This window comes from Dromiciops gliroides, chromosome 1, assembly GCF_019393635.1.
Source record: "Dromiciops gliroides isolate mDroGli1 chromosome 1, mDroGli1.pri, whole genome shotgun sequence".
NCBI classification, from domain to species: domain Eukaryota; kingdom Metazoa; phylum Chordata; class Mammalia; order Microbiotheria; family Microbiotheriidae; genus Dromiciops; species Dromiciops gliroides.
The window spans coordinates 608,947,585-609,071,181 of NC_057861.1; the positions used below are offsets into that span (position 1 = coordinate 608,947,585).

Genomic DNA, 123,597 nt, shown 5'->3' on the forward strand with positions numbered 1-123,597 from the left:
ACACTTTGTTACTGAATGCATACAATATGTGAGTTGTAGGGTGATGGATGTAATTTTCCATGTTATTGATAAGGAAATTAAGCTTATTTTTACATCCCATATTAGCAGTGCAATCCAGGTTTATAGAGGCAATTCATATGAACTTATAGAAAAAGCCTGGGGAGGTGAATTGAGACACCTGAGTTGTGGTCCTAGGTAGCTCTACAATTAACTGGCTATTGTGAGATTTAAAATTGGATACAAGAGCATTAAACTCCTCTTTAACCTTTCCCTTATATATCTCCCAAGAAGGGATCTTAAGGACCCTCCCACCCTCCCTAATTTGGCCACAAGCTAGCTAATTTGGTGGATTTTCCAAATACCACCCCCCCCCATGGACTTTCCCTTTGCCTAATCTCCCTTAAAGCCTTTAAGCCTCTAAAAGCCTTGTTTTAAAGGAAAAAAGCCAGTCCAGTTTAAAGGGCAAAATATGATTGAATACTTCGTTTTCCCTTTTTTTTTCGATTTTTCTCATTGGAATGTGTTGGGGTAGCATACTGTCCAAACTTAGACATCTAACTTACTCAATATTCCTTCATTGTGTTATCGGTTTCCTCCTCACTCACATAGCAAAATTTTTTTGGTATAATGGTATGGGTGTAACTGTCTCCACTGAAAATGTGTTTAATATTAGTAGGAATTTTATGCCTGCAGTTGAAATAAATTTCAATACCATACTCACGATAGTTCACATGACTATAACTCTCACTATGGATATTATCATTGTTGTAATGTGGAAAGAGATTAAAGGTAGACCACGTGGCAAGAGAGACACTAAGATAGCTCCCTCTGCTGGAGGTAACCCAGCTTTAGAAACAGATATTGGCCAGTCTTTAGAATCAGATCAGCAGAAACTACTCCCCCTGCAGGAAGCTATAGAACATAGTAAAAAGAGAGTGCCAATTCAGGTTAGAAAATATGACCCCTTTAAACCAGGTGACTTGAGCTCATGGAAAACAATTGTCCCTTCATGGTCACCAAACTGTGAGATTTAAAATTGGATACAAGAGCATTAAACTCCTCTTTAAACTTTCCCTTATATATCTCCCAGACCAGTAAGTGAAAGAAGCCTCTGAGCTTTAGTTAGAGCTTTTATTGTTTGGGAATTAATTAGCCAACAAAACAAGGTGATGTTGATTAAAGGGATAGGAAAGTAGAAATACAAATAGTTTTAGATCTAAGCTTAGTCTATGTTCCGTATAGAACTCACCAAATTGCCAAGGCCACCTCTGAGGCTGAGAACCACGTCAAGCACGTGCTGTTACGGAGGACCAGGCCGATCACCAAGGACCTGAGTCAGTGTCTCTGTGTGCCTAGCAAGCCAGTCAAGCAAGCGAGTGAAAAAGAGGCCAACTTCCATTCTCTCCTTGCCTTTAAGCTCGCACCCCAGAAGTGGAGCGCTTAGCAGATGCACAGGCAGTTCATCACAGTCTCCTCCCCAAAAGGGCGGTCCTTCAAAAACTGGCGTCTTTCAGTTATCCTAACCAACTGTTAAAAGCTTTCACTTTTTACCACACTATGTAATAATAGAATGATTATTTAACCTCTCTGTTTCTCTATTTTCTCATATCTAAAATGAGGATAACAATTCCAGTTTTATCAAAACCACAGAAATATATGTGAAAGGTTAGAACATTACTCAGTGCTAGCTGTTCGCATTAACTTAAATATTCTGAATATATAGAATCAACATGGTACAGTAGAAAGAGACCCAAATTTCAAATCAGAGGACTTGGGTTCAAGTCCTGCTTCCTCAGTGACATGGGACAAATCATTTAGCCCCCCTGGAAATTTTTCAACTGTATAATAAAGTTGGAATAGATTACCTGTGAGGTCACTTTCATTTTAGGAAAGGAATATAAAAATATATAGAAGGACCAAGTTGCATCAATTAATGTAGTGCAGAAAGCAAAGAAAATCAGGTTAATCAATTTTATTCCAGTATCAATGTAAAATAATAGTATCTGCTTATAAATATTTGTATTTAAAGCACATTTTCAGCGAAAGGAGAAATTATGGTGAATTATAGTAAAATTATTTTTAATTTCTTGCATCAATTGACATGCCTTATCCTTCTAGAGTAAATCTATTATCCTGTAAATAATACACAAAAGTCATGTATGGTACTGATAGAAATACTTAATTGTGACATACGAATTTCTGTTTCTCACTCTGGTTTACTGGTGTTCCAGACTGTAGATTTCCCTTAATAACAGTAGTAATAGTAGTAGTAGTGTGACAACTAAAAATTTGAGAGACATAGATTCTCAGTAATTTAATCATTTTATTAATAATACCAGCAAGTTATTAATAAAAAGATGGTCATTAGATGTCTCTCTCTGACCAAAGACAATCATGGTGGTGGGGTACAGAGCTCATATACCCTTGAAATAGTAGGTGGTTAGTAGGGCTAAGAATTGACCCTTGCCCAGAGAGATTATCTCCAATCATCTCCAATTATCTATCAATTCAAAGGATGGCCTCCTCTTCAATGGGGGGGTGGGGACTCTGAGTGACCCCCACCAATGGAGAAACCTTTGGCTATCTATCTAGATAAATGGATCTGTCTCCATCCAAGATTCCTTGAAACCTTGGGGTGGGTTTGACCAACATTAAGATGTTCAATGCAACCTTACTATCAAGGAGAACTGGACCTGTAAAGGTCAGGACTTTGGAAGAAGGGGAAAAGCTTTAAATCTCCACAAGATATCAGTAATTAATTTCTCACAGTAGTATTAGTGGTGGTGGTGGCGGTGGTAGTAGTAGTAGTAGTAGTAGGAGGAGGAGGAGGAGGAGGAGGAGGAGGAGGAGGAGGAGGAGATGAAGAAGAAAAAGTAGAAGAAGTTATTTTTGTTGATTTTCCATCCATTATGCACTTTATATTTCACTTTTACTTTTTCAATAAGGTCCTTCTTCCTTCCTGGTAGACAAAAAGTACTGAAAAAAATGAAGCCATTTCAGGGATAGAAAAGCAGCAAGATGAGAGTGACTATGGGAGAGTGACTATGAGATAAATACCACAGCTCAGAGGAGTTCAGTGTTAGGCGTCTAGAGTTAGTCTGGTTTCAGAGACTCCTGGCAACTCAAAGAATAGCAGATAGGGAATCAGTCTTAGTTTTTGACTGGTGACATAAGAATAATTCTTCTTAATCAGATGCTCTAACCAGCCTTAAAAAGAAGAAGCAACATAACATATAAGCCAGTCTCTACCCTTTATTTAACCAAGTTTTGGAAAAAGCGGCACTTTTACTGTAGTCAGTGATTTATCACCCCTGGGAATCCAAGGAGATTTCCCCATGTGAGCTATTCATTTTCTTACTCTGAACATTCCAAATCATCTCAGCAGGGACGTATGTGGATCCCCTGACCCTGAACATTTTTTCTGGTTTGCATTTTCTTTTGCTAAATAGGTCACAGAATGTTGTCTATCCTGACCCAATGTTTTGAAGATGCTGTGACTGAGGTTCTTTCCTTTCCATTCTCTCCTCTTTTCCCCCCACTGTTTTAGGAGTCATGTAAATTACTGAAACAATAAAAAAATTGGCTGTATCCGCACCTGTAACTAAATCCACTAATATGACTTGAATAAGATAGCAGTTGAGTTTGCTATAGGGGGTAAATGGGTTGGTTGTTATTATAGAGTCCAAAGAACCAGTTGATGAACTGGAATTTTTTCACATTTCAACTGTATGTGCCTTATTTTTTTCCTCCAACAGCTGCAGAATTGAGTCTTTTATACTTTTCCCTTACCATTCTCAACTTTTCCTTCCTTTGTCTTCCAAACCTTCTCTTAGAGCCAGTAATAACATCCTAGCAGAGCTGCCAGCTTACATAATGTCTTTCATCTAAGTCCCACAGAGTGCTTTGTGGACATGATGGATACTTGCCACGTAGTCTGTGAGGGAAGAATTAGAATACAACAGGCACAAGGCAGACGTAGTTTTATTGGAAATTTGCAGGTAAAGGCTGGGTGACCAATTTTTGAAGGGCAATGTTCAGAGGTTTAGCTAGGGAGTCAATCACCTGGAACCAGCATGACATGGCATGAGGGATAAAGGAAGATACCTGAAGGACAGATCTCAAGAGATATCCTGAGGCTGAAATTCAGGGGGCTGTGGCAAAGAAATGAAACAGAATGGGAGGATCTCATGTAGAATTTAAGAAGGCCTCAGAATCCTACTCTCCAGCAAATACTGGCTTCTACCTTCATTGTCCCAGGGGTGGATTTTTATCTGTGACTCTTCTAGTCAGAGGCAAAAATAATAGCAATGAGGTATCCCTTACTGACATTGTCCTATACCCCTGTAGCACAATATAGTACCTTTTACTCCACAATTCCCTGAAAGAATCATAAGATCATACATTTAGCAGTAGAAAAAGGATCGTAAGGGTCATTGAGTCCAATCTTCTCACTGTACTGATGAGGAAAATGAGTACCAAGGAGGTTAAGTGATTTGCCTGGGGTCACATAACTAGTAAATGTGTGAGGTAGGAGAAGAGTGTTGCATAGGAATGAGAACAGTACAGAAGTGGTTATCTCCTTTGATCCAAGAATGGGTCCACAATAATGATTTGGGAGGATATAATATAGGCAGGTTGAAGGATTATTTTGAGGAAAGACAACCCCTCCTATATTTCAGTACCCTGGTGCCAAGCCCAAGGATCCAACCTTAGTTATATTTCCATATATTGTAGATGGAATCCATTCATAGAATAGAGTTGCATTGCATCCTCTGTGGTCTTTTCCAATTTCCCCAAATCAGGGAAATTCTCAAACTAAAATTGCAAGCAAAAGGTAGGTATTCTTTCAACTCTCATTCTTTTTTCTTCTTCTTTATTCTAACCACTTTTTTATCTTATTAAAAGCTATTTCATTTCCTTGAAGTCCTCTGTGTGATCAGATTTTTAGCATTTATTTGAAAGACATTTTTTCTATTGAAAACCTCGCCATAATTGACCACCAAGGTGTTTAGTAGCTGTCTCCAATATTACAGCTCATCTGCCAGCTGTTCTGCCTTGTATTGTGCATCCTGAATCCCAAGCCCTCCTGAGTCCTTTCTAACTGCTACATCAATGAGAAATACCACCACTGTTCTCATTCCAGAGATCAGCCAAATCCTCAATATACAATAGGAATTAAATGCAGACAGTGGCTCTCCTCTTTCCTGAATCAACAGCTGTCTTGATAATAATTATTACTGACATTTATATGACATTTTATTTTGCAAAGCACCTTACATATTACATTTGGTTGTCAAAATAAACCTGCAAGGTGGGATATTATCAGTATTATCCTCATTTTATAAATGAGGAGACTAGGCTGAGAGGTTAAGTGACTTACCTAGGGTCACATAACTAGCACATATCTGAGGCAGGTTTCAAACTCAGGCCTATCTGACTCCAAGTCTATTGCTATCCACTGAACCATCACTTAGCTGCCTAATTGTAGCAGTTCAGAGCACAAAATGGTCAAGAAAAAAATAAGAAAACCAATCAATCTTATTCTGGTTGGCTCATGCCTCCCCCTGCATGCCCAGCACACACAGAAGGCCTGGAATAAGGCAATGACATAATACATATTGGTTTTAGATATTTCCTATAGCAAGGTAACATGGCAGACTAGGAATTTCTCTTCTCTGGCTGCTCTTCCAAGCAAACCAACCTCTAGCCAGAAAGTAGCTGTGCCCAATGATTTTGACTATATGTCCATGTCAGTCTCTTGGCATCTAGGAATATCTTTTCCCTTGAAGCCAAGTATAAGCTCCCCTGTTTCAAAGGATGATATTCTGCTACAAGAGAGAGGATAAGAAATATCTTTGCTCTTTCCATGTAAGCAATGGATTTCTGATTAAATGCAATTAAAACATTCAATTTCAACCTCCCTAGGAACTCACCCTAATAAGAGGGAACTGAAACAAATGGTCTGACTGCACATTTAGGGAGATTAAGGAATGCTGAAAATTTGACTTAATAGACAATCAAAAAGGAGACTAGCTTTGGAGTCAGATAGGTCTCTAACACACATTAATGGGTGAAGAGGCACAGGTTACTTAAATGAGCAAGCAAGATGCCACAGTTTATAGATCATTGCACTTGGAGTCAGGAATAACTAAATTGGAATCCAGCCTCAGACACTTACTAGGTGTGTGACCCTGGGCAAGTCATCTAAATTCTCTCTTTCTCAATTTCTTCATCCATAAAAGGAGAACCAGAATAAAACCACCTCACAGGGTAGTTGTGATGATCAAATGAGATAATACTTGTAAAAATTTTAGCACAATGCACAGCACATTGTAGGTGCTTAATAAATGCTAATTTCCATCCTTGCTTCCTTCTTTCTCTCTCTCAGGGTCTCAAGGACACATCTCTAAGATATATGATCATAGGACCAAAGATTAAAAGATAGAAATGGCCTTCAAGTTCATCTATTCCAATCTCTTCATTATGCAATTAAGAAAATTAAGGTAGAAAAAGGTTACATGACTGGTCACAGGTCACATAGAGAAGAAGTAGCAAATCCAAAATCTGAGTCTGGGTCCTCTGAGTCAAAATTCAGGATACTTTCCATTAAAACACACTGTAGGGGCAGCTAGGTGGCACAGTGGATAAAGCACCAGCCCTGGATTCAGGAGGACCTGAGTTCAAATCCGGCCTCAGGCACTTGACACTTACTAGCTGTGTGACCCTGGGCAAGTCACTTAACCCCCATTGCCCTGCAAAAAAAAACAAAAAAACAAAAACAAAACACACTGTGGAGCTACACATGCATCAGTGGAGGCAGTTTCCACACTGGGACTTTCCTATACTCAGGTCTGGGCCAAATAGAAAATCAGCTGAGTTCTCCTGTCCTAACTTACAGAATACAATAGTATACTTATGATGGGGAAAGAGGGAGGAAGTAAGGAAGGGAGTGAGATAGGCAAAAAAAAAAATCCCTCCATTTGCTACTTCTTTATTACATTGAGAGAGAAATTTTTTAATTTCCTTGGAACTTCTCAGAAGATTACCCATCTCACACTTATACCATCTTGGCATCAATTCCACAGGCCAGAGAAACAGGCAGAAAGTTACTGTTCCTATTTCCTGAGAGATGAGCATTGATGCTACCCCTTGAAAACTAGGAGAGGCTTTTATTTAGACAAATACTCTCCCAGTCATCTCCAAAATAGCATCAGGATACAAAAAACACAACTCTCTTAAACAAGGCAACTTCTGTCTGAATTAAGTATAATTCCTTAGGAGTGGTAGAGTAGGGAAAGCTCGTTAGAGAAGGTAAATAAAAGGCATGAAACTTTTGCAGGTACACACTCTTCTATAACCCCCTCCCCATATATCCCCCCCAAAAGGAGCTGGCACACCCCTGTCATATATGGTATAGCATACAAAAAGTCAAGTTCTTTTCTTGGGCATATGTAAAACATTACACTCATTCCTCAGAAATGGAAGCATATATTTTATATGTCAAAAATGGCCTCCACTTGCATGACTCAATCTGTTTAAGAAAACCTTTGGTGGCCCAGGATACTAGGTGTTTTTGTTTTATTTGTTTTCATTAGCAGTTCTCCTAAGTCACAATTCCTTAGGTCTGAGAACCATGGAACATTGCAGTCTCCAAGGAATAAAAACTGAACATCATGCAAAAAACAGTGGAGGGGCATAGAACAAGGTGTGAGATGGCTACAAAAACATAAGAACTAAGATGAAGTAGAGTGAATGATGTTATCAATGAAATATACATTTGAAAAAACAGGTGGGCTGGTCATGTGGCAAGTGTGAGTAATAATAGATGGACAGAGTATATATTCCTCATCTTTAAGATGTCAGAAAACATCAAGGAAAGCCCCCAGCAGCATGGTGAGTGGCATGGTCCAATAGTCAACTTATGGGAGTTCATGGATAAGAGTCTCATGGGGTAGGCTGTGATCCATATCATTGCAGATATCATTCACAATAATGAGATCCCAGATCCCTTTGGAATATTTGAAGAATACTCAGGCAATGAGAAGGGTCAGTGACATCATGAGGTATTCTAATATGTGTGAAATTCTCAAAACCAGGCAAAAACAAATATAAATTCCTGGGAAGTGTTTTTCCTTTGGGGAAGTTGGTGTGTTTGTGTGCATGTGCACAGAAAGAACCCCCCCCCTTCCTCCCAAAATAGCCCAATTTTTATCCCAGAGTATTAACATTTTTACTATTATGTAAAATAAAGTCTTATTTGTGAGCTTATAGGGTTAATTCAGAAGGGTTATTGCCTAACAACCACACAGAAGTCAAATCTCATCACCTTCAGCAGGAATAATTTATGGTTTAATCTTACATGCAGGCGTATTAAATTAGTATTACTCATCAGAACCCACTTATTAATAAAACAAGCCGAATTAGCCACCGGAGAATCATATTTGGAAATTCAATGACAATTTTACATTTTTAATAAAGGCTCAGAAATATTATTGCAGAGCAGGTGGTACAGAGAAATGTGGTCAAATTTGACATTCATTAATAATTGAAGTGTGGAACGTGACAGAGGTGAAAATTGATATTGATTTTTTCCTCTAATATTTGGAGGAGTCCTAAAAAGTAAATAAGATGAGATAACAAGACATACCAAGTCTTACTGATTTCTTGGATCACCCCCCTCCCATACACATATACACATAGCTCTCTTTTCCCCATCATATTTTGAATAATTCAGTGCCCATAGTCTTTCCAGTTCAATGCATTATAAAACACACTCAAGCTGAGTTTCAATCATATTAGACTGAAAGCTGAATATTTTATGAAGGATTATTTAAAACAAAATGCGTCTTGGGCCCTACAGCCTCTGAAACCAAACAACCCTGAGAGTTCAGTAAGGAAATGTCAACACTGTGGAGAATTTTTTGATTCAAAAAATTAAAGGAATCCTGTTTGATGTATATTAAACATATCAATATTAACAGCCTTCTGCTGAATTTCAGAGCTGATTCAAGAGAGGTGGTATCGGTCTTGTATTTTAACTAGTTGTGAGAGCTCTGAAATACTTGTTCTTGGACTGAACTTGACCTGCCTTTGGGAAAGTGTCATCCATTTTGAAAAGCCCAATTCAGGCAGATTGCTCTGCTGACTCTCCTGAATTGCTCATGTGGCCTTGGGAAAATGAACAGGGCTCCAATAAAGATGTTATCACTGGGGATGACTCTCTTTGAAAAGAGAATCTTTTTGCTTACAGTCTGAGGAAATCTTGACATCTCTATGACCATCCATTAAGCCACCAAAGGAACAGGATTTTTGATGCAGTCACAGTTTAGTGATTGGCTTTGACATAGGAAAAAGGACTTCTTCCTCTGTTTCTTCATTGGAAAGAGTGGTTTTCACTTACCTAATTTTAGGACTGTGTTGTCATATATTTAGAACTTAAAGAGACCTCAGAGGTCATCTAATCCAATTCCTCTCATTATAAGGATGAGGATACTGAAGCCCTGAGAGATGAAATGACTTTTTCAAGGGAAGTGAAAAGGTAAAAATTAGTGGGTCCCCTGACTTCAAATTTAATGTTCTTTCCACTGCACTACCAACCCTTCAAGATGTCACCAAAATTACTTTTTAAGTGCTAGTAGGGATTAGAAACAACACTATGTTCACAGATGATGAAAATGAAACCCAGAAAAGTGAAGTTACTTGTCCAAAGTCACACAGGTCCTGTAATTACAAATACAGAACAAGACTACATAGCCTTGTCTAGATTGCTACGTCTTCAATTCATCTCATTTAGGGTACAGTCCTCCATGTATACTATATGTGTGTGTGCACATGCACACATGCATATATCTATACATACCTACATACATTCATGTATGATAAGATAAATATATGCATATACCTTCATGTATCTATGTATGCATGTATTCATGCATTTATAGGGAGCTAGCTGGCAAAGTAGATGGAGAGCCAGGCCTGGAGTCAAAAAGACTGATCTTCCTGAGTTCAAATCTGGCCTCAGACACTTTACTAGCTATGTGACTGAGTAAGTCACTTAACCATTTTTGGCTCAGTTTCCTCATTTGTAAAATCATCTGGAAAAGGAAATGGTACTCCAGGATCTCTCCCAAGAAAACCTCAAATGGGGTCAGTAAGGTTCAGACATGATGGAAAATGACTGAATAACAATGCATGCATTTACATAAATAGTTCAATATACCCACTCTAACATTGTAAGAAATAGAAGTCCAGCATAACGTGAAGGGAGAAGTAAGGTAAATACCTAAATAAGTCTTTAAAAACAAAGTGGAAAGAACACTGAATTTAGTGCAAGATTATTTGGATTCAAATCCCAGCTTTGCTACTTATTCGTTGTTTTAGCTTTGGGTAAGTCATGTCAGCTCTCTGGAATTCAGTTTCCTCATTTATAAAATGAGGTAGTTGTGCTGGATTCATTCGTTCATTCATTCATACATACATTCATTTATCGATGTATTTATTCAACACTTATTTAACAGGTAATATCTGACAGTTACTGTTGTAGGGGCTGAGGATACAAAGAAAAAAAAATGAAGCAATGATCCTAAGGAGCTCACATTATACAGCGGGGGAATAATAATTATTTGAATAGAAAATTAAATTATATATGTGTATGTATATATATATATATATATATATTTACAGTTAACCTGGAAATTAAGGAAACAATCAATATAGGATAAATAAGGTCTTTAATCAGGGCAGAGGAACTATAGCTCATGGTATAGCAAAGCCAGAAGCTAGGAATACCCAAAGTTGGGAACCTAGAACAGGGTTTTTACAGGGTAACAGAACAGAGGGAACCAAACGACTGTTCCAGTACAGAAACTACTAGCTACTTATTGTAAATGAAGTTTTACCCAAAGAAACTATAGAACTGCTCCAGAGTTAAGTACAGACACTACTAACTCTAAAGACAAACTATTTAATATAGGTAGACCCTTTTACAGAATAACAAAGTCCAGGTTAGGGTTCATTTTGCTTGGGGGAAAGTCTATAAGTCCATCAAGAGTCTGGAATTGACAAAGATCTTCATCCCCAGGCAATTCACCTGCCTTGGTAGGGGGACTGGGTGGGGAATTAATCAGTTCTCAGTAAATTTGTGGTTATCAATACGTACCTATGTGTGTAATATAAATTTGACATGATATATACAGAATAATTTCTATATGTAATATATCATATATCCTATATCTACACAAATTTCCATGGGCAGGACACTAGTAACATGTGTGTTTATATATGTGTGTTGTTGGGGGGGGGGTGAGATGGTACTTGAATTGAGGTTTGAAGGAAGTGTGGGGTAGTTAGTGGTAGGAAAAAAATAACAAACCATTGAACTCAGAGTCCCAGGAATGGGACAAAATCCTTATCCTATTACATACAATCTGTATGACTTTGGTCAAATTACTTCACCTATCAAGATTGCCACAAGGAGACTTCCAGGGGTGGAGTCAAGATGGCAGAGGAAAGACATTAAAGGCACAGAGCTCCTGACACAAATTACCCACAAAACAGCAACAAAACAACTCCTGGAGCAGCAAAACCCACAAAAAGATGGGCTGAGATAATTTTCCAGCCAAAGACAGCTTAGAAGGGGCCATGCTGTTCAGCAAGCAGAGTCCAACCCCCACGATCATGCCAACACACACCCAGCCCCAGGCAGACTTTGCCAGAGAAACTTACCCCCAGCCTCTGAATCAACTGCAGTGCTGGTGTCTTTTGGAACTCAGCTTACAGTTGGGTGAGAGGGCTGAATGGTTGCCTGGGGGTGGTGGTAGAAATACAGGGGTGTCTGTATTTGGCTGGCCCACTGTAGCAGGGAACCAGGAAGAAATCTTGAGTAGCAGGAGGGACAGGTGGGGGAGGGGTGCAGGCTTGTCAGAGCCAAAAACCACAGCACACAAAGTTTTCTATTTGGTTAACTAGCAAGTTGGCTTGAGATTATCTTTCAGAACAGAGAACAGGCCAGGCAAGGGAAAAACCTGCCCTCCCTCAAACCTAAAACACCTGGTACCCTCTGAAGCTTGGGACAGTATAGCTTGGAAGTAGGGGTCCACTGTAAAAGGGAGTTAAAAGTCAAGTAAAATACGGCAAGATGAGCAAGCAAAGAAAGTTGAGAACTATAGAAAGTTTCTTTAGTGACAAGGAAGATCGAGGTGCACCCTCAGACGAGAATAACAACCTCAGGGATCCTACATCCAAAGCTTCCAAGAAAAATATGAATTGTTCTCAGGCCATGGAAGCACTCAAAAGGGACTTTGAAGAGAAAGTTGGAGAGATAGAAGGAAGATTTAGAGAGGTGGAGGAAAGACTGGAAAGAGAAATGAGAGTGATGCAGGAGAGTCATAAGAAAAAAAGTCAACAGCTTGAAAAGCCAAATGAAAAAAGGAGATATAAAAGCTCTCAGAAGAAAATAATTGCCTAAGAATTAGGATTGAACAAATAGAAGCTAATGACTTTATGAGAAATACAGACACACTAAATCAAATGCAAATTAATAAAAAATAGTGGGCAATATAAAATATCTTCTGGGAAAAAACAGCTGACTTGGAAAATAGATCCAGGAGAGATTATTTGAAAATCACTGGACTACCTGAAAACCATAACCAAAATAAGAGTTTAGACAGCATCTTCCAATAAATTGTCAGGGAAAAATTGTTCTGATATTCTAGAAGCAGAAGGTAAAATAGAAATTTGAAAGAATCTACCAATCACCTCCTGAAAGTAATCCCCAAATGAAAACTTCCAGGAAGATTATAGCCAAATTTTCCAGGTCAAGGAGAAGATATTTCAAACAGCTAGAAAAAAAAGGAATTCAAATACTGTGGAGCTACAATAAGGATGAAATAAGATCTAGCAGCATCTACATTAAAGGCATTTGTGATGAAAAGACCTGAACTGAATAGAAAATTTGACGGTCAAATACAAGACCCTTGGAGAAGCATAAAAAGGTAAACAGGAAAAAGAATTCATGAGCGATATTAAAAGATTAAACTGTTTATATTCCTACATGAGAAGATAATACTTCTAACTCATAAGAACTTTCTAAGTATTAGACAGAGAACACAGGTCTGAACTGAATATTAAGAGATGATATATGTAAAGCATTTATTTTTTGTTTATCCTTGTTTTTGTGGGGCAGGCAGGGTGGGGTGGCTTATGTCTGGGGCTAGATTTGGGCTTGAGGGCTCCTTGGTCCAGGGCTGGTGCTTTGTCCACTGTGCCACCTAGCTAACACATGATAACATCTTTAAAACAAATTTAAGGGGTAAGAGGAATGCACTGGAAGAAAGGGAAAGGGAGAGGTATACTGGGGAAAAGTAGCTCACATAACAGAAATACGAAAAAGTTTATGGAGGGGAGAGGAAGAGAGGGAAGGAGTGGGGGAGTCAGTGAACCTTACTATCATCAGAATTGGCTCAAAGAGGGAATAACATACATACTCTAGTGAGTATAGTAATATATTTTGCCCTGAGGGAAATTGGGAGGGGAAGGAGATGGGTGGGAGGGGAAGGAAGAAGGGGCAAATTGGGGGACAGAGCAGTAAAAAAGCAAAACACTTTCAAGGAAGGTAAAGGTGTTTTGCATAACTGCACATGTATGATATATATTGAATTGTTTGATTTTATAGGGAGGGTTGAGGAGAGAGGGAGGAAGAAAATTTAGAAAACAGAATTAGCTCAAAGACTTTAATCTCATCAGATTTGAATCAAGGAGGGAATAATATACACACCCAATTGGGAGGAGTAATCTATCTAACCCTACAGGAAAGTAGGAGAAGAAGAGGATAAGGAGGGAAGGGTGAAAGAAGGGTGGGCAGAGAAGGGGAGAGACAGTCAGAAGCAAAACACTTTTGAGGAGGAATAGGGCAAAAGAAGATAGAAAATAGAGTAAATATCATGGAAAAGTAATAGTTTGGATGGAAACAGTTATGATGATTGATTATAATGGCAAAATGTATGGTACCTAATTTGCTTGGCTATTGTGAAGAACATTCTTTGTCAAGTTTAAGGTACTATATAAAAGTTATGATGAACAGGATGGTATCAGAAAAACCTGAAAGACCTACATCAACTGAAGCAGAGTTAAATTTACTGTATACAAAATAACAGCAATAGTGTAAGATGATCTGCTGGGAAGGATGTGGTTATTTTCAGCAATGCAATGATCCAATATAACTCTGAAAGACTTATGAAAATTGCAATTCATCTACAGAGAAAGAACTGATGGTATCTGAAAACAGATTGAAGCATAATTTTTTGACAGTTCCTTAATCTGAAGTTTTGGTTTTTACCATTTTTCTCTCACAACCTAGCTAATGTGGAGATGTTTGCGATGATTACCCACATATAACATATTTAATTTCTTGAGTTCTTGGGGGGTGGGGTCTGGGAAGGGAGGGAGGAAGAGAAGTTGGAACACAAAGTTTTAAAAAATTGATGGCAAAATTTGTTTTTACATGTAATTTGGGAAATAAATTTTTAAACAGAAAAAAAACCATCACTTCACCTATCTGGGACTAAATTTCCTCATCTATTAAATGAGGAGGATGGGCTAGATGATTACTTGGGTTCCTTCTATATCTTGATATATAATCCTATGAAGCTAGGGATTATGGGACAGAGGAAAGCAAGAAGCATCTTTCAGGCTTTCAGGGATAACACATGCAAAGATATGGCCACAGAAGATGGAATGTGGTATATGTGGCAAAGCAAGCAGGCCAATTCAGTTGAAACATGGTGCATGAAAAAACAGTAAAATACAATAACCCTGGGAAGCCAGTAGGGAGCCAAATTGGGTAGGACTTTAAAAGCCTATAAGAGAGGGCAGCTGGGTGGTGCAGTGAATAGAGCACCAGCCCTGAATTCAGGAGGACCTGAGTTCAAATCCGGCCTCAGTCACTTAACAATTACTAGCTGTGTGAACCTGGGCAAGTCACTTAACCCCAATTGCTCCCCCCCCCAAAAAAAAAAGCCTATAAGAGGAATTGATTTCTGAACCTAGAGGCAATGGGCCCTGACCCTGGCACTTCTTTAAGAGGACACTGACATTATCAGAAAAGTACTTTAGAGATATCGATTTGGCAACTGCATAAAGGTTAAATTAGAAACTAGAGAAACTGGAGGCTGGGAGACCACTTTAAAGTATATTGCAATATAGTTTGGGTGAGGGGCAGCTAGGTGGCACAGTGGATAGAGCACCGGCCCTGGAGTCAGGAGTACCTGAGTTCAAATCTGGCCTCAGACACTTAACACTTACTAGCTGTGTGACCCTGGGCAAGTCACTTACCCCCAGTTGCCTTACTAAAATATATATATATATATATATATATATATATATATATAGAGAGAGAGAGAGAGAGAGAGAGAGAGAGAGAGAGAGAGAGAGAGAGAGTGAGAGTCCGGGTGAGTGGTGAGTGGGACTTTAACCAGAGTGATGTCTATGTGAATGGAGTGAAGGGAAGGTATATGAAATGTATTGAGAAGGTAAAGTCAACAATCTGGGAGTTGATGGAATGTGAAGGACAGTCCCTTCCAGCTATGGGTTCCATGATTCCATGACCCAAAGGTAGTACAGTCAGCAAGTCCTATAGGATTTCAGAGCCCAAGAAACCAACATAGATGGAAGAGGGGGGTGGAGGGAGACCTCATAGTATGGAACTTGAGTTGGAATTTGAAGGATGGGTAGGAGTAGCCAGAGAAGAGGAAGGGTCAGACATCAAAGGAAGGAAGGATAATCCTGCAAATCAGGAATGAGATCCAAGTGTTTGGACTCTCTCATGACATCCAGCTATTTAGAGTAGGAGAACAGTGATAGAGAATGGAATGATCCTAGATTCGTTTTTACTGGAAGAAACCTTAGAGGTGATGCAATTAATCCCCTCATTTTAGAGTTGAGGAAAATGATCCCCAGGGAGATCAAGAGATAGGCTCAAGTTCACACGGTTAGTAAGTGGCAGAGGCAGAATGCTCACCCGTGTTTTCTAATTTTATGTGCTGAACTTTTTTTTTTTAACTCCATCATGTGCATCTTACATAATCACAAATGAGAAAAGGTAGGAAAGAAGAGATGCCATATTCTAGAGCATCTCAAATATCTCTGTGTGTTAATGTAGGACAATGGAAAGAAGAATGGATTTGGTTTCAAATGGATATGAGTTCAAATCCTACTTCTGTTACTTTGACTGTAAATTTGGACAAGTCACTTGACCTTCTCTGGATCTCAGTTTCCTCAAATGTAAAATGAGAGAGAGTTCCTAAATAATCTTTAAAGCCTCTTCCAGCTCAAACTCTGTGATTATTCTACAAAAAGTGAGGAGCCATTAGAAGGTTTTCCAACAGGGGTACACCTAAAGAAATTGGAGTCTTAGGAAGACTTAACTAGAAATGTCATTCACAGTACATTAGTTAAGGCAGGGAGATACACAGAAAAGTATAATAGGAAACTGTACAGGGATAGAATCAGAGCTTGGGGGCTCCTATATGACTATATGCCTTTCCTTCTTCAAAGATTTTTCCAGAAATCAAAGAGAACTGGGGATGCTTGGAGTAGTTCCCCCTATAGGTAGATACACCTGACCTGCTGTACTACCAGGAACCTAATGAAACCACTCTTTAGCTTCTTCACCCCTCTCAATGAAGAGACAGAAAGAAAACTGGGTATACTTACATATGCAACAGATCTAAGCTGAATTGCTGCTAGCTTTGTATGGTGTGTGTGTGTGTTTAAATTTCCTTTTGTGGTTCAAGATTAACATCTTTATTCCTAGATGGGGCATAAAGAACATTTATTGGCTCCAATTATATGCTGTTCCCCTTCTCCTTATTGCTTAACACCTAGCAGGTGACTATTTGTAGGTCCCTTTGACTGTGTTAACAGAGGAAAATGGCTGATGCTGTAGCTTTCACTTTGCAAGAGTGAATTTAAATTGACTTCAGTAGCCAGAATTAATGAAACTGAGCTAAATGACTCAAAAGGTTTTCCACAAGGTATTTTGTTTTAATTAGCGATAGGGCAGGAAATGTGAGTCATTAGAGATTTTTTTTAAATGTTACATTATATTGCTCTCCTGTCTTTAATCTAGCATTGCAAATGGCAAAAAAAAGTTAGCTTGCTATTACCTTGCTATTTAAGTGTGTTTTTTTTAACATGTCATTTTTGTTTTCATAATATTAGCAATGATTGCATATTCAAGAATCAGAGAAGATAATCAAACAGACATTCAGACAAAGTCAATATCTTATTGAAATAGTTTCTTTACCAGGTAAATTTTTGCACCTAAGTGGCCCAAAATGTAGACTCCGATGGGTGCAGTGATAATCATGCAGGCTCTGGAATCTGAGGTATCAAATTCAAATCCTGCCTCTCATAGTTGCTCCCTTCATGATCTTGAACAAGACCCTTCATTCAGTCAACACACATTTATTAAGTACATACTGTATGTGGGGTATTGGGCATACAAAAACAAAAACTTAAAAATGTATGTATACATACATAAATATATGTATGTGCATGTATGTGTGTGTGTTTCTCTCTCTCTCTCTCTCTCTCTCTCTCTCTCTCTCTCTCTCTCTCTCTCTGTCTCTCTCTCTCTCTCACACACACACACACACACACACACACACAGACAAGATGAATGCAGTGTAGTTTTAGAATAGATAACTTAGCAGCCAGGAACAAAGGGTGCAGTACGGATTTCACTTAACTTCTCAGAACTTCAGTTTCCCCAGCTGAGGAGTTTGGACTAGATGGACCCTCATATTTACATCTATGATTCTAAACAAACTTTTAAAGACAAATTGAACTGAGTGTGTATGTGTTGGGAGGGGGAATGCTGGTGTGCAATTTTTATTATTTTTTTTTTAATGGGAAGGCAATCAGTTGTGGCAGAGATGGAGACACCAAGATAGTAGAGTAGGTCAGGCTCAAGTCAAAAGAAACTTATCTCTACAAGTGAGCTAGAAAGAAAGCTTTTTATGCAGCAGCTTCTTATTTTAACTAATCATTTTCATTATAAAATGCTGAGAGTGACTCAGTCACCTAAATATGCATATACACACATGTATATATGCATGCATGCACTTATTCATGTGTGCATATGTATACATATGCACTGTGCACATACACATACATGTACATATATGAGAAACAAGACCTTTATCAGAGAAATTTGCAGAATTTTTTTATTACTTCATTATCTATGGTACCTTTAAGCAAAATAGTTTCCCCTGAATATCTTTTTTTTTTTTTTTTTGGCGGGGAAATAAAGATTAAGTAACTTGCCCATGGTCACACAGCTAGTAAGTGTCAAGTATCTGAGACTGGATTTGAACTCAGGTACTCCTGAATCCAGAACTGGTGCTTTATCCACTGCTCCACTTAGCTGCCCCCAATTATCTCTTTCAATTAGGTCTAATTTTGCTTTTGCTCTGTCTGAGATCATGAATGCCATCCTCGCCTTCTTCACTTCAGCTAAAACATATTAGATTCTGCTCCAGCCATTCATTTCAACTGTGTGTGTGTGTTTCTGTCCCAAGTGTGTATCTTGCACACAACATATTATTGAATTTGGGTTTCCAATCCATTCTTCTATCTGCTTCCATTCTGTTTTAGTTCATCCCATTCATATTCATGATTATGATAACTGTGAAATTTCCCCCATTTCTCTCTGTTTATCCTTCTTTCTTTTTTATCCTGTGTCTCATCAAAAGTCCTTCTTGATTTTGACCACTGCCTCCCCTTCATCTCCCCACTCCTATAGACCTATGCCTTTTCCCTCCTATCTCCCTATTGGGTAAGTTAGATTTCCAACTGATAGATACTCAAATGAATGTGTATATATAGTAATACTTCTTTGAACCAATTCTGATGACAGTGAGGTTCAAGCATTTCTTGCCACCAACCCCACCCTACATTTTCCCCTCTATTATATACATTTTTCCTTGTGCACCCCTTTTATGTGAAAAAAATTTCTATTCTACTTTTCCCTCCCCCTTATCCCTGTAATCCCCTTTTCTCATCCATCCATTATTTTTATAGACGTTACCCCAACATAATTGACTCAAACCTATGCCTGCAATAATCTCTTTCTGACCAATTGTCCAACTCCATTACTATTACAAGTATCAAATCTGATGTAGCAATGTTAAAGTTTAACCTTATTAAATCTCTTATAATTTCCCTTTCCTGTTTTCCTTTTTATTCTTCTCTTGAGTCCTGTATTTGAACGTCAAGTTTTCTATTCAGCTTTGTTTTTTTCATCAAGAATGCTTGAAATTTCTCTATTTCATTGAATATCCATTTCCCTCCTGAAAGATTATGCTCAGTTTTGCTGATACTTTAATGTAGAAACCCTCTGATTCCTTTAATGTAGAAACTGCCAAACTTTGTCTTATCCTAACTATGGCTCCATGATACTTGAATTGTTTCTTTCTGGTTGCTTGCAGTATTTTCTACTTGACCTGGGAGATCTGAAATTTGGCTGTAATATTGAGCACTATATAATAACAACAGAATTCATTATATACTTCCAAAGTATAGAACAAATACAATATTTAACTTTCAAAGCTATCCTGATTGCCTGTGATTCCTTCAGCCCTTCCTTTTATTTTTGAACATATGGATCCTTTTATGAATGGATTTGTTTTGAAACAGCTTCATTGCAAAAATGAATCTTAAGAAGTTCACAAGGAGGAAAAGAAGCACAATAATGTAAAAGGAATGAGTGTGCCCCAGGTAGTTTAGAGGAAGAATGTAATGTGTTTTTGTGAATGGGTAAAGTTATCTAGTATATTTAATTGGCTATATCAGACTTCATGGCCTAGAAGATGAGCAAAATTAAGTAGGTAAACAGGAGTATGAGTAGAGTGAACAATTAGAGGGAGAAAAAAACCCTTTAAATTATAGTATCAAGTTTGCAAACTTAGTGAGATAAAACTGGAAGCTTCCACAAGGTAATGAAAAAGGAAAATCATCTGAATAGGTTCTGTGTGATGAAAAATGAACCTTGATGTTCTGCAGGAAGATAGAGAGATTAATCAGGGATGAGAATGATTGGCGCCAAAGCAATATGTAGAAGATTAAGAACATAGAAATCCTTCTCTTTCCCCCACTCCCTACCTACCCATACTCACCCTCCCCCAGTGGGATATGCCATGTAACAGTAATGCAACAAAAATTGTAAAAAATAAATAAATAAATAAATAAAAGTTAGGAAGGGTATTAATGGCAAGGAATTAGAGGCGGCTAGTGAAGACAAATCTCACCAAATTTATATATGACTCATGAGCTACAAGAGTCAATGAACTTAACAGCTTCCAGAATCATAGATTCAGAGTTGCAAATAATCTTAGAGGCTATCTCTAACCACTATGCTATAGTGTCATCTTTGCTGACTGTTCTTTCCTGTTTTAAGGAAAATTTTAGATTTTAGAATACATGAAATGGCAAAAAACAAAAGCAAAAAAATACTCTGGAGCTAGAATGAAGAAAGCAGTGTTTGATGAACTATTTGGTAGAATCATGCTATTCTCTGTTCACAATTTGTCATGAGACTAATAACTATATTTCTTTATAGTGCCAAAGATTTGAATCATATAATTGGTTCATCAGATGACATAAGTATTATATAATGCTGAGGTTCATTCATCATTATTTTAACCAAAAAAATGCTTATAATATGCTAGAATATGACTATCAAAAGTAAATTTTCAAAAATAACAAATTTAAGGGTGTCCCTTTTAATTTAGTAGTGAAATAGCATTGAAATTTAATAAAATATGATCAAAAAGGATTACACACATTTGAGAAATATATATATGTATATATATATATATTCCTCATTCCTCAAATTTATATATCCCTTCTTGATCATTATATATTTTTCTGTGTATATATCTATATAGGTATGTGTGCGTATGTATATACATCCACATATGTATACATATATGGGTAGTTGATATATGACAAATAGTTAATTATAACAATCTATTAAAAAAAACAAGATGCATTGGGAAAAACATTAGATTCAACCCACACCTGACCAACAATTTTCTTCTACAATATAGTTGATAAGTTGTCATTCATCATCTTCTTGAAGATATCTAGTGAAAGAGAACTTACTACCTGTCCAATCCATTGTTAGAGAGCTCTGATTATTAGAATGACTTTTTGTGTGTCAGGTATAAAGAGAATACTAGTCTATTTCCTCCTTCTGCCTAAGTGGTTTGTTGTATATTCCCAGGACAGCATTGCTCTTGCTTCTTGCTTGATTAATTCCCAATTTGCTTATCTATCTATCTATCTATCTATCTATCTATCTATCTATCTATCTATCTATCTATCTATCTATCTACATGTATGTATGCATATGTACACACAATTATGTTATATGTGTATGTGTGTAAATATTTATGTGCGTACATACAAGCAGACATATGTACATACATGCACACATGCATTCATGCACACATACACATATAGACATAGCCTTCAGTGATTTCAAGTCACCAGGGCCTATGAAATATATAACAATATATTGAAACAATGGGGAAATATGATTATAGTTGAATTATCTTCAATGTGATTTTCTTTATCAAGTAACAATTTATTACCTAATGTTTACTGATATAATTAAAGAGGATGACGGAATACGTCTTGTGTTAACATTCTACCATTTTTAAACATATGTTTCCAATTCTGTAAGAAGCATTTAAACACCGAAGAAAATAAGTAAATCACAAATCACTCCTTTAGTTGTTTTCTTCAGCTTCAGGATGATGTGAAACAGTGAATGAAAGAGAAGTCACCTGACTTGCTGATTATTTAATCAGTCTGAGAAGCGATGCTATTTGTTACATGACATGAAGAGCCAAGGGAAATGGAGCAGATGGTCAGGAGTCAGGTCTCTGTCGACTTGTGATTTCATTCTGACATCTTCAGGTCCATTAGGGAAGAGGACCTTTTCTTATTCACCTTTGCATTCCCTTGTGACCTAAAATAGGGCTTTGAAAAAGATAGCATTCAGTTAATTCACTTCCATTCTGAAATATTGACCAGTGTAAGATACATGATGTTCAAATGCAAATACCAAAAAATTACCAAACCCATATCAATTATTTTTATCTTATAATTTGCAATTATATAAGACCCATGCTTTTACTTTATCTGATTAAAAGAGAAAACTGAGCATTATCTGTGTACTGCTATTTATTTCATGTGCAAAGGTCCCAGAGCTACTCCACAACCAAAAGAGAAACCACTAACCCTTGATGACTTCCCTCAACAATGAAAGACAACCACCTATGGAGAGAAATGTAGCAGCTGCTCAATAGTACAGAGCCAAATTAAATGGTAGTTTAAGAGAGAAAGTGGAGGGTGAGAATATCCACACTTGAAATGGCAGTCGAAATTAAATAGGTATATTATGATTAGTGAAGCTATGTGAAACTTTTCAATCTCATTCCCAAAATAGTCTTATAACATTTTGCTCTTTTGTCCCTATCCTCTTGGATTAAGTTTTGATATCATTGGATGATCCATCAATCAATAGTACTGGCTAAAAAGTTCAATAATTGCCTAAAAATAGATTAATTTAAAATTAAAACTTAATCGTCACATGGTATCAATCAAAGGCTATAGTAAATACCAAAGCGTGTCTAGTATATGCTGTCTTCTAAGTTATATCACTGGAATTATTAGAATATCAACAGGGTCTTATCCTTTTCCCTTGTAGAATAGTTTCTAAAAAAGTAAGGGTTGGGGCAGCTAGATAGCACATGGGGCAGCTAGATAGTGCAGTGGATAGAGCACTGGCCCTGGAGTCAGGAGTACCTGAGTTCAAATCCGGCCTCAGACACTTAACACTTACTAGCTGTGTGAACCTGGGCAAGTCACTTAACCCCAATTGCCTCACTAAAAAAAAAAAAAAAGTAAGGGTTATTCAAGTGTTCATGAACTCTGAAATAACAAGTTCACTTTAATCACAATTTCCAATACATATTATATTGAATTAATACTGAAACTAGATAGGAAAGAAAATGTCTTCTCTGGAATTTAAGGGATGTGTTCACACTAAATTAGGAGGGAGGAGAAAACTTCTTGAATTTAATTTTCTCCAAACCCAAAACCTTATTATCAATCAATTTGATATGTGTGCTTAAAATATAGATATTTATATAGACATGGGTGGTATGGACCTGTGATTTCATTGTCATAGGGAATTCTTCATAAGGAAAATCCCTCCACCAATAGAGATTTTAAACTTTTCTAAAATTTATAGTCTAAGAATTTTTTTTTTTCTGTAAGCACTTAGAGATTACATGACTTGGCCATGGTCATATAGCCCACATATAAGAGAGGTAAGACTTGTACTGAAGTTCCTTCTTGATTCAAATGCTGCCTTTGTAGGCACTATGCCATATACATTCTCTCTCTCTCTGTTGTTCTCTCTCTCTCTCTCTCTCTCTCTCTCTCTCTCTCTCTCTCTGTTGTTCTCTCTCTCTCTCTCCTTATTCTGTTTTTCAATATTAATCAATAAGCATTAAGTGCCTATTGTATATATATGTATACACATAGAGGTATGTATGTGTATATATGTCTGTCTATCCATCCATCTATCTATCTATATCTATCTATCTATCTATCTATCTATCTATCTATCTATCTATCTATCTATCTATCTATCTATCTATCATAGTTCTAAGAGCAAGTGCAAAGATCCCATTGGTGTGGATATAAATAGGTTGTAACATATAGCTTGTCAAGTGAAAGAGTGAGAAGGAAGATGAAAAGATACTCATCTATTTGTTTTCTTGTCACATAACTTTTCAGCTTCTTTCTTGCTCATGTATTTTACTACAAAAATTGTATGCTACTACTTATTTCCACCTACATTGTATCTTTCCAAATTTCTTTGGGGATACTTGTAATTTTCATCCTTCTGAGATTATGATGTTCTATGATATTTGAACTAGTATCGTTGCTAGTAGACAATGTTAGTGGTAGAGGCATGGGCTGGTAATGAAGATTTGAGATCATTATAATATAAGGTAATCCAACCGAGTCTTTCCTTCACAGCTCCATCTCTGACTTTTCCTGTATAACCCTACAGCTCAACACAGTGCCTGGCATATGATAAGCACAAAATAAATGCTTATTGCTTGATCATTACTGCACAAACACAAAATGCAAAGTTGGATAAAGATCAGAGTGCCAATAGGTAATTAATGGATCTAAGAACTATGTTATTCTAAAAATTCTTTGCCTCCTTTTCTACCTTTACTTTCTTCACTACCATGACTGAAGAAGGGGGCTACATAAGTTTGAAAGTCATTCCATACCTTTGACTATTTACAGGGACCAAAAGTTTTTGCTTGATGGTTAGACTTCTGACAACAAACGTTTCCTTATGTATCCAGGCCTGTTCTGGGAAAGCATTCTCTGTCACTGGGACCATACTGAAAGTCCTTCTACCTGGTTTGAACCTACCATTGCTTCCTTATACCTTACCGACAAATCTTTCACAAGCCTAGCTGCTCTTCTCTACCACAATGAGGTATCACTATGAAATTTTATTGAAGAAAAATGGTTATAATAATGAGAAAGGAGGCATAGCAAAATAGCCTACTTTAACCCTGTGGGTATTGATTCTTTACCCAGTGAATATCAACATCAGTGATATTCACATGTAGGCTAGCTCAATGAAATCAAACTCCCTTAAATAAATATAAAAACATTGAATTTTTTCTTTTATTTGTTAACTTTTTTCTTTTTTGTTCTTTTGCTTCTTTTTCCTTTATTAATTTGCTTTCTTTTTTTTTAAATGAAATCAACTGCTCACTAAAAACCAGTGAGCATAATATCATCATTTAGAGCTGGCCAGAACCTCAAAATCTTCCTTGTTCTATCCTCTCATTTTATAAATGAGAAAAATGAGGCCCAAATAAACAGTAAATGATGGAGGATAGGGGAGTATGATTTAAACTTACTAGATCCTCTACATTGGATCCTCAGAGTAAGAGTGTTTTCTACTATTACTACTACTACTACTACTCTGCTGCTGCTGCTATTGCTACCACCACCACCACCATCTAAAATGTATATAGTAGTTGCCATGTGCAAGGCACAATTATTATCTCATTTTATCCTCATAGTAATCATGGAAGGGAGGTGCTATTATTAGCTATATTTCATATATGAAGAAACTGAGGCAAACAGAGGTTAAGTGATTTGCCCAGAGTCAGTACAGATCTGAACTCAGCTTTTCCTGACTCCAGGCTCAGTGCTCTATCTAACTACATAGTTGCCCCATTTTAATGGTTATTTTAAAAAATTACCTGATTTTGTAAACTTTTGAATGCATTAAATTTACAAATACTCAACTTAGCAAATTTTAATTGTGCTTTAATGATGTATGACTTGATTACAATGATCCAAAATTTGCTTTTGAATTCTACATTGTGTATGTACTTTGCAAAATTGGTTGCAAAATAGAGGTTAGATTAAATCAGGGTATTTAGTTTTTACCTCTAGAGAATAAGATGATAACTATAAAGTCATAGAAGAGCTGAAAGCAACCCTGTACAAAGACCTGATTTAATACATGAGGAACCCAAGACTTGGAAAAGAGCAGTTGTTTGCCCAATATCACCCCACAACTAGCTTCAAGAATCCTAGCTGGAACAGGAACTCAAGTTGCTTAAATCCTATCCTAAATACATTTGCATCACACCCTTCCTGGCATGGCACAGAGTCTATCATGGTGACAATGTGAGTTTTCAGATTATTTTTTAATATTTGTATTTCAGTGTAAAAATAAGGACCTCATTAAATAGAGTTTTGGGAAGATTATACATGAGCTTGTGTTTTGTTCTATTTTGTTTTGAGGTAGAATATCGGGTAAAAAGCTCGATGTTGGAAGAAAAAGAGTCAGAGCAGTGTGTTTTAGTCTAGAAAATATTTTCAAGTTGACATTTTTAAGGAGTGCCTTGTGAATTTCAATTCAGTTTCTTGGAAAAACCTTTCTACTAAATAAAGAGGAATGCCTTTTGTTCCTTGAGGACACTACATCAAGATGTTTCACTGACTTTAGGCAAATAAAAATCAGAAGGTAAGGAAGGAAGGAAGGAAGGAAGGAAGGAAGGAAGGAAGGAAGGAAGGAAGGAAGGAAGGAAGGAAGGAAGGAAGGAAGGAAGGAAGGAAGGAAGGAAGGAAGGAAGGAAGGAAGGAAGGAAGGAAGGAAAGAGAAAAAGAGAGAAAGTAAATTATGGCAACTCTTTCTCCAGGCATCAGGAACAGTAATTCTCTATATTTGTAACATCTGTTTTTGTTGCAGTAAACAAGGAGCAAACATTTAACAGATTAAGCTCAGTGTTTTACCCACTGAGTTACTCATACTCTCAGGACTCCATATGACAGTTGCTTATTTCAGTCAGCAGTACTATTGTTCCTAAATGTTCTATTTATTTCTAATTCATTTAGGGAGATAATTTTTGACCTATTGGATGGATGCAGTATTAGTTGAGGTAACTTTGCTTTCAAAAAAATCACTTTAATTTTCCAAAGATCTCTAAGAATATTTAGTTATTGATGTTTCCCCACCCCCTACTCTTTGAAATGGGGGTGGGGTGGGATTGGTTTTTTGTTTGCTTTTGTTGTTGTCGTTGTTGTTTGTGTGTGTGTGTGTGTGTGTGTGTGTGTGTGTGTGTTGGGGGATGGGGGTCTCTTGGTCTTATGCATATGATCTTCTATATGAATTCTGTCCTGTGCCTTATGCTTATTAAATCTTGTGCTTCTTTCTAACCAAGAAACATCCCTGCTGAGCTCTTGCAAAAAGAAGCTGCCTGACACTGTATCCCTATACTATTCAGCTATTCCCTTGGGGTTCTCTGAACCAAACTTTGGCAGCTATTCTCTGACATGACAAAAATAAGACATGCTTCCTTCCTTGAACCTGTACTATACACCATTCAGTATGTGGGAGGTAGTCCATACCACCCTGTCACCAGTATCCATCTGAGCATGCTCAGGGGGAACATTGGCAGCCTTCTATGGAAAGATCTCTTAGAGTCTGATTGACAATATCCATGCAGTAGATCAGCCTAATAGCAAACACACATGGTTCTTGCTTATGCCTCCCTGCACTCTGATAATAGGCAATGACAGGCTCTGGATCACAAGGGTTGCACCCAGCAGGGATAATTTTCTACTATATGTGGCATGACTTTGCCTAGGGTCATATAATATATCTTACTGAACATTCATCTTCTCCTTTATGCCACGCAAACTTGAGGCTGTCACTTTCTGGAACAATACACTCTGTGACTTGCATTTGGCCATGACAGAGGCAAAGCAGATGCTGCCAGTTATAGATTGAAAATTGTGCCTTTGGTTCCCTGACCAGTGCAAAATTGGATCTTTCCTTTTTGCTTCATGTTTAACCAAGGTGAGCCAGTCTAATGTGGGCCTGCCAACACACAGGACTATGGGGATAACAGGCATTTGCTTTTGCTGCCTTGAATGCTTTCCAACAATCTAGGGAAATTCACATCGTCATTGTCATCATTTTGAACATCTATAGCACTCTGGAGTTTCCAAGGGTTTTGCAGTCATTGATAGTGAATCCAATTTACATAAATGCGCCATATACTCAGATTAATTTCTCCCCAGGATTGTAAAGGAGGACTTCAATTTAACCCAGAATGTAAACCCCAGTGTGCCCATCTCTGTAGCAAAAACCCTCCCACATACTTCCCACATAGTGAGGACAAGTTTCAGATCCAAAATCAAGAACACCAAAGTGAATAGTGGAACCTGCATTATATGCCAAGCTTTCATGATACTTAGTTTGCATTTAAAGGACCAACCCTATACTGAGCCAAGGGGAGTGAACAAAAACACATAAGGGGGAAAATCATTTTAGGGTAAAAAAAACTACTCTTTTTCAAAGATGCTAAAGGAAATAATAGCATAGTTGTCATAAACAGGTATAAAATTTGACCCATAGTTCACCACCTTTTGCCAAGAAATTTTAATACCAGGTTTCAAAGCAATTTGTAGATAGATATGCATATCATGAGATTATGTATTTCGAGGCATAAAAGCTCTTAGAGGTAATTGGGTGCAATGGAAAAAGTCCTGACTGTAGTCAAAGGACCTGATTTCAAATTCTGCCTCTCTAGTTCATTACTTTTATGACCTTGACAAAGACACCTCTTTTGGCTTCAGTTTTGTCAACTGTAATAAAGTGTGGAGAGGTGGAATCCAGATGACCTTTAAAGGTTCCTAAATCTAGTATTCCATCCAATTCACTCATTATGCAGAAAAATTAGGCCCTGAAAACTTAAGCGACTTTCAGGTTTACACACATAGTAAGTTATAATACTTGGGATTTGAAACAAAGTACTTTGACTATAAATCAAACACTCTTTCTTCCACACCAGGTTGCCTTTGAGGTCCTTTCTACTTAGGAAGCTGCTGGAGCTTGGCTCCAACTGGCTCATAAGAGCCAATTGAGAAATTTTCAATATGAGCATTTATATATCACTAATCAGCAAATACTCTAAATCAGGGCTTAACTTATTTTGTTGATTGCCTAGACTTAAGAAAGTCTGGTAATACAAATTAAATTTAAACCTGTATTTTATAAGCATTTTTTTTCAGAAAGCCTTTTATTAAACATTTGCTAACACATCCCTGTTCTCTGTATCTGATAACTATGGGCCTAATGTCTACAAATTGCTATGTGCTTTTGGGATGAAATCTTGGATATAAGGTTGGTGAATTAAAGTCCAGAACTGCATGTAAAGTGAATAAATAGAAGCATTTGAACCCAGGTCCTTGAATTCTAAATCTAGCAGTAATTCCACCCTAACATATTGCCACAGTTCTTCAACTTTCTAGGATAAGTCCTGTTTTCCCTTTTAAATAATAAGGAAGTTAGCTCTACATTATATGTATGAATTATATGTGTGTGTATAATATATGTATATATATATAATTGTATATGTTATTTATTTAAAATTAAAACATTTGCCGGAGAACAATTTTCTAGAGGCTATCTTAAGGCCATAGGAATGACCACAGCACTGGTGACCTAGGATTTTAACTCATCCTGTATCAGCATAGGCCAAAGACATTGTTTTTACTATTTCTCCAATAAGAACAACAGGTAAGTAAGCTTGTGCTTATATAGGTTCAGTCATAAAGTGATAAGGTAATATTTCCAGGGTTAGGGGAGCTATTCAAAGATAATCCAAGACCATTGAGTCCCTCTGCTTCACTCCTGGACCACATATTTCTTAATTTACAAGTCCAGATGATGCTTATTATCTAAAATGTTGAGAGCACAGGAATTCTACCTAGACCCTGGGTGTGAAGGATTTTCTCTCCAGCACTTCTTAGATGGTCCTCTTTGACAACAGCTGAGTACTTATTTACTTGCTTAATAATGTCAGGTCTAGGGCAGCTGAATAGGCAATAAATCATCCTGCCATTGATTGGGCTATGAAACAGACATATCTTTCCATTAGGTATTCATTTGCCATTCTTAGTCATTCTTTTATAGATGTAAGTTTCTCTGCCTTTTGGTTAGATGAACTAAAAGGAAAAACTTAGTCTAAGTTTCACCCAGAGTCAGAGGTTATGTTTACATGGTAACAAAACAATCTGTTGAACCACTGAAAAAAATTATTCAATGTGTTTCTTTTCTCAAAAATCTAATTTGATTTTTTTCTTACCTATTCTATTGTCTGTTTGGTGCCATGAAGATGTAGAGTTAGGATGGCTATCACCTAGTCCTGCCAAAATCAGGAAATACATGGAGTTGACAGGGAGTTAGGTCCAGGTATGGAGAGAGTTGAAGGGATCAATAGTTGATCACATGGAGGTCTGTGACTGTGCTCTCAGAGAATGACTATGTCTATATGACCTCTACTCCCCACTCCCCCCAAGCCCTACCCCCAAAAGATTGAAAAATAGATGGACTTATGTTTTGGAGCCTCAATAAACAAATCATATTGACTGAAAAGTTGTTCCAACTGATTATACAGAAATTTATCTGAATTATAGAGTATTTTCTGTTATCTTCTCTACTCCATTAGCATGAATAATCTAAAATTGGCTAGAGCACTCTTTACTCTTTAATCTTGGTTTTCAAAAAGGTCTATGTCTATGTTGGAAAAAATGAAAAAAGTTTCATAGACTTTCTTTCTAATCTTTCCTTTTTATTTAAGATGGGTAAGAGCTTCCTTCATTTCATTTTCCAGTTTTGCTTATTTTTCTTCCAGAGCAATAATTTGCAATCTATTGGATTACAGATGATATGATGACTTAGTATAAAGCAGACACCCCCATCTCCAATATGGGAACTGTCATATAATACTCCCAGCATGTTTCCATAGTTGGAATCATGGACTCTGCAAAAGACTCCCAACTGAATTGGCAATAAAATGAGAATGGGAAGCTAGAATTAGTTTTTAGTTATTTGTGGTTTGAGATTTCCTTTCGTAACCTGAAGAAAAAAAGTACATAAATTTCAGTAGAGAAGGAGAACCAATAAGGCCAACAGCTTCTATTTCTCTTTCTCAACCTCTGTATCTCTAATTTCCATCCTGTCCCTCTCTCCATCCCTTCCTTCTTTTCTAGCTCCCTTCTTTCTTGTCAAAGGATTTCAGCATTTGCTTGGAAGATTTTAGAATTGTGGCAGTCTGGATACTAGTATTGATGGATTGTTCAATTGTCCTAGGAGTACAGCTCTGAACCATATAACTTTTGTATCTCACTTGTAGGATTTGCATCAAAGTCATTTTAAAAATTCAGACCTTTTTACAGCTATACGATTCTTTGTCAATTAATCCATCAATAAATATTTATTAAGCACCTACTATGTACTGGATACTGTGCTAAGTGTTTTCTTAATGCAAGAAGCAAACTAAAGCAGTGGAGAGGTAGGCCTAGATGTGGGAGATGCTGTGCTGTTGGTGGTAGAAGACTCCCCTCCTCCCACCTTGAGCTACTGTCAAGTTACATATTTAAGCCCTGGTAGCCAATAACATCACTCTTACTTGATCCCTTTGATCTTGGAAACTGGCTTGATAATACACTATTGTAGGGTGAGGGAGACAGAGGTCTGGGAAGGCCTGACCTGGTGAGAATCCAAGAACTCACAATGGTGCTCTCCCTTTGTCTGTGTTGTACTCTGCTATATACTTCGTCACTGGGGAAGGCTGTACAAGACAAGTCCTGTGTATACTACTCTCCTGTTCCTCCCCCAATATCCTCTTTACCCAAGTTTGTTCCTAGAACCTTGGCTAAGCAGCTTAGGATTTCAGATTCAGAAAACCACCTAAAAGGAACTGTGATGAATCATGTCACAAGGTCTATGAGAATAGTGTCTTTGACAATTCCTCCTAAACCATTTGCTTTTCCTTTAGGAATGTCTGTGCCAATGAAGACCTTGGCATTCCAAGCCTTATCTAATAATTTTGGTGCCCAGGGTGAGCAGCTGTGCTCAAAGCAAACCAGCATGCATTCAAATGCATTTTGCAATTCATGAAATGAAAATAATACAAGAAGTAATTAATACAAATTGGTTGAGTGGGAAAGGAAATTAGTTATTATAGTAACTCTATTTTGTGCCACCTAAATTTTGGTTCCCTGAGGCAAAGACTTGATTACCCCACCCAGGTTGAAACTTGGTCGACATTATTACTGTAATTGTTATTTTTATTAAGTGCTTTGTTATAAAATCACTGGTCATACCCTATTTAATTGCACTGCTTAATTTCATTAACCTTTTATTATTGAACTAAAGGATGACCTGCTAAGAAAATGGAATGTTGGTGAACAGAGCTATAATAGTCATATAAGTCAAGACATTAAAAAATTAGAGCATTCATTACCTTACTAGACTTCCTTGTTTGCTTTGGAGGATACAATAGTGTTTTTGAAATTTAATGCCAGTAATGATTATGCCTTCATATATTCCTAGAATATTATAAGCTTGTAATCAATCTTCTCATTATTTTTAGGTAATTCTCCCACCAGACTGGTTTGTTGGGTTTTTTTTCTTTTCTTTTCTTTGGCCTACTTATTTGGTGACTCTTTGTTATAGGTTTCTTTTAATTTCAGTAAGCAGGAGTGTGCTAGTAAATATTTATCAATCAGCTCTTGGATGGGGGCAGGGTAAAAATGTATACACAAGACCTTTTTAAATTTAATTTCTATTGCTGCTGTTTTCTCCATCACCTTCTTATGTCCAGACAATCAAAACAATGAATTAAGCCCTGATTTGTATCATTTACCAATTTCTAAGAAATGAATGCTCATAGTGAAATTTAACATTCGGTTCTTTGGAACTGATTTGAACTGGTTCCAGCATAGAACTGACTGTAAGTCTTTTTTTAGGTCTGTTCTGCTGCTGTAGCTATTTTTCAGGAAAAGCATGGCTCATCTTAACATTAAAACCTAGGCATTGTTTTTCCTTCTACTTGCACATGTTGTTGAACAGATGTGAGACAATGGTTCCATAGAGCTTTACCAGGAGTCCAAAGATCCAAGCTCAGTGCAATGCTAAACTACCCTGCACAGATGGTGGGTAGTTCTTTAGCATCCAAAAGGATGTCAACCTTGCCATTATTGCTTTAGGAACTTGGCGTATGCTTAAGGATAAACTGGTAACTAGTAAAACACAAGAAAATGTGGAAAGAGAAAACATTTTGTATGTGGAAACATTCCCGTTGTTGTTGTTGAGTGATTTTAGTCGTGTTTGACTCTCTGTAACCCCATTGGGGTTTTCTTGGCAAATATACTGGAGTGGTTTGCATTTCCTTCTCCAGCTTGTTTTACAGATTAGGAAACTGAGGCAAACAGGGTTAAATTACTTACCCAGGGTCACACAGCTATTAAGTGTCAAGTGTCTACTCAGGTATTCCTGAATCCAGGGCCAGTTCTTTATCCACTGTGCCACCCAGTTGCCCCCATGAACGAAGGTCTTCCTGACTCCAGAGTTGGTGCTCTCTATTCACTGCACCACTTATCCATTGCCATTATACATGTTATTTTTGATACCTCTATTTCACTGCCAGTTAAGAAATGTCCAATGGTCTAAGGAGCAATTTTTACTCTTCCTGTCCTGTATCATTTAAATGTGTATGATATATTTTACCTAAAATTGAAATACATCTATTTTTTAATTGTCTTCTTTTTAAAAACCAGTGCAGAAGAGAAGAAAGAATGTCATGCTATAAGTACACCTTACAGTGAAGCAGTGTCCAAATAGCAGGGAATACATTAAAAAAGAAGAAAAGAAACAGGAACAGACTTAGAGAAAAATCAAACAGTCTGGGCCACATCTGAAAGAATGCCTAGATAGCCTTTAGAATAAAACCTTGTGGTCTTGGGTGTGGAGAAAGATTGTAATAAAGAATATAAACCATGTCAGTTGCTGTGGGCACATGAAGGGAAATGAGTAGGGATCATTCTTGTGACTTAATGCAGCTGGGAACAAAAACCTAAAGAGTGGTATGTTGAAGTGGATATTGTCAGTGTTAAAAAAAAAAAAAACACAAGAGGGGAACTTTCAGGAAGATCAGCTATAGGACAACATCAAGAGGAGCTTAAAAAAATTCAAGCTGTCCAAAAATGGAATATTCAACTTCCTTGCTTATGTGTATGTGTGTGTGTATTTCCAGTTAGAGGTTGGACTGAAATGATATTATAGGAAGTACTTCAAAAGAACTATATAGGAGGCTGGATTAGATCATAGGATCATTTGTCTAGGACTGGAGGCAAGTTTAGTGTACTTCTAGGACATTCCATGTCATTTTAGTGATAAGGACACTGAGGCCTAGGGATGCCCATGGTCACTGTGAGGAAATAAATAGCAGAGTCAAGATTTGAACCCATTTCTATTGATTTCAAGGGAGAGTTTCCCTTGAGACACAGTGTCTCCCACACCTAAAGTTCCTTCTAATTCTAAATTTAAGGATTTGATGTATATCTCTAAATCCCATAATCATCAAATAGATTCCAAATTCATTTTTTATAATTTTTAGAACTTTTTTATTAATATATTTTATTTTCCCCCAACTGCATTGTTTTAACATGTGTGTGTTTTTTTTAAAGTTTTGTATTCCAAATTCTATGCCTCCCTCCCCCCTGCCTTTCCCCTTTCCTGAGGTATAGGTTATACATGTGCAATCACGTAAAACATTTTGTAAGACTTTTGACATCTAATGTGATTGAGTCAGAAGATACTTTTCAAAGTATATGCATGCCCTGTGAGTGCATACTTCTCAAAGAATACCCCTAGGAACCCTGTTTCCCACCTGCATAGATAATCTTGTTGAGGTTAAGAATACATGCCCATCTATGAAGAAAAATATTTATTAATGCTGAGGATATTCTGAGACGTTTGAAAGTATCCAACCCCCTCCAGGGTCATGGTCATCTATTTTCACAATACTTAGTTTTGCGAACCACATCCTGACATTAAACAGGGGTGTTTAATATCCTCCTTGAAAAATGGGCCAAGAAGCAAAGACCTGAGCATGTCTGCAGCATGAACTTGGATGGCTTGCAATTCAAAGTTGGCTGAAGCTTGCGCCCTCTAACTGCTTTGCCAGCAGTCCAGCAGTTAAAAGGCTTGATTTCCTGTCTGTTCATCTGTAGTTGTGTTTATGTCTCTCACTTAAGCAGTTTTCAACACACTTCTGTGGTTCTTTTGATATACTGAACATGCAGGTGTATCTACGACTGTGCCAGGAACTGTGTCCAGAACTGATCTTCATTGCTAAAACAGTCATCTTTGAAAATTAGATTTCCAGCACATGCCACATTTACTCTAATGTAGGCCATTTCCCCCCTCAGAGAGACATGTCAAATTATTTCCTTCCCACTTTGCCATGTGGCACCCACTGTAAAAAGAACACTGGATTTGGGATTGAACAACCTGAATTTAAATTTTGTTCCCTGCTACTTTCTATCTGTATGACCTTGGGTATGTTATTTCTTTTTTGGGGGAACCAAGTTTCTTAATTTGTGAAATGTGAGGGTTGCCCTGGATAATGGTTAAGATCAATTTAGGCTCTATGTTCTGTGAGTTGATGCCACACCTATTACTGAAAATTGACAAAGTACCAATAATTAAAATTCTATCCCTTTCAACAAGAATCACCCACTACCTATTTTCTTTAAGAGAAGGAAGAAAGTCAAAATAAAGAAGGGGAGATGACTCTCTACCATGAGACCTTGCCTTCCTTAAAAGATTCAAAACAAAGTAAAATTACTCTAAGAACAAGAATTGAGGAGAAGAGAAGAAATAGGTGGTGAGAGAAATTCTTAGCAGCTCAGACTGTTTATTTAACCTCTTCTATAATCCATGTTGTGAAACCTCTACAATTACCCATTGGAAACCCATGTGTTATATAATGAACTTCTGGAAAAATGCCCAAGACACATATGGTTTTTACAAAGGCCTTATACCAACATTAATCAAATGAAGGGTAAGTTAGAAAAATGATCAGCATAAACTCTAATGGGAAACATACATGTGTGTGCATGTATATATTTTCTCCTAGGAAGCTCTTTAATTGAATATATAAAAAAAGAAAAAAGGGAAAAATCATGTAACATTCAGCCACCACATCAACCACTGAGATACCAAGTTTACATTTCTTCATAGAGTTGTGAGCTATTGCTCTGTCTGTGTAGCCCAGAAGGTAAACAAATTCTAAAACACTTGCAGGTATCAACCAGAGTATACCTGAGAGGAAAGAAAGCCTGAATTCTCCTTTCTAAACCCCTCTATGTCTCCTATATATCAGCCCCCCCTCCCATGGTCTATTTTTCAAAGGCAACATAAACAAGGCCCCTGTTTATCCCAGGGGGTTAATTTGGTTAGACTTTGATGCATCACATTGTGACTGGTGTTAATATTTTACTCCCAAAGCCAGATCATCTTTTATCTTTTATTTATAGTGATCTTCATATTCATTTCTCAACTGAGGCAGATACTGCAGGGAGAACTGGCGTTGATCTCTAATTTTTTTTCCAGTCCCTTTTTGTAATGCATACTTTTTGACCCTTAAGAAATAGCACAAACAGAGATTTTGAGTTTTTTTTTTTAACACACACACAGAGTTTAGAATTGGATATTCTTTATAATATTTGGAGCTGGTATCAACCTTTGTCACCCAGCCAAAGATCTGGCCACAAAAAAGAAAATTATCTAAATCATAATACAATATAATCATATTTATCTTCAGAAAAGAAGAAGCTTTTGCTGTGTGATTCCCATGGGCTAAAGTACTTTGACTATTAAAAGATGAGAAGGAACTTAACAGAGGATCAGTGGACATATGGGAAGGAAAATTAAATGTCCTTTGCCAAGTACAAATGAATCCATGGGTAGTATTCAAGAGTCAAGTCCAATAGATACATAATTGCTTTTTAAGGAATCAGAATCTCATCTCATAGTCCCAGAACAGTAATCAAAAGGAATTGCAAATCAATGTACATATAGTACCTGGTTGTCTGGCAACAACTATTACCTATTTTTTCATGTTGCTGGCTGCCAATGGAGATTGGCTGGCAAAGAGGAGGACCAACAGTGGTTAGAATTTTTATTTTTGGTGAGGCAATTGGGTGTTAAGTGACTTGCCCAGGGTCACACAGCTAGTACTTGTTAAGTGTCTGAAGCCAGATTTGAATTCAGGTCCTCCTGACTCCATGGCCACTGCGCCACCCAGCTGCCCCCAGAAATTCTTGAGGAAAGAGAAGCATTGAGGTAGAGTGATGACATAAATACTTAGTTTAGAGGCAGTTCTGAAAATGGGAGCTGGGGGACAACCTAAAAGTGTTCAGAGATTTGACTCAACCTTGCACATATCATATGTTAAGCACCTAAAATTCATTTCTCTTTCTTCTTCTTCTTCATAACTATAACCCTCTTTTACTCTCCTGAAATAACAGAATTGTTCTCCTTCCTTCAGAAGCCCAGGCATCTCCTCAGCCTACCTTGCTTTCCTTCTTCTTCTTCTTCTTCTTCTTCTTCTTCTTCTTCTTCTTCTTCTTCTTCTTCTTCTTCTTCTTCTTCTTCTTCTTCTTCTTCTTCTTCTTCTTCTTTTTTGGTGAGGCAATTGGGGTTAAATGACTTGCCCAGGGTCACATAGCTAGTAAGTGTCAAGTGTCTGAGGTCAGATTTTAACTCAAGTCCCCTTGAATCCAGGGCCCGGTGCTCTATCCACTATGCCACCTAGCTGCCTCCTTTTCTTTCTATTTCTAATTCCCTTGAGGTCAAGATGTAGAACTCTTGTAGGTCATCCAGAATGAGAACTGCCTCCACTGGTCTATTATTAGGTATTAATAGATCTTCAAGTGAGGAGTTCAAGTTAAGGACACCCATAATCTTTTACCATTCCTGGCATGGTTAATAATGATGGTACTAATAAGCATCATCATCACCCCCACCATCATCATAATAACTAGCATTTCCATAGTATGTTAAGGTTTGCAAAACTCTTTACATACCTTACCTCATTTGATCCTTACAACAAACCTGGAAGATCGATGATATGGTTACCTAAGGAGGAAATGAAAGCTATGAAAAATCAAGTGATTTTTGGAAGGATCACACTTATCTTTTGCATCACCTACTTGGTCTAGAAGAGCATGACATGGAAATCAGTCTGGTGTTGGTATTAGAAGACCTAGGTTCAAACTCATTTCTGTCCCTTACAATTGTTGTGTTTTTGGACAAGTCACTTAGTCTCTTTAGGTTTCAATTTCCTCATCTGTAAAATGGGGATTAAAAAAACAAAAAACAAAAACCTTTCCATGACTGACACAGTAGTTACTGTGAGGACCACATTAGATAATATACATAGTTTTGTAACCAGAAAGTAATATATCAGTATGAAATATTATTATTTTGAATTCATGACTAAGGTAAAAGAAAATTGCAAATGATTTATTTTTTTCTAAAGACCTTGACATGGGGTAGGGGATAGAGGGAAAGGGGACAATGTTGCTCAGCCCCCACCCCACCCAATACACACACCTTTACTTCTAGTCTATTCTGTGGAGACCCTCTACCTTTATAGACTGATTTCTATCTCAACCTGAAACTTACAAAGGTAGTGGCTGCCCTCATAGGGTTAAATTGCTTAGATTTTGGCTTAGATTCCTTCAGCACATTGTGTCCAGCCTTAATATTTTACACTGTAAGCCATATCATCTTTTATCTTTTATTTATAGTGATCCTCATATTAATTTCTCAATAGCAGCTGGCGCAGCAGGAGGGACAAGTCATTGATCTTCCAATTTATCCGCTACTCCTACATATCCTGAGGTCGAAGCAGCCTGGAGAGATTGATGGAGCTCTGGCCCCCATCCAGCCGCTCTGTGTTTCTCATGCATGAAAATCAACAACAGCAAACTGAAATTTGACAATTGGCAGCAATATCAGCCACCTTTGTAATAAATATAACACAACCCTCTTTAATAATTGAATGGGGTGCCTGGTATTCCATAATGAAAATGCACCCATGTGAGAGTCTGCTGGTAGGCCTTTGGATTAGCTGGGGCGAGAGGCGTGTGTGTGTGTGTGTGTGTGTGTGTGCACGTGCATGCTCAAGTGCATGCGTATGTGTGTGTGCTTGTATGTTCATGTGCTTATGTATATGAATGTATGTGTGTGTTTGGGATTTTTACAAAACCTAGCAATGGTTCCAGTAGGACCTCTCATTTTCCTGACTGTCCAATAATTCACAGAGCTAAGTTTCATGACCTTTATTTTGTTATCTGTCCAGGCTGGGATTATTTTTTAATGCTCTACTTGAAAAATTATCTCAAAGTCATATTTTCAGCAAACCATATACAAAGTGTTTTCCTCTTAACTTCCCTCATTCGAATCAAAGACGTGCTTGTGAGTTGTACCTTAAACTTAGAATTATTCATAAGTCCTCATAAGACATGAATTGATTTCTTAAAAGTAGGTCTTTCATGCCCTTCCTTGTTAAATTGGTCCTAGGTAAACAATAGCAACCAAAAGCCATTGCTGCTGTGTGAGTTGGTTTGCATCATAAACAGTGGTTGCGTGCTAAAAAGGTTAAGCCTTACCCTCCCAGCTCTTTTTCCCTGCCACCCTTTCCTACCTGTGTTCAGGTATTCAGGTGCCCATGTTCAGCCTCATTTGATCATCAGGCTTGTGTTTTGTCTCCATTAAAACTCTCCAGCTGCAACTCTGTTCTGTTTTATAGTCTGTGGTTGAGAAACAAATGTTAAGTGCCTGAGCACAGTTTCCCCTCAAACCACACATATGATACTGTGGTGGCAAGAAACCAAAAAGAAGAAAAAAACCCACAGGTACAGCTGAGGATGAATTACAAGAGAGCCAAGCTGCCCCATTACCACCCTGTGAAAAGATTCCATTCAGACTGTTATTACTCAGCATGCATACTATAGACATTCACATTATCTCTGCATTTTGGGGAGGGGAGAGTGACTAATAATGCCCTCTGGAGATGAGCTGCTATGTCAGGCTGTTTAAGAATGTTGAATACAGAACTGCTGAGATCATATTTACTTCTGATAAAAGTTTTATGTGAATTTTTAATCACACAGGGGGGTTGCAGCAATGTTAGGTTTCCTTTCACTTTATTTTTCAAATAAGGCATTTATTTTCCTTCCCTCTTTCCCTCTCCCCCATCTGAAAAGCAAAACAAAATCTTTGTCACAAATACATATAGTCAAGCAAAACAAATTTCCATATTGATTGTATCTGAAAATACATGTCTCATTTTGTACCCTAAGTCCATCATCTCTCTGTCAGAAGGTGGGTAGTATACTTTATCATCAGTCCTCTGCAATTGTGGATGGTCTTTGCCTTGATCAGAATTCTTGCATCTTTCAAAGTTGTTAATCCTTACAGTGTTGTTGTTATTGTAAAAATTATTTTGTTTCTGCTCACTTTACTTTGCCTTGAGTCATTCAACTCTTCCAGGTATTTTTATACCAATGCCTTGCATCACTTTTTTTCTTTCTTTCCTTCCCTCTTTCTTCCTTTTTCTTTTTCTTTCTTTCTTTCTTTCTTTCTTTCTTTCTTTCTTTCTTTCTTTCTTTCTTTCTTTCTTTCTTTCTTTCTTTCTTTCTTTCTCTCTCTCTCTCTCTCTCTCTCTCTCTCTCTCTCTCTCTCTCTCTCTCTCTCTCTCTTTCTTTTTCTTTCCTTCTTTCATTTTTTGAGGCAATTGGGGTTAAGTGACTTGCCCAGGATCACACAGCTAGTGTTTGAGGCTAGATTTGTACTCAGGTCCTCCTGACTTCAAGGGCAGTGCTCTATCCACTGGTAGTGCCACTTATGGGCCCCTCTTGCATAATTTCTTAAAGAGCCTTATCACAATCAAATCCAAATCACACATGACCCTTCTCTGACAAACTGAGAAGCTGAAATAATCTCTTTAAACTTTGAAACAATCAGAGCATGATTATATTGCACACCCCCATATGTAACTCTTTTCTAACACACTCCACATTTATATTTCTTTTGTTTATCAATAAGTAGCTAACACTTTCCAGGAGAAAGTTATGGCTTTTGAATCATGCTTACAGTTACGTATACAATTTCAGGGCAAATGTTTCTTTTGGATTTTGTTTAAGTAAGACTTTATATTTATTTGTTAGCATATTAAAGTATTGACTGGAGGAGAATTACTTATTTTAAAATGACTAGATTCATGAAATTCAAACACACTCATCATAGGCCCATAGACTTCTTGACGATAACTTGAGTGTGTAATGTTAACTGTGTAGCACATTGGTAAGCATCAGTAACTGTAATAATCCAGGCAGCTGAGATGAACTATTCATAGAATCATAGATGTAGAGTTGTAAGAAACTTCTGAGGGCATCTTAGCAAACATTTCACAGATAAGGAAATTGTGCATTAGGAAAATTGAATGTCAAAGACAGGATTCAAAGCCAGATCTTTTGACAATTGAGCCAGTGCTCTTCCTACAGTCTAGCCCTGCTTCGTTTACTTAGTCCCAAAGTCCTACAAGTTCAAATGCTTTTAAGCTCTGCAAAGCAATTATTCCAAATTTCAAATTTCCTTCAACAAATGTTGCGTAAGAAGGTACTATGTGCAAAGTACTATGCTTAACACTGGAACAAACAGGAAAAGCAGTACAAGGCAGTATTTGTTCTCTAAGACTCTAGTAGTTGGGATGAAACTTGAGGGAAAATAACTACAATATAAATTAAGATTTTCATGAATAAAGCACTTGTATTAATTTCCTATTCTATGCCAGGCAATATGCCAGGCCATTGGGGATCCAGAAATAAATACAAAAGGAGGACCTAGCCTCATGGATCTTATTTTTTTAGAGGGTGGGATCAGTAAGATATGATTACATCAATTGCATAGAAAAAGTCAAGTTGGGTGTTATTAGAGTTTCAAGAAGGGAGCATCATTTTTAGTTAATTGAATTATGAAAAAATAACTAATGATAATTGTAACCCAGGCATTTAGCACAGTGTATTTCAGAGGGGTTGAGCATGGCTGGATACATCAGAGCAGGGAAAGGTGGGGAACAGAGCTCCCAAAAATTATTGCTGACTCCTTTCCTTCCCAGCTATAAACCTGGTTGCTTCCTGTCCTTGTTGCCTCTGCTCCATCATACCCATGACCAAAAACAAAATGGAAAAATAGTCTTTGCTCCCTCAAGAAGCTGAAATTTTACTAGAAGGTCAAAATATCTAAGCCAATTAATATGAATGTAATTTGAGGAGGAAATAGTGAGAACTAACAAACAAGTGAATGACCAAAAAAAAAAAATCCTGTAATTAATGGCACATGAGGTGAGATTTGAGGGGAACAAGGATTCTAAGAGATAAAGATGAGGGAAGGATGTAATCCAGGCATACTGAGGTAGTAAAGTTCAAGAAACAACAAGTTTAACTGGAACATTAAGGGTATGAAGAAGGGTAATTTATCTGGAAAAGTAGCTTAGAATCAGATTGTGAAGAGCTTTAAATCCAAAGTGAGGAGCTTGAATTGTATGTAAGTGGAAATAGGGAGCCAGTAAAAGTTTTGAGCTTGAGTATGACATGATTGTGTCAAAATGTGTAGTACAAGCAAGAGGACCAATGACATTAGGAGGGTGATGTCTTGACTTGCAAATTAATTGGATTGAAGTGAGGCAGGGCTGTGCAAAGTCACAAGCCTCACTCTCTCCTCCCGAGTCATGAGAGACCATTGGCAATACATAGGTCAGAAAGACTGGAGATGGCCCCAGATGCAGTGAGAGATCTTGACCTTTTAAATGAAGGTCTTTCCGAGGTCTCAGTTTGTCTGAGGCAATACCCATTCAGAGATTGAAGATTAGGTAATAATTGAGACAAAAAATGGCCTCTTCCGCTTTCACAAAAAATCCATCTAGGATTTTCAGACCCTCAGAGTTTCTAACCAGAACAGAAACAATTGCTATTTATACTCTCCTAAGCTCAAAATAATAGGAGGGGATAGAAAGGACTGAATTTGGGAGATACTAGTGAAGTAATTGAAGGGTTCTTAACTTGTGACTTGTGTTGGTTCTTCATTGTTAGCTCCCCTGGTTCAAGTCTCCTGGGTCCCTGTCTCTATCCTGATTTTCTTCTGGGTTATGGCAACGTTAGTCCTGACTCATAGTGGTTAGTAATTAATCCCTCCTTTCCATCTACAGGGTGGCAGGGTATGACAGCATTCTCCATCCCTGTACTACTGTGTATTTTTTTTTTAAGCTGACCAGTTGTAAAATCGCATATTTTACCATTTGCACTATTAGTGCCTACAGATTATGACTCAGCCACCAGTTTGATAGAAAAAGGAAGTTGTTTCTAAGATTGTATCTCAAAGATTCAAAATGTTTTCTCACATTTGCTTAATGGGAAGCTAAATTTCTGAAAGGAAAAGACTGATTGATATTTGAATTATTTTAGATAAATATCTCCCCCGCAGAGGTAGCCTGTAGCTTTTCTGCTAACTTCAAAGTTGAAATATAATACTTCACTTATTATCCCCAGAGATAAAATTATGGTTTCAGAGGTAGCTACAGTGCAACATGACTATTTGTGTACCAGTGGGGGTAGAGGTAGGAAGTCCCACACACAGGCAAATGATTGACCACTGTGCAACCCAATGCTTGGTAAAGAGGCCATTAGTCTTCTCATGATTAATGATTTCTCTCTGAACTTTAGCAATTCTACCAAGTGAAGGTTGCAATTCTCACCATCAGCTTGTCCTCCCATCTAAATGAGTGTCTGCATATTCTTGGTATGCTACTCCTCAGGAATCTACCAATTAACAGTTTCATAATTTCTAGGCTTCATATGCCATGATGGGTCTGTGATTTAAAGGCTTCTTCCTTTCTCTCAACAAGAAGCAGAGAAGGCAGCAGAACTAAAGACAAATGTATCCACAGTAGGACAAGAAGGTCTTCTCACCACACTAGTCTCAGTCAGTGAGAAAATTCTGTTAGAAAAAAATGACAGTGAGCAATCAAAATATCAGAAGAGCAGATGAAAATGTCCTAAAGATGACTGAACAGATGCAACAGATGCACCACTGGTGAAAGAATGATAACCTCCTGTGCACTTAATTGTCTTGGATGTTAATTTTCTGTCTTCATTAAAAATAATTCTAATATTACCAATCACACAAATGCAAAATAGGCAAAATGGAAAGTAAGCAGAACTGAGGAGTGAAGTAAGAAACAAATATCAGTCTGAATTTTAATGTACAACACTAAACTAGAGATTGTTTTAAAATGCTTAAGTATTCTTCACAGGAGAAAGAAAAATGTCAAAATAAAGAATATAAAGGCAGAGCAGTGAGAAAGTATTTATCACCATTGAGAATATTAATAAAACCTGCTGACTTCTCTACTTATTCAGGAGTACAAAACTTAGTCTCTTTTACCACAAATGAAAAGTTATATGCCAAAACATCTTAAAATTATCCATGACCCTGCTAGACAGAAGGGATCAGGTGACCTGGTATTCTTATTATTGTAAAGAAGAGTCTTGATGGAGCAAAGTAATCTGTTCACTCCACCCCATTTAAAGTAATTGATGCCTCGGGGCAGCTGGGTGGCACAGTGGATAGAGCCCTGGAGTCAGGAGGACCTGATTTCAAATCCGGCCTCAGACACTTAACACTTACTAGATGTGTGACCCTGGGCAAGTCACTTAACCCCAGTTGCCTCACCAAAAAAAAAAAACCAATAAAGTAAGTGATGCCTTAACAAGATAACAGTCTCAATCAACCAATCAATTAACCAAAGACCCATAGATTTTCCTAACACCCAGGTCCAGTCATGTCACTCCCATATTTAATAAATGACAATGGCTGGGGCAGCTACGTGGTACAGTGGATAGAGCACCAGCCCTGGAATCAGGAGTACCTAAATTCAAATCCAGCCTCAGATGCTTGACACTTACTAGCTGTGTGACCCTGGGCAAATCACTTAACCCCAATTGCCTCACCAAAAAAAAAAACCCAAAAAAACACCCATGGCTCCCTATGACCTCCAGAATCAAATCCAAAATATTCTCTTTGTCATTCAAAGCCCTGAATAATCCATCCCTCTCTTACCTTTCCAGTCTTTTTACATTTTATTCCCTGCTATATACTCTTCCATCCAGCAACACCGGCCTCTTGAATGTTCCACAAATAAAACACTGCATCCCTTGGCTCCAGACATGTTCTCTGCCTGTCTACCTTCTCTGGACTACTCTCCCTCATCAACTCTACCTATTGACTTCTCTGACTTCTCTTAAGTCCCAAATAAAATCCCTTCTTTTACAAGAAGTCCTGTTATTTCTGGGAAAGCTAGGAGCTATGGTGGATAAAGAGGCAGGCCTGGAGTCAGAAATACCTGAATGCAAATGTGGCCTCAGACACTTGCTAGCTGTGTGATTCTGGCCAAGTCACTTAACCCTATTAGCCTCAGTTTCCTCATCTGTAAAATAAGTTGAAGTAGGCAAACGAATCCAGTATTTTTGCCGAGAAAACCCAAATTGGGGTCACAAAAATTCAAATGTGACAGAACAACTGCAACTTAATTGTAAAGCCTTATCTCTGTTAATTATTTCCTGTTTATCTTGTCAATAACTTGCTTTGTATATATTTGTTTGTATGTTTGTCTCCCCTATAGATTGTAAGCCCCTTGAGGAAAGGGATTGTCTTTTGCCTTTTTTATCCCCATCTTTTAGCACATTGTCTGGCACATAGCAGGTACTTAACATTAATTAATTGATTAACTAGATATGAAAAGTACTTGATTAATTAGAGTAACCTTGAATAGGAATCATGCTGAGTGATTGAGCAAATGGGGTTGCTCTCTAGGATCTTCTATAAAGTATCAAGTTCTACCTGAAAGATTTGGAGTCAAACACAGATCTGGCAGCAATCTTGAGGAGAAGGAATGGCTTGGGGAAGGTGGCAGGAGGGAGAACTCAGTTTCTACTTTCCACCTTGGCCAGAGAAAGACCTTGTGAGCTCTGTACAACCTGGAGAAAATCGAACTACCTGTCTTGCTATCAGCATCCTAGCATCACCCACCAAGACAGCAGCAAAGGACTGCAGTAATTGTCATGGGAGGTAAGAACAGTTTGGATGTCATGGGGGAAAAAAAGACTTAGGGCTCCACAAGGAAAACAGCAGAAATATGATACAAAGGGATACTTCATGAGTACCCAAGGAAGGTGAAAAACTGATTTTCAGTCTAGGGGTTGAATTACCCCTTTGTCACATGTCCTCTCTAAGTTTGAGTCCACTTTTCCTTGAATTCTGTATTTGCTGGTGGGATAGTGTATCACAGACTTTTGGGAAGATATTTTGTACCAATTGATCTTGATACCCCACTTTATTTAACACTCCTTCATTAAAAGATGAGTCAGACTAACTACATAATATCAACTAATAATATTAGAGATAATACACCTGTCAGTCAGTAAACATTTATTAAGCTACTGTTATGTGCCCAGCACTAAGTATAGTGCTGGGAATACAAAAAGAGAAAAATGACGGTCCCTGCCCTCAAGGAGGTCTGTGATAGGTAGCAGCAGAAAGACAATCCTCAACCCCTAAGGGCTACCCTTAGATCCCTGAGGAGGCCTAGTAGTGATGATTTGGGAACCTGACTTATCAGTGTGAGTGTGAGTTAGATTAGTCACCTTAGAACAGTTACAGAATTATAGAATCTCAGTGATAGAAGGGACCTCAAAGGTCATTTAGTCCAACCATTATCTGAAAAATAAATTACCATAGCTCATAGTGGAGTTGTTTCTAAGGTAAGATGACCTGGTTTTGAATCTAAATTCTAATATTTACTGTCTGTGGGATTTGGATTAAATTACAACCTCTCTGAGACACATTTTTTTTCATTTGCATAGTGAGAACATTAGATCCGTGATTTCGAAGGTCCCTTCAAACTCTATTAATATGTGGCCCAGGGCTCTATACCCCTGTCCCAAGTTCTGGACTCACATGGACAAGGCCTAATTTCAGAGGCTAATCTAAAAATACCACATGTTCTTCTTTTTTTTTTTTTAATATACTACGTGTTCTTTGACTCCTACTCACCCTGCCCCTGCAATTTTCTATGTATAACAGGATACCTAGCTCCTTTTTAAGCACTTGAGGTAACATATTCATATTGGGTAGGGGCTGTCTTTCTTTCATCCCACATTAAAAAAAAAAGAAGAAAAAAAAAAGACTCATAGGAGCATATGCAGAAAATAAAATACTTACAATGATATTCCTTAGGACGAAACGAAACTTGGAAATGAGGCAAGACCCCTGATATATCAGTGAAATTCTTCATTTCCACAGCATCCTACACAGTCCATTCAATATTTGTAGTTTTACCCTATGGTTTGAATTCTGCCAAAAAGAAAACATATTTTGGAACTATTGGACAGATAATGTCCTTCCCCATGGAATTGCATTAAGAATAGTAGTGGGAAGCAAGTATATGTCTTTTGTTTCCCCATGTTGTGGTTTTTGTCCCTTACTTATCTGACAGATGTAGGGGAACTGCATGATTGAGCCTCTCCCCTCTCCAAAAGTCATGCTGTTCAGGGATTCCTCTTTTCCCTCACAAAAGTCAAATCTCTATACTGTCAAACTTAGAACGAAACTCAAGGGAACTCTCAAGGAAGACGCTGACCAAGAAATATCTCTTTTCTGCTCAAGGGCTAGATTATGGCATTATGCTACCTAGACCCTATCCCTGCCCTTTACAAAGGGATTTGTGGTTCAGGAAGATCATCCATGAGCTCCCCTCTCAGGACTTGTGGACAAGGAAATATCTTCCCTTATGTGCTTCTGCAGGGACTCAAATTCTATTATTTTCCCAGCTGTTGCTACATCCTAGGCTGGAAAAGAGGAAAGTCCACTATAGTTTCCTTAAATTAACCAAATAAGGAAAAGAGAAAGAGAGAAAGTGGCCAATAATTAGATGTGCAGACCCTCCTCCTTCTCTGGTCACCTGGGCAAATGAATGAAATTTGCCACATGATTTTACTAAAAGGAAGCCATTAGCAATTAATAGGACTGAAGATGAGGGAAATACCCAACTACCTATCCATCACACTTAAGAAGAAAGGATCAAGGGGGCAGCTAGCTAGGTGGCACAGGGGATAAAGCACCAGCCCTGGATTCAGGAGGACCTGAGTTCAAATCCAGCCTCAGAAACTTGACAATTACTAGTTGTGTGACCCTGGGCAAGTCACTTAGGCCTCATTGCTCCGAAGAAGAAGAAGAAGAAGAAGAAGAAGAAGAAGAAGAAGAGGAAGAAGAAGAAGAGGATCAAATAAAAAGGTGAAAAGGGGCCTAACAGTGGTCTGTTAGCTCTCTCACATGCCAGAGCCATGAACTGCTCTAGCTAGTATTCTAGCCAATCAAATTATTTTTCAGACAGCTCCAGTCACTAATATCTATCTTCTAGTAGGCACCAAGAGGGAAGTTCCAAGTCATCTAATTAATCTGGAGGCAAGTTCAGCCTCTGAGACATAATCAGGAATTGGTGGTACAGCAGATAGAATCAGGAAGACCTGAGTCCAAATCCAGTCCAAATGGCTGCTAGTTGTGTGACCCTTGGCAAGTCACTTAATTTCAGTTCACCTCAGTTTCCTCGACTATAAAATAGGGACAGTAATAACACCTACATCCCAGAATTGCTGTGAGAATTAAAGGATGCACACACACACACACACACACACACACACATGAACATATGCATACACAAATGCATGTATGTATGTTTGTATATGTGTGCATATATGCATGTGTGTGTATATATATGTATATATATATATATAATGTCTGGCACACAGTAGGCACTATATAAATGCTAATTCCCTTCCTTTCCTTTTCCCTTCCTCTTTTTATTCTGGGTAATTTAATCATTTTATTAATAAGTCCAAAAGGTTATTAATAAAGGGATGGTCATTTGACTGTTTCTCTTAGACCAAAGATACTTAATGGTGGTGGGCTCATAGTTTATATGCCCTTTGAAGAGAAGGTGTTCCTGATTGTCCCTTCCTTTTAACATGGTGTTAATGAGGAGTGGCTAGGTGGTGCAGTGGACAAAGTACTGGTCCTGGATTCAGGAGGACCTGAGTGCAAATCTGGCCTCAGACACTTGACACTTTCTAGCTATGTGACCCTGGGCAAATCACTTAACACTCATTGCCATCCCTCCCCTCCAAAAACAAAACAAAACAAAACAAAAAAATGTGTTAATGAGCATGGTTAATGAGCAGTCCTAACTTTTCCCATCTAGGGCCAGCCAGCCTAAACAATACCTCACCTCATTCTCTATCCAGATCCTCATAGTTACCATACTGTTCATTCCAGAAATCATTCACTAGAAGATTTAACCCTTTCATTCCATAATTCTCTCCCTGGGTCTCCACTATCCTAATTGTCACATATTACTTAATAAATGTTTTTGCATTTACTCATATATTCTGTCCTAAAGAAAGGCTCTCATAAATGTTCATGAATCTGAACCCCTTTTCTTTGTAATTTTTTGATCCAAATGAATTTTTTTTTTTTTAGCGAGGCAATTGGGGTTAAGTGACTTGCCCAGGGTCACACAGCTAGTAAGTGTCAAGCGTCTGAGGCCGGATTTGAACTCAGGTACTCCTGACTCCAGGGCCAGTGCTCTATCCACTGCACCACCTAGCTGCCCCCAAATGAAGTTTTAATAGAAACTAGACAGGGTTTCATTGGTGTAAGGAATCTCCCAGATGAAGAAACTATTTTCCCAATAGAAGTCAGCATCTTATCTGCAATTTATAGCCTTAGAGTTACCCAGAGCACAGAGATATTAAATGACTTGTTCAGAGTCAGACAGCCAGCATGTGTCAGAGATGTGACTTGAATGCGGGTCTTCTTGGCTTTTAGTGTTGCTCTCTATCTAATATGCCAGACTGCTACAACCACCCACATAAGGGAATAAATGCAATAATGTTTGATTTTGTTTTATTTGTTGTTATTTTATATGGGGATTTGGTCTGTTTGGTCATTTTAGAGGAGCTGTAGTCTGTTCTTCACTTTGCACAGTACAATGCATGGTTCCATGCAGGACTCTAGAAACTTGTAGATTAGAATTTCCTGCCCTCAGAATCTATTATCTGATTGCTCAGACTCTGGTGAAGTATAGTACACTCTATGCTCTGTGGGTGATTGAATGTATGACTAGATTCTTTAGAATTTCAGGCTGTTGCTAATAATTACTAACTTTTTTTTATCTATTTTCAGTAACCAGAAATTTCTCCAAAGTAACAATCCATTTTTGCTTTAATATTCGTTGATTGGGTTAAATATATATTGTATAAGAGAGTGATCTATATCTTTTTAAAATTAGGTTTCATTTCATCCATCTAAGAAATTCCGTTTACCAATGTAAACCTATTGGTATTTATCCTGCAGTTCACAGCTTGTACCAATGATAATGGTAAGTGAACTGTCCAAGGTCACAAGGTAGTATATATCAGAGACTAAACTTGAACCTGAGGAAAAGGCACTGGATTCAGAGTCACAAGACCTGGTTACATATATGACATTGGACACTACTTAACTGTGTGAATCCTGGACAAATCACTTAACCAATGTGTGCCTCAGTTTCCTTATTTGTAAAATGGGGAAGTTAGATTTGATTACCACTATGATCCTTTCTAACTCTCAACCTTTGATTCTATGCGTGTCACTCTATCCATCAGACCACCCTCCTTTTCAATATTAATCTAAAGAATAGACAATTACTGCTCCATCCACAATTATATCTTTATGTAGATCTGTCCTCTGAGGACCTTAATGCTCCTTTGGCCCAACACCCATATTTTACAAATGAGAATATTGAGGTTCAGAGTAGTTAAATGACTTAGCAAAAATGACAGTTATTTAGTGGAAGATCTGGGACTAGAACTCACATCCTTGACTACTTTTGTCTAATGCTTTTTTTTTCTTTCTTCCTTTTTTTTTTTTTTTTTTTTGGTGAGGCATTTGGGGTTAAGTGACTTGCCCAGGGTCACACAGCTAGTAAGTGTCAAGTGTCTGAGATTGGATTTGAACTCAGGTCCTCCTGACTCCAGGGCCAGGGCTCTATCCACTGCGCCACCAGCTGCCACTAATGCTCTTTCTATGCTGCCATGCTTTTAACAATTTTTTTTACAAAGTTTCAGTTGAATGTGTTGAATGTTTTATTGAGTTATTTCACTATAAAGATTTTTTAAATTATTTCCTAATAATTTACTATAAGAAAAAATGTCTCCACTTTATTTTTTCTTGTTCACTGAGAATCATTAGAAATGTCAATTAATTTTTTTAAAAAAGTAACAAAAATCTCCCTTGAGTATTAAGAATTTAAGAGCATATTATACATAATAACATTTTATAATTGTTAATGGCCCCATTGCAATAATCCCAGAAAAGTTAATATTTTAAACTGACTAAAATAAGTGCAGCATAATGATTAGACTTTAATACTTGGAGTCAACTAGGACTAACCACACCTGCTTCTGGAATTTTTTTGCTGTGTCAATCAGTCTATAAATATTTAAATGACTACTATATGTCAAGCACTGTGCTAAGTTCTGGGGGCATGAAGAAAGACAAAAATAGTCCCTGCCTTCAAGGAGCACACAGTCTAAAAGAGGAGATAATATGCAAACAACTATTGAACCTTAGTTTTCCCATCAAAATATAAGTTTAATAATGCTTCTAAGAGCTTCCCCACCAGGTTCTTGTAAACACTTTGCAAACCTTAAAGGTCCATATAGAAATTCTGCTCTCATTAGTAATTTTTTTTGGGGGTGGGGGGCAGGGCAAAGGGGGTTAAGTGACTTGCCCCCGGTCACACAGCTAGTACATGTCAGGTGTCTGAGGCCAGATTTGAACTCAGGTTCTCCTGAATCCAGGGCTGGTGCTCTATCCATTGCACCACCTAGCTGCTCTCTCATTAGTAATTCAAAGACAAGTCACATAGGCCCAACATTCTACCCACAGTCCTTGGAAAATAATAGTTTTTGGAAAAATGGTGATTTAAATGTTTTTTGCAAACTTTTGAAATGTTAGTCTTCAGTGTACCAGTTTTCAGTCCCTAATTAATTAGTAGACAATTCAACAGGGACTTATTAAGTGGATATTATGTGCCAGCTATTGTGCTAGGTACTAGGGGTATAACTACAAAGAAGGAAATAATCCCTATTTGAAAATATCTTGCATTCAAATATTCAATAATCTATCCAAACAAAAATATCAAGAATAACTGTAAAAAATACTGAAAGACCAGTTTGGAAGTAGATAGAAGACTAAGAATCAGGGGACATTTTAGTAGACAGTCAGACACCACATATTAAAAAGAAAGAGGAGCATTGTGGAGTATGATTATATATCATATTACATATCATCCTTTCAGGTTTACAAAGTGTTTCACAAACATTATTACATTTTATCCTCACAACAACCTGGAGAGGTAGATGCTATTATTCTCCCCATTAAACATATTAGAAAACTGAAGCAGAGGGTATGTGACTAAGTAACCTACCCATAGTTAGGAAGTGTCTAAGACCAAGTTTGATTGAACTCAGGACTCCCTAACTCCAGGCCCTTTACTCTACCCACTGTGCCACCCAACTGGACTTAGAATCAGGAAGAACTTGGTTGAAATACTACTTCTAACAAATATCGACTATATGACAAGTCATTTAACCTTTAAATGACTCCCATGTAACTCCTTAAGATTATAATTTGCAGGGGGCAGCTAGGTGGTGCAGTGGATAAAGCACCAGCCCTGGATTCAGGAGAACTTGAGTTCAAATCCGGCCTCAGACACTTGACATGTACTAGCTGTGTGACCCTGGCCAAGTCACCTAACCCTCATTGCCCTGAAAAAAAAAGAAAGAAAAAGAATGTTAAAAGATTATAATTTGCAGATATGAGTAAGTTGAAGGAGTTTCCCCACAATGAAATCACAGCTTTGAACAAACACACATACACAGAGAGAGCTATTTTTATATGAGCATCTGTTTTAATAACTTACTATCAGGAAATCAGGCAATTCTCTTAAAAATATACTGGTCTCCAGAGAGTATTTCACAATTCTGTGATCCGGCAGGTGCACTGGGATGTTAAGAATAGCATTGAATAGTATCTTGGGGACCAATGTGTTTCACTCCCAGAGTAACTGGTTAGAATTTATTCAGTCTAACACTTGTGAATATGAGAAAGGTGGAGTGTCTCTCAAATCTAGAACTGAACAAAAAGTCTGAGTTGCCAACATAGCTAAAGCATTTTCCATGTTCAGACATATTTTTTCTATTAATAAATAAGTCAAAGACTTTTTAAAAAAGCAACTACCTATTAAAAACCCTGACAATATCATAGGGAATGACAAGAAAGTAAATATGTATAATAAAATGTGAAAAGATGGTAATAGTTGCTAATCATCTTTCTCAGTATTCTTTATATTTCATTAAGCTTCACAAGTTCATTAAAATACTTTTTGACCTTTAGCTTCCATTCCTGTTCAAGAAGTGGATTTTCAATGCCCTCTTCCTTCACCATGGTCATCCTATTAATGGCCTACTAATCTATTCTACTAATTCTATTTTTCCTGCATGTAAAAACCATGTTTCTATATAAACATCTTTCAGTGGAAGGCAGAGAGAAGAGAGGAGAATGTTATGGGGCTGTGGTTCTCTCTCTTCAGAAATATGGGAGGTGCGGTTGTGTTTTTGTTTTCTGTGGGATTTGGTGTTCACTTCATTTGCAAAAAAAAGGTTCAAAAGCTATATGTTATCAATAATCTATCCAAATTCAAAGCAAGTTTCTCTCAAAACAGGTCATCCCCCAACTGACAAATGATCAAAGTATATGAACAGTTTTCAGATGAAATAATCAAAACTATCCAAAGCCATGTGAAAAATTGTTCGAATTCACTGCTAATTGGAGAAATGCAAATCAAAATAATTTTGAGGTACTACCTCATACCTATTAGATTGGCTGATAGGACAGAAGAGGAAAATTACAAATATAGGAGGGGATGTGGGGATAATGAGACATTAAAACACTGTTGGTGGAGTTTTGAATTGATTCAGCCATTCTGTAGAGCAATTTGGAGCCATGCCCAAAGGGCTATAAAACCATGCATACACTTTGAGCTAGCAATACCACTATTAGGTCTATATCCAAAAGAGATAAAAAACAAAAAGGAAAAGGATATTTAGGTACAAAAATATTTATAGTAGCTCTTTTCTGGTGGCAAAGAATTGGAAACTGATGGTCTGCCCATGAATTGGGGAATGGCTGAACAAATTGTGGTATGTGATTATGATGCAATACTATTGTGCTATAAGAAATGATGTGCAGGATACTCTCAGAAATACCTGGAAAGACTTACATGAGCTGATGCAAATGTAGTGTGTATAATGTAATAGCAGCATTGTAAGATGATCAACTGTCAATGACTTGACTATTCAAAGCAATATAATAATCTAAGAAACCTGAAGGACTCATGATGAAGAATGCTCACTATCCCCAGAGAAAAAACTGATGGTATCTGAATACAGAATGAATCATAATTTATTTTTTACTTTCTTTTGTTTTCTTGAGGGTTTTTTGTCTTTCTCTTTCACAAGATAATTAATATGGAAATGCTTTGCATGACTACACATATATAACCCATATCAAATTTCTTGCCTTCCCAAAGTGGGAGGGAGGAAGAGAGAGAATTTGAAACTCTTAGTTTTAAAAATCAATGTTAAAAATTATTTTACATGTAATTTGAGAAAAATTAAATATTAAATTAAGTAAAATGATCAAGAATAAAAAGAAGCCTTTCCTTTTTTTTGTACCTGTCATGAGCCATGTCTTCCACAATAAGGACTCTCTATCAATCAGATGGTCCTCTGTACATCATCATATTTATTATCCTTATAACTGATGGAGTGATTTCAAAAAGCAGTAGAAATCAGCAGGGCCTCTCAACTTTCTTGTGTATACTGTTCCCTTTTGAGAGTCTGTTAAAACTTGTGCATCCCTTCTCAGAATAATGTTTAAATGCTTAATATACAATACATGGGATTACGAAGAAAATTATAGCAAAATACAGCTTATTGAAATATTTTTAAGAACCAAGTTTGTGGAGCCCAATTTGAAAATACTTGAGAAGAGGAAGGCTTCTAATTCATTAAGTAGTTTCTTTATAGAAAAATTACTATTGTTGCTATTATGCCATAAGAAATGGAGAGGGTTGGGGCAGCTAGGTGGCACAGTAGATAGAGCACTGGTCCTGGACTCAGGAGGACCTGAGTTCAAATCCGGCCTCAGAAACTTAACACTTACTAGCTGTGTGACCCTGGGCAAGTCACTTAACCCCAATTGCCTCACTATTAAAAAAAGAAGAAATGGAGAGGGTGGAAGAAATTAGTTCAGGGAGATATGAAAAGAGATGTATGAGTTGATGCAGAATGAAGCAAGAAGATACAAAAGAAACAATTTTTATACCCTAAAAATCAATATTATATAAATGAACAGTTTTGAAAGACATAATAAATTTGATCAACTAAATGACTGACCATAATTCCAAAGGACTGATAAAGAAAAAATGCTATTGATATCATGAGCACTATGGAAATGAGTTTTGCATTTCAGTATTTATGTAATATGAGATTTTTTTCCTTTCTCTTTTCTTCCTTCTTTCCTTCCTTCCACCTTTCTTTTTCTTTCTTCCTTTCTTTCTTTCCTTCTTTCTCTCTTTCTTCCTTCCTTCCTTCCTTCCTTCCTTCCTTCCTTCCTTCCTTCCTTCCTTCCTTCCTTCCTTCCTTTCTCCCTTTCTTTGTCTTCCTTCCTTTTGTTTCTTTCCAGTCAGCAAGGGAAGGTAGGAAGAATAAATGAATGATTGATAATTGGAAAAAACAGAAAAATGCATCTTTTAAAGTTATGGGAGAACATGGACAAGAGTCCTAAAAGTTGAAAAAAATCAATGTGTTTGCCTCAATAGAGCAAATATCCATACAACCTATGTCATGGCTTTATTCGAGTATTTAATGTTATAACCTGTGGTGGTTTGTCGGATATCATGCTAATTACTGAAGACACAGAAGTAGAAGTTATTTTTTCCAATCTCTAGGAATACATCCAAGATATGTTGAAGAATACTAATTCTATTTAATATACTATAAGTTTTAGGCAGTAAGTAATTCTAGGAGTACAAAGGAAGCCAATTATGATTGGCTGGGATAATCAAGGAAGTATTGATAGAGGAGGCAAACTTTGTTCTAGTCCTTAAGGACCCAAGAGAAATTATAACTGACCAGTGAAATAAGATAGTTACTTTTTATTGTTTATTTTTTCAATTGTTAATATTTTTCAATTACATGTAAAAACAATTTTAACATTTTTTCAACTTTTGTGTTTCAAATTCTCCCCCTCCCTCTCCTTCAGCCTCATTGAGAAGCAAGCCTTTTGATATAAAAGTTATACATTTGTAATCATGCAAAACACATTTCTGTGTAAGTTATGCTATGAAAGAAAACACAAAGAAAATAAATATTTAAAAAGTAAAGAAACAGTTTCTTTGATATGCATTCAGGCTCCACCAGTTCTTTTTCTGGAGACAGAAATTCCTTTTCATCATAAGTCCTTCAAATTGTCTTGAACCATTTTATTCCTAAGAATAGTGAAGTTATTCACAATAGATCATCATACAATATCGCTCTTACTGTGTATAATATTCTCCTGGTTCTGCTCATTTCATTTTGCAACAGTTAATGTAAGTCTCGATTTTTCTAAGAACATCCTGCTTGTTATTTCTTACAGAACAATAATAGTATTCCATCACAATCATATACAACAAACCATTCATTCCCCAATCAATGGACATTCTCTAAATTTCTGATTCTTTGCAATAATAAATGCTGCTATAAATATTTTTGTACAAATAGGTCCATTTCCTTTTAGATTTTTTTAATCTCTTTGGGATATAGACCTAGCTGTGGTATTATTTGTTCACAATGGATATCCATGGTTTTATAGCTCTAAGGGTGTAGCTCCAAATTACTCTCCAGAAAGGTTGAATAAGTACACAATTTCACCAACAGTGCATTATTAATTTTTATACATTCCCTCCAACATTTGTCATTTTTCTTTTCTGTCGTATCAGTCAATATTAGCTCAGAATTGTTTTAATTTGCATTTCTGGGTTCACTAGTGGTTTAGAGCATTTTTATATGACTATAGATATCTTTGATTACTTTGTCTGAAAACTTCCTTAATATTCTTTGACCATTTATCAAGTGAGGAATAGCTCTTATTTCTATAAAATTGACTCAGTTTTCTATATATTTGAGAAATAAGGCTTTTATCAGAGAAATGTGCAGTAAAATTTTTTCACAGTAATGGTTACCAACTACGTATTTTCCTCCATCCTATTTTCCTCCTATTTATCCTTCTCTCTTCTTTCATCCTGTACATTCTCAAAAGTGTTTTGCTTCTGACTTTTATGTCCTCCAATCTTCCCTATTTCTATCAACTCCCCTCCTTCTCTTATCCTCTTCCTCTTCCACTTTCCTGTATAAGATAGATTTTTACCAGGTAGTAACTTTCAAGATCATTTACATAAAGACTATTCATTAGAAATTATTAGCACCTTAGAAAGATAGAACACTGGGGAGTTATGATTAGCTGCTAAGCCCCACACTTTAGCAAAGCATGCAATTCAGAGGGAGGGTCTTACTCTGCTCCTGTCAGGACTTGCTTATAAATATCTGTTATTTGTCCTCTGACATTGCACATGCCACCCCAGACAGCAATTGTCAGTTGTGAATAGTGCCTTCAAGTCTTGGAATGTGGAGTACAATGGAAAAAGAACTAGCTCAATAGGAGAAGATCAGAATACAAATACTGCCTCTGAAGCTTACTGCCTACTTCAAATTTTATATCAAATCATCCGAGACAATGAGTTTTTTTTTCAATATAGATAATGTTTTCATCATATACTTTACACTCTATATGGACTTCTGTGTCAATGATGAGACTGGTAACCTTGGTCACTTAACCTTTCTGGGACTCAGTTTCTAAATCTGTAAAATGAGATTAGACAGATTAGTTTATGGGATCCTTTCCATTTCTAGAATTCTGAACCAATTGGTTGGCCCACAGGAACCCTGGGAAAACCTAGAGTGAGGACAAAGGAACTATTTTCTAACCAAGCCTCATTGGCAGGATGGCAGACCATTATTTTTGTTCTGGTATTCTTCCCATTCTACTCACACTAAATCACTAAACATCTTTTTTTTTGTCTGCCATTATCATCATCATCAAAATAATAAAGCCATAATATGACACCCTTTCATTTGATATCTTACTTTCTTTCTAATGCTACTTAAAATGATGTTATCATTCATACTATTATCAATCCTATTACTACCTTAACATTTGCATAACACTTTATTGTGAGGAAGCATATCACATACATTTATTTCATAAGAATCTCATCACATGGTAGTGTGATAGTTTAAGAACTGTCACCCCCATTTTATAGATGAGAATATAGACTATGAGAGGTAAAATGACTTGACCAAGGATGTGTAACTTGTTAAAAAATAGAGTTGAGATTACAATCATGATATTATGGTTCTGTGCCCAAGGCTCTTGCATTTGCCATCATTTTAATGCTACCAGACTTGAGTCTCCTCTTCTTATAGGATCAAAAATATAAAACTAAAAGGCACCTCAGATGTCACCTACTCCAGCCCCCTCATTTTAATATGAGGAAACTGAGACTTAAGTAAAATAAGTTCCTTAAGATTACACAGATAGAAGAAATTTGAACTCAGTTCTTGTGAATCCAATTTCATTTGTTTCCCCTATTATACCACTCTGCCTCCCAATAATTCTCTGAAAACTCTGCTGCGAATTCCTGATTTCTTATGATTGATTCCTGATATTCTTGCATGGCATATTGGCTACCCTTCTGCTCTATTACTGACATATGTGAGAACTCCTTCACTTGCATTTACAACCTGCTGCTCTCCATGCCTTAGTGCTAACAGCCATTAAGAAATTGATACTACCCAACTTTTGCCAAACCATACCTGGTGCCAGTTCAATGTATTTCTGTTTTAGTTTCACCTTTAATCTGTCAATTATGTGATTTTTAGAAGGATCTCCACATATACAGATATGCTTACACGTATATATATATATATGTGTGTGTGTGTGTGTGTGTGTGTGTGTGTGTGTGTGTTGCTGCTTTTTTTGTCCAGTAGTCATGTCTGATACTTCATAACTCCATTTTGGGTTTTCTTGGCAAAGATATTGAAATGGTTTTCCATTTCCTTCTCTAGTTCATTTTACAGATAAAGAAACAGGGTTAAGTGACTTGCCCTGGGTCTCAAAACTAGTAACTATTTGAGGAAGCATCTGAACTCAGTTCTTCCTGATTCCAAGGCTGGTATTCTATCCACTGTGCCACCAAGCTTCTTTATGAATGTATACATATGCATACACATATACATAAATACACACATATATCATTGTTTGGGGTCTATTATTGTGCTTATGTTCATTTGATCAATCCACTGTGTCATGAAGTACTATTTTAAATATATCCCTTCACTTTTCAAAACCTTGATTCTCCATTGCCTATAGTATAAGTCCAAACTCCTTACTCAGACATTTAAAGCCTCCCAGTTAGTTTATAACCTTAATTCCCATAGGGGAACATTACAGATTGATCAACTTGCTGTCCTTAAGACAAACTTTGTACTTGTCAATCTCTTAGGTTTTGCTTATACCAATTCCCTTAGCTATGAATTACCTCCTTCTTCATAGTCCATCCATTGAAATCTTAGGATCATAGCATCATGGACTTATAGTTGAAAGAAACTTCTGGGGCAATCTTATCCAACCCTTTCATTTTACAGATGTAGAAACTGAGAACCACAGAGGTTAAGTGACTTGCCCAAGGTTACAGAGGGTTGTGGGACTTCTCTCCTCTAACTCTAAGCTCCCACTTGTTTTAACAAGAGGCAGTGTAATTTAATGGATAGTATGCTGGATATAAAATCAGGAAAACATATTCAAATCCTGACTGTGGTACTTATTGGCTGTATAACAATTTACAAGTAACTTATGCTCAATTTATTCCTTTGCAAAAATAGAAACCTTATCTCATTGGTTTTTGTAAAGTGTAGATGCGGTTACAGCAAGGTTGCTATCATTTATTGAAGGCTCAGCTCAAATGCTACCTTTTCAATTGAACTTTAGCATTATTCTAACTAGCCATGTCTTTGGTTCTTCTGAATTTTATAGAACTTATGACATTTACCATGTCGTATCTTGCATTATTATTATTTCTGTAGGTATCTTCATTCCTCTCTTTATATGAATTATTTTTATCATCTTCTAGTACCTAGCACAATGACCTACACATAGTAGGTTTCTAATTAATGTTGGTTGAATTATTCATTAGCAAAAAATTCAGAGAGTTTCTTTTCTGATAGAATTGAATGGGCCTCAAGATGGTAATTGAATATTCTGAGAAATAAATGCAAGACTGCTATCTACTCTCCCCATCACTGAGGGATTAAGACTAATAGATCAACTGTGAAACATATATAGTTAGATCTGAAGAGGTCACACACATATCAGACCTTCCCACCCATCCTGGGACTTAATTGAACTAACTGACAACATCCCTGAGATGAGGAATCGTCTCTCTCTCTCTCATGGGGGGAAATAAAATGGAAAGTCCTTCAATGTCCCAATATTTGAGCAATGATGTGGAAGAGGTTTTTGAAATCAATCCAAATAGTATATGTTTCATTATACATTGTTTTATTACTATTGTGTTCTGCTTTATTGTTTTTATTGATTCTATGCCAAGAATAAATACTATATGCATTTTTAAAAAGGAAAGAGGAGGGGAGATAGGCTGCCACTTTTTCCATACCCAGAAACAAAATATATGAAATGCTAAGTTAAAGCCTTGACCATATACCATTTAGAAAACAAATCATCCAACCTGGATATCAGGTACTAGAGAGTGAGCTTCAAAAGGTTCAGAAGTTCAGTTCTGATAAGCATCCCAAAGTTCAGATGATTATCTGGCACTTAAAGAAACGTCTTTGGCATGAAAAGGTAAATCTCTCAAGATTAGTCTATCTTTAAAGAATTGCTGTACTTTCTGATTTCAATTGGAAATCTTACAAGAAAAACCTCCTCTAAACCACTTTGATAATGTTCTTTTAGGCTAACAGTGGGTGCCACAGATTAGTAGACTAGAGATGATCAGAAAACCTGAGTTTTAGTTTCAAATTCTGAGAAGTCTGTGTAAATCTTCTCTTGCTTCCAACCCTGTAACACCCCCCCAAAAAAAAGTTTGATTTTTTTCTTTAGTCTCATCATCTATACAATGGATGCCTACAAGGATTTTATTTAAAAATAGGATGAATATACTCCTGCATTGAAAAGAAAGGGGATATATCTCTAGAAATGTAGGTGGTATAAAAACAAAAGGTAAAAATGATTTCAAAAAATAGACCCAAGTAAAATTTACCTTAGCTATCAACTCCAGTAGTGTCAAACTCAAATAGAAAAAGATCACTGTATTTTTGCTTAGAAAATCACAAATTAACATTATCTATCTTTATTTTATTAAATATTTTCCAATTTCATTTTAATGACTTGGGAGTTTTGCAGGTCATGAGTTTGATATGTCTGAACTAATTCAATCTCCTCATTTCTTAGATGAGGAAACTGAGGTCCAGAGTATTTGTCATCAGGGAAATTCTCCCACAAAATCTTTTGGGGAGGATTTGAAGATACTACATTCCCTTCTTTTCATTTGATTTCTTATCTCAGGAATGTCAAAAGTCTTCCTTTAACATAATTATTCAATGACTCAGGTTTTAGTCAGCTGACAGAATTATTAACAGAAGACTAGCTTTCAGTTAGCCAAAAGTTGCAGGAGGAATGGCCCTGAGCCCCAAACAATAAAAATTCATAAAAGGAAATCAGAGTTGAAAAATTATTATCACACAGTCATTAAATAAAAACTATTCAACTTAGTAGTACCTTCCAGAGTTTTTATTCTGCTGGTATAACCTTTAAGAACCTTGAATCACCTCTACTCCAGAGTGAGAGAAAGTACTTATTGGAAGGGTCCAGAGTTATTAAAAGCAGGAGCATACATACCTTGTAAGGGGCAGCTAAACAAACTTTGTGAAATGAACATAATGGAATATTGTTTTATAAGAAACAACGAAAGTAAAGAATTCAGGAAAAGTATGGGAAGATTTAAATGAACTAATGCAGAATAAAATAAGAGCCATTTCCTTATTCAAAACCCCTGATAGTCCCTTTTTTTTTTACCATAATTTCCTATCATTCCAGCTCTCCCTATGCCTCCCTTCTTCTAAACCTATTCTTCACTTTCACCGTGGCCTCTAATCCCTCCACCCTTAACCCTGTTCTCATTACACTTTTCTTTCTTCCTAATCTCATCGTTATGGTTAACATCTTCAACTCTAAACTCCCAATCTCTCCTTGAATCCTTTATGGCCTTGCCTATTACAATGTATCTCTTGCCAGATTCCATGCCTATTACCATGTATCTTTTGTCAGATTCCATGCTTAAATCACACCTACCATCTACTTCCTTTTGTGCTTCTCAGTAGAGCTAAAGTCCTAATAACATGTTCATTAAATACATTATGAATTTGTGTTATGGGCCTTCACTGAAACAAGGCAATTACATTATTTATCTTTAATTGATTTGCTATTCCTCTCAGTATATATTTTCAACATTCTTTTGTAAAGCTTTCAATACCTCCATACATTCTCACTCTCTAAACTGAGGATCTTGCCTCTTAGTTTATTGAGAAAATGTATAAAAATCACTTGAGAGTTACCACTTCTCCTCTTCCCATCATCTCAAATCTCCTTAATATCATCTTCTATTTTCTGCTCCTTCTGATAATGAAGTGATCCTTCTCCTTGTATCTTCAATGACCCTAGATCCCTCTAACTTTAAATCTCAATTGATCAATGAATCAACCAATAAACAGTTATTAAGCACCTGCTATGTACCACTGTGTTAAGCCAAGGGGATACAAAAAAGGGGGGAAAAGACAGTTCCTGCCCTCAAGGAACTCAAAATCTAATGAGAGATAAAACATGCAAACAAATATATAAAAAGCAAACTATATACAGGATAAATAGGAAATGATTAACAGAGGGAAGACAGTAGAATGGATGGGGAAGGCATATTGTAGAAGCTGGAATTTTATTTGGGACTTAAAGGAAGTCAGGCAACTCAAAATTCAGATCAGAGGAAGGAGAGCATCCAAGGCATGGAGGACATGCAAAGAAAATGTATGGATCTGAGAGATGGGCATCTTGTTTATAGAATAGGCAGGAAGTCAATGTCATTGGATCAAAGATCACACAAAGGAGAGTAAAGTATAATAAGACTGGAAAGACTGGATGGGGGCGAGGTTTTGAAAGACTTTTAATGACAAGCAAAGCATTTTATATTTCATCCTAGAGGTGATAGGAAGCCAATGGAGATTGTTGAGTAGATGGGTGATGAGATCAGACCTGTGCCTTTTTTTGTATCCACAGCACTTAACACATTGACTTGAATAGGCAATCAATAAATGCTGTTTGACTTTATTTGACAGTCAAAAATAAAACAGTCCTGAATCAGGACCTTACCTGGACCAAAATGTACAAGTCAATATCATTTGAACATCTTCACATATTAACCTTTCCTAACCATAATCCATATATATGCAATGGTCGTTCCTTCTTCCTGTAATGTATTCCTTCAAAGCTCAGACAAAAACTATATCCTATATGAGGCCTTTCCTGATTCCCCCACCTGATAATAATGCACTCCAAAAGTGCCTTGAATTTATTTTGGATACATTTATGTTGTCTACTCCTTCCCTCTCAAAAAATTATAGAATAGGCTTCTGGGGTGCAGAGAAGTTGTAGTTTTGTTGCAGTTTTGTCTTTGCATCTCCAATGCCCAGAGCATAGCAGGTGATTTAGCAAATATCTATTAGTTGGTTGATTTTCCAAGGTGACACAAATAGTAATTAGTTGAACCAGAACTTGAATCCAGGCCCTCAAAATCCAAAATCAATCTTTCCACTGTCAGACACTGCCTCATTGTCTTCACCTTTTGGAATTAAAAAAGGAAGGGACAAAATAACAAAGTAGAACCCAGTGGTATTTCTAGAATAGCCTGTGTAATGTTAAGCCTATCAGAAGCAATCAGCTGCTGATCTTAGAATCTGAAAAGCACCTTTGACTATAAAGGGCAAGCAATTTCCTACAGACTGCAAGTCCACCTTTTTTTCTCCAGTTCTATAACAAACAATTTAAGGTAAACTCATCAAGGCTTGGAATGCCCGAAGGATAGGATACTTCCCCTTGTATTGTATTTTTTTTGTTTCTGGTTTTTTTGGTTTGTTTTTGCAACATTACTTTCACATACATTTTAAATTCAGTGTTGAATGGTGTTTTTTAAAAATATTCACTTACCAAATTTTTAGAGGTGTTAGCTGCATGGCTAACTTGATAAGAACCCTTTTGTTTTCCTTTCTTTGCAACACAAATACCTTTATTTACTTTTGAAAAGGATAAGGATATATTCTATTATAATTGCAGAATAAATGGACTAAATCCAATCTAATCATTAATTAATTCATTCATAATAACTAACATTTATATAAGACCTACTACATGCCAGGCACTATACTAAATGCTTTACAAATGTTATCTCATTTTATCCTCAGAATAATCCTGGGAGTTAGGTGATATTATTATGCTCATTTTACAATGAGGAAACTAAGAACAACAGAGGTTGTGACTTGCCCAGGGTCACAAGTAAGTGTCTGATGCCAGAATTGCACTCAGATCTTCCTAACTCCAGGCCAGATATTCTATCTATTGTGTCACCTAGCTGCCACTGTACAAATATTTATTAAGGCATTTATTACAAACATTTATTAAGGCATACTAATGTACTATTGATGATGATATCTTTATGTATTGTAAGGGAACTTAGGTCAGGTAAGATAGATTTCTAGACCTGGAGTCAAGATGATATGTTTGAACATTGCCTCAGTCATTTGCTAATTATTTAGCTCTGGACAAATCACCTCTTTTGTCCTCAGTTTCATCATTTGTAAAATGGAAATACTAGCTCCCAGGGTTGTTGTTGTAATGTTCTATAAACTTAAAGTACTATCTAAATGTTAGTTGTAGTTCTTATTGTATATCATAGCATCCAAATAATTGATGAGTATCATCTAGATGAAAGAGGGATGTGAGCAGGTTGAAGAATATCATGAAGAAAGTGTCATAAAGAAGAACCTATTAATCAGAAATGAATAAGGAATAAAAGATGGCTTGTTACTTTGGGATAGTGAAGTTATTCTGATGGATAGGCTACTTGTTCCAAACAATAGGCTCTACTAGTAAACTCCTGATATTAAAATCAATTGGTGAAAACCCTTAGCACTTTGAATAGACTCCTCCCTATTACATATTTATGGGAATATATGGACAAGAATCACTCAGGAAGAGGGTACATGGATAGGTTGTGTTCTAAATTGTTGAAGCACCTTTCCATGGTCATCAGAATGATAATCATTTTTAAATAATTCAGAATCTGTTGTTCAGTGACATTCTGATCAAAAACATCAAGCAAGACATAGAATAAGGAACTTCTCATTAAAAATATCTGCCATTGAGATAAGGGATTGAGATTCAATATAGCATCCAAATTGAAGGGGGATACCCTGCGAATAATAAAGTCCTCCACCTATTCCTATTTGAGTATGCTATTATGCAGATTGCATGAAGACATGGAACATTGCTTGTTTCCAGGAAGAAATCTGTATTCATTCAAAGAACTTAGGTTGAGCCTTGCATTTATGAAAGACCAAGTGGATGAAGAATAACTATTATACAGATTTTTTTTAAAAAATTGTTTTCAGATGAATATCCTTGTCTATCAACGTATATCTAGAATATATTGTATAGATGGTCAAGTTAAATCCAGAGTTGAGGAGGAGAGTGGGCTAAACTGCCTTCAAGAAATTGAAGAGTTGGATGGCAGAGGAAAGGCAGTAACCTCTTGAAATTCATGACACAATTTCTAAAAAAAAAAACAAAAAACCTCCAAATAATGCCATAGGACAATTCCTAGAGCAGTAGAATCCACAAAAGAATAGGCTGATATTTTTTTCTGCCAAAGAAAGCTTAGAAGATCAGCAGAAGGGGCTTCTGTCTTGGGGCAGGAATGGAACCCAACCATGAAGTCATGCTGACACAGTTCCAGTCCCAGGCAGGCTTTGCCAAAGAAAGAAACCCCCAGAGCCTCTAAATCAGCTTCAGTGCCAGTGCTGTCTAGAACTAAGTTCACGGTCTGGTGAGAGGGCTAAGCAGTTGGTTGGGGGAGATTACAGGGGTCTCTGCTGGAACTGAGGCAGAACTTGGGCATTTCATCCCTGCTGGCAACCAGGAAGTGGGCTTGAGTGGAGGTGGTCAAGATTTGGAAGGGGAACAGGCATTTCAGATCTAACAACCATGGAACATAAAATTTTGCTGCCTGATTAATTAGCAAGTTGGCCTTGGGTTATCTATAGACCAGAGAACAGGCCAGTTGAGTGAAGAAACTGCCCCTCCTTACATACCACCTTAGACTCCCTGAAGCTTGGGACAGTACATCCCAGAAGTAGTGCCTCACTGTAAGAAGGAGTTAAAAGTCAAGTAAAAGAATGTCAAGATGAGCAGACAGAGAAGGTTCCTACACACAAAGTTTCCAAGAAAAATATGAATTTGTCTCAGGCCATAGACACACTCAAAAAGGACTTTGAAGATAAAGTAAGAGAGGCAGAGGGAAAAGTAAGAGAGGTAGAGGGAAAAAATGAAAAGAGAAATGAGAGTGATGAAGGAGGGTCATGAAAAAAAAGGCAACAGCTTGAAAAGCCAAATTGGCCAAATGTAAAAGGAGGTACAAAAGCTCTCTAAAGGAAATCATTGCTAAAAAATTAGGATTGAGTAAATAGAAGCAAGTGACTTTATGGGTAATCAAGAAACAATGAAGCAAATCCAAATGAATAAAAATTGAAAGAAGCCACTGGTCACCTCCTGAAAGAGATGCCAAAATAAAAACTCCCAGGAATATCATAGCCAAATTCCAGAGCTCTAAGGCCAAGGAGACAATATTGAAAGCAGCCAGAAAGAAACAATGCAAGTACTGTGGAGTCCCAGTCAGGATAGCATAAGATCTAGCAGCTTCTATATTAAAGGATCAGAGGGCATGGAATATGATATTCCAGAGGGCAAAAGAATTGGGATTATAACCAAGAATCACCTATCCAGAAAAACTGAGTATAACCTTTTGGGGGGGGGAATGGGACTTCAATGAAAAAGAGGACTTTCTGGTATTTGTGATGAAAAGACCTGAACTGAATGGAAAATTTGATTTTCAAATACAAGACCCCAGAGAAGCACAAAAAGGTAAATAGGAAAAATAATTTAAGAGGGATGTTAAAATGTTAAACTGCTTATATTCCTATACAGGATGATGACACATCTAACTCATAAGAAATTTCTCATTATTAGGGCAGATGATAAGAATAAATTTAGACAGAGTGCACAAGTAGGAATTGATTATGAAGGGATTATATCTGTAAAGCATTTACTTTTTGTTTATCTTTTGTGTGTGTATGGGGGGGTGGTCTGATTTGGGTAACATGTTTAGGGATGAGTAGTGGTTGAGTGTCTTATGACTGGGGCTGGATTTGGGCATGTGTCCTCCTGGGTCCAGGGAGGGTGCTTTGTCCACTGTGTCACCTAGCTGCCCCATGATGACATCTTTAGAGTAAAACTGAGGGGTGAAACAACTTCACTGGGGGAGGGGAAGGGGAGAGGTAGAATGGGGTGAACTCTTACATGAAAGAAATAGGAAAGATCTTATGGAGTAGGGTGAGAGATGAGGGAGGAAGAGGACAGTGAAGAACCTCACACTCATCAGAACTGACTCAAAGACCTTAATCCCATCAGAGTTGGCTCAAGGAGGGATTAACATACACTCTCAATTGGGTGGAGTAATCTATCTAATCTGCAGGAAAGTAGGAGGGGAAAGGGATAAGGAGGGAGGGGTGAAAGAAGGGAGGGCAGAATGGGGGAGGGGGCAGTCAGAAGCAATCCCTTTTGAAGATGGATAGGGTGAAAGAAGATAGATAATAGAGTAAATATTATGGGGAAGGGAGTAGGATGGAGGGGAACAGTTAGCAATAGTAACTGTGAGAATTTGAGATCAAATTAATGCCCATTGGTTGGGGAATGACCAAAAAAGCTGTTGTGTGAATTTGGTGGAATATTAGTGTGCTGTGGGAAATGCCTAGCAGGATTATTTCAGAAAAACTTTGACTTATATGAACTGATGTATAGTGAAGTGAGCAGAACCAGGGGAACATTGTGCGCAGTGATAGCATTAGTGTTCTATGAGCAATACAATGATCCAAAACAATCTGAAAGGACTAATGATAAAGCATACTATCCACCTCCAGAGAAAGAACTGATATTGAAGGAATACAGACTGAAGCACGATACTTTCCATTTTCTTTTTTAAATTTTTACTTGAGTCTTATTATATACAAAATGACTAATATGGCAATGTTTTACATAATTGCACATGTATAACCTATATCTGATTGCTCACCACCTCAGGGAGGGGTAGGGTAAGGAGGAAGGGAATACCTCAAAGCTTTAAATAAATAAATAAATAAACAAACAAATAAATAGATAGATAGATAAATAAATAAATAAATAAATGAATAAACAAACAATTGGGAAATGTAATAAATTACATTTTTGGCTTGAAAAAAGAAAAAAGAAAGTAATTGGAGAGTTCTTTCAATGGCCCTGAGAGTCTTGTAAAAATCAAGACTCATACTTTTTTCTTTTCTTTTCTTTTTTTTTTTTTTTTTAGTGAGGCAATTGGGGTTAAGTGACTTGCCCAGGGTTGCACAGCTAGTAAATGGTAAGTGTCTGAGTTCGGATTTGAACTCAGGTACTCCTGACTTCAGGGCCAGTGCTCTATCCACTGTGCCACCTAGCTGCCCCTCATACTTTTTTTTCAATTAATTTTTCCATATATTTATTTTCTCTCCCTTACAACTTTTCCCTTCCCTACTACACACATTGCAAAAAAATAAAAAAAGGAAATTAAAAACATGTGTATCAAGTATACAGAATTAAGGAAAATAAATGTGCATATGATCATAGATAAAAATTCAAGACTTGCATTCATATATTTAGTCTATTTTCTTTCTAAGGAGATGGGTAACATTCTTTCTCATCATCAGTACTCTGTTATCATGGTTTTCAGAGAGATAAAGCTAATAGAAATACTTTTGCAAATATAGAATCTATTCCTCTTTCTTCGATCTTTTTCAGATATAGGACTAATAGTTGTTCTGAGGAATCAAAGCCATGTAAAGAAAATCAAGGGGCATAGTTCCAAAATGCTTTCCAGAATTGCCACACCAACACACAATTCCACCAAAGCATTAGTATCTTTTTTTTCCCTTTTGCCCCTCCAATATTTGTTCTTTTTTGTTGTTGTTGTTGTCAACTTTGCTAATCTAATTGTGAGGTAATACCACAGAATTGCTTTAATTTACTTTTCTCTAATCATTATATTTGGAAATTTATGTTCATATATCTACAGGTAGCTTGGATTTCTTCCTTTTGCAAACTGCCTTTTCATATCATCTGACCATTTATAAATTAGGGAATGGCTCTTATTCTTATATATTTGAAATAGTTCCATATGTGGATTGGAAATAAGATCTTTCTCAGAAAAAAATTACCTTCAAGATGTTTTCCACAGTTAATTATTTTCCTTCCATCTTAGCTACATTGATTTGTTTGTGCAAAAACTTTTAAATTTTACATAATCAAAATTGTTTTCTATGACCCTCTCTATGCCTTGTTCATGGACTCTTCTCCTAATCATGGATCTAAACATAATTTCTTCCTTGCCCCTCAAATTTGCTCATAATGTGACTTTTTATATTTAAATCATATATACATTTGGAGTTTATGTTGACATTATTATGTTGGTATGAGGTATTAGTCTAAAGCTGATTTCTTCTAGACTCTTGTCCAGTTTTCTAGGAATTTGTTGTTGTTGTTGTTTTGTCAATAGTAAATCCTTACTCCAATAGCTGAAATCTTTAGGTTTATGAAACTTTAGGTTTATTCAGTTTGATAATTTCTGCATGTGGTATGCCTTAGATGTTCCATATAGCAACCTTATTTTTTCAAACAATAACACATAATTTTGATGATTACCACTTTGAGGTATAGACAGATCTAATACTGTTAGACTTCTGTATTCCCACTTTTTTAATCATTTCCATTAAGATTGTTGACCTTTCATCCTTCTAGATGAATTTTATAATTATTTTTCCAGTTGAATACATAGTTTTGATAGTTTCATTGGCATGGTAATGAATAAGTTAATTAATTTGGCTCATCTTTTTAACACAAATATTCTACCAGTTCTGTGATGTGTTAATAAAACAAGAGATACAAGAGGCTCAGAAGGAAGTCGTAGTATCTATATAAAAGTAAAAGATGGTTTGGCTCTTTCAAGCCTTGGACAGACCAAATCTGCAAATTCTAGACATCACACTATAGAAAGGATACTGATAAACTGATGTATTTTGAGCAAAGCAACTGGGATACTGAATGGTCCTGAGACTGCTATTTAAAGATTATTCAAAGGAAATCTGGCTGTTAAGCTTAAAGAAGAAAAAATTGAGAAGGATTTGATAGGTGTCTTGAAGTTTCTGAAGGGCTATCATGTGGAAGAGGAATTATTATTATTTTTTAATCTGCTTGGACCTCATAGGACAGAAATATGAGCAAAGGGCACAAGTTACAGAGAAAAATTTAGACTTCATATAAAGAAAAATATTCTAAAAATTATAGTTATCCAAAAGTAGAATGGACTTAAGTAAGTAAGGGTTCCCTCTAACTGGAGGCCTTTAAACATAGACTAGACAGTTTCTATCTTGCTGGTTTGGGTATGGATTGGACCTATGTTCTTTTACTCTCTCTCTCTTCAGACATACATATAAACATGCATGTGTGCATGCATACATACATATATACATACATATATTATATCTCTTTCTATATACCATCTATCTATCTATCTATCTATCTATCTATCTATCTATCTATCTATCTATCTATCTACTTTTACTCCCTCTATATACATATACACATATATACTATATATAAAAGAATAAAAGCGTGCATATATATTATGTATGCATGCATATATCTATAAATATATACATATGTACACAAATATAAATTAAGGAAGGGAATAAAGTGATGTTTAAAAATGTATGTGGGCATTATGCTGTTTTAATTTCATAAGCTAAACCTGCCTAGATATTTCACCAGCTAGTTGTTGTACAACATAACTACAGACTAGATTATAAATATATTGCTAGATGATCTTTATTAGACCTCCTTTCCTATCTAAAATTGTTCACCTAAAAGCACCTATTTCTTTTATAACTCTGATCCCTAGCTTCACTGGCATAATCCTAGCAGCTCACAAGCCAAAGAACTTTTATGAACAGAACTTGAAAAACAGTTGCTAATGCTAAGAGCTGGAAATATTTGGAAGCCTAACAGAGGGCAAGCAGCCTAGAACTTTTTTTTATGCATTCTTCTATGAAGGCTTTTGGATTTAAATTACTACATAAATATTAGCTCCTTAATCCTCACACCACCACAGGGAATTAGACAGATGCCAGACAGAAATTTTCCAAGAGAATACCAAAATAGATTCTTAAAGTTATCTTAAAGTTATGAGACTCTGGCTGTATCTACCCAGCAGAAGGTTAAGTGGAGATTTGGCGGGGTCTGTTAGCTGGCTAACTTAATCAATGTAGACAATCAAATTGGATAAAATTATGGCCCAGCAATAAAATAGTCAAATCTTCACTTCAATTCCTACTATGAATACACAGTTATTGAGTTGTTTGAATATTTGAATAAGAGAATGCCAAAAGCTCCACCAACTCTTCACTGACACAGCATCTCATTTAGCCAGTCCAAACATAGAGAGAACCTAACACTGAGACTTATTTACACCTTGCCCTTCATCATTGTTTGTTGAATTAGAATGACTTTCATAAACACTGATTAAGCACTAAAATATATGTAGATCACTATGCTAGGTGTCAGGGAAGATAGAAAGAGAATCATCAAATTTGGGAATTAGAAGGAACCTTAGAGCTCATGTAATCCCACTCCTTCATTTTCTAGAGGAAGAAGCAGAGACCCAGAGGGGTTAATATCTTGTCCAGGAAAACATGCCTAATCATTGACAGAAGTGAAACATACCATTCTAACTCTGAGACTGTGATCTAGCTAAGCCAACTTCTTATTCTGTTTAATATTCACCTGTATCACCTTTAACTTGGTGTATCCACCTCTATGTATGTGTATGTTATATACCCCTGTAGATGTTTTATGTATGTATATGTGTATGCATATACATGTGTATATATGTGTATACATACATACATATTTTACCTGATTAAACTTAATAGTGTGGGAATGATTGGTAAAATCAACCCATCAACAGGAGATGGGGATGAATATGTTCGGAAAATATATGCTCAGTCACCCTTGGCAATATTATCTGCTATCAAGTTATCTTCTAGCTATCTAAAACAGGGAGAAAGAAGCAGAATAACTCACATTTTTCTCCCTTTGCTCTAGCCAGGACAATAGCTCCCAGGAAAGAGTAGCTTCCATTATGAATAGAGCAGGACCCCTTTGATTCAAAACTGCTTTCTTTAGAAAAGAGTCACTATCTCCATTGATCTTCAAATACAGAAGAGTATAGAAGGTATGGTGTTACTTCAATCCCTTGAGAGGACTCATCTAAGGTCTAGGAACATGTGACCTACCAAGAGTAGAAATATTAGACAAGATTTTAAGATAAACATCTTCTGGGATCTTTCTCTTGAATTTGCTTACTCCCCCCCCCACCCCGCCCCAGTTGTCTTGGAGGAACAGTAGCCCCTTGGGTTAGCTCTCTTTTTGTTTTCTATCTGGTGATTAGAAAAGTAGAAAAAGAAATAGTCTTCTCTCCCTTTCCGGCCTCCTACTCCACTTCCTTTCTAGTCAAAGAGGAGAACACTGGTTAGTCTCTCTTCCTGTTTAGCCTCCTCTTCTCCACCCTCTGGCACATCAGGTACCAGTAGGCTTAGGATAACTTCATTATTTATTATTCCTTTCAGGAATATCTTACATGACACAGATATTTGAAAAACTTGATTTTTATGTATTTTTACTGAATCAGGAATTCCCTCTAAAAGTTCATATGCTTAATGGTCCTCATAAATAATCCTCTCAAGAAAACTTGCATCCTGATTTTATGGGGTTCAGTTTTCCAGGCACTCCACTGGCCAAGGTCTAGAAGATCCTGAGATTACTGGCCCTCAACATGTTTGTAGTGTGGTAGACTCAAAAAATATTCATGCACATTATTGAAAAAAGATGATTCAGGATCTTAAAGTAAGATGTATGGGGCAATTCAATGAATTGAAGTTGCTTAGCTGAAAAGGAGAAGTCTAAGATACAATTTCTCAGGCACAGCTCTTCATCAATACCAGCATCGGCATCTCTGAATGTTCAGGACAGTGAAATGTATGCAGCTTGAGAGCAGGAAATACTTTGTTCTTGACTATCACTCAAACGTGACTCAGTGCCCACCTCACAGTAGGCACTTAATAACTGCTTAATGGAATTGAATTAAATCAAAGACAGCAATAAAGAGAATCCTTAAGTAGAGTAACCAAGAGGAAGTATGATGGCTACAATCACAAACCTATTATAGATTTCAGAAATATAGAATTCAAAGATGGAAAAGACCTTAGGAACCATACCACCTAACCCAACACTTTCTTTTTCTTTATTTTAATTTTTCTCAATTATATGTAAAGATATTTTTTGAGTTCCAATTTTCTCCCACCCTCCTTACCCTCCCCACTCCCAAAGCCAGTGAACAATTTGATATAGGTTATACATTACAATCATGTTAAAATATTTCCAGATTAATCAGACCAAAGGAAAGAAAAAATGTAAGAAAAAATAAATAAGAGCACTAATAAAAAAAGCAACAACAAAAGTAAAAATAGTATGCTTAGGTCTGCATCCAAATTCCATAGTTCTTTTTCTGCATGTGGAGAGCATTTCCCACCATAAGTATTTTGGCATTGTCTTGGATCACTGCATTGCTAAGAAGAGCCAACCCCATCACAGTTAATCATCACAAAATGTTGTTGTTACTGTGTACAATGTTCTCTTGGTTCTGCTCATTTTACTTAGCATCGATTCATGTAAGTCCAGGTTTTTCTGAAATCCATCTGCTTATCATTTCTTATAGCACAATATTATTCCATTACATTCATATACCAAAACTTGTCCAGCCATTCCCCAATTGATGGGCATCTCCTGAATTTCCAATTCTTTGCTACCACAAATAGAGCAGCTATAAATATTTCTGTACATGTGGGTCTTTTTTGGATACAGACCTAGTAGTGATATTTCTGGGTCAAAGGGTATGTACAGTTTTAAAACCTTTTGCTAACCCCACACTTTTTTTTTCTTAGTGAGGCAATTGGGGTTAAGTGACTTGCCCACCGTTACACAGCTAGTAAGTGTTAAGTGTCTGAGGCTGGATTTGAACTCAGGTCCTACTGAGTCCAGGGCCGGTGCTCTATCCACTGCGCCACCTAGCTGTCCCAACCCCACACTTTCAATAGATAAGGAAGCCAAGCTTCAGAGAGGTCTAGTGGTTTTCCCAGTGTCACAAGACAGCAAATAACACAGCAGCAATTTAAACCCAGGCCCTCTAGACACAAAATTCAATTCTATTTCCACTATAGAATCTTACCTTCAGTGCTGGGATCATTATTCTTTCATGATCAAATTGGGTAACTAGCCTCAAATACCCACTCAGGTCATTAAAAAAACAACAGCAACTATGGACAAGTGTGTGGTGACTCATAGGGACAGAGGATTTGTACAAAGTGATTAGTATTAAGGAAATGCTGAAGGGTACCAACACTTTCTGGAGCATAAAGCTTTCCTTCTTTTGGTATTATCCCCCCCTCCCTCCATGTACCCATTTTTTGTCTTTGCTTTTTTTTTTTTCTGTGACAACACCATTCACTTGGTGTACCTTACTTTATCTCTTTCTTCTGTTATGTGTGACCTTCAAACAAATGTCTGTATGTACTCTATTATGTTAGGGTAGGCAACTCAGCGGAGAAGGGCTATGTAGGAAGCAGAAAGGGAAAGTCTGAATCCCAGGGGCCTGCTGTTTGCAAGAACCAATCTTCCTGAACTCCAAGCGTGTGACAATGGAAACATCCAAGAAAATTTCAAAAAACCCAGCTAGGAAGCCTTATGTTTGGTGGTTGCCCTGGGGAAACACATTTCATCACAGTTAAACTTTAAACCATTAGCAGCTGAAGGTAGATTAGGTGTGTTTTTTGTTTGTTTGTTTTTGTTTGTTTGTTTCTTTTCCCCAGAGACAGGCAAAGCCTACAAGGAATGACAAAGAAAGGGTAGATTTTGATTCAGGGAGGGGCAAGGGGATAGTTCTGGGATAGGTGTGAAGGTACAATGGGACAACATAGAGCTCTACAATTCTGAAGTGTAGGTTAGAGGATAGATTTGAAAAGGGAGAAAAGGATATAACATAGAAAGGGAGACACCTACCTTAAACTTCACCTGCTTTAGAACTTGAGGGGTCAGCCCAGCTTCTGAGACAATTCCCCTCTGCTGTCCACAGTTTTCAAGCAAAATTAAGTAATAATTAACTAATACTTTCCAATTTACTTATCTTCTCCCCGCCCCCTCCCCTGAAGAAAAGAGTTTTGAGCAGTCTTCAAAAATTCTACCCTATACTTTGGGTTGAAGATCCTTCTAGTTTGAGGTAATGTGGCATGATGTACTTCCAATTAGAAGGGTTTTGAACCCAAGGTATAGAGTTGCCCAAAATGTCCAAACTGCCCCAAAGTCCAAACTTCTGGACTTGGAGTTATTAAGACTTGGATTCAGATCCTATCTGTGACATAAGCTTTGTGCCAATGTACAGTTATTTAAGATCTCTAAACTTAATTTCATCATTTATAAAATGGTGATGATATCTGTAGTACAGTTCCTATAACTGCATTGAGGTGAAGCTCAAATGAGGCAATGTATCTAAGGTAAAATTAAAAGGCCAATTGTTATCATTTTGCTTTGAGGCAATATATCTAAGGTAAAATTTAAAGGCCAATTGTTATCATTTTGCTTTTTTCATAGCATAATTTCATAGAATTACACATTTAGAACCAGAAAGGCCATCTAGTCCAACCTCTCATTTTATAGTTAAGGGAACTGAGGCCAAAAAAGGTTATATGACTTAACCAGGGTCACTCATACTGTGTCTGAGACAGGGTTCAAACAGAATTCACTCCAAGTCCAGTATCATATCCATAGTACACATAAATTTATTTTGTTGTTGTTTTTGTTTCATGTTTATTATTATCCATAAAAGCAAAGGCAATTTTTATCCTCTCCACAACACAAAGATATTTATTCTAGTTTGGTAGCAAAATGTTTCCTTCACTAAACAGCTAACCATGTTTATTAATAATTAATAAAACAACATGTTGTTTAAGAATAGTTCAAGATCTGCTGAAGTCATTTGAAAGTCGGCAAAGAACAAAAGAGAAGAAATTTAGCTAATTCAAAATATGCTTTTTTGCAAATTGAAAATAGGCCTTGTGTCCAATTTTAATATTTCTCCTCATTTTCTATTGTTTCATAAGATTTTTCCGAGGCTCTATAAAGTTGTCCTGTTTCTATAAAGTTCAACAATACAACAATGATTTACATCAAATCAAGAGAAGCTTTTCCAATTTGCCTCCAGTTTAAAAAAAAGATAAGCTTTTACCAAAGTTCTATTTTGGTGACTCATCTTGGACAAGTGGTGACCCTGAATTTTCTAAGGCTATTCTAGTGGAATATAAACCTTGGCAGGTTCTCCCAGTCCGGAAAGTCTCCTGTTGCAGACCCATCAATAACTGTGACCCAAAGAGCCAATTTAGCTAAGTTTGGAGAAGCTCTTCACCAGAAGTTTGGGCATTAGGGGATTTTTTTTTTTTTACTTTTGGCCAAATTAAGTCAGTAAGTCATAATAAGTCATGTAACAGTTTATTAAGGAATGGAGAGGTTGAAATCTGCATTGATAGAGGAAATGACTGCACCAATGAAATCATGGATCTATGAAATATTACAGGACTCAATATTCCCAAGAACTAAGACTGGGTCTAGACATGTTTTTAAATCCACAGGAGAGAATTTGTCTAGGGCCCTGCTGTGTAACCTGTACCTTTTTCATTTTCCCAAGGAAAGGATAAGCCAATCTTCTCCCAGCCCCACATGGGGGGAAATAATCATTAAAGCAAATAGATGCAAAGGGGAAATTAGTAAATACTAATCCCACTCAAACCCTTAAAGTATCAGGTTAGCTCTGTAAGTCCAGTATTTTACAGAGGAAGAAACCAAAGACCTGGAGGGGGAAAAATATCTTGGAAAAATGGTCAAAGAAGAAGGCTCATTCAACTCTAATTGAAATTGAGGCTGACTTGTGATGAAGGCAGATGAAACCTAAATATCATAAATTCAAGGGCTGGTAGAGTTGGAAGGGACTGTAAAGACAACCCGGTCCAACCCCCATTTTATAAAGGAGGAAACAGAGAACCAGAGTTAGTGACTGAGAAGGAATTAGACCCTTTCTGAGGAGAAAGCCTTAGGTCTCCTACCTCAATCAAGCAGCTTAATCAGGGGATAAACCTCAGTCCTTCACATTCTGCCTAGCCCCAAACTTATATCCTCCACACCCCAGGTTTTTCTTCAGAAAAATTTGAGAAGTTGAAGAAGAGGGCGAAGTTCAAGGGGAAAAAAAATGTCCCCAGGATGGGGGAGGTATAAGTGTCCTCAAAAAGCCATGGCTTTTTAGCTTGTTTCCCTTCCCAATTAAGCCTTGTCCTGAAGGGTCTTTTCTATTCCATCTTTTCTGGTTGATCATATAAGTGAAGGCTGCCTTCCTTGGCTGACAACAGTCCCACAGTGATAGGTCCTGGATTGCTTCAGAGCCAACAGTCCAAAGCTGGACCTCCTTCCTCAGATCTAGGCAGACCCAGGGATATGGTCAAGCTGTTCCACTAGCAGGAAGTCACTCACTTCTCTGCTCTAACTATACTGTCACTTCATCGTGCTTTCACTTTACCACCAGGCCCCACTTCTACCATCTTCTTTAGAGAAATACTAATACATTCAGTAGCCCTTTAAATTTTCCTCTGTGGGGCAAATTTCTCACTCTTGGGCAAAGGGCATATCATCCTGCCTTGCTTCCATCTCTCGGATGAAAATTGAGACTGGACCTGGGATTTAATTGACATAAGTTGCCAAAAAAAGGGAAATTCCCTCTACCAATACATGTTGGCAACTTATTGTCATGGAGAACTGCCTAGAACTCTAAGAGGCTAGGTGATTTACCCAGGGTCATACAGCCACTATGTGTTAGAGGCAGCACACGAACCCAGGTCTTTTTGGTTCCAATCCCAGTTCTGTAAGAATTGTATGTTTCAGTTATGGGATAATTTATAATGATAGGTAAATTTACATGGCATTTTAATGTTTACAAAGTGATTTTACATATATTATCTCTACTCACATTACTCTGGGAGGTTGGTTCTATTATTGAGGAAAGTGGGCTTGAGAAAGGTTAAATAATTTGCCCAAGGTTTGTCTAAGCAGGATTTGAACTGATGTCTTCCTCACATCAAGTCTAGCATTCACCCTACTATGTCACTAGCTGCCTCACTAGTTGAATAAAACTAATGGCTTAAAACTTAGGATTTTCTGTATTCACTTAGCATTTTGTACTTCACATGATCAGTTTCTTGAATACAAAAATCTTAGGATTTAGAGCTTTAAGAGACCTTAGAAGCAATCTAATCCATACCCACTCATATTACACATGAGGGAACTGAGGCCCAGAAAGGTTGTGACTATCCCAAGGTCATTTGATACCTTATTAATCCTTGTATTGTCCTTAGAGTCTAACACAGAACTTTACATATAGTAGTCACTTAATTAAAAGTTAGTTAAATGAAAGAGATGGAAATCATGGCAGACAAATTAGCACTACACTTAACTTAGAGGCAGGATGTCTGGACCAAGAGAAGCCAAGACTGGAGGAAAGGACTGAAGTTAACAAGAAAAATTTGCTTACAAGAATATAGTGAAAAGTGAAAAACTGAATAGAGTAGGCAAAAACAAGGAAAATCTGGGAGACTGTAAAATAAGTGAGGAGAGATATGGTTGAATCAAGAGCTTGAAGAGAATGACCAGAGGTTCATGGGAGCTGACCTGGATGGAATGCCTAAAGAGATAATAATAGATCACATCCATAGATGAGTTTGAGTTTACAAAGTACTTTCCTTTCAGAAGCCCTAATTCTAGGAGGTATGTAGCTCAAATATTTTGGTCCTGAGACCCAGGAAGAAAAGAGTAATTAGGGCAGAAAGTGTCAATTGTTGCCTGGTGTGTCATTCATCCTGAATCTAACAGTTGTTTAATCAGGATTCCAACCTGGAAGTAACATGTCTTCTTTTTGGGAAATATGTGGGGTGACATAGAAGCAGGAGTGTTGAAAGAGGGCCCCTGGCTACCTTGAGAGTAAAGATCGAACTTTTATGCCAAGCTGGGAAAAGCTAGACCGTAACTAAAGCTGTGCATCCATAAATTCTAAACCTGTGCAAAAATTAAACACAGAGCTTCCTCATATTTAGTATAGTTGTCTTTGCTGCCTAAATAAAATTGATCAATGAACCAATCGTTCAATAAACATGTATTAAGTACCTCATATCAGGAAGACACTATACTGTGTATTTGCTCAGTATATAATTTGCTGAAATTCTCATTGGGAAAAAAAAATTAAGAGGTGCTAGACAAAGCAAGAAGGCAGAGTTGTAGTCCAAAAGAAGCAGGAACCTATTACCCCTTCCTTGGGATCAGGGACTGATAACAGTGCTGTAGCCTGTAAACCTTCTCAGTGTTGCCACTCAAGTATTAGCCAGAAAAACTAACCTCATACAAAGATGACTCAAACCTATAAATCTGAGTGGCCCTCATGCAGGGAAAGCTTCCATCTCTGGTGGGAAATATAAAGCTTAACACCTGACTATTTGATGTGTAAAGAAACCTAGTCACTTATCTTATTATTTTTAATATTAATTGCGTGGATATCCTTTGTCACCTTGAATAGAACCTTTCTAACCTTCCCCACCCAGAAAACTATCCCTATAACAAAAAATAAAAGATAAATCTGTGTGGGGGGAGGGGAGATAGTTCATCAAAACTACCATCTGATTCTGAATGTTCAGGTTATTCTCATATGATGTTCCAATTCCCATCTCTATGACTTTGCAGTGGATGCTACCATGGCTGATATGCATTCTCTCTGACTCTACCTTAGAGAGTCCTCTTTTTCTTCAAGACATAGTACAAAGCCTCACCTTCCACATAAAGCCTTTCCAAATACTCCCAACTACTAGTGCTTCCCTTCTTAATTACCTTACATTTGACATTTGTATTTATTCTGTCTATACTCGTTCATGTACACATTGTCTCTCCCACTAGAATGCAAAACTCCTTGAGGGAAGAGACCCTTTCATTTTTTCTTTTGTCTTTTGATTTTGTGTCCCAGTACCTAAGATCGTGCTTGGTACGTAAGTGCCTGTTGATTGGTTGATTGATTGATTGGGTATAATGTTCTAAACCCAATGTTCCATCTTTCTAAAGAAGGGAGGTGAGTTCATTTTCTCAACTTTCCTTTGGGGCCAAGTTTCATCATTATAAAGGTAAAAAAACCTTATAAAGGTAATAGAGCATCCCATATCATTTTGGCTTTTTTGTGTTCTTGCTATTCTTATTTCCACCACAGGAAACATTATATATATATATATTTTTTTTCTGGTTCTGCTTATTTTACTCCACTTCAGTTCTTGTGTCTTCCTGTGTTTCTCTGAATTCTTCAAAGTCATGTTTCCATTACTGATCATTCAATTATATTTATAGGGAGAGAGGCAGTATGGAGTAGTAGATAGAGAGTCTGGTTTGGACCCTGGGTTCAAGTCATAACTCACATACTAGCTGTGTGACCCTCAGTGAAGTCAGCTAACCTCTCAAGTTTGTAGGCAACTTTATAAGACTATAAATTACAAAGAAGGTGTGGGTTTGCATGAGAAGGGTGTGATGAATGATAGTTTTCTTATAGGAGAGCTCCCTGTAGAACAAATTCAAAAATCCATTCCCTATATCTGTATATTATCATTCCCTAGTTGATTGGGCATCTATACATTTACTTTAAATGCATACTAGGCTGAAGTCAGTGTTTCACCTTTTAGTTTTTCTATCTGATCTTAACTGTCTTTTCTAAGCCAGGGCAGTTTCAGAAAGGAGAAAAAAGAGTGCTAAGCCTTTTAATGGAAAGCATTCCCTGATCATTTATCTCTTGGTAATGGAGATTGCCCAATCAAAATACCCTTGTAAAATGGGTGTTATCACTGATCCACAGATAAAGAAACTGAGAGTCCCAATGATTCAATGACTTGCCCAAAGCCACAGGGAAAGTCAGAGACAGAGCTGCTATTAAAAGGCAGATTTCCAAGGCTGGACTCAACCCTCCTAGACCTGATTAAGCAGATGTTTCCTGGATTGGGATTGATTGCCAACCACCTGGGCCTTTGGCGGTCTCACATAACTCAGCTTCTCCACTGGATCAAAATTACTCCTGCAACCGCTGGTATTCATACTTAATCACCCGTATGTAACCTGCCTTTTTGCCCTTCCCTTTTGGAAATTGCTTGAGCTTTAAAATCCCCCTCTGCTGAAGGGGAAGTTAAATGGCTCTCACCCCTCTGTCTGTAACCTTCTGCTTCTTGCAAAGATTATTTGGCAAGTGTAGCCTTAAGACCATCTCCAAGAGCATGCAATCTATGGAAAATTCCAGTCAGGTTTTAGACCCAGTCATAGTACATTTTTCTGAGGATCAGTAATGATTTGCAGAGGATCAGTAATGATCTCTGTATGCGGGCTGACAAGGGCATGAGCTCTGCTCTTATTATGCCCTATTTGTCAGCTCCTTCCTGACACAGTTGACCATGGGACTGCTCCAGAACATTGAGATGTTTAGGTAAAATTTCAGGAGCAGCTCCTGCCTGCATCTGCTTATTTCTTAATTCACATTTCCAAGTTGAGACTATAAATAATTCAGCTCAGAATAGTTATCAGTTGCTTGTTCTCTCTCTCTCTCTCTCTCTCTCTCTCTCTCTCTCTCTCTCTCTCTCTCTCTCTCTGTCTCTCTCTGTCTCTCTCTGTCTCTGTCTCTCTCTCTCTCCTCTTCTTTCCCTTTTCTTTCCCCTACTTATTTTGCCTCTCTGTCTCTCTGTGTCTCTGTTTGCCTTTACTTTGACTCCTATGCCCTTTGTTTTACATGCTTGACATTAGTCATAATTTTCAGCATTACAATCTTATTCATTATTACACAAGAAACACTGAATTCATAATTTTTAGTGGTTTGGTTGTTTGTTGTTTTGTTTTGGTTTTTTGTTTCTTTTTTGCTTCTCCATTTCTGACTGTTTAAAAATGACTTGCCAGGACTATGGGTTTTTCAAGGTTTGGAAAGCTCAGGAGTGCATAGCCAATTTTGGAATTTTGCCTTTGGGAAACAGACACTCTTAATTGCTCTTCGTTTCTTGAGAGACAGGAAGGAGATTCATCTCTGTTCCCTTGGTACTCCTAAGTGCTTTAATAGTGCTGTATCTGCTTTAGATTCCAACAGTGGGCAGTGTTCTGCTCTTCCTTTTCCAGTATGGGACAAGTGAAGTATTCAGCCAGTGAATTGTCTGCCCACTCTCTTAAGATCTCATTTTAACCCAGTTTCCCAAACTGCTTGGATGCTTTCCCCCAAAACAGTAGAAGGGGGTGAGGCCATGTGACACTCTTTAAGGAATGGCACAAAGCACTGGCAAAAAATGATTAAATATTTTTGAGTAATAATGCCTGCATAAATAATCCACTGTTTAAAAATGAAAATAAAGTTCAAATCGAAGTTAACAAAAGTGAGTCTGACAATGTGAATTCTTTCCAAGAGGCTCTGGACATAGGACATGGATTATTTAGTGTGGTATAGGGAGGGGAGGTCAAATTTAAGGAATCTCAGTTGGTACAGAGCCAGGTTGGGTCTTCTAGATCTCACTGAAGCCCTGAACTGGGGCATGTGCAGGTAAGGCTCTCCTGGCCCACTCTTGAGCCCTCTCTCCTCCCCTGTGAGAGTCCCTTATAGCCTCATTCTGTCTTAATTCCATCTTCACTGCATTTCCATTCTTCTCCACCTCCCACCCCTTACCAACACAGCATCCTCAAAGATACTCAGATAGAGACCCAGAGTAACTTAACTTTGGCACTGGGGTTTCCTGACTTTGTATGACTGCTCTGCTGCAAGAAAGTTTGGGTCATCTGAGTTGGCTGCTGCCACCTCAGGCAGGATCTTAGGGAAAAGACCATACAGGATCTTTGTTGCATACTAGCTGTTTGAGCATGGGAAAGCCATCAGTGGAGGAAGTTTCGTACTGGGAGTTCCCAATACTGATAAAAACCAAAGGCCTTGAGCTCTACTTCTACCCTGACAAAGGGGGGAAAATAGTTGATTAATCAATCAGACGAATATTTGTTAAGAACCTACTATATATCAGGCTTCATGCTAGATACTAGGTAAACAAAGACAAAAACCGAAAGAAGCAATTCCTGTCCTCAAGGTGCTTACATCCTAGAGCAAAAGGCAATACATACATATATAAGAAAATATAAAAAAAGTAAATTGCAAGCAAACTCATATAATACAAATATATGTGTGTATGTATATTGATAGCCAGAGTGCTGCCAGGGCTGGAATCAGGAAAACCTGAGTTCAAATCCTCAATTAAATAATTATGTGACCGTGAGCTTAACTTCTGCCTATCTTACAGATTTGTTATGAAGATAAAATGAAATAATGTTTGTAAAGCACTTAGCACAGTGCCTGGTAGTGCACAGGTAGGGAATACTTAATAAAATACATGTCCCCTCCCCCCTTCCATATATTTTAATCCCAAAATACACCAACTCTTCTTTCCACCCTTTATAGCTAAAATTTCTAAAACTTTATGACTGAATTCCACAATTCATCCTGAGTAACATGCATATAGTTTGTGGCAAAACTTAGTGTTTAGATCCACTCTGAAAATTAGTTTCATCATGTAAACCAGATCGGTGCTTTCATGTCACCCAATAGTTCTACAAGGCACCATTTTTCCTTGTCTTCATTTACTGGCATTGTTATGTATTTGTACTGTCAAATCTTTTCCTTGTAAAGTCTAATATGATAATAATAATAATAATAATAATAATAATAATAATAATAATAATAATAATAAAAAGAACATACACCAAAGGAAAAAAAAGCCCAGAAAATAAACTCTAATTTTCTCGACTATGCATTATTACATTTTTAAAATTGCTTCATGAATCCCTCTGGAGTTTATCAAAATGAACAGCAATTAACTATTCCAAGCTGTTGCTACTAAAATGACTTTGTCATTATTGTCATTTTAGTTCTCACTGTTTCCTAAGCACTGACAAGGCCCTTCTTTTGAATATTGCTGCCTTCCTTAGCTGAAAATGAGGGTATGGAGGAACAGCAGAGTTGTGCTTAGTGAAGGTGTCTCAAGGTGATTGAAATGTACTGTGGTCTACAGCAGGGTTTCTTAAACTTTTTCCACTCATGAACCCTTTTTGTCTGAGAAGTATTTATGCAACCATGGCTATATAGTTATATAAAACAGCTATACATAACCTTTTACTGTTGCCAAATTTTTTGTGACCCTCACATTCAGGTATGCCACCCCATATGGGGTTGTGACCAACAGTTTAAGAATCTTTGTTCTACAGAGCCAGGTAATAAGTAAATTAATTGTGCAGATGAAAATAAAAAGAGCTACAAGGCACATAGATGCTCTTTTTCTTCTGTGTTGTGAGGTTTAGGAAAGATTATTTTTTACCTGTTTTATTACAGGTCCATCCCCAAAACAAAAATCCAGAAAGTCATCTAGTTCAACTTCCCATCTGATGCAACATGGAGGTGCTTGGGCTATGTGACCTCAAAGATCCCTTTCAAAATTCAAGTATTGTTTCTAAAATCAAAGTTCCCAGTCACTGACTGGTCATTGCCAGTCATCTTGATCTTTATCTTGTCATCGAACTCCACTGACTCTGGAAGAGAGAGCATGACTGATCAAAGCTCTGCCTCACTCAAATCCAATTCACATGTTGGTCAAGATACCATGCTCATGATATCATTGATCCTCTTTAAGAACGAAGGATAAACAACAACAAAAATATCTGAAAAGATCACCCAGCTCCCTTACAAACTGCCAAGAAGAACTCAAGGAAAAAAAATAAACTTTCTGAATTTAAAGTTTTTGGGTTTTGGGCCCTGAATGTAGAAAGAAGTTTCACGTAACATAAGAATAAAGGCCTTTCACACTATTACTACTACTGCTACTGCTGCTACTTCTATAACTAATAATAACACTAATAATACCCATAAAATAATAATAATGTATAAAAATATTTATGGAACAAACAACTGTCACTTCACAGAGGAATAAAGACTACCAACAGGTAAATGTCAATGGATTTGCCCAATGTAACCTCCAAATGGAGCCAATTAAATAGCTAACATTCATGAATAGAATAAAGGAGTCCTCAACAGGCAAAAAATTCACATGAATCCAAAAATAATATGATGACAAAGAAGCATTGATAAAATTATTGAGTCATGTGGATTTGTTTATAGATATAATGGCATTTATGGTAGCAATACAGTATTAAATTATTGCCACCAAATATTATAAAGGTCATCTTTAAGGAGCATAGATTTATTGATCAGTGAAGATTATGCAAGGAGTGTTAGAAGTTATGCAACAAACCAATGAAAGTTAATGAGAATTTCACACTTAATGAAAACCTAGTAAGATTTTATCAGATAGCCAGAAGTAAAAATTAGAGACTATTATTCAAAAACTAACCAGTGAAAAGTTCCCATGTTACAAATTACACCCAAAATATCCTTGGATACTCAATAATCAAAATATATAAGAAATGCAGCATTATCAGAGAAAAAAAATTTTTTTACAAAATCTCAGACATAACATTGACTTGAAAATTTTAAAATAACATTTTAATAGGTAACACCTTAGTGAATATTAAGATTCTTCAAACTATATGGAACAAAATAATTTCAAAATATAAAGGCATATTGTGTGTGTGTGTGGGGGGGGAGGTATGCATCACCAGAATGAGGTTATATATTATCCCCAATATCATTTCTGCTATTGTTGTTGGCCTGAAAATGCTTTCAGTGTGCCTATAAAAGATGAACTTATGTCCTAATATTTTTATTCAACTACAAAAACTAGCCATTTAAACCTCCTATACAACAATATGCAGAACATTAAACATAAAAGAATAAAAGCAAGGTAGCAACTTGTCCTAGCATCATTTCTATTTGAACTCTGTTGGACAAGATGAGAAGAATGAGATACTAATAAAAATATGTAACTCTCTGACATGGAGAAATGCATAATGGTAGATGAAATTCTTTTGGCCAGAAGAGAATCTTTTACATGTCAGGAATAGCAGTTGTTGTCTTAAAGTTTAAAATATGACTCTTTTCCCTGCCCTAGAGAGATGGAGAGGTTCTCCCAAGAGGGATGTATTCAAAAGAACATGGGATTGGGAAGAAATAAAGCATACAATTCTAGTTAAGAGCTGAGACGGTGAGAAAACTTATTGCTGCTGCCAGTACAATTATGATTTTGGATCTAAAAATATGCAGATACCCTAGGGGTAAAGATGAGAGACACTGTGATATCTTAAGTATGTCAGGAAGGGTGATAGTGATATTTCTCCCCTCCCTCGTCCCCCCATTCTCCTCCTCTTCTTCCTCTTCCTCCTCCTCCCAGGGAAATTGAGTCCCCATTCCAAAGTTTTCCTATTCTTTGAAATCCATTTACATTTTTTATTTTAATTACAACCAATGTTGCCTTAAAAATGTGGTTGAAGATAAGTGCCCTGCTTTGAGTGTTTTATTATTTTTGAAAGGGAGAAGGTTGTAAAAGATGGGGCATAGGGACTACTCCATTATGAAGTGGGAATAAGAGTGAGCAAAAAAGCATAGAACCCCTCCATTTGAATTTTTGCCATAATAAACTAGTTAGGGATAAGTATGGTTTGGGTCTTTTCTTCTAGAAATGAAAATGAGCAGTTTCCTATTTGGTGGGTCCCTGACCTCTCAGATAACACTGCCTTCTAGATTGTTTCCCCCCAATAGGCAGAGAAATGTCCCTATGGGAGGGGAGTCAAGAGGAATGACTAGAGAGTGGATCCTGACTTGTGGGAAGAGAGGGGAATTGTCTGGAGAAGGCTGTTGATAGGCACAGTCCAAGGGTGGGAGCCAGAGGAAGGAGAAAAGTAGTCTAGTAGGTGTTTGTTTTTTGTTTTTTTCTATATGCATATGCCTCAAGAAATGTAGCAATAACAATAACTACAAAAATGACCCCAAAATAGCTATAGAAAGATTAATATTTCCTCACCAAAAATGAGGAAGACTAATCATAGATATTGTAAGATTGAATGATAAACAGATTAAACATGTAAAGAACTTCCTGAATAGTAAAAAAAATAGTAAAAATTAATGACAAATATGCACCACAGTACTTTTAAATGGAATTGTTATCAATTTACTACTAGATAAAGGCAACAAAATAGTCAAAATCCAAGATTAGAAATAATAGGGCCTCCATAGCTGACACGGATCACAAAAAAATCAATCAAAATTATGTCAACAAAGGAGCATGGAACAAATGGTTTAGTAAGGCAAATTTAGGAAATAAAGGTTTTAATAATGAGAATAGGCCCTTGCTATCTAAAACTATAAAAATAAGTAAATTAATTAATTAAATAAATGAAGAAACATACTTTAGGGAATCCGGACTTATAGATTCATGCAGATTCTGGAAAGAAATAATAGAACCTGTGCAACTACCAAATACCTAGAAAGACAAGATAGAATATATTGTCAAGATAATGGAATGTGGTAGATAAGGGGACTCAAAGGCCCACCTGGAGATTAATCTAAACTGATTGAATTAAGTGAGAGTGAATGACTGCTGATTAGCCTGCTTCAAGTTAACTAGATTGTAAGCAGATCTGGCTGGCCCTCAAGAAGTTATTGTTCTCAGAAGCTAAAAACTTTGAACTTAAATCCAGACCACCTTCAAGTCCAGTGAACCAATGGATTTGATTGATGCTAACCAATCAGCTTGAAGAACCTCCCATTTCTGGGAGGAGAACATGAAGGAGGAAATTGATTCTGGTGGAGGACTTCTTCCTCTTGGGTTTGAGACATTGACTTGGTGGCAGGACTTCAAGTGGGTGATTAGTAAGGCTAGGATTTCCATGCTATAAGGAATCTGATCTCAATCTTTCTCTCTCTTTACTATCTTATATCTTTTAATAAACCCTTAAAAGCCTAAACTCTTGGTGAATTTATCAGTGATTTTAGCCAGTTTCCCCCCAAAACTGAGGGGACAGATTAGAACCCACATTTAGAATTTTAAAATACACAATATCTAGAATTCTATGCCAGAAGCTCTCTATCCCTCATAAATTAGCATATATCATATTTCCTTGTTACAAATAAAAACAAAAACATAGTTGAGAATTTAACAAATTTACTGTTGGATATTTATTACAGACAAAATTATGACCCACAATTAGACAGATATAAATAACATTGACACAATAATTTAAGAATATAAATTTTAAAAGATGTTGTTATATCAAAAATCATAATCTCCAAACTAGGTACAGTCATAATGATTTGAAAATATTACAGAGAGGTAGAAGAAATCCAAACCATATGAGAACAAGATAAAATCTGTATAATCTCTGTTGTCCAGAATGATACTTTCAGTGTGTTTACAGGAGATAAACTTGCCCCTCAAAACATTATAAACTTTTTTTTAAGTTTTATAAATTTTTAAAAATTTAAAACTTTGTACATTTTATAAAAATTGGTTATTTTATCAACTTTCACAATATTTTGCTGAAGACTAAATATGAAAGAACAATAAGAGGAGAGTAACATGACTTAGAATGATTTCTATCTGAATTATATCAAATACAAAGATAAATAAAAAAGGTCTAAAATTTAACAGAAAGAGAATAGGCTGGGGTACCTTTTAATATAGTGTTTTTAGTAACTTCTCCCCACCCTAAATGTCTCTCTGAACAACAAGTTATCTTTTATTGTTATTAATTATTGTTATTATTATTACCATTATTCTCTCAGGAAAGTTATATGACAGCAATTCATGAGATATCAATTTCTTTAAAATTAAAGTTGGTGCTCACTCAAAAGGCAATATAGAAAGGCACAAGATGGGCACAGATAAGTTTCAGCATATAAATTACCAAAAAATAATTATGCAGAAGTGTCATAAATGTCATCAGAAAGATACTATTTATATCCAGATACATGCATTTCCACAAACTTGAAAAGACGCCTTTTTGTGATTAATATCAGGTAAAAAAAGTGAGGGACAATCAATGCAGCAACCTCACATACCCTTTACATAGCATTTGACTTTTTTTCCCAAAGCATATATATATATATATATATATATATATATATTTCCCAAAGTATACACACACACACACACACACACACACACACACACACTTATTTATTTATTTATTTGAGCCTCTCGACATCTTTGTAAGGTATTTTTATCACTGTGTTTTCATTAGCATTTTATAATTAGGGAAACAATAGAGGTTGGGTTATTTGTACATGATAATAAAACTAGTACCAGAGGTGAGTATATCATATATGAAACCTTAGGTTAAAAAACTGGAAAAGTTGACTTTCAAGCACATTCCTATCTATATCACAGATTCTTTAAGAGATCAAATTGGGTATTTCATTCACAAGACTGCACATCATCTTCAGATCCTAAGATCATAGAATTACAGATTTAGGCCATCATGTCCAAAACTTGTACTTTACAGATGAACAAACTGAGGCATAAAGAGTTCAAATGACTTGATCAGGATTATTCAGCTAGCATCTGAGATGGGGTTTTGACAAGTATCTCATGCCAATTCCAATGCCCTGGACTACTAAACACTATTACATTGTGTTTATTCCCACAATTCTTTTTTCATGATGCCCCCAAAATCTTCACTGGAAACATATATGGGTACCAGTATATCACTACAAATGCCCATTTGTTATCCTTTATTTTCACAATGTGACTGGCCCACTTCCTTTTCCTTTTCCTATTATATTTCATGGAAGTCATTGCTGGTTCTATGTTTCAGCCTTCATATATCCACCATAAATCTCTTCATTGCTCTTTGGAATATGCCCAGTTTTTATTGCTTTGAGATAGGAATTCACCATGATTTGTAGCTATGCAATCAGGATAATCAATATGTATGTCAGAAAGATGGGTTTTTATATAGAGGGTCAACTTGGAATTTTATCAGATGTGATACAGCTTCTTCTTCCTATTTAATTCTGAGTCCAAATGTGTCCAATGTCAAGATTAGATCACTAGGAATGTGGGCAACTTTATTTGATTTTGTATCTACTTATTGGCTTTAGAGGAATATATAAAGTTCTCAGCACAACTTTTCTCTGTCATCCTCTGAAATAGATGTTGGTAAATAAACCATAATTACTTTCATCAGTCATTTGCATTTTAACTTGTTACAAGCATTCTAGGGCAAGATGAGTGGGTGTTCTATGAAGTGATGTCTGTTGTTGCCTTTGAGAGAATGATATTTCTGACATTAACAAATCCTTTATTTACTCTCTGTTGAGACTGTCTTCTGGTTTCACTTAGAGTAAAAATATCAATATTGATGTGATTCAGTCCTTCTAGCAGCACAGCAACTTGGTCATTGGATAAATATTGCTTCTTTAGAATACTCTATCAACATTTAAATTAATGATTAAATGTACAAACATTAATATTTTCTGCACCCATTTCTGCCACTCTGCCAACATACTGAAAAGAAACAGAAGACTAGGGGCCATGTTTTATGTTTCTTTGTTTCATGACCCAAAGAATTCATCAACCAATTTGTAATTTTCTCTTGGTGAGCCTATTAAGACTTAGACTGCTTCACAGAGAATAGGAAAATAAGTCAATAGAGTTATATTTAAAACTTCTCTAACTTGTCAGAAGTGGTCATAATTTTAATAGCAGGAGATAGCCTTTGAGAACTTGGCCATCTCTGTGTGATGCTGAGCACTGAAATAAGAATTCTATGGCTCAATACCAGAGTACCATTCAAAGGGTGGGGAGGGTGAGGGGAAGGAACCAACAACCAAACAGAACCTGATCAAAACCAATTTCATTTAGTTCCCAAAACTCTGGGGAGGGGGGTAAGGGATTGTTAATGAAGCTACAAAAACCGAAATATTAGATTGTAGGTTCATAGAATTTTAAAGTTGCAAAGAGCATTTGAGGCCATAGTGTTCAAAACCTTCATTTTATTTATTTTTTCCAGGCAATGAGGGTTAAGTGACTTGCCCAGGGTCACACAGCTAGTAAGTGTGAAGTGTCTGAGGCCAGATTTGAAATCAGGTCCTCCTGAATCCAGGGCCAGTGCTTTATCCACTGTGCCACCTAGCTGACCCCCAAACCCTTCATTTTAAAGGTGAGGATTCTGAGGCACAAAACAACCAAATATGTAAATGAATGAAAATGCATTTATTTAGTGTTCACTCTATGCCAATCAATATGCTAAATATGGAGATAAAAATACAAAGGCAAGAATGTCTCTGCCATCAAGGAGCTTATATCCCAATGTGGAAAAACATATAAAAAGGGGCATTGCTCAGAGAAGGATGTTTTGGCTTGGGAAATTCAAGGTGTAGTAAGTGAATCCACAGGAGAGTTAATGGGTATGCCCCTTCTAGAAGCAATGGAAGCATTGGTTTGATTATAATTTTCAGAGGAATCATGAGGAGTAAGGGTACATGACAAAGGAGGACCAGGGTTTTAGTAATCCAGGAAGGAACAAATGATCAAGTTAGAATGAAAAGCATGGTAGGCCCATCCAGATATGGTGAGCCTTAATGAGTTTGTGTTAACAATCAACTATCACAATCTTGTACATCCTATGGCAGTAGTTCCCAAGATTAGTAGATTAAAATAGGGCTTCTTAAACTTTTTCCACTTGTGACCTCTTTTTACCTGAGAAATGTTTACTCAACCCTGGATATATAGGTATATAAAATAGATATACAAATCAAACATTTATTGCCAAATTTTTCATGACCCCCCACATTCAGTTGCATGACCTATATGGGGTCACAACCCACAGTTTAAGAAGTTTTGCATTAAAACTCTCTATGAAATGGTCTCTGCAGATCTCATTGTCCAGAAGCTTATTGTAGTAGCTGAGCAAGAAGATGGCTAGGGTGGAATTTGAAGTATCTCTGCGATTGTCCATATACAGTGGACTATTTGAGTTTATTCTCATGAATTCACCACTGAGTTCTAGAAGTCAGTGAGTTATCATCTGGATTCTTTGGAGGTTTGATTGTCCAGAGGGTGCAGGGACAAGGTAGATTAGAAGCAGATGGCAGTGTAAAGGGACTTGTCCAAGGTCATCTGGCTAACTAGGACTAGAAGCCAAATCTCCTGACCTTTAGTGTTCTTTGCACTGGCTCATACTGTCTTTGATGTATCAAGAAATCAAAGTATTTAAAGCACATCTTAGTAAGTTCATATTAAAAGGATTAAAATGATCTCTTTTTAAAAAGGGCAAGGCTATAAGCTTTACTCCATCAAAATATTGTAATAGTAAAGAAATTGAGGAACCCAAATGGACCTACTATCATTCATACAGAACAATGACTTATTTCCCTGTTTTCCTTTTCAAATACATACTCTCCTCTTCTCTGCAGTACAGGTAGTATTGTAACTGACAACTTTTAACTACAAGGGGAAAATCTAATTTACTTACTGGCAACTATAAATGCAAGCATTCCTTTCTTTTAATTTTTGAGGTATTCTTCTTATTTCAGCATCCTTAGAAACTAGGGTCAGTACTGCCAGTATCTGTGATAATTAGCCACATAGAAACATAGTTTAAAAAGAGAAAAAAAAAGAAAAACCCAAGGAAAACGCGGCAGTATCTTACATTTTAGCCAGAGAACCAGTATTTTATGGGATTCTTAAGATGTTATACATCATAAATGACACCTAAAGTCAGTTGGAGTCAAACTGCTGTCTTTCATCTATAGATAATTAAAATGACCCCATGTTTCAAGATGTAAGTCAAGGATTTTCAGGAGTATAGTAAGCTTTAATGGCTAACCTTCAGGAAATTTTCTTCACAACCTGGGAAAGGTACTGAAAAGAAGCTTATGGACCAAGAAGAGAATTTAATGGGCTCTTAACCCTTTTCAATTGAGGTACAAGATGTGGGATTAGGAAATGGAGCAACTATTTAAGTCTCTTCATTCTATTTTTCACGCAGCTCAAAAGGAGTCTGGTAAGGGAAACACAGTCTCTTGAAATTGTAGGTTCATCTTCATTCTTTTTAGTCTTGAACCTCCCCATTTGAGAGTCTTATATGGGTGTCTCTCTGGAAACAAAAATCCTGGTTGGCAGCCTCTATTCATCTAATATAGTGCAACCCCAAATGGGGGAAAAAAGGCTTTTAATATCATAATAGTATCAGAACATCACATTGAAATAAAATAGCATTTTCTGCTGGGCTGAGAGCACTCCAGAATTAAAAAGCTAATTTTAAATTGGAAAAAGGTTAATTTGTTGACCTTGACTTTGTTTAATTGTTACTAATGTGTTTTATGCTAATTAAACATGCCTTCTCAATAATTATGCAAGGAAGCTACAAAGCTTTTAAGACTCCTGCTAATCCAGCACCCTCTGGTTGCTTGTTTCTAATTTGTTCACTTTAATGTACCAATTATCTGAATTGTAACAAATAAAATTGAAGAGAATCTTACTTTTGAGACTCTAACCTGTGTGAGAAAATAATTATTAATAATGGATTTCTTGGGGGGACCCAGGGATCAATTTCTCAGTGCTTTCTCCTGCCCCTCCCCCTGCCCCCACTCCAGAAAGTTCAATTCTTGAGAAACTTTAGCAAATCATATTTAGGACAAACCCAAGGAAACAAAAGAAATGGAGATAGACTCTTTTGTCTAGCTCAGTGAAGTACTCCTGGAATCAAACCACACCTAGATAATGGACTTTGCCTTCAGTGGGGGTCTTTTGCTTTCTTTTCCCTGATGTAATCCTTAGAATTAATTTAAATTCAGACCACCTTCAAATCATGTCAACCAATATAAATGAATGATGCTAACAAATTTTTTTTTGGGGGGGGGCAATGAGGGTTAAGTGACTTGCCCAGGGTCACATAGCTAGTAAGTGTCAAGTGTCTGAGGCAGTATTTGAACTGAGGTCCTCCTGAATCCAGAGCTTGTGCATTATCTACTGTGCCACCTAGCTGCCCCCTAACCAATTAGTTGTTTTTTGGTTTTTTTCAGCGAGGCAATTGGCGTTAAGTGACTTGCCCAGGGTCACACAGCTAGTAAGTGTTGTGTCTGAGGCCGGATTTGAACTCAGGTACTCCTGACTCCAGGGCCGGTGCTCTATCCACTGAGCCACCTAGCTGCCCCAAACCAATTAGTTTTGATCAATGTATAATAACCTGCCTTTATCAAAAGAGGATAAAAATCATTGGTAGATCTCATAAGCTCTTTTGGCTCTTCCACTTAGGACAACATAGGTCATAGATCTGGTAGGTCTTCTGAATTCTCTTGGGTCTCCTTGAGACCACATGCTGTCCCTCTGGAGGACAGCATGTGTTTTGGGGGGCTTTTTTCCTGCTTGATCTGCCATGCAAAAGCTCTCTCCTTGCTTTCTCTACCACATGGCCTGAGACCATGAGAAATTAGGGAGACTAATGGTCAATCCTTTACTGATATATAATATTAATAACAAAATCTGGTTACCAAAACTGATAAAGCAATAGTAATTAATTTTTTTAAAAAATATGCCTGCAAATATTTCAAATCAGAGAAAATGGTTCCTACCCTATCTCAGCTTTTTGGTTTCTTGGGTAGGATGGTACACTTGAGAGTTGCTGTGAATGAGGAGACCCATTTTTGAAATTCTACCATTTCACAACATGAATCCTTGAATATGTAAGGAAACCTGTTGTTACCTGACAAACTTTACAGTGTAATGATACTATGTAAAAAGTATCTGCACTAATTTTTACTGAGAGTGGATTATCTATCAAAAAACTCTTACTTTCTCTTTTTATGTAAATGGTTCAGAGGAAAATGACTATAATGAACATAGGGATAGAAATTAATGTGTTTTTTCACTGAATCACAAACTTTCAGAGTTGAAAGGAACCTAATTGGTCATCTAGTTCAATTCACATCTGAAGAAAAATTTCAACCCCCTACCCACAAAGTACCCAACAAGTATTCATCCAATCTTTCCTGGAAGATCTCTCTTTAGCAGGAACCTAATAACTTCCCAAGGCAGTCCATTCTACTTTTGGGTCACTTTACATATTAGGACATGGTTTTTTTCTGTCAATCTGATGTTCGCTCTTTTGCAGCTTCTAGCCATTACTCCTAATTTTGTCCTCTGGGTTAAAGTAAAACAAATCAACCAACCATAGATTGTTCCCTGCCCATTCCCCCACATCCCTCCCCCCCCCCCAAATAGAATATAATCTCAGTGAGAGGAACAGGGAGTGTTTTCATATTTCTCTTGGTATCCCTAGCACCTAATATGATGCCTGGCATATAGTAGATGTTTAATAAATGCATATTGACTGATTGGTTGGCAGAATCAAAGACCTTCAAGGTCTTCTAATAGAACCTAATTTTACAGATATGAAAAAAAAAGGGACTGAGAGTATTTAAGTGAGTTGCACAAGGTCGCACAACTGATAGGTGTCTCTGGACTTTGCACTCAGGTCTTCCTGATCCTAAGTCCAATCTTCCATCCACTAAGCCACTTTGGTTCACTAGTTGCCATCCTCTGGATGCTCTCTCACTTATCAGTGTCCTTCAATAACTCTGGTCCATAGAACTGAACACAGTATCTCAGATGTGGCCTGACCTGAGCAGAGTATAGCATGATGGCTACTATATGTATCATAAGCTCCTATTATGCTTGTCGCCAACTAAAATACCTAGTAGGCCATATCTGTGATTTTATATTTTTGTACATTTATGTGCTACATGATTATTTCAATTCACATAAGATACAACATCCTTTTCTAAGTCACACTCACACTGAAAATATGAGGGCAAAGTTATCAGGAATTTCTATAAATGGTGTGTCAAGATAATGTAATGTGATAGATGAAATTTAGCAGATACTCAGGGGCTCACCTGGAGACTGAGTTAAACTGATTGAATTGGATTAGGCAACTGACTGTTGCCTGCTTACAAGATTGTAAGCACATCTGGCTGGTAATTAAGGGTACTTAAGAAAGTAATTGTTCTCAGAAGCTAAAAACTTTGAACTTTACATCAAGACCATCTTCAGGGCCAGTAAACCAGTGAATTTGAATGACACTAGCCAATCAGCTTGAAGAACCTCCCATTTGTGGGAGGGGAACATGAAGCAGGAAGCGGATGCTGGAGAGAGGCTTCCGGTGCTTTTTGGTGTGAGAGATCCGTGTGGTGGCAGAAGACTTCAGAAGGGGGAGTTTAGGAAGGTTAGGATTGCCAGGTTATAGGAAATCTGTTCTCAATCTCTTACTATCTTTCAATAAACCCTTAAAAAACCTAAACTCGTTTATCAGTGATTTTTTAGTCAGTTTCCCCAAAAATTGGGGGGGGGGGGCAAATTAGAACCCACATTTAGAATTTTCAATAACACAACAGGCTCCAGGAACCATCCAGATTTTCTGAGATTCCAGATACATTATGTCACCTTCTGATTAATTTTTTTTTTCCAGTGTATAAGAGATTTTTAAAATCTCTGGCCTCCTCCATGAAGTCTATAATCAGGGAAACCCATCTCCCTTAGGGTGACTTATTTGATGAAACCTGAAGTCCTCCAAATAAAGAGTCCCTTCCTTTGCTCAGTTAACGATTTACTATTGTCAGGGATATCAAAATCCTGCCGTTTTTGTGCAACCAATTTAGACTGCACTTTCTCTATGAAAACTTTCCTTATTCCCCAAGCCAAAAACATGTTCTTCTGAGTTGCTGTACCAATTTTGTGCACACACTTCTCTGACTACACTTTTCTTTCCTACTTTGAATTGTTATCATCTGTTCATCTCTAATATCTCCTACTATATAAGCAAGTTTCTTGATGGCAGGACCATGTCCTACTCAACTTTCTGTGTCCCAGGGCTTATTGCATTAACTTACACAAAGCAGGTATTTAATAATTAGTTGATGAAGGAAGGAAATGGAAAAAGAACATTTCTAGGTGTTTTGTCCATGAATTTTGTATCAGTTGTTAATGTAGTCTGATCACCAGCATCCCTAATTCCTTCAAATTGTAACTTTTCTTTTGCAGTGGAAGATGTCAATATCCTGAGTCTGCAAAATGTTTTTCTTGATTAACATCTCCATGATTTCTCTTTGCAGCGTAGGGCTCTTTAACTCTGTTATTTGTATGGTATAGTTAAAGGATGTAGTCAGAAGACTAGAATTTAATTCCAAGCTTTGCCTTACAATAGGTCAGCTTCAACTAAATGTTTCATTGTTTGTTTTTTTTAAGTATAGTGAAATTCTAAGTAGTTTTTAGATAGTGGGAAAGGAACTGGAAGATGAGAAGAAATTGATAATGAAAGACAAAAGGGATAAACAATTGGCCAAGCTTTGGGAGGATAAAGTAATGGATGTGAGCAAAGATAGCCTTGGTAAGATCACATTTTCCTCAGATTAAGACAGAGTTGGAATATAGAAGAGATGAGAGAAAGGAAAGGGAGACTGAAAAGGAGGGGAGGGGAACTCACAACATGATTACTCCAAAAAATGCCAATTAATGTCATGGAACAATTCCTGGAACAGCAAAATCCACAGAATAATGTGCTGAGATCATTTTCCAACTAAAGACAACTTAGAAGGTTGGAAGAGGGGAGCTGCTGTGCTGTGCTGAGACAGGAGTGGAGCCCAACCCCACAGTCATGCTGACATAGATCCAGTCCCAGGAAGGCCTCACCAGAAAAAGAGACCCCCAGAGCCTCTGAATCAGCTGCAGTGCCAGTATCATCTGGAACTAACCTCATGGACTGCTGAGAGGGCTGAGCCCTTGGAAGGGGGGAGATTACAGGGGTCTCAGCTGGTGCTGAGGCAGAACTTTCGTTTTTCACCTCTGCTCAGAACCAGGAGGTAGCAGTGACCCAGGTGGGGGAAAGGCACAGGCTCATCAGAGCTGACAACAACAACACACAAAGCTGATTGATTAGCAAGTTGGTCTGGGGTCATCTATGGACCAGGGAACAGGCCAGGTGAATGAAAAACCTGATGCTCCTTAAATCATACCAACTGGGACCCCCTAAAGCTTGGGGAAGTGCAGCCCAGAAACAGTGCCCCACTGTCAAGTAAAAGAAAGGCAAGATGAGCAGAGAAAGGTGAGGACCATAGATAGTTTCTTTAATGACAAAGAAGATAAAGGTACACCCTCAGCAGAGGATAGCAGTCTCAGTGCTCATATATCTAAAGCTTCCAAGAAAAATATGAATTGGTCTCAGGCCATAGAGGTGCTCAAAAAAGTTAGAGAGGTAGAGGAAAAATGGACAGAAAAATTAGGGTGATGCAGGAAAGACATGAGAAAAAGGTCAATAGCTTAAAAAGCCAAATGGAAAAAGAGATACAAAAGCTCTCTGACAAGAGTAATTGCCTATGAATTAGGATTGAACAAACAGAAGCTAGTGACTTTATGATAAACCAAGACACAATAAAGCAAATCCAAATGAATTAAAAAATAGAGGGCAATATGAAATATCTTCTTGGGAAAACTGCTGGCCTGGAAAATAGATCCAGGAGAGATAATGTGAAAATTATAGGACTACCTGAAAACCATGATCAAGGAAAGAGCTTAGACATCATCTTCCAAGAAATTGTCAGGGAAAATTGTCCTGATATTCTAGAATCAGAAGGTAAAATAGAAATTGAAAGACTTCACCAATGACCTCCTGAAAGAGATCCCAAAAGTAAAACTCCCAGGAATTTTATAGTGAAATTCCAGATCTCCCAGGTCAAGGAGAAAATATTGCAAAATGCCAAAAAAGAAAGTATTCTAGTACTGTGGAGCCGCAGTCAAGATAGCACAAGATCTAGCAGCTTCTACATTAAAGGACCAGGGGGCATGGAATATGATATTCCAGAGGGCAAAGGAATTGGGATTACAACCAAGAATCACATATCCAGCAAAACTTTGTATAATCTTTCAGAGAAAAAAATGAGACTTCAGTGAAAAATAGGACTTTCAGATATTTCTGATGAAAAGGCCTGAACTGAATGGAAAATTTGACTTTCAAATACAAGATTCTAGAAAACCATAAAATGTTGGGATTTCAGAGACATGCCTGGGGTCATGCAGTGGGTGAGTGTCTTGTGTCTGAGCCTGGATTGGGGCTGGGGTCCTCCTGGGTCCAGGGTGGATGCTTTGTCCACTGTGTCACCTTGCTGTCCCATGATGACATCTTTAGGGTAAAATTGAGGGGTGAGAGGAATGCACAGGGGGAGGGGCAAGGGGGGGTGAAATCCCACATGAAAGAAATAGGAAAGGACTTATGGAAAAGGGAAAGAGATGGGGGAGGAGCAGGGCAGTAAATGAACTTTATACTCATTAGAGTAGGCTCAAAGACCTTAATCTCATCAGAGTTGGCTCAAGGTCAGATTAGGACACACACAACTGAGTGGAGTAATCTATTTAAGATGGGCAGTAAATGAGCCTAACATTCATCAGAATTGGCTCAAAGACCTTGATCTCATCAGAATTGGCTCAAGGAGGGAATAACATACACACTCAATTGGGTGGAGTAATCTATCTAACCCTGCAGGAAGGGGATAAAGAGGGAGGGGAAAAAGAAGGGAGGTCAGATTGGGGAAGAAAACAGTCAGAAGCAAATCCCCTTTGAAGAGGGATAGAGTGAAAGAAGATAGATAATAGAATAAATATCATGGGGAAGGGAACAGGATGAAGGGAAACAGTTAACAACAGTAATTGTGAAAAAGAAAAAAGGGGAAAATGTACAAAATATATTTATAGCAACTCTTTGTGGTGGCTAAGAATTGGAAATCAAATGAATGTCCATGAATTAGGGAATGACTGAAGAAGCTGTGGCATATGCTTGTAATGGAATATTATTGTGCTCTAATAAATGACAAGCAGGATGATTTCAGAGAAACCTGGAAAGACTTATATGAACTGATGTATAGTGAAGTGAGAAAAACTGGGAGGACATTATGCACAGTGACAGCAGTATGTTTCTATGAGCAATTGGGAATGACTTAATTACTCTCAGCAATACAATGATCCATGACAATCCCAAGGGATTAATGATGAAGCATACTATCCACTCCCAGAGAAAGAACTGATATTGATTGAACACAGACTAAAAAAAAAGAGCGCTTGTGGATTGTACATATATAACCTATATCAGATTGGTTGCTGTCTTGCGGAGGGCGAAGAAAAGGGAGGGGGGAGAAAAATTTGGAACTCTAAATCTTATGAAAATGAATGTTGAAAACTATATTTACATGTAACTGGAAAAAAATAAAATAAATGTTTGGTACAAAATAAACAAACAAATATGTAGATAAATATACAAATAGATGATAGATAGATAAAGGAATGGATGAATGAATGAATTTATAAATAAATAAATGAATGGATGGATGGATGAATAAATAAATAAAGATAAACAAGTGAAAAATAAATAATTATTAAATAAATGAATGAATGAATAAGTAAATAGATAAATAAGAGGAGAGGAGGGAAAAGAAAAAGAGGATTGGAAGGAAAAGGAAGAGAGGGAAGAAAAGGAGAATAAAATAAAATTTCAATGCAGGTCAGTCAAGATTAAACAATATATTTTAGAGTGGGTCATCTCTAGTGGCTTTCAGTAGCACAAACACAATAGTGTTAAAGGAAAATGGTATAAGTTGGAATTTGTCAAGGCATGAAAGAAGGGCATGGAGGCAGGGAATTCAAGGGCTGTTGAAATGTCTAAGTAGAAGTTCAAGACTAAATGGAAGAATATGACATCAGAGAAAGGGTGCTGTACTAGTCAAATAAGGAGGGGTGGAGGGGAATTTTTCATCTTTTGAGATATTATCTTGGGAACTCATTAGAGTATGGCTAGCATGTAGATGTCCTTCCAACTCTAGCTCTATCATGTGAGCCTATGTGCTTGATCCATTTAGGGCATCAGTTTATGAAAAAATAACAAGGCAACAAGGCAAATCTGCAAATGTTAAGGGGTAGTACCAGGAGAATCAACACAGAGATCTCAAGGTGTCTTACTCCTTCAATTTTCTAAGCAGAAAGAGAAGATTTAATGCAATTAAATGGTAGCAATGACAACAATGGTGACTCCTATTATGAACTCTTATAGATCTTAAGTACAATTTTTTTTTCCCCTGACCAGCATTTTTCAGACAAAAGTCTCCTGATTGACTGTCAGTGAGTCATTCCAAGTCAGATTGAAAGACAAAATTGTAATTATTGGCTGTCAATGAGTCAGGTTTACATCTTATGTTATCTTTAGCATCTTTCCCAGTTACTCAGCAGTACAAACTGAATTTGGTTAAAAGAAGAAAAATACTGGTTCCTTTTAGATCTAACCAGTCTCCCAAGCATATTTGAGACATATGACAATTTCACTGCCTCCAGAATAAAATAAGAAAAGCAAATGGGTAAAATTTTGTAGTGAAAACAATGATGTAGCAATGTACATGGCTTGCTTAGTCACTTTCCAAGACCTCTGTAGGCATTGGGATGAAGAAGATATGGTGGCAGGAGAAAACCAACAAATCTAGTCTAAAAAAAGATGTGAGGAAACTGAGGAAAATTTTGAATTAGCCTAAATGGGCTACTTGCCAGCCCAATGAGTTACACATTTTCACTTACTTAACTTCATACCACAATTTACTGTTGCTGAGATCACCTCATTTAGAGTGGTGCTTAGACCCTTCCTCGAGGCCATTTAGTATTGTGGATTGTAGCATCCCCAAAATGGAGAAGGGGATGGATGGAGGGAGAAGCAGTATTAATTTAGGTTTATGTTTCCCAAGCCAAACACTACAATGAATGGGTAAAATATTTAAATTCCTTACTGTGCATCCCACTACCTTTGCTACCTTTAATGCAGTTGCTCACCAAAGGTCAAGACAAAGTAGAAAATGAAAGAAGTAGGCTTTTAAGACACATAGATAGATGGATAGATAGAAAGACAGACAGACAACAGATAGACATATTCAAACATACGTGCACATGTGCATATGTGTATATGTATATGTGCCTGTAATTGTATATGTGGATACATATATAAATACAAATGCATGTGTATGCACATATAAACATGTACACTCCTAAATTTGTGCCTGTACTACACTCCATATGTTAAGCACATGTGCATTTATACACATGTATACTGTATGCACACATATGTGTATGTGCATGTGCATGTATGTGTGTGCATGCATAAAACTATGCTCATAAATACAAGTTTATAAATAAATAAATATGCAATGTTTATGTACATATGTAATGCATTCATATATTTGGAGACTTCATAATCCTCCAGAAAGAACTTAGTATTGTCCCTTTTAAATATATGCATTATAGTAAAGATAGATATAGATAGTGCATATAGCTTTCAAATGCATTATCTTTGTACATATATACATACATTTATACACATATGTGTGTATATATGATTATATAAATATATACAATTACATTATATATTATATATGAATCATTATATATAATTATATACTAAATACTAAATTATAAAGTATGCTATATGTGCATGTGTGAGTATATGTATATATGTACACATATAGCATATTATATATAATGTATACCACTTTCAAATGCAGGCATTTATATATTTATATATGTATACACACACATATATATATGCATCTACATACACATGTATAACTGCTTATATTTATAAGTATATATTATATGCTATTTATATACAATTTATATCTAAAATTTTATATAGATTTTGTTCACATACCTAATTATATACATGTCTATGTAAATGTATATATATATATATGTGTAGATGCATTCATTCATTTATTTATTTATCCATTCATATATGTAAATACATGAATTTGAAAGTGGCATAAATGAAATATAACATATATCACAATGAACCTATATCTATCTATTCTATCTATCTCTATCTTTCCATCCATCCATCATCTCTCTCTATCTATATCTCATCTATCTATTCTCTATCAATTTCTTTCCATATCTATCTATGTATCTATCTGTCTATCTTTCCATTCATCCATTATCTATCTCTCACTATCTATATCTCATCTCTCTATTTATTTTTATATCTCTATCAATTTCTATCTCTCTCTCTATCCATCCATCCATCCATTGATCTATAGAATAGGCTCATACACCTAAGGTACTAAAAGCTTATAGCCTGATAAAATTTGAGGGAAGAGGAAATTTGTTGGAGGAGGAGGGGAAGTAGTTAGGAAATGCTGATCTAAAGGGATGTTGGCTATAAACTCTGCTATCACCAGAATTTGGCGTTTCTATTTCTAGGTTCTTTGCTCTCTGAGTTATGACAGGTTTTCCTCAGCAGCCAGCCTGGGTTAGTGACTATCACCTTTCCTCACAGAAAGATATCCAGCTCACTTTCTCTTACTCAGGTGTCTCTGTTATGTTTTGTTTTCAAAACCACACTTCTTGGATCTCAGAATGGAAAAAAAAGAAGCCCAAACCCCACAAAACCCCTCAAAAGAAAACAAACACACAAAACAAACTCTTGCAGGGAGGAAGATGGTAATTCATAGCTGTAGTAGGAAATCAAAACCTAGAAAGATTGAAAATTGTAGCTTTTCTGTTGTCTTTTATGACTTTCTGCCATCAAGCTCTCTCTGCCATAAAAAAAGACAATCCTCCCAGATGTACAGCCCTGAACATCACTAAGGCAGACACATTATCACAAGAGCTGGAGCACTCCAAAGCTGGAGGGCTCATAAGGAGCCTGGCTTACAACTGTGACACTGCTGGGGGAGAAGCTACAGAGCTGTAAAGTCATGGATTCCCTTTTTGGAAAGGCCACTGTGAAGGGAACTTTTCCATTTCAGGAAGCAAAACATGGTTCAGAGAAGAGTAATTTCTAACACATCTCTTGTTATCACCCCACCATTCAGGATTGGTGGCGGGGGGAGGTTTAGAGAAGAGGAACCCACAAGTTTGATATATGCCATACATAAACAATAACACAATAGCAGTATCAAATTTTTGTCAGGCAATTAAACTTTATGCCAGGCTAATTCAATTTTGCTGCTGTTTTATTAAGTCCTTTGAAAAAAAAAAAAAGAGAGAAGAAACAAAAACTGAAATCTGTTCTCTCCAGTAAATCACAAGTTTCACAACACAGTTCCTAATATGAGTGCCTTGTTCTGCTATTTTGATATATTTAATATCCAGCCACGAATTTCTGGGGTCATAAATCTACAGTGATAAAATTAATCCTATTGCTGAAGACAAATAAATATTTTATTGCAGTTTTATGAGCTTTTGTTCCCTTTTCACTTGCAAGTAGCTGTTGTTTAGTGGCACAAAGACATTTTTGCTGCTGAAAAATGTATTAGGAACAATATAGAAATAATGGAATTCCTATCTCTGAAGCTGTTGCGCACTTGCAGAGTAAAATAGGAAGTGGATCCCAAAGAAAACTTAGAAAGAATATTGTGTCAACAGAAAACCTCCCATCCTTATGCTCAATTCAATTTACATTCTGAAATCACCTGCATTTCAATTAGGGCCCTAATTCTAGACTCTGACACATTTTTGCATGTAACTCTTTAGTTTCTAATAAATTTAGCATCTGAGTCTAAGAGGGAAGATAAGGTACAAACATAAAGACCATCAAACACACTCAAAATGCCTTGGTCCTCTACTTTTATATGCCAAGAAATTGTTAGTCTAGGTAGCTACATTAACCCAGGATAAAATTTTAAACAGGAAAGGAGGAAAAGGAGGATAGGGGAACAGCATGGTCCAGTAGAAAGAACACTGGCTCTGACATCATAGGATCTGAGTTCGGATTGTGCCTCTGGCACTTACTAGCTATGTGACCTTGGGTACTTAACACTTAACTCTCTTGGGCCTCAGTTTCTTCATCTGTAAAATGAGGAGTTGGACAAGATGATTTGTGGGGTTCCTTCCAGCTTTAATGGAGGAAAATTCTAAGATGACAGAGTTCTGCTTATCTTTAGGCAATTTCAAATTTCTTTCTCTTTCCTTTCTTTTTATTAAATAATATTTTATTCCCCCCAATTACATGTACAAACAGTATTTCTATATTCAACTAAATGTGTATGTTATTCCATTTCTGAGCTGATTCAGAGGAAAGTAAGGTTCAAGCATTGCCTGGAACCACCCCCAGCTTCACCTCCACTGTAAAAGGTCTTTCATGCCTCTTTTATGTGAGATAATTTGCCCTATTCTATATGTGCCTTCCCCCTTCTCCCAGTGAAATCTTTTTCACTCAACTTTTTTTTTAATCTCATCCCATCATTGTCATCACACATCTGTACTCTCTAAGTATATACTCCTTCTAAGTCACAGCAAGGTCTTCCATTTTTCTCTTCCTCTTCCTTGCTTTATTCTGTTCTTTTATGCTCTCTCCCCAATTCCAGAACTCAAATTGGGAGTAGTTGGAGTCTGTAGTCAGATATGGACATATGTTTAGTGTTCATATTAAAATGTAGGCTTCTAGAAAGTAGGGATTGTTTCAGTCTTTAAAATTGAATCCCTAGCACAGTGTCAGGAACCCATATAGCTCAGTCCTTAGGATTTAATCACTTTGGCATAACCCCAGTTTCAAGGGGCAACAGAATCTTACATTGTGCCTTTGTTATCATATATAACATAAATAATAATCACATATGTACATATATTATATACATAACTAAATTCATTCAATCCAGTGGAGAAAGTCAGACAAACTATGTGTTAGATGTCATATGATGCCTAAGACTCCCTTGAAATAAATCAGCAAATATCATGGCCAGATTACCTTACCTATTTAAAATTAAAAATAATGAATGAGGGGTCATCTAGGTTGTGCAGTGGATAAAGCACTGGCTCAGGATTCAGGAGGACCTGAGTTCAATTCTGGCCTCATACACTTGATACCAGCTATGTGACCTTGGGCAAGTCACTTAACCCTCATTTTGCCACCCAAAAAAACAATAGTGAATGAATGAAAAAGAAACACATTTTTAAAATTTTTTTATTTCCTTCTTTTTATAGAATTTTATTTTCCAAAATATATGTAAAAACAAAATTTTAACATCAATTTTTAAAAAACTTTGTGTTCCAAATTCTCTTCACCCCCCCCCCTCCATTCGCACTGCCCACCCACAAGGACTCAAGCAATTCAAAATAAGTTATACATGAGTAGTCATGGAAAAATTCCCATATTAGCTAGTTGTGAGAGTAAACAGTCAAAAAAACCCAAAACTTCAGATTAAGAAATTGTCAAAGAAGAAAAGAAAAAAAAATTTTAACGTGTTTCCATCTGTTTTTAGATACTATCAGTTCTTTCTCTGCAGATGGGCTGCAATCTTCATAAGTCCTTCAGGGTTATATTGGATCATTGCCTTGCTGAAAATAACCACATGCAGATCATCCCCCACTATTGCTGTTATTTTGTATACAGTACATTTCACTCTGCTTCAGTTCATTTAGGTCTTTCCAGGTTTTTCTGATAGTATCCTGTTCATCATAACCTGTATATAGTACCTTAAACTTGACAGAGAATTTTCTTCATAAAAGCCCAGCAAAGCAGGTACCATATTTGTTGCCATTATAATCAATCATCATAACTATTTCCCTCCATCCCACTAACTTCCCATGACATTTACTTTCTCTTCTTTTTATCTATTCCTCCTCAGAAGTGTTTTACTTCTGACTATCCTCTCCCTCACTATGCACTCCCTTTTTTCATGCTTCCTTATCTTCTTCCCCTCTTATTTTCCTGCAGGGTTAAATAGATTGCTCCTCCCAACTGGGTATGAAAGTTATCCCCTCCATGAGCCCACTCCAATGAGATCAGGGTCCCTGAGTTAATTCTTTGTTCTAAATTTTTCTTCCTCCCTCTCTCCTTAGCCCTCCCTATGAGATCAAGCAATTCAATATGTCATACTGGTGCAGTAATGTAGAACATCTTCATCTTCCTTGAAAGTGTTTTGGTTTTTACTGCTCTCTCTCCCAATCTGCCTTTTCCTCCTTCCCCTCTTTCTCCTTCCCCTTTTCTCCCTTCCCCCTCCCCTCAGGGCAAAAATATATTACTATACCTACTTGAGTAGGTATATTAGTCCTTCTTTGAGCCAATTCTGATGATATTAAGGTTCATTCACTCCCCTCTTCTACTCTCCTCCATAAGCTTTTTTCTTGTTTCCTTCATGTGAACTACCTCTCCACAGACCATCTCTCCCCTTCTCCCTCCCCCAGTTTATTCCTTCTACACCTCAACCCTATTTTAATTATGTCATCATGGATTATTTAGGTGGCACAGTAGACAAAGCACTAGCCCTGGACCCAAGAGGCCTCAAGCCCAAATCCAGCCCCAGACATAAGATACCCTACTCTGTCTGCCCTACAAAGAACAAAATATAAATGCTTTACAGATATCATCCCTTCATATTAAGTTCAGCCCTGTCTTCTGTGAATTGCTTACTGAGATAGTTCCTATGATTTCAAAGTATTATCTTCCCATATAGGAATGTTAACAATTTGATCTTTTAATATCCCTCATGAAGTCTTTTTCCTGTTTAGCTTTTTATGCTTCTCCAGGGTCTTGTATTTGAAAGTAAAATTTTCTATTCAGCTCAGGTCTTTTCATCACAAATGCTTGAAAGACCTCTTTCTCATTGAAATCCCATTTTTGCCTCTGAAAGATTATACTCAGTTTTGCTGAGTACGTGATTTTTGGCTGAAGTCCCAGTTCCTTTGCCCTCTGAAATATCATATTCCATGTCCTTCAGTCCTTTAATGTAGAGGCTGCTAGATCCTGCTTTATCCTTATTGGAATTCCATGGTATTTGAATTCCTTTTTTCTAGGTTCTTGCAGTATTTTCTCCTTGACCTGGGAATTCTGGAATTTGGCTATAATATTCCTGGAAGTTTTCCTTTTGGGATCTCTTTCAGGAGGTGATCGGTGGATTCTTTCAATTTCTATTTTAGCTTCTGCTTCTAGAATATCAGGGCAATTTTCCCTCACAATCTCTTGGAGGATGGTGTCTAAGCTTTTGTTTTGGTCATGGTTTTCAGGTCAATGATTTTCAAATTATCTCTCCTAGATTTATTTTCTAGATCCGCTGTTTTTCCAAGGAGATATTTCACATTGCCCTCTATTTTTTCATTCAATTGGATTTTCTTTACTGTGTCTTGGTTTCTCATAAGGTCACTAGCTTCCATTTGTTCAATCCTAATTCTTAGGCAGTTATTTTCATCAGACAGTTTTTTAATCTCCTTTTCCATTTGGCTTTTCAAACTGTTGACTTTTTTCTCATGACTCTCCTGCATCGCTCTCGTTTCCCTTTCCATTTTTTCCTCCTTTTCTCTACATCTTCTTTCTATTTCTCCTACTTTCTCTTCAAAGTCCCTTTTGAGTACTTCCATGGTCTGAGACCAGTTCATATTTTTCTTGGAAGCTTTGGATGTTGGAGCTTTGACCCTGTTATTATCTTCTTCTTCTGAGGTTGTATTGTGGTCTACCTTACCCCCAAAGAAGTTTTCGATGGTCTTCTGCTTTCTCTGCCTACTCATCCTGGCTTACTATTTCTTGGCTTTTAACTCCTTCTTAAAGTGTGGCTCTGCTTCCAGGACACACTGTTCAAGCTACAGCGTGATCCAGGGGATGGTTAGGCTTCTTCTCAGCCTGCCTGGCCTTGTTTTCATTTGATTTTAAACTCTCCACTGCAGGGGGTGGGGGGGGTTGCTTCTTGGCTCCACTCCTGTTCTCAGCTTCAGAGGGTCCCAGGTGTTTCGGGTTGAGGTGGGGCATGTTTTAATCTCACCTGGCCTGTTCTCAGGTCTGGAGATAACCTTGGGCCTATTTACTAAGAAACCAACCAGCAAAGCTTTCAGTGGTGTGCTTCTCAGCTTCCAATGAGACTGCTCCCCTGCTCCCCTCCCCCACCTGGGCCTTCAGCCGCTCAGGATTTCTTACTGGTTGCCCGCTGGGGTGGGACAGTGGAATCCTCCCCCCCAGTCCACTGGTACCCCTGCAATTACACCCCAGGCCAGCTGGCCAGTCCAACTGTGTACGCGTGCGCGTGCTCGGTTCCAGAAGACACCTGTACTGCAGCTGATTCCAAGTCACTGGGGCAAATTCCTCTGGTGGGCATCTGGTATGTTGGCCTGACTACAGGGTTAGGCTTTATTCATGACCCAGCATGGCCCCCTGAAATCTATCTATAGCTGGAGAAAACTCTCAGCCAGTATTTTTTTGTGTTTTTCTGCCCCGAGGGTTATTTTATTGCTATTTTGGGGGCGATTGTATCAGGAGCCCTGTGCATTTAATGTCTTTCCTCCGCCTTCTTGGCTCTGTCCCCCAAAAAGGAAACATCTTATGACAGTCTTACAATAAGCATAGTTCCTCCTGAAATTGTAATCATGCCAACATTACCGGAGATCCTGGAAAGATTGTGTTGAGAAATTCCCTTATGTTTCTATTCATCATTCTGTGACTTTTCAGAACAAAATAGCCCTCATTGGTCATTACTCCTCTGTGTATTATTCCCCTCTATTAAATTTTAACATCTTTGAGAGCAGGGACTATCTTCAGAAATGAGTAGAAAGTGGTGAGGTGAAAGGGGCATAGCATAGCAGCAGGGGGAAAAAAAGATAGCTGGTGCTGCCTAGATATGGTGGACCAATGGGCCATATAAATTTGTGCTCACATGCTCACCATTCCTCTTAGTCCCCAAATGTTCCATAGATTGGAAAATTTAGTTACTCAAGGAAGGTCATCTGGGGGTCTGGTTACCCAGAAGTTTCAGCAGTATGACAAATAGGAATAATGTAATTGGGCTGGTTTCAAAAGTGCATTAAAAATTCAAAATCCAAAATTTTGGCAAGTAGAGTTGAGATCTTGTACCCTAACCTGAATTATAAAAAAAAAATTTGTTTGAAGTAGAAGAAAGAGGTTAAGAGTTCAGCTACACAATGGGATAATACTCACTCCTTTCATTCAAACTAGGTCTCTGTGGCAGTTTATAGCTCACTAGGCATATATGTGCCTGATTCAATTCTATTCAATGTGTGAAGGATGGACAGGAGTGGGGAGAGACTTGAGGCACAGGAAACAAGTGGGAGGCAATTCTAATAATTAGGTGGTGAATAAGGTCTTCTTTTAAGTAGTGGCTGTTTGGATGGAGAGGAGTTGGAGATGTTATACAAGTAAAAATTGGAAGAATGCATATTTGATTGGATATGTGATGTGGATATTGAGTAAATAGCAAAGATCTAGGCCATCTGATTCCAAATCTAGTGCTCCAGAATGTCATACTGTCCTTTTTGAATACCTCTTATCAATGAATTAGACATCAAGGAGGTAGAAAGGAGAGTCTAAAGTTACTTCAAGGTTTTTAAATTATGATGACTGAAGGGATGATGGCACCATTGGAAATAAAACAGAAAATATAGGAAAAGGGAAAGGTTTCACGGAGGTTGGGAGGGAAATTGATTTCAGCTATGAATATGTTGACTCTGAGGTGACAATAGTATATCCATTAGGAATTATTTAGCAGATAGTTGGAAATATAGAACTGGAGCTCAGAGGAAAATTTAGTATAGTAGATACAAATTTGGGAGACATCTGCATAGTGGTCATATTTGAAGCCTCAGAAGGGGATATTGCTAAGTCATATGTAGGGTGAAAAGGGAACTGAGTATAGAATCTTTTGAGGTGCCCTTGGTTAGGGGATGGGACAAGGAAAATAAAGAACATTAACAAATAGAATCAAAGGTACAAGGTGAACCAGGAGAGTACACTGCCATAGAACCAAATAGAAGATAGATTATGAAGAAAATGGAGGTCAGCTAGGTGGCACAGTGGATAAAGCCCTGGCCTTGGATTCAGGAGGAACTGAGTTCAAATCCAGCCTCAGACACTTGACACTAGCTGTGTGACATTGGGCAAATCACTTAACCCTCATTGCCCCACAAAAATTTAGGGGCAGCTAGGTGGTGCAGTGGATAGAGCACTGGCCCTGGATTCAGGAGGACCTGAGTTCAAATCTGGCCTCAGACACTTAACACTTACTAGCTCTGTGACCCTGGGCAAGTCACTTAACACCAATTGCCTCACCAAAAAAAAAAAAAGAAAAGAAAAGAAAAGAAAATGGAGGTATTCCACAGTGACAAATTTTTCAGTGAAATCAAATAGGTAGAAGTCTGAGGTGATGTCATTGGATTTGATTATTAGGACATCACTAGTGCCTTTTTAGAGTGAAATTTCCCCAAGATTGTGGGCATGGAAGTCTGATTGCAAGAGACTGATAGATGAGTAGGTGGTAATGAAGTGGAGCTGTTATGCATAGACTACTCTTTCTAGAATTTTGGCAGGAAAGGGGAGATGTGAGCTGTGGAATAATGCAGTAAAGAGAAAGCTGTTTTAGGATAGGTGAGACCCAATTCTTGGTGATATCATCCACTTTCAGACTTCCACTATCACTTTTATGAGGCTGACTTTCAAATCTGTATCTCAGCCTTGACTTTTCTTCTAAGGTACAGACCTATATTTCAAATTATGCACCAGACCTCCCCAACTGGTGGACTTTTCCCTTTAAAACAATATGTACAAAAGCAAATTTATTTTTTCCCCAAAGCCTTCCCCTACTTTTTATTTCCCTGTTTCTGTTAATAGCATTCTTATCCTTCTATTGATCCATAGTTAAATCTCTGAAGCCATCTTTAACTGCTACATCTTTTCTTTACCTTTCATATTCAATCAGTTACTAAATTCCCACATTTCTACTTTTGGAACATTTGCCATTTGTCCAATTTTCTCCCTTTTCACTGCTGTACCCTAGTTTACACCTTCATTATCTTTCCCCTTGGTTATGGAAATATTTTTTTCACTTTATCAGTTTTTACTCCCTTTCTAATTCCTCTTATAGAATCCAATCTAATTAAATACAGCCTTTATCACATGACCCTCACATTTGATCCATCCCTTCCCCCTACAAAACATATACTCTGCTAAAAAAATAGCCCCAACAACAACAACAACTTTAGTGATTTCTCTTACGTTATTGTAAAAGTCCTTTAAAATTTTGGACATAAAAGTCATATAAGAGATATTTTATGTTAAAATCCCCCCCACACACAATTAACATTTTCCCAGTTTACAGATATTAATATCCTAGCTGCATTGATTTTGCTAGTGCTAAATCTTTTCAATTTAATAAAATTCATATTATTTATTTTTATTTTTTGTTATCATTCCATCCTTCATTTAGCTAAGAACTTTTCCCCCAGCCATAGCTATAGAAGATACCTAATCTGCTTTTCTTAATTTTTTATGGTATGAAAATTTAATATTTGTGTTGCATATTCATTTTTAGCTTATTGTGGTAGCCACAATGGTTTAAAACATTGATCTAAAACTATTTTTTATTAAATGTCTTTCCAGTTTCCACAGTAGTTCTCATTAGATGAGGGAGTCATTGCAAAATAATGTATGCTGTTATGCTTATTGCATACTTGGTTATTGAGTTTGATTGTTTCTGAAAACTTGCTTGTCTAGTCTGTTCCATTGATTTTCCTTTCTATTTTTAACCAGCACAAAATACTATCATTTTGATGATGATATTATAATTTGAGATCTAAAAGTGCTATTCCCATTCATTGCTATTTCTCCCTTACTTTCCTTGAGATTTTTAACATTTTGTTTCTCCCAATAAATTTCAGTGGTTTCTCACTGATAAAGGGAAAAAAGTAGTTTGGCCAAGATATCTGAGGTAGTGGTTGAATATAGGTCTTCCTGATTCTGGGGCTGGTTCTCTTTCCACTACACTATGGTACTTCTCATATATACATGCCATACAAACTCTCAACTTCTTAATCTCTAATATAGGGTTACAAATAGCATCTACCACATAGGGTTCCTATGAGGATCAAATAAATAAATAAATATATGTAAAGCACTTTGTAAACCTTAAAGGACTATATAAGTGATTAGCACAATAACAATGAAATAGAATCATGTAAATGTAGTTGTATTATTATTTAATTATGAAATGTGTATAATCATTTATATGATGTCATCATCATTTTCATCACAATGGTACTTATGTAACAGGTAGAGGAGCTAGGTGAGGTAATATTTATAATTCCAGCTACTGAGGAGGATGAAGTCAAAGTTTGAGTTTGAGAGTTCTGGCCTGCAGTAGGGATAAACCCAATTGGGTGTCCATATCAAATCTGGCATCAATATAGGGAGTACCTAGAAAGTGAGGTGGTGGTATCAAAGTCATGACAATATAGGCAGAATAAGTATTTTTGCATGATTGAGCTGCATTGAGCTGGAGGTTGTGTTTAGTTGTAGCAAGAAAAATCCCCTGAGTTAACTCAGAAAAGTAGTGATTTTCTGGAGAATTGAAGCTCTCAGCAAGATAATACCTTGTGCCTGAGTAAGAGACCCAGAACTATCTCTTACACCAAACTTCCCAGTTTATGTCATTGATGCCTCAGGTGTCTGATTTCCTAAATTTTTTGTGAACTTCAATGTTGAAAGAGGATATTAGGTCATTAAATGTGCAAAGGAAACAAAATTGGAAGAGCAAGATTGGAATTTTAAATTCCCTTGACATGGACAAATGATCAATAAAAAAATGGAACAAAGTTCAAAAGGGAACACTGAGTAAAAAGAAAAGCAAACTACTGGTTTCCACTGTAGAGAAGGGTTGATTAGCTCTTCACAGCAGTCAAGAGGATTGTAGCAAAGAAGGAACTAGCAGTTTGCACTGCTGTTTGAACAAATTTAGCAATACAATTCATGATTTAATTAGTCTTCAAGAACTTTCAGAGAAAGGAATCAGTCATATAAAAATGATTTAAATTATTATTGATTAGAGAAATGCAAATCAAAACAATTCTAAAGTACCACCTCACACCTATCAGATAACTATTATGACAGAAAAAGAAAATGATAAATGTTCGAGAGGATGAGGGAAAACTGGAACACCAATGCACTATTGGTGGAGTTGTGAACTGATCCAACCATTCTTGAGAACAATTTGGAACTATGCTCAAAGGCTATTAAACTGTACATACCCTTTAATCCAGCAGTACTACTACTAGGTCTGTATTCCAAAGAGATGATTTTTAAAAAAATATTTATAGCAGCTCTTAAAATTGAGGGATGCCCATCAATTGGGGAATGGCTGAACAAGTTGAGATGTATGATTGTATTAGAATACTGTTGTGCTATAAGAAATGACAAACAGGTGGATTTAAGAAAAACATGTAAAGACTTCCATGAACTGATGCTAAATGAAGTGAGCATAGTAACAGCAACATTTTGCTATGATGAACTATGAATGACTTAGTTCTTAGCAATACAATGATCCAAGACAATTCCAAAGCACTCAATGATGGAAAATGCTATCCATCTCCAGATTTAGAACTGATGGAGTCTGAATGCAGATTGAAGTGTCCTATTTTCATTATCTTTATTTTTTTCATAGTTTTCCCCCACTTTGGGTATGTTTCTTCTTTTACAAAGACTAATATGGAAATATGTTTTACATGATTTTATATATATATATATATACATGTATGTGTATATATATATACATGTATGTGTGTGTGTATATATATATATATATATATATAATTACTTACTGGTTTATGGAGGAGGAAGGGGAAGGAGGGAGGAAGAAAATTTGGAATTCAATTTTTTTAAAAAAATGAATGTGGAAAATTATTTTACATGTAATTAGAAAAATAAAATGCTATTTTTTTAAAAAAAGAAATATTAACCTTTTCCTGGCAAATGTTTTTGTTTAATTGTTTTTTAGTCATTTCCAACTCTTTGTGACCCCTTTGAGGATTTTCTTGGCAAAGATAATGGAGTGGTTTGCCATTTCCCTCTCCTGCCCATTTTACAGATGAGGAAACTGAAGCAAACAGAATTAAGTGATTTGCCCAAAGTCTCACAGCTAGTAAGCGTTTGAAGTCAGATTTTAACTAAGGAAGAGGAGGCTTCCTGACTCCAGGCCCAGAACTCTGACCACTAACCCACCTAGCAACCAGACTATACCAATCTCCATAATATGTTTTAATCCTACCCTGTCCTGTCTTCAAGCCTTATGACTAAAATGAACTTCCCCTAATTCCTGTGATTGATGTCCTTTCCTCCCTTCAAACACCAATTCAGAAAGTACTTCCATGAAACCTGCCCTAACTATATTCCCCCAACCAAGTGAAAATCATTTTCTTTGACTGATCTTATTTCACTCTCCCTTGTACCATAGTTACTTGCATACTTCTCCTTCTTCCTATTGCATTGTGAACATCTTAAGACGAATGCCTTCTCTATATCTTTGTAGCTTAGCATTTCACATAATGCCTTGTATTAAAGTGGTGGTTTAAGAAATGTTTGTTGAAGGGGGCGGCTAGGTGGCGCAGTGGATAAAGCACCGGCCCTGGATTCAGGAGTACCTGAGTTTAAATCCGGCCTCAGACACTTGACACTTGCTAGCTGTGTGACTGTGGGCAAGTCACTTAACCCCCATTGCCCCACAAAAAAAAAAAAAAATGTTTGTTGAAAAAAAATGGGTGGATGGATGAACTGATAAACTGATGAACTGATAAATATTTCCAGTAGATATCAACAGAAATAGTTAAAAAGTATACACTAACACATAAGTTTTGAAACATTTTGACTTAGATGATCAGAACAGAAGGTGAGGAACGAAAACTTTTCAGCATACCATTATATGCATTGTATTCTAAAAAAGGAGGATTTCCTCTCAAACTGTATAAAGAGACATATGTTAGAATATTTTAAAAAATTAATTCAAAAAACTTAATAAATACCCATTTTGTATCTATGGCAGGTTCTGGAATTGTTATAATGTTAAAAATGGAAACAGACCCTTCCCTCAAGGAGCTTACATTCTAGTAGTGAGGAAAAATAGTTCTTTTCTTCCTATCAGTGTCTTACTGAATTACGTTAAGCAAATCATTTAAGATTTCAGTGTTTTAGTTTCCTCATTTATAAAACATGATGCCACACACTTAAAAAAACCTCACAGTATACAATGAAGTTATGAAATAATATATACTGAATTACTATAAATTTAGACAATACCTCCCTTATCCTCCATATAAGTACTATTGGTGTTATTTTTCAGTGTATATAATTGTGGGGCAAGGAAAGGAGGCAGTGTCAAATTTGGGGTTAGAGTGCTGGCTTCGGAAGCATGAAATAAGGAAAGAACTGATCCAAATCCTACTTCTGATATTTACTACTTGTATGAGTCTAGGAAAATCACTTAATCTATGTGTGCCTCGGGCAATTTTCTAGAATTTAACTACTAAGTAAGAAATGGGATGTGAAGGGAGTTCTCATGCCCCAACTCCTGATGGTGATTAAATATGTATGTATGTATTATGTATATATGTGTGTGTATGTGTGTATATATAGGAAGTGGCTCAGTGGTTATAATGCTGGTGCTGGAATCAGAAAGACATGAGTTCAAATCTGATTCAGATACTTACTAGCTGTGTGACTTTGGACAAGTCACTTAACTTCTGTTTGTCTTAATGCTGTAAGAATATTTTGACTTACTGGCCTAATTTGGGGGGACTAATCTGATTGCAGGACTAATCTGGGGACTTTTGATGGGCTGGCTACCTGACTGCTATTAATTTAATATGGGCCCTTTATAAAGTTCCACCACACTGCTCCACTCCCAAAATTGATAAGGAAAAGATTAAGAAGCCTCTTAACTAAATAATCAAAGCAGAGTTTATTTATGAGAAACAATTTAAAATTAAGAATACAGGGAAATAAAATGTACAACCTGACTGTGTTCTGGCGCGTCTCTTTCCACCTGCTACACTTGGAACTTTTTTAGCCTTCTCCTGTATACCAATGGACCTTCTTCTAGGGTTCTCCAAGTGCTCCAGCATCCCCCCAGCTTCCTTGCTTTCTCCAACCTGTACCCTGTGCTCCAACTTTCTCCTTCACCAACCTCTTTGTACCATCCCGTGCCTCTGTGCTGACCGCCCTCACTGAATAGCCCCTTAGTGTTCTCACCTCTGTTGCCAACCCCCTGGAGTCTCTAGAGTCCCTTTCTCACTGACCTCTCAGTGTCTCTAGTCTCCTCTCGCTTTCTCTATCCTCTGGCATCCTTCTGTTCTCTTAATCTTCCCGCCTTCCAGCCCTTCTTGCTCTTAGCTTTTTCTCCTTCCCCCACCCTCTTAATCTCCTGTGTCCTTCTTTGTTCCCTTAATCTTCGCTTTCTCCAACCTGTACCCTGTGCTGACCGCTTCTGTGCTCTCCGCTGACTCCTTGTCCTCTGGCTCCCCTTTCTGTCTGTTCCTCTCCAACCTCTTAACTTTCCGGCCTCTCCCTTCCTCCTTAATCTTGTCAGTCCCCCTCACTGTCTAACTCTCCAGTTTATATATCTTCCTTCTCTCCACTCAAACCTCAGGGCTTCCTGTGCCCCCACACACACCAAGCTAATCCACCAGCCGCTCTAGGGCTGCGGCTGGAGGGGACGCTCAAGAGTCGCCTGCGTACCACACCCTGTTGTGTGCCCAGGAACCTCTGCATGGGCTATGCCAGCGGCTGGCTTGGACGAGACCGGGATCTCTCAGATAAATCTGCCCAGGGCGGAGGGAGCTGGGTTTTTTTTCCGCCCAGCTGTCTGACCTGTAGTCTCAGCCCATGGGGCTTTTTGGCTCAGCTGAAGCAGAGGGGGAGGGGCACCAGCCCCTCACCCAGAAAAAACCTTGTGAGCCCAAGGCTTTCTAATCTCAGCCCAAAGGTAGGGTCCCCAGATCAAAATAAATTTCCACAATGCACTGGAGAAGAAAGTGGCAAACCACTCCAATATCTTTGCCAAAATAAACAAACAGACAAACAAACAACAAAACACACAAACCTGGGGTCTTAAAGAGTTGGACATGACTGAACAACAACAACAGTGTATCTACAGGACATTCCAAAAATCTTAATCTATTAAAGATTAAAATTGCACTAAAATTTTAAAATACACTGTGTATGTATGTGTGTGTTTACACATTTAAACTAGTAAAATTTTATATTTCACAATAGAACTATAAACATAGCTCTGATTTAGGAGTTATTCTTTCTTACCTACAAATAGAATATATTATATTGGTCCCAATATAAGCTGTACTTGAATTTAGGTCACCAGGTCACAACACTGAAATAAAATCTCTCTGAAATAGACACATTGATAATAAAGAAGACCTGGGTTTAAATTTTTCCTCTGTTGCCTCCTGACTATTTGACCCTCAACAAGTTCCTTAATCTTCTAGTGTCTTACACAAATCTATAAAAGTTGCAGAGCAGGTGCTAACCTGCATTAATAGGAGAATTACTTAGACTAATGAAATCACAAACTCGGTCCAGTCAAAGATACACACGTGTATAGACTGATTTCTGTATATACTGATTTACCAGTGTGCAATCAGTATATATCAGAAATTAGACTTGAACACAGATCTTCTTGATTGATGTGTGTGTTTTCATGAGAACACAGTCAACAGAGCCTCAGGGATATTTCAGTACTTAGAATATTTTTCTACCCAAATCCTAGCTGCTATTTTATCTATCAATGAACATTTGCTAAGGATCTATTTTGTACCGGGGATTGCGCTAAGTGCTGGGGATACAAAAAGAGGCAAAAAACAGTGCTACCCTACAGTCTAATAATTATGATTACAATGATACCCATGCAACTCCTCCTCCTCAACATATCACTTCTTTTCACTTCCTTTCATTTTGTGGGTTTGTTTTTGTTTGTTTTTCAGAGCAATGAGAGTTAAGTGACTTGCCCAGGGTCACACAGCTAGTAAGTATCAACTGTCTGATGCTGGATTTGAACTTAGGTCCTCCTGAATTCAGGGCCCATGCTTTATCCACTGTGCCACCTAGCCGCCCCTTCAGTTCCTTTTGATATGATGTCTTTCCCCTTGAGGACTAAAGCAGAGGTTGTCTTTCTTTTTTGCTTGTATTTATATTACCAGCACAGTGCCTGAACCAGAGTGTTTAATAAATGATTTTATCCACCTATCTACGCATCAATTTATCCATCCCTTAGCATCTGTCCATCTATCTATCCATCTATCCATGTATCCATGTATCCATCTATCTGCCTACTCAGAACCTGAGGTTCTCTTTACTATGTTCTTGTTTTAGGTCAAACTTCTGGTACATACTAAGTGTAAGACCCTGGACAAGTCACTATGTATAAAGCTATAGAAATCTATGTGTGAATGTATATATGTATGTATTATACAGACATATAAGGGGTAAGGCTGAGTCTAAAATCAGAATCTTGCAGACATAAATGTGTGTGTGTATACACATGTATATTTGTATGTCAGAGGCATGACTCGAGCCTAGGTCTTCACAATTATTTACATACGTAATTATTTGCAAGTATATTTATATATGTTCTCCAGTTAGCATTTATTTTCAGGGTTTGACTTGGTGGCCTATGTTGCAGAAAAAAGGGTAAACAGAAAACTAAATATATTTATCTATCTATCTATTTAGCACCTACATACATGTATACATATATGTTTATTTTTCCTTGTGAAATAAAAAAAAGCTTTTCCTACCTTAAATAAAATTTCTAGGATTTGTAAGAAAAAAATGTAGTATCAACCTAACCCCTTATGGTGAAATTCCAAGAAATTTGGACCAACTGATGGGAACTAATGACTTTAATGGTGATTGGATAGACTCTTCCTGTAAATCACTTCTTATACTTGACGATAGAAATGTGAACTGCATCCTCATTCATTCTTTTACTAATTGTTCTTCCTAGCCTCATCCATTAATCAGTGTTTCATTTTAGGTTGCAACACATTCAAAACTGAAATTTAAACTGAGGGCATTTCATAGAATCTCAGATCCATTACCTTGTTTTGATGGGCTTAAAGAATACAGTTCCAGGAAGTGTGCTTCTTGTGTTTTAATGGCCTATACTTTGCATGGTCATATTCTAAAGTCTAATAACTAGCAAAGTGATTGTGAAATAACCCTTCAGATATAAAGTACTATCTCAATGCTAAACAATAGTAGTGCTGGGTTACATCCAAAAGTGAGCAAAATGGAATAAACTACTCCCAGGGCCAATTGTTCTTCCCAAAGGAGATAAATTAACTCCAGCCTTTTAGTATTTTTCCCTTCTACTATCCTGTTATGATAAGCTGTGAAAATGTATACACTTCATAGATAAGCAGGATGACCCCCGAAAAATTCCCCTCAAAGTAACATTTGCTCCTTGACTCTTGGTCAGATTATACTTAATAACCATGTTTCTTTAGTGCTACCGTTCTTGTCTTCTGACATTCTAAAGAGAACATCTTTAAAGAACAGGACTGTGGACAATTTATAGACATTGGGAATATTAGGAATATCTTTTCTGAAAGAAAAAGGTCTTTACAGCACTGTATAGCAGCCTAGAATGTCCCCAAAAAGGATCATTTATAATAACAACAACGATAATAATATCACAGGACACTTGGTTAAATCCTTATAAAATCCTCATGAACCAAGAAGGTTGTCAGACTTTTTCCAGAATATCCCCATACACACACACACACACACACACACACACACACACACACACACACACACAGACTCCATTCCCCATGATATATACACCATTGAAATTATCCACTGTAAGCTTCTCTCAAGCAACAGTCCAGGATTCAATAACTAGAGGAAAAGGCTGACAAATGACTTACAATGCTGCCCTCCATTAGATGAAGAAGAAAGAAAAGGCAAAATGTCCTTCTGAATGTATTCTTCAATCATGCATTTCTGCGTCTGATTTTTTTTTTTTTTTTTTTTTTTTGCTTATCTTCTAACCCTGAACCTGAAAAAGAAAACCAAAGCATATAAAGCTTCAGGCTGAAAAGGATTCCTTCTTCCCCCAGTCCCTACTCCCCTGTTCCCTCCCCCTCAATATTCACATGTGTTAATTTAGCTTATCACTCAGGTCTGCCAAGCAGGCTTTTCTAAAAGGACTAGCTAAATCCGATGGTCTATTTGTCTTACACCTTTTAATTAAATGACCTCACCTGGTCTCCAGCCCCTACTTCCTCTTCTCATATTATACAAGCCTTTGCATTTTCCTTCTGATTAAAAACAAGTAACAGCTCTGGATGGTGAAATGTGAATAAGTAGGACTCACAACAGATCATAAAGTGCTTTCGTTTTTCAACCTGGATATGTCATGAACATTTCATTCTGGTAAAAAGGAACCTTGAAATGTCAGGAGAATGATTACTAATCCTGCTCCATCACTGGCAAGCTTTAGGTGATGAGGGAAGGAAGGGCTCTTAGAAAATGGAGAGAGTGGTTGAAGCATGAAGCAAGAGTGTTCGATTTCTAGAAAGTCAACACAAATGTTAAAAATTAGCCAAATCTGCTGTGTATTATGGAAAATGATAGAAGCAGAAATAATAGGTGCATGACATGTGATTAAATATTTAATTAAGCTGAATACACACAAGTATCTTAATTCCGAATGTATTCTGTAGAATAGCGTTCTACCAAAATGAAGAGGAGAAACATTTTAAACCCCACTCTTTCTTGCTGATTATATTTAATAGCTAACTTCCTCTCTACTGAACTTGCCAACCAATCTTACACCTAGACCAAGTTATTCTATTTGTTTTCCTATTCTGCTTATAGGACCTGATTCTATGCTCAGAATTTCTGTCTGGGATACAAATTGTTCCTGCAAATTCAGGACCCTTAATTCTCAGCATTACAGCTTTTTTAGTAATTATTCTAAATGACCTTTGAGTAGTTTTGCACATTGGCAAAAAGGACAGAGATGATGGCATTATAGCTCTTCCATACCAGTGCTGATGTCTAAATAGAAAAAAAAATAAACTCCCTTGTTTCCCCATCTGGTGATTCTTTGCTGGAACCAGTTATAGCGTTGATTCTGGGAGGACCAGTTAGAGTGTTTTTCTTCTCTCCAGCACCCCAACACACATACATAACCATGCACATAAAGGCAGAATGACAAAGGCCCAAACCACTGGTATTTTTTGTTCAGTCATTTCAATCATGGATGACTCTTCATGACCTTATTTGCAGTTTTCTTGGCAAAGATACTGCAGTGGTTTGCCATTTCCCCCTTCCACTCATTTTAAAGATGAGGAAACTGAGGCAAACAGGGTTAAATGACTTGCTCAGGGTCACACAGCTAGTAAGTGTCTGAAGCAAGATTTGAACACTTTTCCTTGGAAACTGCAAGAATTGTTGCCCATCTGATACCAAGTACTACCTCTATATTATGGTTAACAATCTCCCAGTTTCTCCCCTTATAAGAGAATTACTCAGTCACTAGACATAAGAGCAAATTACTCTTTATTCCCTTCTTCCATTTTCTTGTCTCTATCCTCCTCATCTTTAACTAACCCTAGTCTAGCCCTGACCACCTCTTCCAGTGTCCCCTCTGGAACTTCTCCCCCATAGTAAACAAAATTCCTTTAATTCTTGGACCATTTTTTTTTAATTTTTCTTAGATTTTCTTACCTAGCCTCAATCACTGAGTGGGCATTGCCTCAAGCGAACTGTGACTTGTGAAAAAGCCTTAGCTTAAAAAGGCCAAGGTCTCCCACTTCCTCTGGGGCCATCTGCAGTTATCCTGATGTAATATCTTGCCACTGGACCCAGATGACTCTGTAGAAGAGTGTAAGGCTGGTGACCTTGTACAGCCCTCCCTCACTTAAATCCAATTTACTGCAAGCCATGACATCACCCCCCCAAAGTCATGGTCCTCTTCAGAACGGACAAGCAACAATCTTTTGTAGTCCTTCTATTTACTAGTTTTCATTGAAACCTAACTCCTCCCTGATGACACCCCATCCTGGGCCATCTTATCCAACACTCTTTGTCCCTTCACTCATCCTCCCCTGACATTGTCCCCCATGAGGAATTCAGATGATTCCTTGCTTTGCACTGCCCCTTCCAGATTCTCCCTGTTACCACCATCACTCAGTAATATTTCCTGTTTTGAAACTGATTCATTTGAAACTTCCAATCCAGATTATGTTCCAGTCACCCCTCCCTACCAAAAGTCATCCATCCCACCATCTTCCTTTCCTCCTGAACTCCTGCCATTGAATTAGATTTTAACATCCATATTGATGCTC

General features: G+C 37.1%; 1 long non-coding RNA gene across 1 annotated transcript; it reads right to left on the reverse strand.

Annotated features, from left to right (window-relative positions):
* Nucleotides 1-21,669: 21,669 nt before the first annotated feature.
* LOC122738193 lies at nt 21,670-121,270 on the reverse strand. Its single transcript, XR_006354632.1, has 4 exons — nt 121,171-121,270; nt 39,195-39,300; nt 37,570-37,621; nt 21,670-22,044 (listed from the first exon to the last, which is right to left on the reverse strand). It is a non-coding gene; the product is annotated as an uncharacterized LOC122738193 (long non-coding RNA).
* Between the last annotated feature and the right edge of the window lie 2,327 nt (nt 121,271-123,597).